The sequence below is a fragment of the Empidonax traillii genome, unplaced genomic scaffold, assembly GCF_003031625.1.
Source record: "Empidonax traillii isolate 1590-97213 ecotype Southwest subspecies unplaced genomic scaffold, ASM303162v1 scaffold58:size1836614, whole genome shotgun sequence".
Classification (NCBI taxonomy): domain Eukaryota; kingdom Metazoa; phylum Chordata; class Aves; order Passeriformes; family Tyrannidae; genus Empidonax; species Empidonax traillii.
In genome coordinates, this window is record NW_020955251.1 from 1,289,770 (window position 1) to 1,416,986 (window position 127,217).

Consider the following 127,217-nt stretch of genomic DNA (forward strand, 5'->3'; position numbering starts at 1 on the left):
GGATGAGGCTGGATGGAGGGGCAGCGCGGGGATGGGTGATGGGGTGGACTGTGGGCGATGCTCAGCCAGAGAGAGTATCCCCTCCATCTCCAGCCTCTGGCTGACCTGGAACTCGAGTGATAACGGGCCCTTTTGCTGCTGACCGGCTGGGCAAACCCCGGGGCACCCCCGGCACAGACTCCTCCGGCCCGGGGCGCTGTCGGGGCGGGCGAGGAGCTTCCCCGGGTCGGGCGGGGCGCGGAGCGGAGCGCGTCGCGCATGTTACCGGCTCCGCTAATCACCCTGAACCTTTGATTGCCCTGCACGTGGGGACGAGCCTCCGCACTTCAAAAGAGCGTGGGAAATCCTGATTAAAAGGCTTTTCTCCCCCGTTGGGATCGACACCTTCTTTGAAGCCCTTCCAAGCGACAATGCAAACGCACCCACCGCCAAAGGACTGTATCTATATTTTAAGTGACTTTAATTTCTCTTCCCCCCTCTTGCTCTCTTCCCCCCCTCCTTTCCTTTCAGTTTTGGAAACACCTGGTAAGTTGTAAAATGATTTACGAAGTGAAAGTGTTAAATGAGGCCACCAGCTGTAAGACTGACAGAGCTTTATGAGTTTTATTAGGTGCCCTATTATGGAAAATAAACTTTAATCCGTCCATAAAAACAGAATCTGAAAAACATATTTGCCCTTGTAGTCTGGAACACTGAAGGTATTCTTGTGAGACGCTGAGCTTTAAAGAGATTAATTTTATTGAGACAGACACAATACACCGGTAGGACTTTGATACCGAGTCCCTGAATAGCTGCCTGTACCCGCAAGGCTGGTTTTCATGGGGCTGGGACAGGTTTGGACCTCTTGGGCATGCAGAATATTTCTGGCACGGTGGGGCACATCTGCCAGTTTAATTAGTGGCTATTTAACTGGCAGTTAATGACTGAGGGAGGATCTTTTTTCGGGGGGGGGGGGCGATCCCAGGTATATCTTGAGAATTATTGATTATAATTAAAATTGTTTTTGTTGTTGTTATTATGCGCGCTATGCATTACATTTCATTTATGGCTAATTTTGTAAGATAACGGTATGTCCTCCAGACTGATAGAGTTTAGACGTTTCAAGGTGTGAGCAAGAGGTAAATCCTGACGAGAGTAACTGGGCCGTGTAGCCGGGATTAGGGTGGAGGAGCCACCGTGGCCCTGCGGGTGTGTTGCGCGCTCCTGCGAGGCCGTTCACCCGGAAGGATGCAGCGGCAGCAAGCGGCGTGGAAAAACACAGATACTGATGCCTTTATACTTCTATCGCCTTAAAAGTCTATACCACCTGTGGCCGAAAGGAAATCGTTTGCAAATTTAAATCAGAGCCTCCTATCTGATCGTTTCCATGCAAGGGCGTACGTATCAATCAAGCCAAATCAAATTTATCCCGATCAAGTTTTTTGACACACGGGATCCCTCCAGATTTATGATTTATCGTGATTTTTGGCGTGTCGAGCCGGGGCGCTGGGTGTGCAGGGCCGGTGAGCTGGTAACAACCCGCGTTATTGCCTGATTGGCACCTCCAGCCACCCCACCTGAAGCTTTTCCTTCGTGAATCTCATCCCATCATCTCATGCATCCACCAGCATGTGTTTCACGGGACGGATTTTTATAAAAGCCCCTTAGAGGGGCCACGCTGTTCCCATTTGAAAGGTTAACGCGGGTTTGAAAAAAATTCCTTTTATTATTATTATTTTGTTGTAAAAACGCACGAGAGTGGGAACGCTCCGTGTCTCATAGCTCCTCGTTCTCAGCCTCCCGAGGCTCTGCGGTGACCCACGAGGCGGTGACACCCAGGATGAGGGGCCGGGTCCCTCCGCTTCCCTACGAGGGAGCAGAGCGGAGCCGCCCCGTAATTCATTCGCGGGGATGAATTGCCAGACGTGGCCCCGAGCTGGCGGGGATGAGCCAGTGATTATATTTAAATTCGCTATAATTGATTTGGGGAAGAGCTGCGGTGACAGGGATTAATTGATCCGCAAATTTATTGGCGAGATAAATCCCCGTAGTTATCAAAAACCCCGCACGCCGCCGCCCAGGAAGGTGGGGGGTCCCGTCCTCGGTACCGGGGAGGGCACGGGGGCCCCGAGCGCCCTCCTGCCCGCCGGAGGCCCGCGTTTTGGAAGTCGAGCCGCCCCTGGAAGCCCTCTCTGCTCCCGCGCGGGGGGAGATGGGTCCCGCCGCATCCCGGATTCCCGAAAGCATCGCGCGACGGTCCCCGCCTGGGATACGCAGCTCCCGTGCGCTCCTCTCAGGAAAACCCCACGCCGCTATCAGACATCACAGGGCACCTGAGGCACTGGATTAAATTCGGGTTAGAAAGCGGTCACCTGCTCTTTCCCGAGCGCTTCGGCACCTCCCGGAACACCGGGATGCCCTGGCTCGAGAGCGCCGAGCATCTCCCCTCTCACACAGTGCTCATACACCGCTAGTACAAAACGCCATTTATTTTCCACCCCATCTCAAGGGTGGGAGGGCCTAGGGAATAATTTAGCATGCATAAGTAGAGGTAATTTTTTTTTATAAATACCATATATAAAAATAAAGACAGTATTGAGATTTCCAGCAGTTTTAACGTTCATGACATAAACAGTTTTCCCGATATATAGTAAGAACAACACTTCCAATACTTAGCGAAAGGAACGAGCTTCCAGGGGGCAGGGATGGGGAGGGGGTGTTGGGGACCTCAAGTTTTGTCTGCTTCTCAGTCAATAATAACACTGTATTCACCGTAAATCCTCTTCACCGCACGGCATGCGGAGGATCCTCTTCTCCATCCCTCTCCAAGCAGGGAGAAATCAGAACAAGGGAGGGAGCGGGGCCGGTGCCAACCACGAGTGGCAGGGCTCCCCTACGGCAGGATGGCTGGAGGGAGCGGGGCGTGCAGGGAGGCTCACTGGGACTGCGACGGGGCTCCGTGCCGGCCCCGGGGCTGCGTGTCCTCCTCGTCCGCCTCGGAGCAGTCGGAGGAGTGGTAAGGGCAGCACCTCCCGGCCGCCGCCGCCGCCACCTCCTCTTCCTCCTCCTCCTCTTCCTCGTCCTCAGGTTCGCTGTCGGGCAGTTCCCGCATCCTCCTCCCGCCGCTCTTCTCGGGGGCGGGCAGCAGCAGGTCCTCATCCCCCTTGTCCTCCCCTCCGCCCCCCTTCTGCTTTTCGGCCTCCTGCGCTGCCTGTTCCTTCGCTTTCTTGCTGCGCTTCCACTTCATGCGCCGGTTCTGGAACCAGATCTTCACCTGGGGGAGACAGGACACCCACATCACCTCATCCGCCACCTCCCGAGGGCAGCGCCCCCCACCCGCCCCTGGCCGCGGGAACTCACCTGTGTCTCGGTCAGCATGAGCGACGTGGCCACCTCGAAGCGCTTGGGCCGCGAGAGGTACTTGTTGAGCTTGAACTGGTGCTCCAGCTCCAGCAGCTGCTGGCTGGTGAAGGCCGTGCGGGGCCGGCGGCACTTCCCCAGCAGGTTGGACTGCGCCTGAGCTGGGAAAGGACAGAGGGGAGTGCGGAGGTGAGCGCGGAGCCGCCCTGCCGGGCCCGTGCATCTCCCGGGAGGACAGTGGGGAGGCAGCAAAGACTCTGTGTGTGTTACTGAAGCAAGGACGGACAGCTATCCACCCGAGCACGGACCGAGGCAGGGATTTCCTCCAGCCTCCAGGTCCCCCGGCTCCGAGGTTTTTCGGCTTTCATAGTGTCAGAGGATTCCCCGTAGGGACCAAAAAAAAAAAAAAAAATTAAATTACATCTTTTAAATAAAGCAAAATATGTCTCTTGATTTCCCAAGAGCCTAACAAACGCGAGACAATAAACCGAAGCCAGGGATCGCGGCGAAGGGCCACTGGGCTCTCCAGGGAGCGGCAATTTGCTCCATTTAATGTTTTAGTTAAACCTGCCGCAATCCCAGCCCGCCTATATCCGTTTAATTAGTGGGATTGCAGGCGGGCACCCCTCTGGCGGGCAGGCACCCGGACTGAGACAGGGCCCCGCTCCGCAGCGCCCCGGGAATGCCGGGCACCGGCCGTCCCTCGAGGCGTAAATCAGCAGCGAGGGCTGGAAAACTATGTTTGAAAGGAAAAAAAAAAAAAAAAAAAAAAAAGCGCGGAGTTTCCGCGTTCGAAAATTAAGAATTCATAAAAGGTGAACAAAAACTCAGCGGCGAGCAAGCGGAGACTGAGCCCCTTTGTGATGGGGCTCAGGCACCCCCCGGGGCAGCACTACGACCCATTTCTCAAAGTATTTTTGCTGCTTTGGTTTATTTGGTTTAGAAAATCAAAAATCTGGGCAGGGGCGGCTCCCGCTCGCCAGCCGTGGTTGGTGGCAGCTCGCTAAAGCGGCAGAAAGAAAAGGACAGTGTCCGCTGCCGGCCGCAGCGCCCGGGAGATTTTCTCACCGCGGTGCGATTTTCCGAGGCTCCGTTCTCGTTTCGCTCGGTTATTTATTCCCTTCTGCCCCTTGTTTGAGAGGCAGGGCTCTGACAGCTCTCCTAATTATTTTTCTTCCTGAATGTTCCAGTCTAAACAACCCCAATTCGAGTGAAAACAATGGACTTTTTTGTCTGCGAATGTGTGTGCAAAGTAGGAGAAGGGGGAGGAAAAAAAAAAATAATCGCAATTCTTTTCCTGGCATGATTTTCGTAAAACTACACCTCCGGTATTGTTAAACCGGCCATTCCCACCGAGAGCTCACACCTCCGAAAATGATCTTTGCTTAAACCAGATGCATGCAAGGTCCACATCGCCGCGAGGCCTAGAGCTCAGCTCCGCGCTTTGCTGGAACTCCGGGATTGCCCGGCTCCATTCAGCGCTCCCAGCCTTCCCTGGGCCCAAAACCTACACCCTTCCGATACTTGTCTATTCGTTATCCCCAGGGAACGTAGAACCCCACATTTTTTGCTGACCCCAGATCCTCCTTACGCCCCTTTGCTCAGAGGACCTGACATCATTATTAAAAGCCCATTTCCGATAAAGGAGAAATAAAATTAAGAGCGGTGGATGAGTGATGCGACCCTCTACCCCGCTTTTTGGGAGGGGGCTACATTGAAATAGGGATTTTGGGGGACACCACGGGGACTCCTGCCCCTGCCCTGTCCACACCACGCTCCACCTCCCCTCCCCAGCGGTTTTTTCCCTCCGGGAACGGGCATTTTACAAAGGCCGGGAGCAATTTGCCACCTTCCCATTTAACCTGCCGTGAGAAGCCGGGATGCCCGGGGCTCCTCGAGGGCCAGGAATCGCGAGGTGACCGCACATCCCCGTTTCCCATTGCAGAGCTCTCTATCTTTCTTTTTCCTAATAAAAATTTTTCAAAAAATAGGAATGCCGCCTCAGGTTTAACTCTGCATTTTATTTAGGCGGGGGCAGGAGGAGGTTTCTCCTCTCTAGGAAGGAGGCAGCTGCCGGTAGGCCCCCGCAGCGGGACAGGGCAGGGAAGGGACTCGGCTGCCCTGCGGAGGGAGGCGAATACTCACAGTTGAAGTCGGGCATCTTGGGCAGGATCATGCCGGCCGTGGAGGCCCGGAGCCACTGGTCCAGCTGGAAGGTGCCGGCGCTGAGTTTGATGGGGTCGGCGGCGGGGTGCGAGGGGTGCGCTCCCTGCACCTGCGAGTAGGGGTAGGAGAGCGCCGGGTGCTGCCCGCCCAGCGCCGAGTACCCGTACACCGGGTGCCCGTACAGGGCCGCCTGCGCCGGCATTCCCGGCCCGCCGGGCGCCGCGGGGTGCAGTCCCAGGGCCATGCCGGCCGCCGAGGCGTGGTGGTGCGGGTGGGCTCCCGCGCCCGCCCCGGGCAGGAAGCCAGGCTTGGGGACCAGCGCGCAGTGCGCGGCCAGGAGCCGCGGCGGGGACGGGCTGTCGGTGCGCAGGCAGTCGGCGGGGCCGCCGGCGGGATGCTCGGAGGAGGACGAAGAGGACGAAGAGGAAGAGGAGGAGGACGAGGACGGCGGGCTGCCGCTCCCGCTGCTGCTGCTCCCGCTGCCTCCCAGCGAGGTGACCAGGGCCAGCGGCGCGCTCTGCCCCGCCGCCGCCGCCGCCTTGGGGGGGTCGACAGCCAGCAGCGCGTCGATGCGGAAATTTTTGGATTTTTCCATGAGGAGCGCCGGCGGGAGGGAAGGAGGGAGGCGGCCGTGGGAGGGGGAGGACCGTGGGGCTGCCCCGGGCCGGCCGCGTCTCCCGGCGGCGGGGGCGGCACTGCGGCCGCGCTCCGCGGGGCGCGCCCCTTCAAGGCCCGCAGGCGGCTCCCATTGGCCCCGCAGCGCCGCGGCCTCGCCCATCACTGGCCCCGCCGCCCACCCGTCACGGCGGAGCGTCCGCCCCCTCCCGCACACACCCCCGGGGGGCTCTGGGATGGGGACGCTGGGAGAGGGGATGGTCTGGGCAAACCGGCTGCTATCCGAGGGGAAAGCCCTCCCCGCAGCCGGACTGTGTGTCCGGTGTCGGTTTTCCACCGTTCCCGCGCGCACGGCAAATATTTGCCGTAAACGCGCCGCCGGCCGCTTTTTTAACGAGTCGGAAAGAATAAACACCTGCGGGTCAGGGAGTCACCCCGCCACCAAATCCCGGGTCTGTCAACAGCGTTATTACACCTGCTTATCTCGAGCAAACAGCCCCGGACAGAAAAGGGAAAGAGCGGGGCGAGGGGTCGCTCCCTTATCCAGGGTCCCGTTCCCCTCAGGGGGGCCGCGGGACCCCCTCACCGGCGGTGTGAGCGAAAGGTCAGGATGCAGCATGAAGGGCTGTCAAGGTAAACACGCTCTCCCTTCAAAAAGCCATTGCCAGTCCCGCAGAGAAGGCGCTCGGCAGCGGGAAATGCCCTTGTCGCAGCTTTGCCGCTGTGAGTTCCCCCCGGGAGGGGCCGCTCCGCACTCGGGGGGCGGAGGGACTGTGTCCCAGGGACTGCCGGGGTCACCCAACAAGGGTGCGCTGCCCCCCACCTCCCCCAGGCCCATGTGCCTAGGCTGGGAAAAGTAAAAGCAATGAAAAGAGGAGAGAAATAAGCGAAAAGAAGGGGAGAAGGGGCAAAAATTGAGAAGAGAAGCGGAGTCCAACACAACCAATGAAATATCCGACAACTTTGCCCCGGTCTCCTCACCACTGCTCCCATGGGCAGGAGGCACTGAGCACCTCTGCGGGGTGTACACACACACATACAGACACGCACCCATACAGACACGCACCCTTCACTCTGTGCCCTGGTATTCCCCTTCTACTGCACTTTTTCCCCCCCTTGACCTCACTGGAGCCTCCAGACACACTTGCACAGCAGACACAACACAGACACACAAGCAGGACACACGTGTGGACAGAATTACAGCAGGCGCACAGACACACTTGTACGTAGGCCTGGCACGACCACACACAGCAGATGCACACGCGTGGCACGGTGGAGCCACACACACACGGGCAACCCCCGCACACAGGTCCCAGAGAGCAGACGCACAGACACCCAAACAACAGCCGCTGCTGCCCGGGGAACCCCAGAACGTACCGGGCACAGCCCGCACACACAGCGGGAGCCGAAGCCGAGCCCCGCAGCTGCACGGAGTCCCCGTACACCCCGGTCCCCGCGAAGAAGAGGGGGATACCGAGTAGCAGGACCATTTTCATGAGCCTCTTCGGTTTTGACGGGCCTCTGGCGGGCTCCGAAAAGCCAGGGGAGGCCTAAGGGAAAGGGCCCGGGAGCCCGGCAATCCCCGGGCCATCGCCGCCTTCCGCCGGGGCTCTGCACTCGGCCCCACGCTTCCCCTGGACCGTCACTTTGTGCCCCATGCGCGGGGCACTTCCACGGCTGTGAGAGAGTGTCCGGAACAGGGGCTTGTCCCCGTGGCTGACTCCAGAGGAACGGGGGGTGGGTAGTGGACCCGCGTTCCGACCCCGTCAGAGCTGAGGGTCACCCCCTTCAGTGCATGGTGGGCAGGGGGGATGTCTATCCGGCTGGACACGGGGACGCGGCAGTCACCGGCCGGACCGAGCCGGTGCCAGCTCCTGGTGCCCGGCCGGCGGCGCCGGGACTGCTCGGGCGCGTCCCGGTCGCGGATTGTCCCGCACGTAGGGAGCCTGCTTTGCGGTACCGCGGTGCGGCCCCTTCCCGGTGCCGTTTTGGGGAGGAGGGACGGAGCTGCAGGGAAAAACACCCCATGACAGCGGATAGCCATAAGCGCAGGGCTGTGCTGGTGGACGCGTGTGTACTGCCGGAGGGATGCGTGGCCCGCGGTCGAGGGTGGCCGGTGCCGTGAACGATTCTCCAGGCGGAGATAGGGCGGAACGCGCGGCCGTCTGGTGGGAGAAAAGGACCGGGGCCGCATGGCCCCCGCCCCGGGGGCGGGCTCAGGCTGGACACCCCGTCCGGTGCCGCACGCAGGCATCGTTCAGCTGATGGATATTTAGTTACTTAGTGCTTAGAGAGGGATTTCGATTTTCAGAACTTTTTTGGGGTTTAATGTGTATAATTTTCCTAATTGATTTCTTTTTTTACTTTTTATTATTTTTCTTTCTTTTTTTAAAAAAATTATTTTTTAGGTTTGTTTTTTTTTTCTTCCCCCTCAGCGTTGCGTTCCGTGTGTTTGTCCCCACAGGTGCCGCGGGGCATCCGGGCCTGCTGAACTCCCCGCGGCTCCCGCACCTGTGTTGATCCAGTATATTGCCCGGGAGCCAACAATGCGCGGTTATCTCGGCGGAGATAGCGCAAGGAGCGCGCTCCCCCGACACCTCCGGGTGGTCCCTTTCAGCAGAGCCCCCGCTCCCCCGGCCGTGGGCAAACAGATGCCTATCTCGCCTTTTGAAAAGCCGGGGCGGTGCACGCAGGGGGCGGCGCGGGGCACTGGGGTAAACCCCGGTGGGAACAGCGCAGCGCCCGGAGCCCTGCATTTGAGGGGGGTCTCTCACTCCTCCGAATTACCCCCCCCCCCCACGCCGGCCGGTGTCCCCAAAGCCGTTACAAACCGCAGGCGGGGGGCCAGCGCTATTGCCAAAAACACATATTACACTGCGACATTCTGTAAATGAGATAATGATACATAAACCTCCCTGATAAATGTGACATCCTCGGGATGTCTCCTCTAAATTAGCCGCTTGCATTGACTGCTAATAATGGTGAGTTTATGAAAGCAATTTCAGTGCAAAAAGCACAGAGTCTTCTCGGTCTAATCAGCTGCCTCTCCTAATGGATGAGGGGGTCAGGCGGAGAATTATTGACACTCTGCTGCCCTTAACCTGTTTCCCAATAAAGCTGATTAGTTTTTGTCAATTCATCAGCTAACCACTCTCGCCGGGACTGCATCAAAGCCTTATTTGCTCAGGGGAAATCAACAAGTCACAGATCAGATCCATTACGGAGCAGCCCCGGCTGCCGGAGGCTCCCGCGCCGGGGCCGCTGCGGGGCTGCCCCAGACATCGGCTGCGAGCGGCTTTTTTGGGGGGAAAACGAGCTCCCCTCGGGTACTCTGGCTGCAATAAACACCCTCAGGCAGCTGTAAAATGCCTGTGCGTTATCAAACTTTTTTTTTTCTCCTGGGAAAGGAGTTGGGGATCCCGGGAGGGCTCCGGGCAGGTCCCAAAGGCAACTGGGTCTCCACCAGCACCTTGTCCATGCTGGGGGCTCAGGGGCGACTGCCTATGCAACGTCCCTCCCGGAAAAAGGGCATTTAATGCCTTCTAAGACGTCCATCCTGGAGAGAAGGGTCGGTCTGCCAGAAGCCTTCCTTCACCTCAGACCCCCCTCCATATCTGAGCAAAAAGCTGCGCCTGCATTAGGAGGTCGGGATACTTTCTCAAGATGCTTTTGGTTTGGTTATTTTTTTTCTTACCTACAAGCCATTTCCAGAGTTTTGCCTGGCTTGCTTTGGACTTCCTCTTGTTAAACAAAAAATTTAAATTTTTTTCCTGTTACTTCTGCAATCCCCGCATCAGGGGTGGTTTGTCTGGAATAACGGAGGCTCGACAGTTTTTGCTCATCCACAAGAAAACAACAAAAAGCCCACCACCTGATGTGCACTGCCCCTTTAAGCCCCGACCGACAGCCTCTCAGTCCACCCCCCTTCAATTTAATTTCATTAAAACAGAGCATGAATATTTCTATTAAACCTAAAATGAAATATGAAGCCATTTAGACTCTGCCTGCACCAATCACCCAGATTTATGACTTTTATTCATCACATCAAGAGCTGGGAAAAATGAATTTTCTTCACCCAGGAAGGAAATAAAACCCCTGCCTTGGTCATTTCCAGAAAGCTGTTAATTTGCCCATGTGGTAATTACTTTCACAATTAACTAAAATACAAATCAATCTGACAAATTGGGTTAGTTTATATATTAATTAGCCAGCTTAAATTTATTCATTATGAAAAGACAATTTAAGAGGACCCCGGGTGTCTGTTTTATCGCAATAAATTACTGTTAGGAAATGGGGGCTAATAAAATATCACCGTATTGGAGGGCACCGCGCGGGGCTTTCCGCGGGTGCGGGCCGGAGCGCGGCTTTCCGCGGGGGCGGAGGTGGGAACGGGGGCCGGGAGGAGAGGGAGAGGGGCCGGGGCCGTGCCCCGCCTCCAGCTGCGCTGATTTAACACTCCGTCGATAGGATCATTCGATGCCTTTTAGCTTGTGATCTTTATAAATGTCCCGCTATTAAATTAGAAAATGATTCTCTCCTCGTTTAATTGTATTCTTTCGTTTCTTATTTCCAATTAATTAGTCCTATCGACGTTGCAATATTTTAAGTGACTGGAGTCCGTTTACAGTTTAAAATATATGGGTCAGCGCGTGCAATTTCAGACTAGGCAGAACTATATAATGTGGGTTTTAACTACTCTTCTCTCATACGTCTTAAACATCTGGCTAAATGCATCACTGGGAAACACCGCGCGTATTTTGCGCGCTCGGGACCGGCCGCCCCGCGGCCCCTCCGCGCTCCCAGCGCGGCCGCGGTGGCTGCGCGGGGCAGGTCTGAAAATCGCTTTGCGCTGCTCCTCCTGCCACCGCTGTGCCGTGAACCGGGCGGCTAAGGACAAACCTGGGCGTTTAGGGGAAGGGCTGAGGGTTTGTTGTTTTTTGGCTTTTTCCAGTACAGCTCCTGGAGCTGCGAAACGCCTTTGGGGCTCCACCCCGCCCACCCCTCAGGGGAGAGGTGCGAGGGGCTGTGCAGGGAGACACCCCACACACACACCCACCCTCACCCACCGCTGCTGTCCTGGGCAGGAGCCTGTGCGGGGCACTAGAGAGGGAATAACGGGGTGTTAAATATGTATTAAGTTTATGTAATGGGGTGTAAAATAACGAGACCTCTTCTGGCGGGGGCGGTCTGCAGGGCCTCCCAAAACACTGCCCAAGGGATGTGCAGGGGAATGGAGAGGGAAGTGTGTGTCCCTCCACTATCAGAAGAGGGGGAGGGGGGCAGCCCTCTTTCACTTTCTCTGCTTCCCTCTCCCACGCAGGAAAGACCCCCGAGAATAGCCCTAAAAGACAGGTTGGGTATTGTGGATTATCCTGCTTAACTGCTCTCCAGGATCATCCTACCCCCGGTGCAGCCCCGCCCTGCCTGAGCAGCCACAGACTCTACACAGTCCCATCTTCTCCAGGAGCTGGGCTGGCTCTGTCCCCATGATGTGAGTCTTGCGGGGGCCCCACAGGCCCACGGGGGCCTGAATGTGCCCAAGGCTGAGGGAGCAGTACCCCGGGAACAGGCTGGCTCCAGGGAGGGGGCTGCCAGAAGCACTGAGGGGACAGGTGAGCATGGCTGGGCTGTGACAGTTTGGGACTGTGGGGGGCATGCTCTGGTGCCTGCTCCCTTGTCCCCCTGGGGCTCCCCACCAGTGCAGATGGACATGAACATTCCCAGTCTCCTGGTTCTTTATCCCTCTTGATGCCTCCTCCCTGCTCTACCCACCCACCCTTCCCTCCAGCTCACGAGGGCTTGGGAGCCACTGTGGTGGCTGCATGTCTGACACCATGTCTGTACACAGGTCCTTGGGACACACTGGGGCTTTCTAGGTGGTCCTTCACTGACTTGTGCTTAAACACCTGGGACAGAGCAGTTGCCTCCCACTCACTTCTGGGATGATGGTGAGCCTTTCCCTGATAGCTGTGGGCTTGGGCAAAGAAAAGCCAGGTACAGGGTCACCCCTGTAGCAGGCAGAGTTGCACTTTGCTGTCCCCAACTCACCTTGTGTCGCTGGCCCCTCCAAATGGGAGTGTGCCAGGAGGACCTTGGGTCCATAGATATCGGAGGGTGCCTTGAGCTTTCATATTCCGGTGGTTCCAGCCTCCATCTCCAGCTCTGTCTTCATAGGACCCCCTCTCTGACCAAACAGACCTTCTCGCAATCGATTTTAGAGGAATTATTTCGGGAAATAACGGACGGATGGAGAGTGAGATACCTGACACCTCTCCAGAGTGCAAATGGAGACTCTTTACCTGCATGCTGTTCAGCTCTGTGACTGTTTGGGCCTCCAGTGTGCATGTCACAGGAACAACATAAATGCCAGGAAGGATAAAAGACGAATCATAAGGGCAGATTAATAATGTGGCAAATACTACTGTTATTGGCCTGGGCTCCAAAGGTCTCTCCCATCCATGATGGGCTCCAAAATGCACCTAAGGTGGTAAAACCTAAATGTGAACTGCTCTCACTATTGATTGTATCACTTGTCTTTGTAGTGACATTAATCACGGCAAGTTCCTCCTGCGATTTAGGAGATTGTAATATGTGGTTCCATAAGACTCTCATTGTGATTTAGCATTGATTAATGTCCATTCATAAAATGGGATAAAACTTACTTCTCTTCCATTGCAGAGCCCCAAACCACATTCCAGACAATATTTCAAAACCTTGTTAATGTAACTGTTAATTTCAGAGGGTGATGGGGATGGTTATGGTGTACATGGGCTTGTGCAGAGGGGTCTGCAGTGGGGGCAGGAAGAGGTTAGAGAAATTATTTCCAAGGCAGAAAATTGCTGTCCAGTTTAAATTATTTCAGGTGTTACATGGTCATTCTGCTGTGCCTTCAGATTCACATCAGAGCTCCTGAGGATTTAATTAGCACTTTGAAGTGCCTGACTCTAAATACTCAAAGAATCAAATTATTTTGGTGATAGGCCCCACAGTATTTGTACCTGTGGCTTCTTCATTCCTGCATGGCATTTGGCCACCTTCCACTCCCAGTGAACTGGCTGCTCTGAAGATATTCATAGATACAGTTTGCTTTCACTGTATTTTTCTGGAGACTCTGCTTGGCACAGGGCCTAGTACAAAATACTCATGCTTTTTATTTCCTTTTTTTTTTTTTCCTTCTGTTTTTAAGACACATACCATGGATTGTGATGTGCATGCATAATGGTATGCGATCCAGGAATCATGCTCTTGCAAGAAAAAAATCAAATTAGTGAAGCGGGGAGGAGATTGAGTGACTGGCAAAATGTTTAGAGAACCAGAAAAAAAAAAAAAGCTGAAAGTTGACATCTGGCTGAAAAACAATATATAATAGGAAGTTGAACATTTGGTGCTTTAGTATATATAATTTAGCTGTAGATAATAGATAATAGAGAGTTCACAGGATCACTTGATGGGAAATATATTGAAAATACAATTTTTCTTTGCAAAATGTATGCAGTGATTGCAGTTTTGGTTTAATAATAAATTAAACTTTGAGGAATCATTTGATTCAAACCTCTGCTTTTTCTAATGGCATTCAGAATTATTAATATCTGTCTAGCCAGCTAAAGAGGTTTTTAAAGAGTATGCTGGGTGTTCTGCAATTAAAGTAGCCATCTGCCCTTTATTAAAACTCCATTAACCTTTACATTAAAATACATTTAAAATGCAGACACACTGAAAATATCAAACACAAATAAAATAGATAAATCTAAGTTGTTTCTTTGCTTTACTGGCTTATTTGTGTAACATATGGCAACTTGTTTTGGCCCCTATAATTTTCTGGGGGCAGATAACACTTTGTATCATCAATTGCATGATGCCAAAAATTATATTCCATGTTAAGGACAGGAAATAATTATAAGAAGGTAATGGAATTAATAACTGATGGAAATTTCTAGAACAGTTTGTTTATAGAAGGCAAGAAAATTATTTAAAGTTCATATTATTAACTTAAGAATAAAATGCTTAATCTTAAGAGCAGAACTAAATTGCTTTGCTCACGCAGCTCTGCTGATTACAGTGGAGCTATTTCTGTGGTAGAATGAACCATGCAAATAAAAGAATTGAAAATTTTCTGAAACTATTCACATATATTGTCAATATAAAATGCAGCACAGTTCCTGTAGATGCTGCTGCATTGTCCCCTTGAGCCTCACACTTGTATCTCTCTAAGGAGTGAGAGCAATAGTGTACTTTCCCTGTCTGAATTATCGTTACCATTGTCAGAGCTGCTGACTTTGTCGGTAAATAAATATGCCTGAAACACCCCTTCTAAGACTTGCTTTTACTTGCTTCTGATTTCACACGTTTGATCAATGTGGGCTGAAATTCTCGAATACCTGAAATATCTGCCTGCTTTTTTATTTATTTATTTATTTATTTATTTATTTATTTATTTATTTATTTATTTATTTATTTATTTATTTTTAGGCCAGCAAAAATGGCTCAGACATTTCCAAGACCCAGGTCAAGCAATAATATCATTGTTTCACCCTGCTGAAAGTCTTTCCAGTGAGGGCGTTTGCACGCCCACCGAGACACGATTTACCGCCGCAGCTGGCAGGGATCAGGCCCTCCTGGCACAGGGCACACCTCCTGTCACTGATCCCACAAACCCAGCCTTTGGGCAAACCATAAAACTTTCCAAAGTGGCTCCTCCGTGAGCTACGCAGCCTCCTGTGCTGCATTTCCCGGGGGCTGCCTTTGCTTCGGAGATAACCCCTGTCGGGACCTGAGCAGGATCTCCCTCCCCCTCTTTGCTTTTTCTGCCTCCCGTGGGCTGCAGCAGCCGGTGGCGGAGGAGTGGGGTGTCAGAGGCATCCGCAGCGAGGGGAACGGGCCGAGGAAGGAGCCGGTGACAGCTCAGAGCCGGGCGTGTGATGCTCAGTGAGCACCTGCAGCGAGGGCTGGCAGGGAAATTCAGGGCTGGGTGGGATGGAGGCGGGTGGGGGGACCCCGGAGACGGAGATGGGAGAGGAGAGAGGGTGGTGGGAGGTGAGGAAGGACGGGCAAAGGGTCCAGGTGTGGGATGTGGGGATGGGTTAGGGGTAGTGGGGCAGGGAGAGGCAGCAGCATCTGCAGAGCACCACGCGAAGGGTGCGGCGGCATCGGGAGGGAGAGGTCAGCGGTGATCACTGCCCTGCGATCACAGAGGAATTCCTGACAGTCCTAGGATTAAACAACCCGATTTTCATTGCAGATCTGACTTTGTAAAAATTTAACACGGCGAAACATTTCAATCCATGCTGCAAGAAAATGCTTTTACTTGGCTTGACAGCGTGTTTTCAAAGCCATGTTTTCTCAGGAAGTTTTACAACATTTTGCAGTTTATTTTTACTCAGAACAAACACAAATGTCAAAATTTCCCAAGAAACACAAATCCTGTTTGCTTTAAGGATCTGGTCTCAAAGATCTCTGCATATCAGATGGTACAATTTAAATTCATATTTCAGTAAGGCCGTGCTGATAAGGAAATAGTTTGGGGAATTAAATAATGTATTTCCATGGTCTATCATGCTATTTTGTTAGTGGTGTTTTTAATAGCAGGACCGACACTGAAGGATCATCTTGGGAAAAAGAGCTTGGGTTTCAAACAGGTTTGTAGATTTCTTAGCTGGGTTTATATATAGCCCCTATATTGACAGTACTTTTTGATTATTATTGTGTATAACGTTCCTTAATGCATCAGTTGAATTAATTATGCAGAAACATTCATCCACCTGGATGAGCTATTGATGAAATGACATTTTATTGACAAAATGACAATTTAATACTGAGCTCTCCTAAAGCTCTCAGCTGAGTAGATTGGTTCAGCAAGTAGAAGAGGGGTTGTGGACAACTCGGCAAATCCTTTTGTTTTCCCCAAAATTTCTCAGTGGGCTATGAGCATGACAGGTTTGCTATGGGAATTTAGTACTGGGCTACTTTTTTTTCTTTTTGTGTCCTCAAGTCCAGGCTGGATGAGGCCCTGGGCAACTTGATCAGTGTGTAGAATCCTTGCCCATGGCACAGGGGTTGAAAACAGATGATCTTTAAGGTCCCTTCCAACCCAGATTATTCTGTGATTCTGTGATTTCATGATTCTGCCAGTGGCAATGCACAAAGGAGTGGTTTCATCCACACCTTCTGCTGGCTGAGCTCAGTGTAGTTGGCTGAAATGCGTCTCTGGGTAATGGCCCTGACATCTTCTTTTGGCAGGAGCCCTGCTCTGGTTTTGTACAGTTCCAATTATTTTGGTAAATGAGTGGAACTGTGGCTGTGAAGGGGAAAAAGAAGCTGCCCTCACCAGCATGGCTTGCAAAGAGCTGCCCTCCCCATACTTGCAGAGGAGTGCTCAAAACTTTCTCTTCTCACCCCAGTGTGGACAGTATGATCTCGCTGTGTGGTCTCAAATAAGCTTTTGTTTAGCTTTTGCTGTATCTTTGAACTGCAGACTTTAAAAATCAAGTAGACTTCAAGATGATGGATTTAGGGTGGGATTTTCAAAAGCTTACAAGTGACTTTGGAACAGGCATCCTATGAAATTGCTGGGGTCTTCCATCATTTGGGCACTTTTGAAAAAAAAAAATAGATCCTTTATCGGGACCTTAGGTTCACTTTCTTAAAAAATTGGACTGTAGAGGTGGTCCTGATGATGGAGAATAATATTGACTTTCTGTGGCTGATAGCAGAGATGTGAGTGGGCTGGGAGTTTTCCAACCAGATGTTTTTTTTTTTTTTTCCTTGGAAAATGCTGATTTATTAAAACTGAAACTTTTCATGGGAACATATCAGTACTGATTAAATTTTGTCGAGAGAGATTGCTAGGGCTTGAGCCAGAATCTCTGAGTGTAACAAAAAATGAGATCCTTGAATGGGGAATGGCCAGCAGGTCAGGGCAGCCATCTGGAGCCTGTCTGGGTCAGGTGGAGGAGCGGACAGGCTGTGAGTCTCCCACATAACTGACATGGCCCTTGGGCTATTGCTCACTCCAAGGATTATCTACTGTTTTTTCATAAAGCAAACTTAAAAACCTCTCCATCTTATGGAATGGGAAGTGTGTTTCTTGCCTAGGTTGTTGTGAGGATTAAATATTTACTTGAAAATGTCTTTGGAAATCCAATTTATCAAATTATTGGTATTACAGTTATTAGTACCAATTTAGAGAGGAAGGTGCATTGCAGGTTATAGTCATCAGGAACACTTTGAAGAGGATGTGTGAACATCAAGTCCAGAGACTTAATCTTCTGAAAGCAAATTACTGGTAACTGCATTACGGTGAGTTATTATCAGTAAATGTTATTAGCATGAGGATTTGTTCCCACGTCAAAATGATGTTAATACAATATTAGTGATGCAGGTCTTTGGTGTCAACATAAGAATATCAAATGCAAGTGGAGGAAAATTGTATTGGATTGTGGAGATGATGGCAAATCAATGACAGAAAATCTATGGAGAGCAGTTCACAGTGACACAAGAAAGCAGTGTCTGCATAAATCAGTGCAGACCAATGGACACTGAAAGGAAATTTCCATGCAAGATTAAGTGGACATTGTTATCATGTCAAGTCTACACGAAATAAGTGCTACAAAATGAGGATGATACTGTGATACAAACATTAGGACCAACCAATGTCAACAGAAATTGCTCTCATGGAAAGAAACCAACGGGCTTCTCCAGTACAAACTCCATCAGCAGCAGGAGCAGCTACTGAGCTCCACCAGGTCTGGCAGCTCCTGTGGTAGGCCAATCCCAACAGCATTTGGTCCTGAGCAAACACAGACCCACACAATGTCTCCTGGCCCAGAAATCTGCCACAGGTGGGGAAGAGCAGATGTCTGCAAAGGGACATGGCAAGATTATGAGGAGTCCAGAGAACAACTTGGGCAGCGTGGGGGCAGCAGCCTCTGCCTTGCTGAATTTTCTGTGTGCAAAGGAGAGAAATGAAGAATGAGGAGGGTGATGCTCTGGGGACTCATGGGGTCATGGAGAAGAAGAGTGGGGTGGCTGGAGAACTGGAGTGGCAGTTGGCAAAGTGATGCTGATGGGAAGGAAAAGCTGCTGGTGGAGCCACACAACATCTTTTCTAACTAGACCTGTGTTTAAGAATATAATCAGTATGTTTGAGAGGCATGAGTTGATACATCCCATCATCTTACCTCCTTGCACTGTGAAGTTTAGGGAATATTCTTGCCTATGCTCAGATCCACCTGTCTGCTCAACACTGCAGCCCAGCTGAGGAGCTCTGTCACATGTCCTTTTAGTCCAGCCTTGAGCCCAGAAGGGCATCACAGTATGTGTAACTGGATGACAAGACACACAAGCTTGAACAGGGCACAGGTACTCTGGGCACCTACCCTGAGAACAGGGGAGCAATAAACTCTTTGTCAGATGCTCCTCGACATGCCAGGCTCTCAGTCCAGACCAGGCATGGTCCCATGTATCTTGCACTTGAGGCATTCTCTGCTGTGGGTGGAAGTGGTTCTGCATTTTCTACATTAATCGCACATTTCCTGTACATTTATTGCACATTTATTGCACATTTGTTTAGTTAAGGCACAGTGAGCTGGGTCTCAGGGAAGGCAGTGGGAATTTTGCCACCAGTTTGACAGCGAATAGGACCAGGCCCTGTGTCTGCAGAGCAGTGTTAGTGTCCTAATGTGTTTAAAGTGTTTATAAAATTACTTAAGTCAGACACATTTTTCAGTCCAGCCCATTAGCCTTTCACATGTGTTTGTGCAGAGCGCAGTGCCCAGGCAGACTGGCGGCTTGTAAATGTTAAATCAGCATAAATATCACGGCCTCCATGAAGCCTGTTCATGTGGCAACTTGCAGCATGATTAACATATTGCAGGGAAAGAAAATATTGACATTTTATAAATCTGTATCTCTGTAATGCTGCATGAAAAGCGATATCTGCGATACTAATGGACACCTAATTAATGTTATTACAATACTTACAGCTCACTGAGAAGCTGATGAGAGAGCCTGTGAAAGAGATAAGATTAAAAGAGAGATCAGTAGCAGTAATTTCAGCCACATTTCTGGCAGCAAGTTCTAGTGCAGCACTTGCTTTAACTCCTGCTACAATCACCGCTGGCATTTATGGCTCTGTAGCTTCAGGGTTGCTCCTGCAAGGATGCTGTTGCTGAGCAGTAAAGAGGAGCAGAGAGTTCTGGGTAGTAAAGAGGAGTAGAGGGTGCTGAGCAAGAAAATCACAGAATCACAGAATATGCTGTGTTGGAAGGGACCCGCAAGGATCATCGAGTCCAACTCCTGGCCCTGCACAGGACCATCCCCGAGAGTCACACCATGTGCCTGAGAGCATTGTCCAAACGCTTCTTGAGCTCTGTCAGCCTTGGTGCTGTGACCACTGCCCTGGGGAGCCTGTTTAGTGCCCAACCATCCTCTGGGGGAAGAACCTGTTTCTAATCTCTAACCTAAACCTACCCTGACACAATCTCAGGCCATTCCCTCAGGTCCTGTCACTGGCCACCACAGAGCAGAGATCAGTGCCTGCCCCTCCTCTTCTTCTCATGAGGAAGTTGTAACTGCAGTGAGGTCTCCCCTCAGTCTCCTCTTCTCCAGCTGAACAAACCAAATGCCCTCAGCTGCTCCTCACACGGCTTCTCCTCAAGGCCCTTCACCATCCTTTGCCCTTCTTTGGATGCTCTCTAAGAGGTTAGTACCAAAACTGCACACAGTATTCAAGGTGAGGCCACAGCAGGGCAGAAAAGTAAGATAGGGGAATGAATCAGGGATATTTTGTCACCTGTTCTTGACAAAGCAGAGGGAGATTGAGAGGAACCTGGTGACAGTGACTGCAAGAGCAGTGATACTTGGAGATGCTCAAGGAAGAACAGGCAAAACCCCTTCCTGGCAAGGTCTGTGGCCAGGGTGAGGTTCACAAGGTTTTGTGGGATGTTTTCTAGTTAAGTTTAATAACTGGCTTCCCAGGCCTTGCCATTAACCAGCAAATTTGGTTTAACCACAGTTATGACAAACAGTTATTGGCTTAGCCTCATACTCACTGGGGCAAGGCACCACTGACTAACATTTGAAGAAGCATTTCTGTAACTTGGGCATCTCGGTGGGACAGGAGGGGCCCAGCTGTGTGAATCCAGGCTCCAGGCAGCTCCTGGGCTCTGGAGCTGGGACTGGTGTCCCCCATCCATAGCAGGGATGCTGAGGACATGCCAGTATCACAGGGTATTGCGGTGTGGTGAGAGGAAAACCCTAGAAAACCAATATTAAAAGCCATCCTTGGGCTAAATCTATGGAGTGAAGAGAAAGTGAAAGCTTTGGGGGACGCTTTTCTCTAACAGGGCTGCAGGATTGTAGTGACATCGATTTGTCTCTCGGACGTATAAACTTGCCTTTTTTTTTTTCCCTCTGCTATTTAAAAGATGCAAATATTTCCTGGAAGCATAGCAGGTACAGAGATATTGACTCTGTTTCAAAGAGGTTCTCCTTCCTCCAGTCCCTGGAGACCTGGGGCACTGGATGAAACACTGATCTTGCTGGAAAGCTCTGTCCTCCTGCTCCAGCAAGGCAGGCAGGAAAACGCTGCGTGTTTTCCTGCCTGCACCTACCAACCAGTGTGCCACTGTCAAAAAAGACTGTGCCAGGCTACTGCATGTGAATTCAAATAACACACAGTAATGCCAGAACTGCATCAGGTCATTAAAGGCAAATCCTCAAGCAAAGTTACCTTGAGTGCACCAGGAATTCTTAAGACTCAAGGACCGATGTGCCTGCAGACACTGTGATCCCTCACTGCTCGCTTGTCTCCAGCTCCAGTGGTGTTGATTTTGCTTCCACCACGTTTGAGCAATTAGTTTTAGTGGCTGGAACGTCATTTGTAAGTTGAGTAACCGAAACTCTTTAATCCAAGGCTGTTTGCCCCCAGAGGGGTTTAGAATTTTCCTAAAAGATGGCAAAGAGCCACGGTGTAATCTTGAATCGCCGTCTAGTTCCAGAACAATCAACTCTAAGTTGTTTAAGAAGACTGGGTACATTAAAGTGGCTGTAAATCAGCATAATGAAAACAACAGTACATGCAGAAATTCATTACATATCTGATACACTGGGGTGTTGTTTTTTTATTTGGTGCATTTATGCTTTATGATTGTTTCGCAGCATAAAATTCAGCTGATGGATGTGAAATTACAAACTGCTGCCACCTCTCTCACAGTAAACAGAAAGTATTTCAATAAATAAGTAAATAAATAAATAAAACACCTAAATGTTTTATTATAATAAAGTTACTTGAGGCCAAGAGTTCAATATGGAGAATTTATAAACATATCATTTCAGATCTTGGAAGGATTTCAATATAATTTGCTTGTGGTATGGTAAGTGAGGTGAAATCCATCTACAAGTCTCTCTGGAATAATAAATATATGGAAGTGTCTCTTTATATTTGCTATGAATTTACTGTAGCACAAAAATGCTCTAGACTATCCCAATTAAATATGCATGACTTTTGGGCAAGGAAGGAATTCTTGACCTATTCTATTCTTAAATGAGATCCATTTTATTTCTCGGTCAAACACAAACCTTATTCTCTCTTAACTCTCTTGACTCAAGTTATGCCACTCAAAGGGTGAGGGTTTGAAGAATCAGGCCCCAGGGCCCTACACTTCAGCAATATTTTTAAATATGCTTTCATCTAAGTTGACAGTGTAAATAAATTATAATAATTGAGACTTCATTTTATGTCCATTTGTAAATGAACATAGATTTTTCAATTTATCTAAGTAATTAACCTTTATCAGCACTGCTGGCTGTAATGCAATGACAATTTTATACACAAATAGACACAGGTGATTATCTGCAGGTATTCTGGGCTTGTTAACCAAGTCTACTCTTGAGCAAATTCTCTGTTGTACAGGTGTATATGGCCAAAGAGTCACCTACTGCAAAATTCCCCATCACATTGTCAGCAGCTGCCTCTGTAGGACAGTGAGAGATGGGGTTGCTGAAGGGAACAACTTTGCTAGAGCAGGACAGTTTTTCATTTCGTGGCACTGCTGAGGTTTTCACCTTTGCTGCCATTCACCACTGGAATTGAATGAACCTACTCAAATAAACACAGGATTTTGAAACCTTGCAAGAGGAGTAGGAAAAAGCATGGCCCATCAAAGCTTCTGGTGAAGTTTTATTTAAGGGAGGTGTTGATTAGTAGATGTTATAGATCATTAGTCCCACTCTAACAGAAATACTGCCTCCTTTCCAAAAATCTGGTTTTGGGCTCACTTCCTAGGACTTCATTGTTCTCTTAGAACAAATTTCCTCACTTGGGACTGACAGCCAATGCCTCTCCAGTTTCTGGTATGTCATCCTTTTGTATCCCACCTATATGAAAAAAGGGCCAAGAATTACCAAGGCCAGTCCTTTTCTTAGATCTGTTTTCATAACTTTAGTAGTTGGCCCCTGGGAAGTGGATCTGCTCTCAGGCATCCACAGAATGGGAGTAAAACAAGCACCACTTTCCATCTGCAGTTTTCTGTGACCTGGAGACTTACCCAGGAGTTCAGAAATCTTGTCTTTGAAAAGGTTATTGATTTGTTGCCTGTACAGTCATTCAGATTCTACAAAACCATCTGTGCTGATTAAAAAAAAAAAATTACAAAAAGTTTTGAAAATATTTAAGAGTAGCTCTAGTTTTTATACCTCCAGAACCCTCCAGTACCAAAACAGATCATCAAATACACATATTTTGGGGTTTTCACTTTTATTAAAAAGAAATCAAAGTCTTAAGAATGAACCTTCTGCTCCAGCTGAGCAGTAAGGTTGGAACTGAAGGTGATGGATCAGGTTATATCAGGGAGGTCAGTTCTCCTGCATGAGCAGCCTGTAAAGCATGGAGGGATATATTCAGAAGGAGGGGCTTGAAGTCTGATGCAGAAAAATAATTTTTAGTAGATTAGCAAAAGATCAGTCAGAGTTTACATAGATATTTTTGATCAAACCCTGGGACTGGATCAAGGGCTCCCCAAGGTCTTTGACAATGCTATTTGCTAAGATCTGACAGCAGCTCCAGGTTGAACTGCTGAAAACCTGCTATGTAATCTAGTTGATTTTAAAAAGTATTGTGAGTTGTTCTGGCCAATCCAAGAGAGAGAAAATATCCCTTCTGTCCTCCTGTCTTACAAATAATATGCTAGATAATAAAATACAGATCATGACAGAACTGCTTTCCCCTCTGTTTTGGAAATGAATGACTTTAAAACATTGGCAATCTCCTTTTACCTGAATTTTGAACTCTCAAACCCACGTTTAAGTATGGTAGGTTCTTTCTATTCTGTGAGGCATGGTAAGCATTTAACTATTTTGGGGTTTGGCAAGCAGGGGAAAAAAAATTATCAAAGCCTACAACTATTAAATTCTTGAGAAAGCAAGTAATGATGTCAGCAAAAAGTTGCAGTGAAAAGGAGCCTCTTCTCAAGAGGGGAAGCTGTAGCAGAAAATAATTACTGAATTTAACTCTGAGGCCACAGGGATCAAGATGATATCTCTGTGCCAACCCCTTAAAAAAGCAGAAGCTGAAGAAGGTTTGATGTCCCACCAGACCTGGGAATGGGAAGAGGAAAGAAAAAGGAGAAGTTGGCAATGACTGAAAGCATGCATGGAAAAAAACCTGCAAGAGCCTTGAAATCAAATCCCTGGAAGAAGGATGGTTGCACAACCCTATTTACCAGGTCTAAAGGATGAAGTGAAAAAGCTCAGTTTAGTCTGAGCAGCAGTGGAAGTTGCTGCTGTCAGTGAGGAATAGGAACCACAGCACATACCTCTGGATCCCTAATCTCAACAACCTAAGGAAACTTTTAATCTGCTCTTCAGGGACAGAACGGTGTATGGCTTGTGACTGTGGAGGAAGTGTGTTTTCTGCCCTTGTTCCGAGTTACCACACGATGGTCAACTTTTGCTAGTGGGAAACCTCATTTTCTTTACCAAGAACAGCCTTTCTTGTGAATCATCACATTTCTCATGCTCAAAGTTTTCACCCTGCCAATCTATCACCCATGTGGCACATGTCAGGGACAGTAAATACTCCATGAAAGATAACTTTTTAATTGGTAAACATGTGCTGGAACTCCTGACCCAACTATGCAGTGACAGCTCCCAGGTAATTTCTGAATGACCTGCAAAGGAACAAAACATAAGAGTTATTAAATTTGTTCAGCAAGCAGCTGCCCTCACGTTCTTATTTCTCTCATGCAGAAATACCCTCTGTAAGCAGGTGGATGTTACCTGTGACTGGCACTGTGACAGGACATGGCTGCTCTGTGTCTCACTTTTCCCTACCTGCAGATCAACAGTTAACTTCATGATTTGAAGTTACTTTGATTAATGAGACTTTCTTATGTTTCAAAGGCTTTGGATGGGATCCCACGAACTTGACATGCCTGATGGTCCTAATGCTGCCTCAGGTGACACTGCAATTGCCTCAGCAGTTATTTACGAGCAGCAGATGCCTCTGATATAAGCACCAAGCCTTCTCCATGGACCTTGTTAGCCAAACCAGGCAGCTGCCAGCACTTGCTTGTGCATGAGACCTGGTCCCTTTCCCTTTGTGGCAGGTGAGTCCTGATATCAATTTTTTTTTTGTTCCTCTTTCTGGCCAGAAACTGCAACCAGGAGTGAAGGAAACATTTTCTCCTAAACTGACGTGCTTCGGACACACATTTTGTTAACTGGAAAGGATTTAATGGAAAAGTTTCTCTTCAGTTCTGGTGCATCCCGACACCAAACTCTCAGCAGGCATAGGGGGATGCACAGACCCAAATCGGAAGGTTACAGACTAGCATAGTCCCAATGGATATAATCAAGACTTCCATATGTTTCCCTTGTATATTAGATCAGTAGATACAGTCAAATCCAGTTGACTAAGTATACTTTAGCTAGAATCATCAAGCAAAAGCAGCAACACAGCCTGTGCAAGAGGCAGGGGTTCTTCTTTTATTCTCTGCACACTGCCTGGGGTAAAGCAGCTCTTTAGGCTTCCTGACAGTGTTAGAAATTAATATAAAGTGAAGACATATGGATTCATTCTCCTCCCAAGTATTGTCAAGCAACCTGGGAGCAATTTCACTAAAATCAGTTGTTACGGTCTAAAGGTCAAAAGCTCAGGATTTTTATAAAACTTGGTCTGACAAAGAAAAATATTTCTTTGTTCCTGGCTGCTTCTGATTTGCTGGGTTGTCTCTATGGTGCCTACTCCAGTATCAGCGAATGGGTTTCTCTCCAGACATTTTCTCCATAAATTTCAGAATATCCTTGCTGTTTTATGTTTTTAATGTGAGCTGAATGTTTGGTAGCTGGGAAAAAAGGTCTCTGCTACAGAAGAATGGTGAACAATTGCAATGGGAATATTAAAATGGCCACCTCGTGATTAAGGAAGGACTCATGTTCAACTCTGGGAAATATCTGACTCTCCCTGAGTTTTAATAAAAATCAGTTAGTCAAAAATGGCGACATCTGCATGTGATCAGTGATTTCCATATTCCTGACATAGCTGAGTTCATTATCTTTCTCTGGTGAGGAAGGTGGGGGTAACCATTGGACTTGGGAGTGTATTTGTGGATCCCATAAGTTAGGAAGAGGAGACAGGAGTATTCTAAAGTGGGTGGTAGGATGGTGGGTAGTTGTGGTCACTGCTGCTCCTGAAGTTATCCAAACCCTCCCAACACGAAGCACTTGATTCAAATCTCACTGAGGTGGACCAGGAATGTTTTTGTGGAGTTGACTGGACTTAGCCCAGAGTTCAGAGCAGGCAGAATGACCCCTTCCTTGGACTTCATTTCTGAAGTGCCCACACATGGAAACTTCGTGGCACAGAACTGAAATAGGCCTTTTCAAATGTTACTTGACCCTCTGTGCTCATCATGGGCTCATACTCATTCCTACTACTTCCATGAGTGAGCAGTAGAGGTGGAGGAGTGACCTCCATGAACTCACCCTATTTGTGGGCACCAGCCCTTGCTCTCCTGGAGAGATCCATTTCCCTGCTGTTCCAGCTGTCTGTGCACAGGGACATTGCCTCCGTGCTGCTTCTCCCATCCCAGTAAAGTGCTCACAGGGGAAGCTGTTTGACTTTCAACAGCCAGTTCTGAGGGCAGATGTTTGCACTGACCAAGCCTCATTCTTGTTTTTCAAAACTGAGCCCAGGATTCCCTGGAGGGAGTCTGCTCGGTGCCTGAGTGTTGGGCTGGCCATTTGGTTAGAAGTGGTAAAAAACATTGCAACCTATCTGGCCAACATGTACCCCAGGCTTGGTTCTGTCTGAATTCGGTAAAGAGAGTTAAAGCCCAGGCCCAGGTGAGCTGACAGCCAGCAAGGTGGACGGAACTACCTCTTAGTGCCCTCAGACCTGGTCTTTACTCCAGAATATGGACATAGTTGTACTCCTGGGGACACTGTTCTGTGGGGTCTGGCTCAGCCCTGACATTAGGATACCAAAACCCAAAACCTTCACCCTTCCAGCGTGATTTAGAGAAGTCAGGTGAACTTTGCTTCAACCTTGTTCTTGGTTCTAAGTGGCTGTTTCATTTAGGACATTTGACTAAAAGCCCTTTTCATGGAACCAGTTCCTTCAGGAAAGATGCCAGCAATTAATGAAAGATGATAAAATAATAAAAGAAGTAATACATTAACTATATTATCCTTGCACATTTGGGCAGTCCTTTTCATTATATCCTCTTTATGGACATCCTCCAGCAAGAGTTGAAGAGCTTCTTTATTGCTGTTCTGTGACTGTTTTGGTTTCCAGACATTAACAAGATATTTAAATGCAAAAGTTCTCTTTTGCTCTTCCATTTTCTAGTGGTAGATTTAATTAAATAACAAAAAAACCCTATGGCACGTTGCATTTATAAATTTTCTCTGTGTGTATGAATACCCACATCAAAAGGAATATGGATCTTTGACTTTCTTTTTTTTTTTTTTCTTTCTCCTTTCTGCAAGTATGCACAGATGCAAGTGTTCCTGGCTGAGTAGCACAGCTCTATGAAGGCACAGTAGCCACACTGTGTGGATGTACTGAGACTATTTTCTGAGTAAAGAAACCAGAGTGAGTCCACCAGCCCACAGCACCATTTCTCAGCACCTTGGAAACAATAATCTCTATTCCACCTGGGCTAGGTGGGAATCACGCTGGCAATTCAGGACAGGTCCCTCTCACAAAAATGTCATGGCTGTACAAATCCTGAGGTGCTACTTCTAGAACCAGCACAAACACTGCTCTGCAGGCATCATTCAAAGCTTGACTCTGATCTTGTATAGATGAGAAATAGCTCTCCAGACCGTTCTGACTGCTGGCATCAAAACAGGGCAGCAGGTGGGAATGGTTGATCTGGGAGCCCAGGTTTGATATGCAGGCTGGATTATTTTGAGACAGGAAATGTAGGTATGGTCAAGCCCAACGAGAAAACTAAAGAGAAATTGCCTGTTCTGTCATTCATTTCACTCTCCCCAAATGCCTTCTGGCAACTCCTTAAGAAAGGAAACAACCAAACTAGGTCTGGGAGGAGGTGATTCCAAGACTACCTGTGGACAAGGCCTGGGATATTTGCTGCAGGGTAGGTTTATATGTTACACAAAAATCAAATGCTGTGTCTGAGTTTTCAGTCTGCAATAACCCTGTGGCTCCAGAGGTTGATGAAAACTGCCAGGGTTCTCAATGTTACTTTTATTTTGCCTATTCTTTCCCACCTGCATTTCTTCTGGAGTTGTTGTTTTAGCTCCATATATATATTTTTAAATCCTCTACTATTAAACAGTAGTTTGCCAGCCTGGAAGAAGAATGTCAATGAATTGTCAATTCTTTATGGTGAGTAATTGATTAATTGGCACATTAATCTCTAAATCAGCAGCAATAAATTCTATCATTTTTAATCTTGACCTAAAAGTACTAAACCACTTCTAATTGCCACTGTTGCTGCTGTAAAATGACCGATTAAACTGCATTCATATCATAATCTTTGTTGCTCCTGAAATGTCTAATTGAAGTCACATCTGTGACTCAATGCCAAGAAAGGAAAGGGACCTTGCTTTTGTTTTCTCTCAGGAATTACTTGAATGGGAAAACCTGACATTTTTCCCTGTCAGTACTGGACATTGGTCTCTAATTTTAATTATTGCTGTGATGATATTTATTGTCTACATTGAGTCCCAGTGTGCTGGACGTTTTACCAAACTGAGACAGAAAGTTCTAACCCTGAGAAGCTGAAGAAAAGAGAGAAGTAGGAAAGCACAAAATGATGATGAAGCACCACAACAGATTATCAGAATTTATCACAAGTTTTCATCAGGCATCAAAGCAAAGAGGAGTCATGAGGAGAGGAGACAATTTTATTTTATAATTTGTATAATTATTTTTAGCAATTCAACACTGTAAAGACCCTGGAAGTCAGCTTTAGCCTGACCTTTGTATGCATTCCTAGGAAAAGGGATACAGCCAAAATCCCACCATTATGGTGAACCATAAATCCTGGGGGCCACAGGCAGCTGGGATTAATGAAGAACAGCCTCATGGTCCAAGGATTAGGATGACCGTGTCCAGGTTGCCTTTGTCCTTCTGTCTTCTCTACGCTGATCACAGCTCAGCCTGACTGGCTAATCCAGCTCTCTTGTACTATCATCATGCACAAACAGGGTCTGTGAAGTAGGACTTTAACCTTGTGAAAAACAGAGTTTTCTGACAAAGAAGCGAAGCAGACCATCAGGATCCAGGCAGGCCTTCTTTGAAGTCGGGGGAATTGGGGATGTTTTCTGGCAGACAAAATACCTCACCCTTCCTGTTGTGAGTTATCCAAACTGCCGAGAAACTTGAGTGGCAGCTTCATGTTGTAAAAACCTAGGAAAAAAAAAATGAAGTAGAAATAATAAAAGACCCAAATCCTGCTGGATTAAGCTGAGGCCCAACTTCTTAACTTTTGGGAACTAAGTCAGCATAAAACCTATCTAACGAAGTCACAATGCTTTCCATCCCAGATCCTTGGATTCTGTTCTGGTTTATTCATTATCAGCCCAAGTTCTGTAGATGTTGCTTTATTATCATTCTCATTCCACATACAGTTTGCAGATGAAAAAATTTTGAAACTGTACCAGATGTGATCTGAAAGAAACAGAAAAAAAAAAGAAATCCAGACCACCAAAACACTGTAACCCCGATTTTAGGCATTGTAAGCCTTACTCTGCTTATTGCATTTGACAGTATTACATTGTAAGTGGCTTTTAAACAGAGCCTTAAACAGAGAGTCTCCAAAGCTGAAAATCTGTTTTTAGCACAAACTTAAAGGAATGCAAACCAAATAGAAAACCATCAGAGGGATCAAAAACTGGCACAAGCCAACATCATACCTTTTGCCTCCCTTTATGTTCCCATGATCCCAAGGATAACACTGGGAGCAGCTGACTTTTGCAGGATTTTGGATGGAAGTTACTGGCAAGGCAGAAGGAAATAAAGAGTGGAAGGCCGCAGCTCTTAGCACAGGTTTCTCTCAGTAAACACAGGGCAAATGACTGTGGGTGCAGATTAGCTGAGCATGTTTTTAAATACATAGAAGTGAGAATACAGGTGATGGGGACGGACATCTGCCTTGAAGGACAGAGTGTTTCTCCTCCTGGGGACCCCCTTGGGGCTGGAAGGTCAGACACCTCCTCCCCACGCTGGGAAAAGCCCCAAATTTTGCTGCTTCGTGCTGTCCATGTGGTGTAAAGTATTGACTGGAACACAAGGGCATTGGTGCAGTCTAAATGTGCTCCTGCAGGTCAGCACCAGAGTGGCAGAGGGCTACAGGTGAACACTGTTTTCAAATCAGCAAAGATTAACACTTTCAGAAAGTATTTTAGTGTTTGTGTTTGTTTTGGTTTTTTTTGTTTGTTTGGTTTTGTTTTTGTTTTTGTTTTTTTTTTTTTTTTAAGGAAAGGATTTTGGGTGGGATTTCTTTTGGGGGGATTTCTCACATGTCATCTCTGCTTGAATTGGTGAGGAATTTCCCAGCTATAACGTTAGCAAATGGTGGGCAGTGACCAAGTGAATGGAGCAATGAACTTAAGAGGAAATAGGGCTGAGAAGCCAGCCAATTTAATCTCCTCCATGTAAAATCTTGCAGATGAGAAGGAAACTCCAGCTGATGGCCATCTTTCATCAGACATTTCTGTCATTTGAAGTTTCCTCTACGAGGATTAGAAAGTATAAAAGTGCAGAGTATCAATCACAACTGATTTGATTGTTATAATGACCTCTATAATTTCTTCAGAATTTTCTCTGCTTTCAGAACACCCAATTACTCCACCTTGTGCTTTAAAAGCAACACGAAAATTACTCTTAATGACAGCTAGAGAACACTGAAAGAATTTGTCTTGTTTCTTAAATGAAAGGTTTCTTCTACTTCATTATTGCCTTAAAATGAGCAGAGATTCTGTATCTTGGCCATTTCTGTCTTTCCAAGGTGGGGTGAATAATTTGCAAGGTGTGTGTTGTGATTTCTGTGATCACAGGTGCCAGGCTGGGAGCAGTCTGTCTCCAGAAGAGAAAGCTGATGTCTTATCTACCAAATGTCAGCAACTGAAATGAAACAGCTGTTAAATCTAAAACCACCAGTCCTTGTAAACCACCTGACATATCATCTCCACAGCTATCAGCCTCTTGTCTCTTGTGATGTCCTGGCTCATCAGCTGCAAGGATTGCTGGTCCAGCCAGGAGCTGGCTGAAGTAGTCTGAAGAAAAAGAAATAATAGCATACCCTAAAAAAATTTCACATGAAGCCCACACTTCACAAATGTAACAGATTTCCTTCCCAGAATGTTATGAAAAATCAAAAAAAGGATATAAGCCCATTTTAAAGCCGAAAATTTCAGGAAATCTTTGTCCTGTAAAGGGGTAATTCCTGGCACTTACTGAGACTGTTTCGTTCCATTTTCTCCTTTTTTTCCTCTGTGAGTGCATGGTAACACATGTTATAGGTGGTGATACGTGGCATGATGCTAACATCCACAGAGGGATTTGTACAACAGTTAGAGATCATATCCATCTAAAATAACTGGGAGAAGCCACTATGGGACGATGTGAACTTTTGGCACCACCTCCCTGCACTGTGGAGCATGTGATCGTTCATGGGAAGGTGTGGGATTGCTGGTGGATTTCCTCAGGTTTATTTACACGCTGTAAGATCCATTTCTCACGGTGCTCTGGTATTCAACATCTTCACCATGGCCCTGGAGCTGCTGCATGAGGTTGGTGCATTGAAGCAGCAATGAGGGGTTTAAATCACTGTGGGAGAATCCCTTCCCACTTCCCCCTCCACGGGAATGAAGGAAGATGTTACTCTGGGTCACTCTGACAGCTCTCTTGCAAGACCTCGCATGGCTTAAAAATGATAACAAAATCCATAAATATCTGAGTGCTTCTGATTGCTGCCTTATGATCATGCTTGGTGGATTTGCACTTCAAGCTTTTCCCTAGAGCTGTAGAAGCTGTAACTTTGAAACCTGGGAATCCCACAGAGCCCCTTGCTCTAGGAGCTGGCAGGATGGCAGGGAGACAGAAAAAGGGCAGGTTTGGGGCTCAGACTGTGGTGATGGGGCTGTAGAGAGGGGCTGCTTTGGTCAAGAAGCTCTCACCCTATAAGGGAAATGAGTTTATAGCTCAGTGAAGTGCTGAACTGCTCAGCTGGCGAAGATGAAGTTACTCCTCTGAGAAAATCTGTTATTTCTGCTGTTCTCTACGTGCCTTGTCCTGGAGGAATACAGTGCATAGTTTATTCTTCACAAGTAATGAATACAAAATCAAGTGTATGATGCAGTATTTGCCATAAAAAAACCCCCAAACTTTATGACAAATTAATTTGGAAAGTAATTTATAGCAGATACATTTTGGGAAGAGTGTTATATAGCAAGCTCTGGAATATAAAACTGCGGTGACTCTATAAAAGCCAACAATTACACATTAGTAAACCTTAAAATAGTCCATGTCCTAGATTTTAGAATAATCTACAAATGGGTCATTTTTCAACCTACAGACTTCAAAAACTACTCTCAGACAGATCCAAAGAAGAATTTTATTTGCCAATAAAATTTTCCAAAGGAACTGCTTTAAAAATTGTTAGAACATAATGTAATGGCTTTATCTAACATTTTCAACTAATGGCTTTGGTTTCCTATGACTAAGACTTTGGGACAGAGACATCTTATTATTCATATATTAGAAAACAATTTCATTCCTATTTTGAAAACAAATGTCCATGCAAACCCAAGTGATGGGCTGCCTTTTAAGTATTTGTCATCTAATCCATGAATCCTCCAAACTTTAAGTCCATTTGTGATTAGATCAATTTGTCACATTAGACAGTGTTTCTTCTACAACAATAATCAGTGGAACATTAAGTGAGAACACCCACATGATGACCTGCAGATTGCAGAGGCGAGGCACAAAAAGATATTACTAAACCAACTTTCAGTCCTTCTCCAAATTTATAAGATTTTTGAACTGCCAAAATTTAAAAATAGGATACTGCTCTTGCCATGAACATAATTAAAAATGGAACAATAAATCCACTGAATAAGAGATGCTACATTAGCAGATTCATACAACTGGAATGTACCTTCTGTCTTTGTTTTGCTGCAGTCCAGTAGCCAGATTTCTGAAAATGTATTTTTTTACCTTTAACACTGCTTTTCACATGAAGGAGTCAGTACAGGGTACACATGGCCAAAGCCTCATATTTTAAAAAACATTTTTATAGACATTTGTATGGATAAAATAGAAAAACAATTAAACCCCCAAATGTCAATTTTCTTATACAAGCTGTTAGATGAATGCACTTGTAAATTTTCATAAAACATACTGTAGTCAACTGCAGCTTTCTGTAGTACAAAAATATCTGAATTCGTGCTTGAAGTACATATCTCATGGCAACCTTCATTGGAGAAGCATTTTGGTGGTTTCACATTAAATGGTGCCTCCAAAACTGTATTTGTCATCTTGTCATGGAAATTATTTGTACAAGGCAAAAAACATGACAAGTCTTTGAATTTTTTTTCGGCACAAGATGATTATTAACTTTAAAGGAATGATACAAAATTTTAATAGCTAAATAAGCTCATCCAGTTTTAATGCCCAAATTCAGAAACATTTTAGTTCTCATGAACATTTTAGTTCTCGTGGATGATGAAAAACTGCACCATTTGCTAACTATGGTCTTATACTAGGAGGGGTCGATGTCCGTAACTCCTATGAATTAATTCAGTCTTAGCAGTGTCATTGCTACAGAGTTTATTTTCCTGTAGGTTTTTTTGAGCCAGCTTCACTGAAGTTATACTATGAACTAACTTTCAAATTGTGTCCCTATTGTTCTGCATTTATTCATTTGTCTGACAGAGACAAGTTTGATAATTAATGGCAGTGGTAAGAGTGAACCTGCTTGGTAATTTCATTAAGTACCAAGCGTGGACCAGGCTGCTTCAGCATCTTTAGCCCAATGGCTTAATCAACTTGAGTTCAAGGCATTACCTCACTAGATTATAAGTTTCTGTGTGTGGATTTGACTAGGACTGGAAACTCGACTTCAATCATGACATCAGCTAGCTTTGGTGTAAATATCAGCCACATGTCTATTTTAATTCCAAAAGCATCTATCACTTGGTTGCCTGAACACCAATGATCAGAGCTTTTTTGAAGCACCATGGATTAACAATGAAATGTTGACAAGTAGAGTCAATGTGGAATTCAATAACTTTGCCATATTTGATTATGAACAACAGATAACCTCACTGCAAAAGTAGTGACAGCATTTATAGGTTAAACTCCCATGCTGAAGTAACCCTTTGCAGCCCAGCCTGTTTACAGGAAAGAGGACAAAAGGAGATCCACACTAAATTCTGCTGATCACTCCCAATGCTTTCCTACCTGATCTTAGGAACCCAGGCAGGCCCTGCACTGTCTCTTCAGGGTAATAAATACTTTCAGCCTTCCCTCACTCTCTATTAGACCCAAACTCTCAAAGGTAATGGCTGCTTTTTACTACTTTTTCAAAAACACCAACTTCAGGAAGTCTCTAGATGATCTACCATGATCAAAATAACTTGGATTTTTGACATTTCTTCCTCTTGCCTTGCTTTTCCTTGCCTGTCACATTGTATATTTTTGCAGCTATACTTCTTGTTTTCGTATTGCAGCGTTTGATCCTGCACCACACTCCATCAGCGCCAGCCAGCAGCCAGCATTTCCTGATTACCTTTTGCACTTTGCTACAGGGATCTGTTCATCACATTTCACTACCAAATGCAGGGTTAAATACATTATATATGCATTGTAGGCAGGAGAACTGCAAGGTTAATGCAAATATAGTATAATTGCTCTTTGAGTATAATTATATTGTCTTTGTATTTTTTTCCCTAGACATCGCATTTCTGCTATGGAAAACATTAGTTTCCATCAGGCCTTGTTATTGGACTTCTTGAGATTAATGTTCTTAAAATCAAAATACAATCTAAAAAAGATGTTATGTCTTGGAAAATTGTTACCAGAGACACCTTATTTAGTAAATTAGCAATCAGCAGTGACATGTTGCTATAGGGTATCAAGTGCACCAAGAGACTGCTCTGCAAAACTGTCACTCGAGCAGCAACAGTCTGAATCTCAGTAAACAGCTTCTCTTGAGTTCAAAAGTTAAACATACCTGTAAAATGTGGTTCCCTTTCCAGTTTTACATACTAGATACGGACAGTGCAGGGCCAACAAATACATATCAAAGGCTGTGTATTTTTTTGCATCCCGTGGTGTTTTGTTTGCTTGTGTGGCTTCTGAGGACAGGAGCTTTACCTAGGAATTATTTCAGTTTGGTGCAGAGTCAGTCTTTCTAAAAATAACTTAATTACAGCTAATAACTAGCTAATATTCAAAATCTTGTTGTTCTATCTCTGTAGTCAGTTAATATCTGAAGATTATCTGTGGTGTATTACCTGGTAACTCCCAACCATGTTAAACGAACCATGTCATTGTAATTTAAAAATAATTGAATTGGAGTCAGGGGATTTAGTTGTCTGCCAAATAAATAACAATAAATATCATAGTCACCTGAAAATTATTGACAACATTTGTAAGCAATAAAGTGATCGGATATATGGGCCAGAGTCCTTTTGAAAGAAAGTCATGACCTTTTATTCACTGGAACTTAACTTTGTTCCAGGAAGTCTTCCAAAGATAGTCTACCCTGGAAATAAATCCAATTTAAACAAATCTTCACACAAACTAACAAAAATAACAAGAGGAGCTTAATAGTTGATTGTATTTAAGCTGTATATTTTTTAGTCTTTTTTCTTTCTTTCTTTCTTTCTTTTTTTTTTTTTTCTTTTCCTCTTCTTTAGCCTTTATGTTACTTTGGATGGTGAAGGAAAAAAAATCAGGGTCAAGTTGTCTGATATAATCTGATTTACAACATTATATTTTCTTTAAAATTACTGTAAGCTCTGTTTACTGAAGAAAAACTTCAGTCAATCAGAAATTATCAAAGCTGAGGGGTCACCAGGGATGTTCTCTAGCACTTGCCCAGCCTGGGGCTTGTCTTGTACAATGTTTCTATCAATGACTGTGACACATATATTACGAATTTGATAAAAATAAAAAGTTGAGAGTCACTGTTGATAACAAAATGAATCTGAATATCCACGAGAAAGAAAGTACTGAATAACTGAAAGTGCTGGAGTCCAAAACTGAGTCCAAATTTCATTGTGCAAAAGTGTCCTGACTTAGGAGAGACATCAGAGGGACTTCTGCTGCAAATTGAACTCATAAACTGAGAACATCTGAGGTAAAGGAACATCAGGATGTACCAGTGAATAGCAGGACTATCAGGAGACAACAGTGTTATATAGAGATGAGAAAAGTAAATGGAAACACACTCACAGAAGTACTTCAAAGAGTGAAAGGAAAGTTTCATTATGACAGGGGAGACCTGCTCTGCAACACAGCACTCAGCTCTACAAAAAGTGTGGAGAGGGGTTAATGAGACAATGAGAGGAGTGGGGAGCTGATCTTACAAAGAAGATGCAGTGGTTCCTGGAACAAGCCTGAACAGTTGTGACCACCCTCCAAACTGATCAAGCTCCCTAAACCAGCAGAAAAAACTCTTTATATTTTCTTCTGGGTTATTTTTCTGTTGATTTAATCAGCTAAATTGAAAGGTCAGATAAGATCCAGAACCAGTTGCGCAGGTAACATGCACATGGACAAGAGAGGGAGGAGGAGGAGAAGAAAATTAAGAATCATCCCTTTAAATGTCAAGAGGTTGACAGGTTGACTCAGCCTGTTTCTGGCAACCTCACCTAACTCAGCAGAGCAAGGCTTGCTCAGCCTAGCAAAACTCGATGGGGCAGAAAAAAGATTGTGTCTATCAACACTCAAACCAGATAAGACAGACACCAATGCTGTTGTAAGTGGTCATACCTGTGTTACAGAATTCTGTAAGAATATTCATAAATTATGAATTAGACCCCAATAATTATGAATTAGACCCCAATAATCACGATATCCTTAAAATATTTTTTAAAGAAATCAAGAAAATTATGACTTCATTAAAGTCAACGACAAACCTTTTGTAAAGTCAATGACAAAATCCAAATGGGATGAATTTTAATTGCCTCTTGTTTTTTATGAGCCTTCAGGACTCACTTACCTGCCATTTCCAGTGTCTGTAATCAGAAAATTAATTTTCCTCTTTAACTGACTGCTGGAGTCTTCCTACAGTCTGATAAGTCCAGAAGTTGAGGCAATCAGAGAAGGACAAGTTATCATAAGGTTTGTGCTGTAATTGTCTCCAGTCAACTGGAGAGCTAGTAATTTTTTAAACTCATCCTGCAGGGAAAGGGTAGTGTCTCACAGTGAGGTTTGGTGAATTGGACAGGAATGCCCTGGGAACAAAGGGCTGGGAGTGTGGTCCAGGCAACTCTGAGAAGGTGGAAGTACCAAGTGGGGAAGAAGACTGGGATGCAGATCTTTGCTCCTGAGGGGAGAGATGGGTTGAGGCAATGACATCTACTTTTGGTACTGTCTACCTCCTTCCTTGTTGTTGCCACTTTTTATGCCCTGTGTGCTCCTGCAGAGGCAGGAGGTGCTGGTCTTGTTCTCCAAGCAACAGCAGAGCTGCTGTCCTGCCCTGGGCAGCTGTTGACTTCATCTGTGCCTGGTGTCACCCCTGCTTGCTGGGTCGCATGTGGGATGGAGGGAAGTAGAAGACTACCCCTGGAAAATATTTAATCATCAGGCCACTTTTATTCAGTTCAAGCTTGGCACCTCAAACAATAGCAGTGGACTTGAGGTCATTTTACAGAAGATGGGTTCATCTTCTGCCCATGTGAGCTGACTTTATCTTTTAGACTTGACTAACTGCTCATTGCTGGTTGAAACTCCTGGGTGCTGCTTCATAGAGGAATAGTGACAGTGGAGCAGTGAAGACCTCTCTTGAGGCTGGAAAAAAAGCAAGGAAAATAGCTGCAAATATCTGTTCAGAAGATAAGAGCTCAGCCTAAGAAAGGAAAAAAAGAGAAATCCGCAAGAAATAGGAATGGCAGGAGGGGGGCCAAGAGGTACAGTTTTAGTTTTAAACTAAAAATAAGCCTCAATTCTGAAACTTAAATATATAAAGTTGTCTATTAAAAAATAGTACTAGATTACATCTCTACAGTGCCAAATAATTAATAACTTTTAATAACCCTAATAAATTTGGATTTCATCAAAACCTTGTTGCGTATCATTGGTTATTTCAAGCAAGGACTGTGAGTTCTTAAGGGAGACAAGCACCTGTGTTAAAATGTACACTGCTGACATCTTTCCCAGGTACATCAATTATAATTAAAGTGTAATAAGAATGCCAGGATGGACTTATCAGGCACTTTCATGTAGGAGCCCTAGCATTTAAAATTAAATCCATTAATTGTAACTACTGTACATTTGTGATCCCTCAGATAGCGTACAAACTAATTCATTGCTTTTGCAGCCATGCCAGTTTTTGTTAATTAAGGTTTGTGATTTATTTAATTTGAGCAGGGGTGTATCAGAGTGCCCCAAACTGGACTGATAAAAGGTCATTAGTTCGCAGTGTTCAAGACAATTAGGAATCTGGTAATGAAAAATGTTTCTAGGTGCCTGGCAAAAATTGATTAGCAAAATGGTCTCTAATTGTTTAAAGGAAAGCTCCATATTTTCTTCAACCCAGCCATCTGAAAGTTCGTATGTTAAGAAGCTCTCACTCTGAAGTGGCGCTGAAACACGTTCGAAGATAAAAGGCTGATTTAAAATTACTGTTGGCATTGCTTAGGGGAGGAGGGAGCCACGGTGCTGTCATCAGCTGGAGGGTTTTATTTCTTTTTCCTCTTTCCATACAGAGGAGCCAACATCACAGTCTCCAAGTGAGACTCAAACATTAACAAAAGTGTTCCTCAAAAAAATATTTAGCTAGGACTATCTTTGCTTTACAAATGTCAAAGAGAGCTAAGGAGTGTGTGACTGATGTGACTAAGTCATTGTGGCTTAGAGGAGACTCCCCTTTGTCACCAGAAAGATCTCAGCAATTGAGCAATAGCACTGACTGTGGCCTGGTGCATCTCCTTGTAAAGTCAGCACTGGATGAGTCACAGCAGTGATGTCAAAGGGAATCCAGAGCAACCAGGTCAGATGTAAACAACCACACTGTAACTGTTAGTTAGGTAAACTGAATCATAGAATCAGAGAAGAGTTGAGGTTGGAAGGGAACTGTGGACTTAGTTCAAACCCTCTGCACAAGGCAGGGCAACAGATTGTTCAGCACATTGTGCAGTACAGGTTTGAATGTTCCCCAGGATGGAAGTTTGACAATGTGTCTGAGTCCCGTTCCAGTCCTTGGTCACTATCAGCACGAAAAGTTTCTTCCTAATATCTACTTGAAAATAACCTAATTTCCCTCTTGGCAACTTGTGTCCATTACCTCAAGAGAAATCTGGTTCCACCCTCTTTACACGCCCCTTAGATGGTTATGAAATGCATTAAGGTCTTTCCTTCAGCTTCTGGTCTCAAGCCTAAACAAAACCAATTCTTTCAGCCTCTCTTTGTATCCTACAGTCTAGCCTCCCGTCACCTTGTTGGTCCTCTGAAGTATTTGCTCCAGTATTTCAGTCTTTCTTGTCCTGAGGAGCCCAAAATTGTATGGAGTTCTCCAGATGCTGTCCTGTAAATGCCAAAGGGAAGAGTCACTTCCATCAAGCTGCTGGCCACACTCTAATTAATACAAGCTGATGCACAGTTGATTTTCTTTGCTGCAAGGGTGCGCTGGTGACCCATGTTCAGCTTCTTGCCTAGGTAGACGCCTTTTCTGTGCACAGCAGTTTTCCAGCCACCCTACTACATCATGACTATACAGAAGATTAGTGAAAGTGTTGGGTATGTAAACCACATCTCCTGAATCCTGGCTGTGGCACCTTCATCCCTTCCTAATGGTATTCTGAAAATCCAAATTTACTGGCAGAGATCAAAAGACAAATGTAATTTCTGTGTCTTTTTTTTTTTTACAGTAGATGTTAACTGCAGTCTTTAGAATCAGTAATATAGGAATTATTCAGCAGTCTCTGGCACTTTTCTCAACATCCTTCTGTGGCACTAATAGTAATCTTGAACAATTTTATTGCTCATCTGTCATCTACATGTTAAAGTCTGTTTAGAAGTGTCTAGGCAACATTGCTCCTTCTTTAAGGAGGAAGGATAAATGTCTTCTTTATTGTGTGGCTTGTCTTGAGTCACATGGAAGGTGAACTCACCCAGGCTAACTTCAGCCTCACATTTGGCAAGTGCCTACTCTCATCATGAACTTTCAGTCAAACAACACATCCAGTGACCTGAACCTGTTATAAGAGAGGAGTTCAGAGGGGGAAGGAAGTGACTGTCTGTGTTGAAATGTGTCTAGATGAAGAGGTTAGACCAGACGCCTAATATTTAGACAGCTAAAATTAGGTTACACTGATTTCAGTCATAAAAGAAGAATATGAGCAGGTAGGAGTAAAATTTGGGAACTTTATTCTAAGGCAGCATAAACTGTCTGTACTCCTGCTGGATTCAGTGTAACCATGTTCATTTTTATCAGTGGTAAAGCCAAACGAATGGATCTGAGCCAAGCAAAACCTAAGATTAGAGAAGAAACTATACAGCTCATACAGGACTAAGCTAAAACACTCACGCAGAAAATTAATTTGAATAACTTTAATGATGCACAGACATAAATCAGAACAGTTTTCTAGGATCCCATGGCTGTAGTAAATTCTCCAGAATAATTTTAACTATCAGAATGCTGTTGTTTCCTCTTAGATATCTAAACTGATTTCTGCGGGTTTTTTTCTTGCTTTCTCTAATTATTTTCCACAAGATCATAATTTGTGCCCCTTAAATACATTTTGAATGAGTCTTCACAATATGAGCATACTGGCTGCCTTTAATTTCCATCTGTTTCCAGATGAAGGCCACCCTCATCTCAAAAGAACTGGTCATTGCAAACTTATCTTCCAAGTGGGCGTGGTATTGGCAGGTATTGTTATGTGTTTTCATTCATTTTTTTCACTGTTACAAGAGCCAAGGCCTTTTACAACAAACAAACCATCTGAGTGTTCATACTTAACAAACAGAAGTTGGGGTGTACCGCCATCTTCTTCAGCCATTCAGGACTGTTTGCATTTGCAATTATAAGTAGTGTGTCATGAAGAACATCTTTAAATTCTTTTGAGAATTCTTGCATGAAAACACTTCCATTAATTCAAAGAAATAATCTGGTCTGGATTTCCTGAATCTACATGAAAGATTTGACTTTGATAAAGGTTCTTGTTTACGTGGGCACCAAGGGAGGGTGAAAATACTCCAACCAATTTAGATAGGAAATGAAATGGAACATGTTTTAACAACAGCTGGATGTGTATTGGCCCATAGCACATATGTTTCTGTCTGGATAAAATCAACGTGTTGGAATTTGCTTGGAATAGCAATTTTTATAATGCTTATATATAGGAAAATCTTCCAGGTGTATTAAAGGTGAGCCAAAGATAACAAGGTAAATATGAAGTATATTTGTGTTCACTTGAGGGCATTCTTTACAACTAGGCTTTCAAAGATATCTAAGGATTCCGAATGTTCTATTTGTATTGAAATAAATAGATATTTCAGGCTTTTTTAGGCAAACTTGAAAAAGAGCACTCTAATCTTTTCTTTGCTACTTAGCTGAACATCTTTGCAGCAGTAGTATTGGAATTAAATATGTTTATATGTTTAAACCCCAGAAAACAAAACAGGATTTATGGTGAATTAATACTTGCCAAATAACATAATCATGTCTTGCAATTATAGCTATAAAACTGTAATAAGCCCTTAGCCCCAGTGCTCCTCAGAAGGCTGGATGCTGAAAATAAATATCTTGCTCAATCAGAATCTGTGAATGAAATATAGGCATCTCGGGGGGAACTTTTGCTATGTAGATACTGTAGAGGAGCTGACACCATAGGGCAGTAACTTTCTCATCCTAGAAACTATGCATATAAGGTTCCTTAGTCTCTTCAGCTCAGCATTCCTTTAGAGGAACATGGTGTTGATACTGAGAAAGGTACCACTTGTTTGACTGTTTTACAGCCTTAAGAACATGGATGGCATGCAACCACCAGGTATTTGAAGATTTCCAATGGAACCCCCCAAAAGATCATTGAACTAAGCCAATAAAACACGGAATGATGGCCCCAGCCTGGAATCCAAATGTATTGCTGTAGTTTGCTGATGTGATTGGCGCTGTAGTACAGGATGGAGCCTGTCCATTTTTCAAAACTGGGCTAAAGCCTTGAACAGTTGTTTTGGTAATGTAGATGAGGCTTTAGGTCCTAATAGTTCCTACAATTACTGCTGAATCTGGCCTTGGCTCAGGAATAAACTCCTTGTATTGAAAAGATTTACTACCCTAACTATATCTGTATCTCAATTTAATGAAAATGTTAAGGATAATTTGATGGTCTCTTGCCAGTGTAATTTTAAATAAAATGTCTTCATTCCTTGGCAGTGTCTGTTGGCGCTCAGATTTAACTAAAGGAAGTGCTTAAGTGAAGTGCTTTTTAGATCAAAGTCTTGCCAGTATCTTTTCTGATAGAATAGATTTAATTTTCAGTGTTTTACCCAGAGTAAATAAATTAAAAAAAAAAACACCTCTCACCATCAGTCCGTATGATAGCAAACCTTACTAAAAGCATTACTAGAAATCAGATATTGGCCTATCACAGCATTTGGACTAATCTCAAGCCTCATCTCCTGTAAATTAAAGTATTTCTAACTTATTTACTGTTCATTTATTATGCACTCCTGTAAAAAAATCTTTCTGTATCTTGGGAAATAATGTAGCACATAATGAAGTGCTGTCAGTGCATCTTAGATTTTCATCTGAGTTCAGCAAGTCAGCAAAAAAAGTTTAGGACACTTTATTATAATTGCATAGGGAATGGAAAGTAATGGTATGGTGGTGACAATTTGGCCATCATACCTACAGAACTGAGCAATTGCCAAATACAGTCTTGATTGCTTACCCTGCCTAAATCAGGACTGTGTGTACAGAATGAGGCCAGAAGGACAATGCATCAGAAGTTAAATTGTTTGGGGATTAGTTTGAGAGTAAAAAAAGATTGTTGATGCAAAATAGTGCTCATTCAAAGGGGATGTGTAATAGTCTGAGTAATATTTATGTTCTTTTTAAATAGTCTTTTCTTTTTAAAATTTAAATGCGATTGATTTGTTTTAATACGTAAAAGGTATATTTACAAAAACTATAAAATCTCCCTGACAGAGGCAGAGTGTGCTACTACTTACATTAAGGTACCAGGAGCTCCATAATTTTAAAACTTCATAGGTCATCTCAGTTATTTTATCCTTAGCACCCAGCACAACTCAAGACCTTCCTCACTGTTGAGAATGAATTATTTTTTCTTGCTATTATTGCTACCCACCAAACCTTCATTCCTTTTTCTTCTGCTTAACAAGAGACATTAAGAAGCGTCAACAAGAGACTTTTAGAAGATGGCTTTGCTCTGAGACACCCAAAGTGAAAAAGGAAGAAGATCTTACAACAGCCATATAGACACCACAAATTTTTCCTGTCTTTTGGTACCTAGATGCAGGTCCTGGGGAGACTCTACAGATAAGTTTCTCTATAATGCACATTGAATGACACCATATTTTGGACTACTACCCATATTTTGGACAACTGTGACTATCTTTTGTATTGGTGTTTTAATTTCTGTGGCATGTGCATTTACAAGGAAAAGATGGTATTTGCACACACTTGAAAAACCTAATGTCAAGCAGTGAAGAAAATGTTGAGTAATGACATCTTTTTAAGAGATTGCATCTGATAATCAATGGGACTTCTGCAGACCATCTGTACCTGGAAGCAATATGTACACATGCCTGCAGAGGCAAAAAAAAGTACAATCACAGGCCAGAGAACCATGACTAGGAGAACACAAACAATCTGGTGGAATGTGCAATAAGAAGATAAGGAAGATGGGAAGCTGCATATGGAGCTAACTTCATTGCAGCAGGTGAGGCAGGTGGTTGGTAACACAGCATTCATACAAGAGCAGTATTCCTAGACCCTGTTCTTGCTGTTCCCTGAGGATATTAAAGCATTTTCCCTCTGACTTTTTGACTAAGTAACACAGAGTTTTCTGACTTTTGTCCTAAATATATATATATATATATATATCCCTTTACAATTTCTTTTATGTTTCCATAAATTCACTGAGGAGGGACTGCATCCCTAAGCTGGCTTTGCTACTGACAAAAACTGGCAGACTCATGACCTCACAGGTTGCTTCTGTGCTAATGAAAATGACCGAATTAACTGCTAGGGACACCTAGACTAGTCCTTTTCTGTATGAGATTTACAAAGTTTATCAAGGCTTAAGTCCAATCAAAAAGAATTCTGTCATGTTTGGAATAAAGCTTGCTATCACTGTCACATAGAGCGGTGGGATATTTCATCAGCAATGCAATGTGTTGAAACTATGAACAAACATTTGAGGTTGTATTTCACAATATCCTGCACCCCATCTGCATTCGTAAACAGTATTTAAGGAGGCCTGGCTTGCTTATACTGAGACTATGTTATCTGGGGAAAAGCTGGGCTAGTGTTTACTCTTGCTAAGCACTTGTTCCCTCATGAAAAGCCTGAAATTTTAAAACTTAAACTCTTCTGAATCATCCAAATCCAAAGAAATCTCAAGAAATATTTTATTTGTCAGTCAACTTGGCAGCAGTTAAACAGCATTGAGCTCTCAGTATGAACAGCTGCAAAGCACAGACATCCTCTCCTGACATGGATCCTGGCCATTTGTTTGTTGTGATACGCCAATGTGAGAATTCACGAGTTAGGTCTCAATTGAATTTCCACTGAAGGAAATGAAAGCTGGATTTGGCAGACAGAATAACTACTTTTTGTTATTGCTGTTGTCTGTATCACCTCTGGATTTGGAAGGATGTAGTCACTGCACTGAAAAATGGAGAATATGCCAAGAAATGTGAAGAAGCCTCAGGTGTGGTTTCACTATTCAGGTCCACTCCTTTTACTTTACAGCCTTTCTCTCTTTCCACTCTTCATCAGCTGTTGAGGCCCCAATCCTGTGGGCAGCCCGCTTGCACTTTTTTGAGCGTATTTTTCACGTCTGTGTAAACACAAAAGCCTGTACTGGTGTATTCAAGTGGTCAGTCTTCACGCTGGTCACAAAGTCTTTGCAATGGGGCAATGTCCATCATATGCCCATCTCTTCCTGGAGAAGAGAAGGCTCAGGGGTGAGCCTATCGCTCTCCACAACTACCTGGAAGGAGGTTGTAGCCAGGTGGGGGTCACTCCCTTCTCTCAGGCAACCAGCAACAGGATGAGAGGACATAGTCTCAAGCTGTGCCAGAGGATGTTCAGGTCGCAAGTTAGGAGGAATTTCTTCACAGAAGGGGTGATTAGACATTGGAATGGGCTGCCCAGGGAGATGGTGGAGTCACTTTCCCTGGAGGTGTTTAAGGAAAGACTGGATGTGGTACTTAGTGCCATGTTCATGAGATGTTCAGTCACAGGCTGGATTCGATGGTCTCAGGGGTCTTTTCCAAGCTAATTTTGTGATTCCGTGCTTACCCTACGAAATGTATAAATTATAAAACTATATCTATATACATAGATATGTGTGTGCGTATGTGTGTAGTAAGCGTATTTATCACAGCACACCGACACTGAGGAAGGCAGTCCGGGCCAAAGCCGAGCTGGACTCTCAGCTCAGTTCTCGCCCTTCAGCGTGGCCCATCCGGGCAGGACGCGGCACAGCAGCCCAGCCCGGCTCCAACCGGTCCTGCACGTCCCCACAAAGCTCCCGAGGACAGCGGGAACGGGGAAGATCCAGCGCAACACCCGCAGCCGGGACAGCCCGGACCCCGCCGAGGGCTGAGCGGGCCGGGGGCGGGGCGGCGGGCGCGGCCGTGTGTCGGGAGCGCGCCCGGCGGGCGGCGGGCGGCCGCCATCTTCTCTGCGCGGCCGGCGGGAGCGCTCCCAGTGCCCCCTCCTCCGCTCCCTCCTCCTCCTGCTCCCTCCTCCCACTACGCTCAGCCGCCTCCGCCGGTCAGGAAGGGGGCGACCGGGATAACGAAGGCCGCGGGGAAGGGGGGGAAGGCGGGGGACGGGGGAGCAGCCCCGCGGGGGCGGGCGGGCCGCGGGGCGCCAGCCCGGGGGGTTCGTGCGGCCCCTCCGCTCGGCCCTGCCGGCCGGCCGGGCCCCGCTCCCCATGGGATAAGCTGTAAACATGTTCAGCTTTGAAGGGGATTTCAAAACAAGGCCCAAGGTGTCCCTCGGAGGAGCGAGTAGGAAGGTAAGGAGCGGCGCCCGCCCGTCTCTGTGTCTGTGTCGGTTCCCTCGCCCCCCGCCCTGTGCTGTCGGTGTTTTTACCGTCGGGCCTTCAGCAACGGCAGCGGCGATGACTAAGGTTTAATAGAGGGGGGAAAAAACCCTCCCCTCCCGATGATGTGTTTATCTCCGATCTCCCGGGCTCTGTGTTACAATTTTTTTGGTTTTTTTTGGGTATAATCAGGCCACACGCACACCACACACAAACGCATCGCAGGCTTGTAGTGTGGTGAGAATTGTGGGAAGCGAGGAAATGTCTCCTTGGCTCGTCCCCCCCCCCCCCCCCCGCAGGGCGATCGATCCGGGGTGTCGTGGCCGGTGGCACCTCCCGGTCTCCAGGTCTTCCAGGGGGGCAAGGACTCCTGTCATTTCCCTCCGGAGGGAATGTCTGGCGCTCAGCCGCCGGGCTGGAGGGATGTGGGACACGCACACACACACACACAAGAGCCTCTCATAACCCGAGATCCGCTGGAATTGCTGGGGGAGGTTCATCCACGTGAGCCGGGGTGGTCTCCGTCAAGTTCACATTCAGTCAGTTTTGTCGTGTGCAGGGTGAGCAGCAGTTAATTGTCAGCTGTACCAGACTATTGGATCTCCTGGTATTTATTGATGGAAAAGGAGCGGGATGGTTTATTTGGACCTTGCTGATTGGACGGGGTAGTCATATGTTTAGTCAAGCACTGAAGGGCACAGGACCGAGGAAGGAGAGGAAGGATCAAGTGTTTTTAGAAGTTGCCTGATCTGTAGGGGTCACTTTAATTCAGTGTGAAAATAAAGATCCCCATGTTGTCATTGGAGATGACTGCGGGGAACGGTAATGAGTGTTTTCGTTAGTAATTTTGAATTTTAATGGGGTAAAATCAAGTCTTAAATTTTTGTTATTGTGCCCTATAAGTGAGTTTGGTTCTTGGAAAGTTTTGACGTTTGGCAGTACAGTGAGGACGCGGGTTAAAATACTGCATTATGGGATATTAAAATCACAGTGAAGTTTGCATTTTGGTATATTGTCTTTACACAAAGAGAATGTGTAACGAAATTGTATTTAAACTGTACAGCTTTTTCTCTGATTCATCTTCTGTTTATCTTATGACATTTCTGTTCATTAGGCTACATACAGTGGCACTGTATGAGTCAAAATGCCATAAATATTCCCCAGCTGAAGTAGGAATTGGCAGAACACACCCTGGTCCTCATCTATACGCTTTAGGTACTTTGCAACCTTTGACACCGACTTGCTCATAGTGTTTCTTCCTGAAAACGTTGCTTTCTACGGAAGTAAACAACTGTCATAACGTCATCTTTTACATTTATTGATTATGAAGATTCATCAGATTTAAACCTATTGTAATTGTATGGGACTAATGGATTAATGTTATAGAGGTATAAATATCCAAGGGCAAATATTAAAAGGTAAAGGGTTAGAAACTGAAATTGGTACATAACCTTTAATTTGCAAAACAGAGGTTGTATTCCATGATCAGATTGATACTGACTGGTCTGCAGATTTCATGATTTTACATTGGTTGCTGAAGTGCTTGTGCTGCATCAATGCAAATCAGTCACACGCAGCTCTGGGCATCATGGTTGTAAGGACGTCGTGCCCTTGAAATAACTGCTTTTTTTCAGAATCTATGTACAGTACTGGTGAAATAATTTATTTAAACAGTACTAAAAATTACTTCTAAAATGCAGTTTACCTGAGCTTTTATTAAAACATCCTGCAGCAGAGATTGGCTCCCTGTGATCATGTTTCTCATGCTATGGGCTTCATTATCACAGAAGGCCGAATTGTAAAATGTTTCCCTTCAGCTTTTTGTGCATATGCTAAAACCCCCCAGATCTTTGACGAATTCACTTGCCCCCTCCCAGGTGGGGTATAATTTTGGAAAGATCCAGTTAATAGTTCCAACCCTGCACCTCTGCCAGGCTTTTGGTGGTTAGCTGGGTACTTAGCGCTGCCTGCTGTGATTCCTTTGCTGGAATAAAACACAACTCGGAAATAATGGTGGCATCTGTATGCAGGCTGGTCAAAGCTGAGGAAAACTCTCTGCCCAAATTGGGGAAGTTTCCCAAATTGGTTTTGCACTGGTTCACCTGCATTAGCAAACCCCTCTCAGCACCAAGCAGGGCCACCCCTTTGAGGAGCCAGTCAGTGCTAAAGGTGCCAGTGGGGTGCGATGAGAATACAACTGCACCAAAACAGTGATCAGCAAAACTGACCATTAGAAGTGTGGCTTTGCTGGTGTAACTTCAGCTGCAAACAGTAACTGTGTTGGTCATGGCTCGCACGTGCTGACACCTGGCTGACACTGCCATGTGTATTTGTGGCATTTCCTTAGGCCTCACAAGGGGCTGATGTCAGTAAATTCTGTCAGTATAGGCACAAGGATAAAAATATAACTGGGGACCTGTGGCACTGTGGTAGTTAGAGAGGTAGTGCATCTAGTGTGGCTTCTCGTCACTAACTTTTATCGCAGTTTTGAATTACAGATCCAGAGCTTCAGGTCTGTTTTCCACTGTTTACATCCTGTGTTCATGTGTGTTGTGATGGTCGAATTGTGGATCAATCCACCCAAATGTTTTGCCAAAAAAAGTAGTTTTTAAGTATCGCTTTTTTTTTTTCTAGTCCTGGGTTGAAAATTAATGTTCTCAAAATGACTATCGTTGTGACTGATTCTTTAAGAATGTTATTGTAGCATTATAATATTGCATTGTACATAAATATGAAAATACACATGCTATTGCCAGTATTTGGACATTTCCCTCCATACTTATTTTCAGAAATCTGCTGATTCATTTGGACTATTAGAACTGGTGTGTATATATATATATATTTATATATATATATGTGTGTTAAGGTGTAGATACAATGTTTTATTTACAATGTGATAAGTTAATTTTAGTGGTTCTTTTATTATTTATTTACTTTCATTTTTAGGGTGGCTTATTGTCATCTTCAAAACATGGTTCTCTGCTTTATGAGGCTCTTCAAAAGATAATTTGAGCTTTAGGGTCATTGTAACTGGCAAAACATACTGTTTTACTTCTGAAGTCAAGTAGTTCCCAAAAGTGAATACTGTTATTGGAGTTCAATACGGGAATGTCTTGAATTACTAATGGACGTTTTGTACAGGGCAGTAATTGTGCCTGAGAGGCTGTGGCTGCTGAGTGTCTGTGGTGTGTTAGGCACACAGGGAGCTGTGCCTGAAGAGTTGGCTTGGGGTGCAGTTCAGAATGGACAAACCCAACCCAACTGTGCAGGGGACTGGAACAGATGGTCCTTCACCTGGGTGGTTCCCGGCCCATCCTTTGTGTCCGGTGTAGTGAACGTATTTCTGCAAGGGGAGTGTCACTGTGCCTTCTGGTGGCACCTGGCAGGTTTCACTGGTTTTACCATGAACTTGGACTTTCGGTGTCATAGACCAAAATTGGTTTAACCAATTGATTTGGTACAGTCAGGCCTGGTGTTCCTTTATTAATGTTATCAGAATTGAGGCAGCAGTCCCTTAGTGCATCCATGCAGGGGGATCCCCAAGGGATATTCAAGAGGCTCTGTAATTCCACATAATTTACATTGTGAAATATATTTAATGACATCTTGTAGGTCTTTAACAGAAAAAATGGTTAAAAGAATATTAATAAGACAAATTTATGGTATCACTTGAGATATCTAAACCACACTTTTATAAATTCCAAGACAGTTTAAAATAGAGGATTTTTAAATTATAATACATTATGGGATGATTTTTAAAAAAATCTCCTTTTTCAGAATTTGTAATACAGATAAGTTAGCACTATCTTGAAAGTGAAACCAACTTCATTGAGTTTGTGTTTTGGTTTTTTTTTTTTTTTTTATGAAACACATGGAAGCTTACTAATGAGCAAATAGTGATGACTCCATCTGTATTTTAAAATATGAACATTTTTAATAATCAAACATCTTCAATTTACGAAGTTTGTTTATATTTTATTCTAGTAGCTACTGCTGCATTTTCTTAAATTAGGAGCATAACACTAAGCATTAGATTCCTGTGTATTTTTCCCCTGCTCTCAATTGAAGTGCAGACGTACAACTCCAGAAGTACCTTGTTTGCTCTTTGTTGTCTGTATTCTACACATAAAGTAGCTTCTCATGGAATAAAAATGTTTTAAAACCAATAGGCTGTAAGATTGCCAGGGTATGAAAAGATCTGCCAAGGCTGGGATTGCTTATCATGGTAGATGTCTGTAGGGTATGAACAATAATGGGGCAAAGTTAAAAACCAGTTTTGTTTCTCTCTTACTGGCTGAGGAAAATTGTTAATAATTTCAGGAAGGAAGAATTAGTACTTTGTAATAACTTATTTGAACCTACACCATGTCACAATGGAACTGAAATGCTAGTGATTTATAGTGCAGGAGTTCTAGACTACAGTTACAAATTCACTGATTATTTTTGAGTGGTGGGGAAGAATTGCACTGCTTTGCTCCCTAAAACCTTTGCCCCTCAAAGCACATGGCGTAGATCCTTATGCAGGTACCGACCTCATTCTGAGTCAGAACATGTCAAGAACATGGAATTGTCAAAGCCTGAATCTTGAAACGCTCTTTGAATCTCACATCTGTGCTGTGGCAGTATGAGGAGATGATCATGTTGTAAAATAATGACTCTGACATTAGGAAACTGTATAGTTAATGCATATTAGATTCTTGGGGATTTTTTTCCTCTCATTTTAAATTCTCATTTGAAAGGAAGCTCCTAAAGATGCAGTTGTAGTTAGCTGACAGCAGTGATTGTGCTGCTGTTTTCAGTTATCTGTTACTTTTTCATATCCAAAACTAAAATTTCTGGTTTTATAAATACATTTTTTCACTGTTCGTTGCTGAGAAGATGAAAAGTCATAGAATGGTTTGGGTTGGAAGGGACCTTAAAGATCACTGAGTTCCAACCCCCTTGTCATGGGCAGGGACACTTTCCTCTAGAAGTCACTCAACTACAACTACGTGTTCAATACACACCTTGAAAACCATAGGAGAGACAAACTGAGTGTAAATGTAAAAACAACTTGGTTGCATTTCATTTGGCTTCTGGAGCCTCCAGTCAAGTCCTGGTTCCACTGTGTGTGTCTTTTTAGGTACCACGATAGAAGTGGTTCCAGATCCTCCGGACATCCTACAGTACAATTTCAGCCAAAATGCTGAGATGTTTTCTAGCAAACACTGGGACAGTTATTCTGGTGAGGCCAGGTTTTCCCTGGCCAAATGCCTCCTGCTGGGTGTAGTTCAAAACATCTTCTGGAAGATGGTCTTCTCTACATATAAACTTATATCTGGTTATTTACATCATGATTAAGGAGAGTCACAAACCGTTTCAAAGCAGAATTCTTCAAGCTGCTGAGCTTGTTTTACTTAGGCATGTTCAATGGAATTTAAATTGTTGAGGTCCAGTTGAAGACATTGTAAGTCTTTTAAAGTGCAAATTTCTTTTATTATTCAGAAAAAAAAACAATTGGAGTTTATTTTATCTAAAATAATTTTGGGAAATAGAAACATTGTTGAGAAGGTGGGGAACATCTCCTGGTTTCCACATTTATTCTCTACAAATTTGTTTGACTTATTAAATACTTACGTTGAAAGGAATTTTATTCCATAAATTGCTTAGGTCAGTTCATTTACTTTGAGAGTTGTCACTTTTTGTTATGTGGTTCAAAATAAATTCATGTTCCTCATTTTGTAGATGTAAACCATACAAATTTTTATAATTGTCCCCAAAAATTAAAAGATCAAGTGCTTATTTGTTTTTCCAAGTAAATTTCATAAAAAGTCATGCCTTGTACTTTACATGAGCTATTGTAATGCGGAATAGAAAGCATTCTCAACTAATTAACTAAAATAAATTTTGGTTGTTACAAATAAACGTCACCCGCTTATTAATAATATTTTTTGCTTCAGTGTGTTATTGTTAATTTTTTTTAAATGTGCTCAGTGCGTAGCCAGTACCTGAAAATAATTTTCAGTTTCGTCTTTGTATTTGGCATATTTAGGTTTTAAATTTATTTCCTTGGAGCTGTTTATTTGCTTGATTAACATGGCTGTTCAGAATTGTTCAATTTCAGAATTTAAAAGAGTCAACAAATGCCAGAACTGTTTGAAAAGATTTAATTATGTACACGTTTTGTTTTTCTGAACCTCTACTTTAAGCCAAGAGGGCTGAAAGTTTATCCCTCCCAAGGCAAAGTGCTAAAATGCAGGATGAAAAGAATAATTGGTATATTTGTGCACCTTACTCAGTCTTTGTCTAGGATATGTAAAAACTAAGAGTTCTGTAAGCGTGTTTTTGCAAACAAAGAGTGTGTTTCAGCAAAACAAGGACAAGAAAACAGTTTTAGTTCAGTTCTTTTTCATTATGGATTTAATTGTTGTTCTCGTAGCACCGACATTGACATTGTTACATATGTGATTGTTCTCATCAGCTGCTCTGTAACAGCAGTGGTGCCACTCTGAACTTTGTGGTAATGAATAGTAGAGCACGTAGCAGTTCTGTCCTGATGTGCAAAGTAACATTTCAAATGTTACTTTAAATTTCTTTGGTGGCAGTAACAAGTTTTCCTTTTCTGTATACTGCCCTCCATCTGCTTCCTTGTTTTCATCTCTTTTCCCCTTCTGTCTTAACCTTTGAGTCATCATCTGTAATCCCACATTGTGTTTTGCTGTCACATACTGTTTCTCTGCTTTCTTGTTTCTTTGTGTGATGCCTCACATATTTGGTGTAGAACATTTCTCAGATTGGGCTTTTCATGGTCCTGCACCTTGTGTGGGAGTGCCTGAGGTTGGTTGTCTTTACCAGTATCTTCTGTTGGACAAAGCAGCAGGTGGGAAAGGGACTGCTAGAAATGCACTAAACATTTCCTGAAAGTCACCGACAGTGTATTCCCTGCTCTGCGCTGGGGAGGAGAAGCTCCTCAAGGAAGAAGACATCATAAAAAGTGTAAGGACTGTGATTTATTAAGTGGCTTTTCACTCCTTTTGAATTAAGGTTGAAGGAGTCAAGACAGGCTCGTGCTTCGTTTACGCTAAATTGTCAGCATGCCTACCTTGATAGGTAGATACCTGATGTAGACTCCAAACCTGATGTAGACTCTCTGGCTGTCATCTGCTGGTCTGGCAGGTGAAGAAAGAAGATGGCATGACCACCTCAGGAGCGAGGCAAGGCAGGTGGGGAGTAGGAGTGAGCTGGGTGTGACCTTTGGGGCTTGTGTCAGACCATCTCCTTCCATGAGGAGCTCTGGCTGTTGACAGGCAGGAAGAGGTGCTGGAGCAGTGGCCGTAGCCGGCAGCAGTCAGTGACTGGTCGGGTGGGAGTTGTCAAACGTGCACCACTCACCTCAACGCTGTTGTCATTCTCAACCAACCACAGAGCAGCAGCTACTGAGTTTGGCTCTTTTCCGCAGTGCTGGTTGTTAAGGGGGAATTGAGGGAAGATTTCAGAGCAGACTGTGCAGTTAGCTGTCGGAAGAAATAATTTTGTTAGAATGCCCCTTGTAGGTGAAGAAGATTGTTTCGCAGTTCTTCTCATCTCTTTCCCACAGCAGCTTTATTTTCTGTTGCACATATACTGTTACTTTTTAATTTCCAAGAGACACTGTATTCCAGTGTGGTTTAATAACTCCAAAGGAGATATATTTCTTTTGGATTTAATTTAAATATAATCTTTATCCATAGTTAAGGTATGTGTGTGTCTTGAGAACAAGAACAATGGCATTATTTGACCCATAATAGTTCTTTAAAGGTGGGATTTACTTACCTGAATGTTTTATTGTCTTTGGACAGTTCCTGTATTGCATTTAATTTATACTTTACCAACTTGATATTCTTCTTTACAAGTACTCAAAGCAAGTATGTGACTGACTGAAAACTTGAACTTTTGCTGTTTTTTAAGAGTGTGTTGTTTTAAAGAGTGCTTTCTTCAAAGAGACCCAGTTCCTGATCAGTGCAAAGCTGGTGATGCACTCAGTGAGCATATCCTGTCCTGTTATATTTTCCTTGTTCTTCAAATGCTTTAAAATTATTTGTTTCTGATAAGCCCTCTGGCCACTTATTTTCCTTTATCTGCCAATCACTTGCATTTACTGGGTTGGTTTGGGGTGTTTTGTACCACTCTCTTCTCCACTTATGTGCAGGAATTTGTCTTCCTTTCTCTGTGTGTTGTTCTGCTTTTTCTTTCAGTTCTCTCTTTACCTCGTGCTGCTGCAGAACGATCACTTCTAAATAGGGACACTTTACTAACAACTTTATTGCCTTGGATATCAGCTGTTGAGAAAGTCCTGAAGCTATTTCTTAGTTTAGTAGGTTATTTTATCTTTGTGTGTGTGAGGTCAGACACTCTTGCTTCATGTTGCCAAGCAGACCTGGTGCCTTTCCTGCTGCTTGAGTGGAGATACATCATCTCATGTATGGATTTTGGTATGATTTGTTTATACTGGGTTTAACACATGGAAAAAACTCTATCTTTAGAGGGCAATAGCTGCAGTTAGTGGTGTCTTTGGCCAGAAATACCATCTTTAGAGGAAAATATGGTTAACCGTCTTTTGGGATTTTTTCCTTAGGCTTGCTCCAGTAAATGATCTGAGATACAAACCCAACTTCAAATTCCTTTTTTTAATTTGTGTTTTTCACTCTCTCAGTGGTCTGTGTTATGAGTATTTGCTATCCTGAAGAATCTAAGAGAATCTTGACTTTGCTTTCTCTGCATCAGCTAAAAAGAAATGCAGAAGACTTTTGCCCTCATTTTTTGTAACTGCTGGTAGACATTGAAAGCATTCCAGCACAGTTGTTTCAGATGTGGTTCAGTATTTTATAAACATTTGTTTACCAACTTCAAATTGATTTTTATGTATTCAAATAAAACACATTTTTCAAGGCTAATAAGGGCATAGGGAGAAAGAGAAAGTAATTGTATGTGTCACAGTGGCAAAAAAAAAAAATACTTTCCATAAATCTATTATGTGTTTTTGTCTGGATTTGGGAAGGTTCCGTGGTACTTTCAGCTCGTGTTTGCAGTGGGAGCTGAACGCTCTTCATCAAAATCAAATTATTTTTTACATTTTCTTGGAAGTTACACAGAACCATCCAGTGAGAGATTCTTGCAGATAAAGCTTTGTTGATATGTTGTAATATAAGTGTACTGGTTTAAGATTATGGTTTAAAAGCTAATGCACAGGTTTTCTATTGTAATAGTATTGTTCTTTAAGGCCTCATGAATACTTAAACATTCTTTTCTTTTTCGCTGTTGGAGAGGTCGCTGTCCTGAAAGTTTCAGTTTCTCTCTTAATTTGAGTGAAGAGTTCGCAATTTTAAAAGAAAAAAATCCTGCCATTTATGCTATGTGTCTCTCTTGACATCTTTCCTGGACAAGTTTCGAGGAAGAGGATAAGTAAATATAAAAGCTTCATGCTTTTGTGCAGGTTAGACAAAAGCATGGGGCCTTGGGGCAGGATGGGACTGCTTTGAACATGCCACGACTTGCTGTGGGCACCCGGGCACGCTCCAGGCAAGGAAAACACGCAGACATTTGGTACTGTCTGGTGGGATTGGGACCTTACTTTGTCATCTCTAAATAGGTGAGGTTTGCTGAGGTTTTTGGGATGCTGAGAACACAAACCTGGCCGGAGATCAGTACAGTCTGCTGCTGTTTGCATGTCCCTTTTTGTAAGGGCAGAGCTTCCCTCCATCACTCTTCTTTTGAGAGGGCTGCATTTCGTGTTTGTAAGCAAGGGAAATGATTAACACCTACTTTTCTCCAGTGTTTTATGTATTATGAACAATCCCTGAAGTAAAGTCTACATTAAATGGCGTGAAGGCACCTGAATCGTGTTTGAATGAAAATGTGAAAGTGTCTGTGTTTGTGTCTTACAGGAAGAAAAGGCTTCTCTCCTGCATCGGACTCAGGAAGAAAGGAGAAAACGAGAGGTAAAGTAGCCTGTAAGCGTTTGCCTGCCCACTGGAGTTTAGTTGGATGTAACATTTGCAGTGCAAAGTTCTTCTGCTGCAGTTCATCCTTAGTTCAGGAATGTTTTGTTTCAGTTCGCAAGTTCTGTATAGTCTTCCAGCATGCTTCAGTTGGCAAAAGTTTGACTGCTTTTAAGATGTTTGGTAGGAGTGATTTTCATCTCAAGAGAAGGCAGTTAAGCATGCACAGGGTGCAGAGGGAATTTCCCCCTTTATTTTGGTGCTTATTTGATCTAGTGTTCCTTGAGAAAATATAGGTATTTGGCTATTGAGTTACAGTTTTTACCTTGTCCATAATCTGTTATGGTGGATTGGTCTCAGCAAACTGTCTTCTACTCCTGGTTCTGCTGTGGTTTCTTGGATGACCTTCAGTAGTTCACTTCTCTAGCGTTTGCCTCAGTTCTGTGAAGGTAAAATCAGAACAGTGATTCCTGAATGCATCCTAAAGTGCTTTGAAATCACCTGATACTTAGGGAGCAGCAAAGCTGTTGTGTGAAATTTTAGGCAACCTTAATACTGGTTTCTGATGGAAGCCTACTGCTGTGGATAATTCAGTCTGAAATAATGCAGAGGAGGAATAGACATTGAAAGGAAAAAACAAAAATCAGTATTATGGCATTAAAGTGAATTTTGTCATTGTCCCCTCCTCCCAGAAGTGAGTTTAAAAAGTTTTAGTGTTAAAAATTATTTAAAAAGTATAACTACACAGGTTTCATGCTCATGAAGTAAAAGCTGTTTGGCCCTTAAAGGTGTGTTTGACCCTTTCTAGTTCTGCAATGGCTCCTCAGTTTCCAAGCACAGTTAACTGCTTTTTTTTCCTTCCCAACATGGGTGTGTAATTATGGACCAAGTTTAAGTATGAAACTACTAGGATTTCACCAGCTAGTCCAGAATTCTGTGTTGTACATCAAACTTATGACCAATGAGTCTTCACCAACGTGTGTAAAAGTCTTTATGGTTCACAAATTTTTTTCCATACATCAGAGTAACCCGTTCAGTCGCTTAATTCTGTCTTCTGCAAAGCTGATGCAGAGTCATCTGTATTTGTACACATTGTACACATGTGCACACAACGATTTTCTGTGGCACATTCTCACAAAATGAATGACTCCTCTGAGGATAAAATCAGTTATGGATTTTTAAAAACTGCTTGTAGCAGAATCTTAGCAGTGACCTCAGATTTAAACCCTTTGCGATTACGGGTCGCTAATTGACAATTATGTATTCTGAGATAAAACCCATACCTAGAGAAGGGGAGAACATGTCTGTGTTTTAGTTGAACCTTACATTATGGTTGTGAAGAGACACTGCCTTGCTGTAATGGAAACTCTCTCCTGATTGCACTTTTACTCTAGATACTTGGGAGAGAAAAATACCTTTTGGCCTATCAAAATTTTGATTTTGGTCCATGCTTTGCATTTAATTACAGTCTCCAAGGATATGCTTGTGCAGAGAAGTTGCTTTAGGAACCAGGGTTTCCAAGAAATACTAAATAGACCTTGAATAGCAATTTTGTCTGGTATTTCTCAGTCACTTCAGGTTATGTTCTTAAGTTGGATGTGTCTTTATGGGATAGTAAATTAGAAATCAAGGGTTTGTGAGCTGAAAGTTTGTGTGAACTTTTGTAAGTGCATTTTAATGAAATTTAGGGAAACATCTCTGTGATTTGTTTTCCTTGGTGGCCCTCAGAATTATAGGATTATTGTAGTTCAGGGACTGATTGTGTTAAAGGTTCTCATTTTAAAGCAGGCTTCTCAGTACTTTTCCTTCCTCAACCACTGCTTTGTAGCTCTGGGTTCATGAGCAACTATTTACTTCCTTCTTTTATCCCCTAAGGATCTCTATGGACATAGTTAGAAACATAATTACAGAAGCCACTTCCTGTAGATATTTACTGTGATGGGATATGCTGAGGGTGCTGTCAGGGAACCCTTGGGGTGCTCTTTCCATTGCACCTCAAGCAAGCTGGCTTTCAGCTCCTGAGAAAGTGAGACATTGTAAAGGAATGATTTTACCTACTCCTTCCAGCTACTGAGGAAGACACATCATAAAAGTACTCACTTGATATGGTTGGTTTGAAGAAGAGAATAACAATTTTTATTAATTTCCATATTGTGCTCCTGAGCTTAAAGCTTTAAGCCTTATTTTCCTTTTGAGAGAGGTACTGTCTCCAAGTAACTGTGTTTTGTTTTGGTTTGTTTTTTTCCCTCACATCTTAACTGTGCCAGCATTATAATAATTTTATGCTATTGGAATGAAAACAAATAAGTGGGTCTTCAGTGTTAGCTGATCAATGCAGAAGGAGGAAAGCTGTCACAGAATTTGATGAATTCTGCAACATTCTTCAACATAGTGTTAAAACTTTGTCTTATACATTAATAATAAAGTGATACAAAATAATAAGATGGTTTTTTTTTACTATTATAGTATTACATACAGAGTATGAACAATTCTTTTGAAATATCTCAGTGGTAAATTTGCCCGTAAAAACTTAAAAAGCATTCTCACTGATCTATGTGTATTGGGTACAAATATTAAAAGACTTTATTTAACTAGTGATTGCTGCTTAATTTTCATTAAAAAAAATCATTTTGAATACAGATATGTTTGATAAAATGGTAGAAATTAGAGTCAGTCCCACAATGTTGATTTCAGTTTTCTTGCTTTGTTTTACAGGAAGAAAGGCGGAGGCTGAAAAATGCAATAATAATCCAGTCGTTTGTAAGAGGGTACAGAGACAGAAAACATCAAGTCAGTACTTACTTATCTATTTAGAAAGATGTTAAACAGTTTTGCTGAAAACGAGACTTTCTAGTTATAAATAATTTGATTGAAAAATCTTTTTCAGTATATGTTCCACAAAGTGGAAATTCTTTTTTCCCCTCTTGACATTTTCATTTGAAACTCAGTGTTTTAGTAGATGGATGTATATTCTGCACAGCATGGATGTGGCTGCACCTCAGTGGGATCACACAATGTTTTTTTTAGCTGATTAAAACAGATGAAAACCATTAGATATTAAGAGCTTTCACACACCAGTGGGGCTTTTAATTTTTTTTCCCCAGTTTGGCTAAGGTGGTAGTTTGAGTCAAAATGTTGTTCTTTCTAAGCTGCTATTGGGTAGATTCTTCTAAGAAAGAGCTTTATCTGTTTAAATTCTCTAATTAAAGTAAATTAGATTAAAATGTTCAATATGATGTTCTTGATAAAGAATAAACTTGTTGCATGTGTACCTTCTGAGTTCCAGAATGGAACTATGATAACATGTGTATATTTTGATCTCTTAATAAATATATGTTGTCTCTATTTTACTACTTTGCAACCTCTTTAAATGGGAAGATTTAAAAATTTTGCATCTCTCCTCTAAGTCATAGCCATTATTGATATATTGATGCGTGTTTTGTTTTTAAGTACTCCATCCAAAGAAGTGAATTTGATCGCTGTGCTAATTTGGCCCAATCCGGAGGAACCTTTTCCACTGCTAATGGAGCAAATTTGACTCTTCTAGTTCGTCAGTTACTCTTTTTCTATAGACAGAATGAGGATTCGAAGCGTTTGGTGAGTTCTGTTCCATACCTTGATCCACACGACTTGTGTTTCATGCCCTGTTAAAGTAGTCTTCTGCTTAAAAGGTCTTGAAGGGATGCAAAAAAGCCTTTGTCCACTTAAATTAATTTAAGAGTTCTTAGGAGTTGAGGCTTTTGCTGATCTGCACTCTGCTGATTTTCATTTAGTCACAGTAACTTAAAATCAGATTTTACAAGTGTGTGCACATACATACAAAATATGTGAAACGAAGCCTCAAAAATCCCCTACATATTATTCACGGTAGTTTTTTAGACCATATTTTCCACTTACTCCCTGGTTATTCCTAAGGTATTTGGGTGATATTTTTTTTTTCCTCACTGTTGAATAATGATGGCATATCAATTGCAAAGTCACTGCCAACTTTCCAAATGTATGAGTTAGTGTGATTCATAGTGGCTATTGATAATGGACATTAAAGAATTATGGCTGTTTATAAAAAAAACCCCACCAAACAGATCACTTCATTCCAAGATTAGAATTATTTGGAAGTGTAATTCAGTCTTAACTTTGAAAGTTTAGTACAAGCAGGCATGTAGATGATGTTGTATAACAGTGGGGTATTTTTCTCCTCTGAGCGTGATTCAGTCTGAGTTTGTGTTTTGTAAGTCCTCCGAAGGTATCCACAACAGCACTGAAATATTACTATCTGAGTTGCAATAGTCAAAACAGTAAACTTGTGCCTATTTTGTTGCAGGTATGGATGTGTCAGAATTTAATTAAACAGAGTTCTCAGTTTGTTAAGCAATTGGATGGTCCAGACAGACTGACTTGCTTATTCCAAATAAAAAGACTGTTGGGGCTGTGTTGCAGGTATGTTCTTTTTTTCTATGTTCTACTGTGTAAAAAGTGTTCAGAAATTATGTTGGGCACTTTCTTTTTGCAGCAGGTGAAGTATTAAATGTAACATTATTTTGTGCAGAGGAGTGTTTAATACGTGCGTGGGCCATGGTATTGGATACTTGTCCCTCTGTCGAACAGCGGAATGTTCTTAAGCTCTGTTGGCTTTCAAATTCAGGATGTGTTTGAGGGATGCTCTCCTAGGATAGGCTTAAGGATGCTCTTAACTGTTTTCATCAGCAATATTTGTGGAAACAGGTTTTCTTGGGAGCTTATAGTGGTTCGAACTTATTTTCTGAGGTAGAGTTATGTTTCAAGGATGTGCTTTGGGTACATGTTGTTTCAATACTAATGTTATTAAAGATGCCTTTCCTCACATTTTCTTTTAATTTAAGGCATATTAAGAAGTTACAAAGGCATATTAATCTGTTACATTACTGGCTTCAGCTTTACATTTATTATTTGCAGTGGGAGGATCACAGGAAGGTAAATCTGTTAAGGTGACTTGAATATCTGGCACCTAAATGCTAGGTTTAGAAAACAATGTATTTATTCTTACCAATAGGAACTAGTTATATTCTCCAGAGCTTTAAAATAATTTTTTTAGGAAATTGTTTCATTTAAGTCACTGAACCTTGTGTTCTTACTGTATCTATGATAAACAGTGACACCAGAGACTAAAGAAGACTTGAGTGGTGGGCTTGAAAGTCTGTGTGCAGTGGGACACAGCTGTGGTGTCACAACGTGGGATTGTACATTTTCACTACAGTGAAACTGTGTTTTTGTAAATGCTGCTAATAATGTGGATGGGGAAGAAAACACATGGTTAGGACGACTCTGCCTTTACACATCTCAAAACTAAATATCCTTTGAATTCTAAACAGGATCTTAATCATTTCTATCGTCACTGATAGTTATGTAAACAACAGTTGTTAAAAGGATGGGATTTTTAGTATTTCAGTCAGTAATCAAGGATATCACATTGTGTTAGTTATGCATATGATATTCCCTAGCATTTGTTCCCAGCCCATATTACTCTGGGGCTTTTATGTCTTCATGGAAAAACATGAATTATCCTTTGCTTCTCTTCTAGTTCATGCAGTAGACCTCCAAACTTTCAAATCATTGAGAGAATTTAGTAGAATTTAATAGGATTTACAGGTAGAGTGCCATATTCATAGAAACCCTAAAATCAGGAGCTACTATTATAAAGATGCCAACAAAAAGACGTAGATAAACTACCGAAGACAGTTGGAAACCATGTAGAAATAAGTTAATTAAAGGTGAATGTGAAAGACTTTTTGTAATTTTAGTTTTAAATCATTATACATATGCTTGTGGTGAAATAAGAGAAATACCTTGTTGAATAATTTCAATTTAATTTCATTTGTAGGCTATTGCAGAATTGCAATGATGACAGTCTGAATGTTGCACTTCCTATGAGAATGCTTGAGGTATTTTCATCTGAGAATACATATTTGCCTGTTTTACAAGATGTCAGCTATGTGACATCATTAATTGAACAAATTTTGCACTACATGGTTCAAAAAGGTGAGTAGCTACGAACCAGAAGTCCTGGGAAATACTAAGAAATTAAACAGAATGTGTAACACCTGAAGGCCACGTTGTTTAATCACATTTTTGCCTTCACCACAGACACAATGAATGAAGTGCTGCATACCCTCACCTGTACACTAGATGGACACTGTGCTTGTAATGAGATCATTGCTTGAGACATTACTGCTTGATACCTTTGGAAATTCTGTTTATAAATTGAATATTCTATCAAGTTACTTATGCAGACATTTACAACAGATTTTGAGAGTAGGTGGATGTTGCCTAACAAAAGTTTTAATGCAGTAGCTGTTTACACACACACTTTCCCATGGACACATGCACACACTGGGGCAGATCTAAGCTTTAGTTTTTTAAAAGTTGGTCATTGTGTTGCAGTACTGTTCTCTAGAAATATTACTATTCATTTTTATTCTAAATTGGCATTACCTTTTCATCTTGCAACACCAGAGACACCTTAGCAAAGAGATGGTGACCTGGCTTTGATTTATTGTTTGCTAAACTGCAGTGAGTTACACCTGTGCAAACATAGCTAAAGTTAATGAACTGTGTAGTTAGCACCGAAATTATGTTTTGTCTCAAAGGAACTTTATTGTTCTTTCAAGTGTCCCAAAAAATTAATTTGCCTTTCTGATACAGTAGCTTGAAGTTGCAAAACTTGTGGATAGGGAGGGAAAGACAAAAACATTTTGAAATAAACATCTCAGATCCAACCTCGTTGGTATAAAATGCAGAAAGAGCACCTTCCAGTCTGTTAGTTAGTTGTTGGAATAATTCTGTGTAAGTTTTACAGTACATTCAGTAGACTAGACTATCTTACCCTGTTACTAAGGATTTGGTTTTAACTACTACATGTTCAAGTCACTGTGAGAAAAATAATTTCTCTTATTGTAGTACATTTATTTTACTCGCCCTGGCATAGCAAAAACTGTAGAAGTATTTGTGTTTGTCTCATTAACTTGTTGTATAATAAATATATCTTCCAAAATGCATATATTTGTTCTTTTAGTATAATGTTGAATCCTCACAACTGGTACATGAAAGTTACTAGGATCTCAGAATCATTAATTTCTTACTAAAATGTAGCTTTCTGTTGACTTAAAATGAAAACAAAAAGAAGCATTTTTTTGCAACTACAGATGTTCTGTCTCCTAATCATTTATAATGCCTAATTTGTAAAGAATCTGTTAACAGCTTTTATTAGTATATGTTTTTGCATGTAATTTGTCTCGCATGTCTCTTGTCAGCATTGCTGAGTTATTCCTCTATGGGGACTTCCTGCTTCTTGCATGCCAAGTTAGGTGGTCCCCAGCACAGGGGCTTAGACTGGACTCTCGATGATGTGACAATTATTTATTGCATTTACGGTGGTTCCTGTAGTCGTGAGGCCTGGGTCTTTGGTTAGGAGTTCACTGAAATAATGTGATTCCATTTGTTCTTCAGTGAGACAAATACAAATTACCCTCTACACGTCTTTATGGCGTGGGGGGTGTAATGCATTTTATTACTGTCTGAGAGCCCTGTTTTGGAAACAGTGATTGTATTCTTCAGTCTGCTGAGGCGAGGTGGCCATAGAATTGAGACATTCTGCCAGCAGGACTCTTACCTGTATGATGCAGTCATACTTTGGAGTAGAGGGGAATATTTGTCATTTTTGGAAGAGTGGAAGGATAAAATGTGATTACAGTCACTTAAAGGAGAAGGGAAACATCTTTCTTGTAGGTCATTATTTAAAAGAAATCAAATTATTCATTTCATCAGCAAGAGTTGATTGGTCTTTGAAAATCAAACTGATTCTGAATGTTGGTCTCTGTGAATGATTTTATAATGGGATATTTCCAAAGAGGTTGCTGATAGAGCCCATTAGTTATGTGAATATGACTTGGACTATTGTAAAATGTCTTCATAAGTCAGGCTTCATACAGTGAATTGTAAATTATTTTTCAAGTTAATGTTAAGTATATAAGTTGTTTTTATGGAAAAGTAGAAAACTAGTATTTTGTTTAAAAAGTGATTTTTCTTACTTGCAGGCTACTACAAGTCGCTTTATTTGCTAATAAACAATAAGCTTCCCTCGAGTATTGAGTATTCTGATGTTTCTCGTGTCCCTATTGCAAAAATACTTCTGGAGAATGTTCTGAAGCCATTGCACTTTACATATAGCTCCTGTCCAGAAGGTGCAAGGTAAATGAAAATCATATTAGGTATTTCTTTACTCATTTGCATGGTTTCTTATTGTTGAGTGTCTGGCCATTCTTTCAGTGCAGTTTGTTGATTTATTTGCAATAGTAATGATTTTTTGGTAGTGCTATACATCAGTGAAACAATGTAGTTTCAGATGTGTTTAAGAAAAGGCAGTAAAAATGCTGAATGCTACAATAAATAGCACAGAGAATAGCAGGTATCTTGATACACAGGAACACAGGTGTGGAAAAGCTTAGATGAGAGCAGAGATGCAGCTGCAGGCAGGTGAAAAGAATTTTAGAGTTGAAAGGAACTTTGTGACAATTGAGCTGAGGTTTATGGAGAGAAATAACTAAGGTTACAAGCAGAAGGAGTCAGCTATGTAGACAAAGAGAACAGAAATCAAACTCTGGTTGTATCACATGTAAGAGTAATTTTTTTTTAAAGTAGGAATTTGTGTAAAAAATACTGATTGTGCTTTTTAGATTTTTTTCTGATATTAAAAATGTGTTTAGCTTCAGAATAGTTTTTCTTGAGTTAATGAAAAATTTAAGGGATAAAATTACATATAAGATCATCAGGAAAAGGATTTAGTATAAGGAGTTAATTTTTGAGAAATCTGGTGTACTGGATCAGGATTAATGGAGCACACCTTTGCAGCCTTCTTGGTGGATGTGTGCAAACTTCCAAAGTGATCTGTTATTCCAGGTGTATCATTGTGGGATATTTTGCCTATATTTTCCATAACAACAGTTTTTCTTCTTTTCAGGCAGCAGATCTTTGCAGCCTTCACAGAGGAGTTTCTGGCAGCACCTTTTACAGATCAGATATTCCATTTCATCATTCCAGCGCTTGCTGACGTGCAGACCATTTTCCCTTATGAACTCTTTCTGAATGCACTATTATTACCAGAAAGTGGATGTTCAAGTAGAAGTGATCAAGCCCCTTGGCTTTTCTACTTTGTGTTAACAGTTGGAGAAACCTATTTGGGTGAGCAAGCTGAGTGGCCAAATCGTTGTTTGTTTCATACTGGAGTGATTATGCTCTGCATTTCCATGACATGGTTCCTTGCCAAGTAAAAAGAACAGCTTGTGGAGAAAAGTGTTGGAGAGATCGGTTTGATTTCCTATTCTTACCTTTTTTTTTGGTAAAAAAAATGCATTGATTTGATAAGATTTGGCATAACTTGGGGAGGTATTTCTGGTAAAACATGTTTTCTAGTTTGGTGTGATGTGGCTGATGATCTTTTCTTTCAATGTACGTGCTGTAGGATCCCTTTCAGAGGAAGGACTTCTTGTGTATCTGAGGGTACTCCAGACTTTTCTCTCTCAGCTGCCTGTGTCTGCTGCTGGTAACAACTGTCAAGATGCAAACAGTGATTCTGAAGATGAGGATGAAGAGATCAGTAAAATGACAACCACACCAGTAAGCAGTTCAGAACTTCTTTGAAAGAGTTTGTATTATGGCAGCAGCACAGATAGGCAAAAACATGATCACTCTTTAAGTCCTGTATTTTTCTAGCTGTGTGTAGAAGGGAGCATGTTTTCTCCTTAAAAATAGATGATTGATCACTGTAGACATAAGAAACTTGTTGCTTACATTAAAAACAAACCCTTTACTATAATAATAGGCCTTAAACTACAGATAGTGTGTCTGCTGAAGGACAGAACTTTAAGTGTTTAAACTTACCTTCTTTAAATTTGTATTTTACAGAGAATTTTTCCTCTCTCTGTTCTTTAAGTCCATGATGATGCTAAGACATCATGAAACACACAAGCCTGATGTTCCAACTTAGTATTTTCTTCCTTTTTTTTATTTCTCACGGAAATACTACAAGTTAACTATAGTCTTTACCCTGTGGAATTAGCTCTGTGTATATCCGCTAGCTCAAAAGCCCTCAAAGGGGCTTTGTGTGATAATGTATAGAGACTATGCTATAAATAGAACTTCTTCACTGTATTTTAAACTTCCTCCAGTAGAATAAATCTGTGCTAACTTTAACCTCCGAATACTTGTGTCAGGGCTTTGAACAGCCAAAGTTAGATGTAGATTCAATAATCTTTCAGAAGATGTTGCCACTCAAAGGACTTAGGCAATGTGCAGGCTTTCCCTGTAGAATGTGTGAAATTTCACCATATTTAGAGTCCATTAAAAAAAAACCACAATTGAGATTGTTTTGCTTCCCCACAACAAGCTGGGAATTCTGGATTTCTATCTCAGGCATTCTAAGGCTTCTTGGTTATGTGTTGAAAGCAAAAGCATACCTGCTCTTCCAAGAGATTCTGTTCCTTTAATGCCCACTTACATTTCATGGGAGGTGATGTACATTTCTGAAAGGTGCAGCATTTTTAAGACATTGATTTTGAGATTACCCTCTTAAGGAGAACTGTGCTGTTGGGGAACACTTGCAACCTTTTACTTGTGAGTTTTTAGATGCCATATGTTACCACTACCCCAAAATCTTTACCAGGACAGTGTGAAAAAAATACTTAATTTGCCAGACACACACACTGTATGCAATGTAAATATTGGCAGATTCTACCTGTGGCTTAGAGATTTGTGATGTTTAAGAGGTGATTACTATGTTTGCAGATAACTTACACTAATTTGTAAATAAAAAAAAAAATTCTGCTCTGAGGAGTGCTTTAATAATACTATTTATTGCAATACGTTTTTGTGTGCTTCTCCTGTGAATTTTTAATGTATTCCGTATTTTAATGCATGCTTGTCTTAGAAAAAAATAGATGGGTGGATGGGAAATCCCTCTTTCTTAAAAATTTATAATTGGTTAACTTGTATCTTTCAAGAAGCCAGACTGCTTTGCCCAGTTGGGGGCAAGATAAAGATAAGAAATAAAGAAAGAAAATGTTGAGCTTGACTCAGCTCTATGCCAAGAGAAAACATTCCTCTTGGCACACTTCTGGCACTACCCAGACGAGTACTGACCACACTGAAGTTTGTTGCTGTTTGTTAACCTATGGATTATGAATGTGAAGTTGTGTTTGCACAGGAATTTACAGTCAACATCCATTTCTGGATTTTATGTCCAATGCTGACTGATGTCAGTGGGAAGAGATGATTATTCACATATTTTATGCCAGTAAATGATTTTTCCATATTGTACCCAAGTGTTGCAGAACATACATTAAAGGCCGTATTTCCAGTGACTAAAGTAAAAGATGGATTCCACAACCCATAAGTTACCTGCCTGGGGGTTTAAGATGGCTCTTGGGTCTGATACTTTTAAGGATGGGATATAGATGTGCTTCTGTTGTATTTAAAATATAAGAAAACTTTATGTTCTTGTAAAATTTGTAAGTATTTTTTTGTCAAAAAGGGGATACTCGATCACAAAAAAATTAAGAGCAGAATTTTCTTTGATGTGTTTGTAGGGTGATGGGAGAATATCAGTTCAGTACATAACTGAGGAGTGTCTAAAGAAGCTGGATACGAAGCAGCAGACAAACACTCTCCTGAATATGGTTTGGAGAGACTCGGCGAGCGAGGAGGTTTTTACCCTGATGGCATCAATCTGCCACACACTAATGGTACAACATCGAATGATGGTGCCAAAAGTCAGGCAAGTATAAATAACAATGATCTTGAACCGTAATACATATGAAATTGGTTTTATTAGATATACTTTACCTTGTGGGGCTTTTTCTGTGTTTTCTTTTATGACCAGCTGAAATAAGTTAGATTTTCGGAATTTAAATCTTAATTCTGCACAAACCAAAGAGTGGATTCTTTGTTTCTTATTTTTTTTGTTGTTCATTTTGCCCTCTCAAGATTCTTGGAAGGATGTTATCTGTTCCCTTGTCAGAGGCAGTGTTGAGTGTAATTCTAGTAGAAATTGGTGTAGCTTGTTTTTTAAAACATCCAGTGCTGTGGATTCCACAGCTGAGCACTGAAACCAACTTGTTCTCTTAGCTCTTTATAGGCAAAATATCTTGCTACAAATTAAAACAATTCCTGGCTATTGAAAATCATTGTTGTTTGGGAAGGGCTTTGGCACCTCAGATGGAGATAAAGGACATGTTCACTTGTATTCTTTTACAAAGATTGCAAACCACAAATGTTGGAACAACGGGAGGTTTTTCACCTTTTTATTATCAGACTGAGACCCATAAGTATTAACACTGTTGTGGTGCAAGTAGTTTTGAGTAAGTGTGTAGTTGCTGGTAGTATAGTAAGTATTTAGGGAATGCTGTAAACATAATTCAAACTGCATTGTAAACAGTGATAGAGAAAACTAATTAGGTGCTATCTTAGCCCAGTGGTGTTTATAGCTGTTAGAGGAAGTAAGATGTCAGTGAAACTGTGATTGCTCGATTAGGGTAATTAGTTCTTTGTAGACTAATTGCATTAGAGCAGGATGTGAGACCTGAAGATCATAGCAGTACTTGAATTAGTGTGCCTGCTTTATTGTTGCACGTAGAACATTGCCTTGGATAGTAATTACTGAGCTTAAATGCATCACTGCTTTGACTTGAGATCTGCTGGTGAACTGTGTGGAAAAGGGTGTTTAATGAATAAAGAAGTCACAGAACTTTAATTGTGTGAGTATGGCACCTACTTCCTCTGAGAAGCCATATTGGGTCTTTGCAATTATTTGTGATAACAAGCAATTTAAAACATTGGATACTTTCAGGAGTTATGAAAGCTCTACTCAACATCTTCTACTGGAAAGTAATTTACAAATTTTAACTTCTGAATAGTTCCCAAGTAGCTGAATTTTAGAAATAATGGTAGAGATACAAAGATTTGTGTCAGTGATAGCAGTGGAATTACTTCCATGGACAAAATGAAGTTAATTCACATAGGTATTGGATAAATTGAAGTAGACATTTAATTACTAGTTCCGAGTTCCAAGTCAGCCGTAAGGGTTGGGTTTGCCAGGGATCATCTTTTCAGGAGGTGTCAATCTTTTGTCCTGTTCTCAGTGCGTATTAGACCTAGTCTAGGTTACTAAGCAGCTATTCTAGATATTTGATGCTTGTTTGAAAGGTAGTAAATACTGTGGCATTTCAAAAGCATATTAAAAGACTTTTTACCATTAATTTCCACTTTTTAAATTGCCTGATGATTTTTTTAATTGCTCAATAATTTTATCAAATTTAATGATAGATCTTTAAAAGATGCTGCACTTGTTTTGAAACTAACTTTTAAATTACTTAATATTCAGAATAAAGTGTAGCTGTTTAATTAAACCATGTAGAAATAGTTAAGTAGAAATAATTTATTTCAAATTACTTTTAATATAATCTAAGAGCTCAATAATGCTCTTTTACTTTCTGTTTGGAAACAGACTGGGTCAAATGGTTTAAAAGAGAGTTCTTACAAAGACTGTTTATTTAAGAGCATTTACAACTCTAATAGAAAACAATGATAATTAAAAACATAAAGGCTGCAAATCTGCAAAGTGGGATGCTAAATAAAGAGAGTAATAATTGAAAATAATTTTTCAATAACTGCAAAGAAAATTAGGCTAAGATTAACACAGGCTTTGGAAGGAAGGAAACAACAAATATCTCTGCATCCTTTTAATAGTTCTGAGGTTTTTTCCCTCCTTGAACAAAAATAAGAAACTCACCGTATAGACTTTTGTCACTCTGATAAAGTTGAATGCTTTTTTTTCTTGTGGCTTCTCAGAGTGATTGTTGATATTATGTAGTTGGTGTTGTTGAATTAACTCAGTGTTTTCCTTGGTTTTGCAGCAGAGACCAAGAGAGAACAGAACAAGGTACCCAGAATTACAGTGTAGTTTTGAAAGAAGCAAGCCTGTAAAGTTCTTTTGTGACTCTCTACAGAGGGCAGTGGGACCCAGAGGTGGATAAATGTAACCATACATTTTTTTTGGTTAGTTGTCAGAAATTCTGAATAGGCTCTGGAAATAAACAGTCAAGCCCATGTTATAGAAAAAAACAAACTTGTGTATCTTGTGTTCAGTAACACAGATGAGGAGATGTAAAATAAAATCCTGATTATAGAGAAGTCACTGGGAATTGGGCTTGTTTTCAGAGGGACAGGTCTTTTGTCTTTTCACTGTAAAGTTGGTAGATATTATTGAATACTGTTACTAAAAAGAGAAAACTTGATTCTTGGAGCATAGTTCTCGTTATAGAGAGACTTGCAAGGTTTTTCTTTAAATAATAAAAATAGTAAATTCTAGTTCTGCAAAATATTTAGGGGTGTAATTAATGATGACTTCAGGTCATCACAGCTGAATATGAAATAGGGATGGAAACTGTGCTTGTACCGGGACATCAGTCGCTGTCTGATCAGTGCCCCTGAGTGATCACTAATCTGGGCTTAACAGTTTCATACTGGCTGTATGTCACTGCTGTTTAATTAATATAACAGTGCTCATCTCAAACCTGCAGTTCAGAATCGTTCTGGTGTAATCTGAGTAGCCTGTCTTCATACATGTGCTGAGATTTAGGTTTTCCATGAAGCTATGGGAGTATTTCTTTAGGGAATGTTCTGATGCTGCGTTGTGTCTTTCTTAAAACCAGAATCATTGTATATGAAGTTTGAGCTTATTTTTTTAAGCTTTGCTTTACATCCTTGGCCCAGTGCAAAGAGAGTCCGAAGCATAAAGCAGGCTGGAGAGCAGGGTAGTTCTGTTTAAGGATGGCTTTGGTGCTGCCTCGTGCTCGCAGTTCTGGAGTGACAGAAGCCGCTGCCGTGGCAGGAGTGACCTGTCACAGGCTGTGTGAGCTCCTCTCATTCTGCTGGATTCTCTTCATTAACTTAAATGGTCTCAGTGGGAAACTGGGCCCAATTTATGGCCCAGACTGAAAATCTTGCCTTTAACTAATTAACTTGTAGTGGTGTCTCAGCTAAATTAAGCCTAATGGGTCATTTAATCTGTCCCGTTGCACAGGAGGAATTTGACACTTTTTTTAAAACCAGAGGTGCCCAAAATACTGTTCTGGCAAGTACACATAAATCATGTGGCCTTTGTGGACAATTAGATACCTAGAGAGAGAAACGAGGTTCTAAATAAATGATCATTATGTACTTACTTTTGGGAGTAGATAATATAATTTGGTATGATTAAAATTGATCCTTAACAGAAATCACTGGATTGAATTTAACTCTGTCCTAGCCTGGGGCTGAGGTAGTGTGCATTTTTTGCACTTGAAAGGAGTTCATCCTTTCTGGAAGCAGAAAAATGGTTCTTCTCCCAAATGACAGTGCTAAATCTTAATATTGGACTTCACAGAAAATCTGTTAATCCATTACATAAAACACATATAATGATCTCATAATAAACAAATTGGGGGCATTTAGTGAGACTTTCAAGAAAATGCAAAACCCCCAGATGAGAGTGGGTTAAACTTTAGCCACTTGGTTTATTTTTAGACTAGTACACATATTGAAAATTGAACTCCTGAGTTAGGTTATAAAAATCTACATAAAAAGAAATAATGTCTGATCTTTTTTATTTCTATTTTTTTTTTGTGGAGGTGGTTTTTTTCTTTAAAAGAAAAGGTGGTCAAGACTCTATGGACACCCAAGTTTTATATTAACTGATCTCTAAACTTTGTGGATTGATAAGGCTTTATCTTCAGGATATATGAGCCATCCCTGCAATGTTCTGCAGTTTATCAGGAGTTCTTGCACTGTGTTATGCTAATGTAGTTCTACCTGGAAAGGCTGTTTATAAGCAGATGCATTTCTTTTCTCTGCCAAGGGAAAAGACCAAGTAAGGTGGATTTTGGCCTATTTTAATTCTCAAATTTTTTATTTTTTGCTCTTTAATTTTTTCAGTTGTTTGTTTGTTTGTTTGTTTGTTCCTCCCCTCCCCCCCCCCCATGTGAAGCCAAAAATTTTGAAACTTTAGTACGGTCAATTTCTTGAAATTTTTCAGAGATAGGGCTTTTCAAAGTCATCTTTATATTTTGTGTTGGGTTTCTTTTTTGTTTGGGTTTTTTGGTTGGTTGGTTGGTTTTTTGTTGTTGTTACAATTATTACCTTCAACTTTGAAAGCCAATTTCTGTACTTGGAGTGGAAAGGTAACAGTATTTTTCTGCCATCTTTACTTTTGCAATGGATTATATTCCAGGTGAATCTAGTGATGCAAAACTTTTGTAACACAAGGTCCAATTCATCAGTTCTGTGTTTAGTTCGCAGTTTCATGTTTTTTTTTCTGGTCACAGTACAGAAAATTGAGAATTGAAACTTTAGAACCGATGAATTCATCTGCTTCACGTTCGTAGGTATTTCATCTGTACAAAACAGGCTGTATGATACCATCTTCTACCAAATTTGCATTTTTGTATTTAATCAGATTTTCAGGAAAGGGAAATGTGAAAGTTGAATACATTCAGCATTTCTGGAATCAGGCCATGAAATAGAGCAGTTGCTACAATTGATTGCCTGAATCACGGAGATGGAATAAAAATGGCTAAAACTTAGGCAAAGGTTATTATTATAAGCTCTTAAGATTTGTCCTTTCTTCCCCTTCATTATTGCTGAATATTGCTAGAACAAAAAACCGAATTACATTATGATAGGTTCAGTGTCCGTAATGTTTGTTCATTTCTGCTAAAACTACTACATAATTTCCAGGGATGATTGTAAAATTAACAAGTTTTCACTTGGAGACCGTATGAGAGCTGACGGCTCTGTGCCAAATCACTTTTCATTTCAAATATGAGGCCAAACACTCAAGGTCACTGAGGAAACTTCTCATTTTGGAAACCAAGACATCTGAGCTATTATTCAGATATTTAAACATTAAAATACAAATCCTTATTTTAAATAAGCTAGGTGTAATAAACCCTCCATTATATGAAAATGCATAATTTTCACCCAAATGTCAGAATAATTTGCTTTAATAAGGAAGTATGCTTGGCCACAGAGAACTTTGATGTTAAAAAGCTGTTGACCACTGAGAGGAGACTTGGCCTCAGTATCCGTTTTACTTTACTTTTTCTAATAATAATTAGGAGACCTAGGAAAGTAGAATTTAGGACAACTAACTGAATATTGTTCTTCAGTACCCAAAAAATGAAAGTGAAAGTCAGTGAAATCCTGTTTGGTTTCCTAGAAGACATTGTTTCAAATGATTTTGTCTCAAATGTTGCTTCCTGCAAGGGGAAAAAAATCATCTGGGGGAGACTTTCATTCCAGGAAGCTTTCTCGTTCTCATTTTTTAAAAAAAGTTTATCATGCTGTAATCATGTCTGACATAATATGGTTAGTCAGTCCTGTATATAACTGACTTAAGAACTTACACATTTATTTTTACAGGTGTATAAACAATTTTCTCTCTACAGATGGATTAGTGTAGTTGTTGCTGTCCTGACAGACACTGTTCCATTGTGTAGTTCTATCTGCCAAGCAGTGTATACCAGTGAAATTGCTACATAATTTGAAATCAATAGTTCTGACAAAAATAAAGGCATTTTAATCTACCTTCTGCAAAAATTGCTGTTTGTTAATGTCAGAAGAACCACAGAAGTGATCAGCTAACTATTTTGGTGTGATTTTCTATATTAGAATTTAAAAAGTCCCAGATAAATAGATCAAAAGTGTGTATTATTTTTATTAATGTGTATTGAATTCTGCAGGAGACTGCGAACATGGGTTCATATTGCATGGTTTGTTGTTGAATTAATGAAAGCTGTGTATTTTAAGTATAAGGATTTATATGCTTGGTTTTCAGCATTTGGTGCTTTCACCAGATTTGATCAGAATAACAACTTCCATCTGGAAAAAATAAAATTTAAATCGTTAATTTTTTGAGAAATGCTTGACAGAAAAGTTCTTACAGAAGCATTTTGTTATGTGAATACGGTATTTTGGAAGACACAATTTATTTGAACTTCCTCTTGCAGGCTTCTTTATAGTTTAGCCTTTAATGCCAGATTCCTGAGGCATCTTTGGTATTTGATATCTTCAATGACTACACGAATGATTACAGGGTATGTATTGTGCCATTTCTGGAACTGAGTCTTTGTTAAAATAGAGCATATCTAGGGAAAGGGGAATGGGACAGTTAGAGGTATGGTAACTTAACTGCTATGATTTCATAAAACTGAGCAAAATCGTGGAAATTGGACAGTTGTAAATAAAGAAACTAATTATTTTAAATAAGTTAAGTATTTTGTAGTTTTTGAAGTGCTTACTAGCATCTGTGTAACAAACACCAAAGCCCCAAATCCTTCATCCCAGGTGTGCGAGTTTTATTTTATGTACTTTGAGTTGTCCAGAACTTGGTGGTGGCAGAAACAGGTTCCTGGGAGCTGAGGCGTTGGACCTAGGGGTGTGCTCAGTGCTGACATACAGACCAGTCACTCTCCTTGCTTTGTGTCTCAAAAGTGTCTGCAGTCTGTGGCAGATAATGCCAAAGTTTATCCATCGTGGAGACACTGAGATACCAGAACTTGCAAAGAGTAACCTCACTTTGCAAGGATTAGAAATATTTATCTGAAAGCACTGTCGTTATTTTGCTGTGGGAGCCACTACCATATTTTTTACTAGAATGTGAAAGGTAATATTTTTTACAGTATTTAATTTACCATCTCTTTTATATTGCATTTTATATTTTAAGGTCTATGGTGCCACTCCTTCAAGTGATTTCAAGAGGCTCTCCAATGTCTTTAGAAGACTCCAGCCGAATTATCCCTCTCTTCTACCTTTTCAGTTCTTTGTTTAGTCATTCACTCATTTCTATTCATGATAACGAATTCTTTGGTGATCCAATAGAAGGTGAGTTTCAAGTCCAGCAAATAGCAGTGCTTTGCAAAATGTTTTTGTGTAAGGCAGAATTCCCTGGACAATGATTTGCTGACATCCTGAGGAAGGCTCTCCTGGGCTGACTTGCTGATGGTCCCTTGAGCACTCAGCTGTCAGCTGGCTCTTTCATGGTGATTGCATTTAGAAAAAGGAGACAAAAATTGATGGTCTGCACATTGTGAACCGTAGCTTTACAGGGTCTGATATGGAAGTTATTAATCATGATAATTTTTAATGAGTTAGTGAAGAGAGTGAACTTCTTCTGGACTGAACCTGTAATCTAATGTATAAATTTAACAGAGGAATCACAAAAGAGAACAAGAGGATATTTTAATTAAAATACTGCAGACAGTTCCAAGACTTCATCTCCATTATAAATGTTTACTGATTCTGTTTTTGGGTGATGTTTCTTTTCTCTACCTTTAGGTTTTGTGTGTGAGTAATTAAGTTTCAATTAAATAAGTGTTGTTTTAAAATAATGCAATAATTGAGAAAAAGTCAGTTAAGGAAACTTAAACTTGTGTTTTGTGTAGCTGTAGGTCAAAGACAATCATCAATGATGCCTTTTACATTAGAAGAGCTTGTAATATTATCACGCTGCCTTCGAGATGCATGTTTAGGAATCATAAAGTTGGCTTACCCGGAAACAAAGCCAGAGGTCCGTGAGGAATATATTGCAGCATTTAGAAGTGTTGGAGTAACAAAAAATACGGAAATGCAGCAGTGTATCCAGACAGAGCAGAAAAGGTGGATTCAGTTATTCAAGGTAAATTGTGTCAATTTTCAGAACATACTTAAATAAAATCTTCAGGCTTCTGCCAGAGGTGGGAGATTACTTGTTTTTTTCTCTCTAATTTTAATGATGTTGTAACAAGGACTATGGATTTGGGAAGGCTGCTGTTTGGCATATGTGCTAAACTTTGGGTAACTTAATTGTGATAACTGTAACACGTTTTTTTTCTTCTGGCAACTCTTAATTTTCTTGCTGATCTCGTTTATAAAAAAGTTACTGTATAAAATATGGGGTTTAACTTGGGCTCCCATTCGATGAGGTACTTAAGCATGTTGTCATAACTTTATGTAGGTGTGAAATTCTAACAGAATCTTACGATTACTCAGGTACTTCTATACTAGAGACTCACTAAATTGGTACCATTTTGTATTGGTTTGGTTGGTGTTCCACTAAAATCTGTTGGTATTACTCCTTTTGGATTTACTGGGATATTAGCAGGAAGGTGAATCTGGCTTAGAAAATGTGAACTTAATGTATGTTTTTTCTGGATGCCTACCAATGTATTTCTGCTTGAATGGTTTTATCCATGGCATCCTACCTGATACATGAGTTAAGAGAAGCTGAAAATATTGGCAGGAAAAAAAAAACCCTAATATAACCGTTGCCGAAAAAAAAAGGAGTGCTTGACTTGTCATGAAAATTCTGCAGCAAACACATCCAGTCAGCTAAAATTGCTCATTAAAGAAGTGGGAGCAGAAGAAATGCATTTTCCAAATTGAATGCTAGATTTACAGTCTGTTTAATACCGGCGACCTCTCGCACACTAATGTTCAGTTCGAGTCATCAGCTGTCCCTTCAGGTCTTTTATCACTGCTTTTGTCAAGCTATCTATTTAATTGAAAGAAGTTAATTGAATGAAAATGATCAACTAAGCTTGTATTAATATTGCTAATGGAACTTTCTTCTTGGCCATGTTTGGAGAAAGATGTCATGCTAGACTTTAGGAAAGGCCCATTAAGGCTTGCACTTAACCTGATGGGCTAATTAAGGAATGCTTATTCATTCTACAAGTCTAAGATAGCCTCTATCCAGCCTATTCTGCCTGATTTTACAACACATTTCACTTATGAGCATAAGCATTAATAGCAGTGAGAGTAACTGATAATGTTTTGATTGCACTGAATACAGTCCTAATGCACCGCTGAATTTGTAATTTGCACAGATTGATCTAATATATGTTTGCACAATTTAATTTAATTACTTGTCTTTAAATCGCAAATAAACTTTTTGATTTAAAGGTCACAAGTGGAAACCTCAGTGTGTCTATTTTTCCAAGAAAGATGGCATGCCAGGGGTATTTTCATGTATGCAGTTCATATCATGCCATTTTCTGTTTGTTTGCTTTAGTTTGTTAATCAGTCTTTGTGTAGGCTGCATAGATTTCAGGTGAATTTGATCGTATTTTGCTGCAGTTCAGAAAGCTGTAAAATCCCGAGTTACTCTGTCCCACTTTGGCAGTCAGGAATTAAACTTGTAGTGGAACTGTCAAAACCTGGTGTACTCTTACTGTTTTCAGGAGCCAGGGTTGCCTTCCATTAGCTGAATTAGAAATGTAAATCTTCAAGGTATGTCTTTTCTGCCCACAAAAGAAGGTGATAGCAAAGCTTCCCTTGTTTACTTCTTCAGAAACATATTGTTACAGATGAAAATTGCACATGGCTAAAGTTAATCTCATCAAGAAGACCACTGTACATAGCACAGAGTCTTTCCTGAGGGCAGCCTCAAAACAACTTCTTGCCATAAGCAGGCAGCAATGCCTTCTTCCAAATCATTAAAAAAGATGAAGTATTTAATTACAAATTTAAGTAGAAAGTACTTTTTCTTTCTTTTGCATTATGCCAAATAGATGTATATATCAAATATATTGAATTTATCTTTGCTAAAGCTTTTGCAAGCTGCCTGCAGACAGAAAGGCACACCCCTTCCTTACCTGTGCTTTTTATTTATTTTTTCCTTTTTTCTTTCAATTCCCCACACTTGTTTTGTGTATTTTCCATGCCTCTGGTGTCTCATGGAATACATATCTGCATATATGAAATGAATGAAATATATATATATATATATATATATACACATACATATTTATATATATACACACGTGTGCACACAAATATAGGCTTTACTTCTGCAAAGTAATGGGAAGTCTGGTAACAGCGAGGCTGCCGACAGTAATGTGCATATTTGGTAACAAATTGGATGTCATTGGTAAGGTTTACATGTGCAAATGTCTTCATTCAATAGAATCCCCCATTTTTGGCTTTGTGTAATAATGAGTGGTGTAATCAACTGTTACAGATTCCATAGAGGAGCTTAAGTTATGAGTACGTGAAAAGGAATTTTGTCAAATAAAATAATTATTTCACTATCTCGAGTTAATTCTATGAAATCAAGTTGCTAATCTTGCTGAATTTCAGTTTTAAATGTTACTTGCACTTGACACTATTGAAAAGAAATACCCATTTTATTATTATTTATTGCATTGCGTCTTCCCTTTCAATAGAAGACATACTCCAGAAATTTTTACAAAGCAGTCCTGAGCTGTGGTAACAAGTGTTCTCAGTACCTGTGCATTCTGCAGGAGCTCCAATCTCACCTCATTTGATGCAGCTCCCTTTAAGGTTTCTTTAGCTGCTTGTAAAATATTTTATCCACATGGTCTTCATGTGGATAGTCTTTTCTGATTTTATTTTCCTTTTTAGAAATGTTTATCTTACCTAAAGTGGTAATGAGAGCACAGAGTTTCAGTGACTCATCTAACCTGCACTGAATTTTACAAGGGCAAGGTGATGAAAATTCCTGTGTAATCAGACAGATCCCTTAATAGCATTCTTTGTTCTGTCTTTATTCAAGATGTTATTATAAAAACTGGATGTTAAAAGGTGTAGCATCTAGACGCAGAATTCTTTAGAAGGCCCACTAAATTCCATTACTCTTGACACCTGCCCATTTAGTCTTTTAGTAAGATTATTTCAGAAAAGCTTTGTGTACATTTTTTTCTATTCATTTTTCAAGTGCTGTACTTAAAGGTTGCAAAACAGAAGGCTGTTCATTGTAGCAGTGATAATGTCTTTTTAGACTAGTAATTTAATATTCTATTGATTCCACTTAATTATGTTTTATGTAGTGTTGGCCTGATGTGGTTCAGCTGTGGACAGAAGGGATGCCACTCCATACATGTGCAACCAAGTATGGCAATTATGCCTGAGGTGGAGTACTTGTTAGCTTGGTATCTCTACTTATATTTAGTTTTATTTTTGATCCTGGGTTTGAGGAAACTGCCAAGAAAAATACAATATTACAAAGACACCCTAGTGACCGTGATAACTGTTTTTGTCACCTACCCAGTTTTGTTAGGAAGATATGAATAAACCAGTTATCTTTTGAGTTTTCTCATTTCCTGACTGTATGGTTATAATAATAACAGAATTGCCTTTTATAATTTGAATTCCTTATGAATAAAAATGAATTAAACATAGTGGTTTCAGCTGATGTGCTTGTGGATGGGAGAAGTGCAGGTGTGTGCATCGTCACTCCCTGTGGTTCAGCTGAAAACCAAAAATTTGTTAAACTGCTGTTCCTAGGTGCTTTCCAGGTAAATGCTTATAGCCTCTTTTGCGAAAGGGCTTAGTAACTTATTAATGCACTAAGGAGCTTCTACCTAACACATTTTTGTTTGAAAATAACATTACAATAATACACTATACATGTGCCTATCAAATTAAAATTACAGCAAGCCTCCCCACACATAATTTTAGGACTGTAGGAGCTTTTTGTGCTTCTTATGATAATCACTGTAAGAACATTTGGTTACCATCCTTTTTTGTGGAAATGGTCATCTTTCGGTCTGCTTTCAGGCATGTTTGGGCTGGGCTTTTTTCAAAAGTGATTTTACTTTCAGAATCTGATATGTTGAACCCTTTAGCAATCTTATGGTAGGCTTTGGTGTGCTGTATAAACAACTGAGCGAGTCACACTGGGATCTGTTTCAATAGAGACAAGAACTTGGAGAGTACAGTTCATCTGATAAATTGTGTGCTCTTTCTGGATGAGATGAATATTTATTTCTCTTAGCCATCTTTTAAAATGCTGAAAAGGTATTAATTGACAAGAAGAGAACCTGTAGTGTATTTTCATATGTAGAGCTTTACCCTTAAGAATATCAGCACTTGTTTTTTAACACAGAAAATCACCTCGGTGTGTGGTGAGGTGATGTCATCAGCAAATTCCTAGGACTACTGCAAGGCACCTTTAGCTGGAAATGCTTTATTTTGTTAATGCAGCAACCAGTAGTAGTTAATTTTTCATCTGCTTTAGAGATGTAACTTTTGATATTATGTTTTATTGCCAGTTGAATGTTTCTGCCTTCTCTGCTTTCTGAAATTGATGTTTGCTTTTGTACAGTTTGGCCATTGAGAAGAACATCACAGGTTCTTCTGCTGGTTAGTTAGTCAGATTTATTGACCGTGGGCAGAAATACCCACTGTGTATTAGTTGATGCCTCAGATTTGTTTTATGTGGAGGGGTCAGTGTGACCTTTGTCTTGAGACGGAAACAGAAGTTTTGTTCTTCTGTGGAGCGTTTTCCCTAAAAAAAAAGATGTACAGAAATTTAAGGATCTCTCTCCTTGTGGACAGAGAAAACCTAAAAGTCAGCCAGATTGTTCAGAATCTCTTGTTTTGGAATAAGCAGTAGGCAAGAATAGCTAAATAGTTCTCTATTTCAAAGCATATATCTATTCACACATTTCATTGCTGAAAACATGTATAAGCAAACAAACAAAAAAAAAGAAAACAAGAAATCTATGTAAAGGAACATGGTATAAGTTACCTGGTTAGGTGTTATTGTTGTTAAATAAGTAATTTAATGTTAGCAATGATTTGTTTAGGTTTCCCTGAACTGGCATACAACATTTTAGGTGTACAGTCTTACTAAGTCCTGTGTAGTCCTGGTTATTAGTTTTTTGAATGGGACTTTAATAAGCCATTTTCTTTTTGATGACTTAAAAGTGAACCATGATTACTTACTTGCATTCTAAGGTATTTAAGTCTAAGAGCGAGTTTTTGTAAGTTAAAAATAAGTAACATTTTCATACGTTTTTCTTTTAAAAAGTTTTTGCTTCTGGACTATATAATTTTATTCACAGTGCAAAATGTATATTGAATGGATGTGTTTCTGACACCTAGGTCATCACAAACTTAGTGAAAATGTTGAAATCTAGAGATACAAGGAGAAGTTTCTGCCCGCCAAATCACTGGCTCTCAGAACAAGAAAACATTAAAGCAGATAAGGTAAGAGCCATGTCCTTTTCCACTAAGCCTTGCAGGTGCCAAAGTTTCAGTGGTAGAGGAAACCTAAAAAGAAAACTTGCTCTGCGATGCAATGGTGTAAGCAGTTTGCATTTGTAACAGAGAAGAATTGAAAATCTGAGAGGCATTTTACTGCATTTTCTCATAGTAAGAATGCTAAATAAAAGAATTGGTTTGTTCTGGGGAAAACACCCTCAAAATTCTCTTCCAAAGTAAAAGAAAATTCATGAGCATTTTCTGTACTTAACTCACCTAAAAATTAGTTTTTTTCTAAGAGCTTTTTAAAAAAATGACATCGGGCTTAAAAAGTGTGTATGTGAGTGCAGAAGAAAAAGGTCATATGAATGTGGAAGTGCATCCTTTACATCATCGAAAACCAGGAGTTTAGGAGTCAATTTACACCTCAGGTTGCCTTGCACATTAGATGGCTTAACAGCTGGAAGCTTTGCATGGAATAGTTATCAGTGAACTTTTCTGTTTATTTTTGATGGTTGCACATTTGCTTGCCTTGTGTTTAGGATCCCCATTTCTCTGTGTTCTTTATAATTTGTAGGAAAATAGTGCCCACACACCTTAGGGAAAGTAGTAGTACTCCTAAACTCTGCTGACCTGATTCTCAACAGAAAGTAAACAGAATTTCTTTGACATCTCAAAATTCAAACTCAGCTTCTCTAGTATCGTAAATACCAAAACTTAAATGTTTTATTAAAAAATATTCAGGCACTCAGACATGCTTTTGGATGTCACAGCTATATATATTTACTATGTAATAGTAACTTATAATGTGTAATTAGATAATGTTTAACTGTAAAATACTGCTTATTTATTAGGTTACACAGCTCTATGTGCCATCAGCCAGACACGTCTGGAGAGTCAGAAGAATGGGAAGAATAGGACCACTGCAATCTACTTTGGACGGTAAGATACTGTCTGTGCAGTTTTTGCTTTGCTAAGTCAAAATAACAGTTTGCCTTTTGCAAAGAAAATCTGCTTCTTCTAGAGCTCTGTTGAGTATTTTCTATTAAAGTCTCGTTAGCCAAAAGCCAAGGCAATCTTCCGTAATTTTGTTTCACATATTTTAAAAAATTGTGTCTCTGTATACACGTAGGTATGTCTTTAGAATAATTAATGTTATTTAGTTTAATAACAGCTTTACCCAAGCTTGATGAGGGGAATGATGAGGTGGACAAACAATATGTTTTAAAAATATATGTATTAGTATGTATAAAATGCAATTGCATAAGATAGAAAATTAATGCAGTTGCTGAAGATGTAAAGAATTGAGGTTTTGCTTTTACTGTTTACTATTAAAAAAAAATCTTCATTATATATTACACTTTAACAAACAAGCTTAACATGGTAAATGTTAATTACTATTTATAAATATTATCTCTTAATTAGATAAGAAACCTAACTCCCTGAATTACTCAAAATATCTGGGTTTTGTGGAATACTTCTAGAGAAAGATGAGAGAACTGGACAAACTTAGCGATCATGGTAAATTTACACTAGCTCAGTTGTGCCAGTGTGCTTTCTCATGTAGACAGTCTGTTTCTTTGAGCTTTTTAGGTACACTATTCTAAAATTTTATCTTGCTGTGCTCAGGTAAAATAATCATTAAATCACTAATGCTTGTGCAGGTTTAATAATGATTTAAAAATGGGGCCTTTAAGCAGCAAAATGATCTATCTACAGGAGCCCATACTCTCTTTCAAGATGATGTAATTTGCTTGAGTTAGCTTAGCCTTATACAGCAGATGATGTAGAGAAGACTGAAGCCTTGGAATGCTACTGTAGAGTTGTACAGAATTAAGAGCTTTGTCCAAGGTTGAAACCTAAGGGCTTCTTGTAATGATATTTTTTTATTTGAGTAGCTATGATGGTAAAAGTTTGCTTTGATAACCTTCTTGGTATAGTTGCCAGATAACAGCTGGTTAGTCCAGTGTAATTATTCCTCAAAATTATAAATAGTATGTTTTTTCAGCTTAATGTCTTTCTTTGGAACTCACCTATTTTAATTGATTGATAATATGAAGTTTTAGCAAAAGTAGCCAGGCTTCAGCAGGCCTGTGTCCTGTGTAGCTTACAGACTCCACATCAGCAATCCATGTTTTTTCCACTGACCCGCGTGGCTCTTAACAGCTGCATTTACTGTCTTGATGTTCTCCACTGTCAGACCTGTTCCACAATTCATACTTCCACATTATCCTGCTACTGATCTCCTTCCCCTCATACATACAGTATCCTGAGCTCTCTCCCGTGCCTTCCTTCCCAAAATAGCATCAGTTCCCTCAGTTTTGTTATTTGCCTTGGTCTGGGCAGTTGGTGGATAAGGAAAGCGCATGCTGTGGTTGGAGTGGAGCAGCTGCACGCCCTCATTTTTCCTGACTGGACAAGCTGACACACTGAACAGAACTCTCCTTGCTGTTTCTGTGTTCAGGTCACTAAAGGAATTTCCCTTGTCCATCCAGTTGAAAATTTTCACAATGCTTGGTGGTTTTGAATTTCCCATTCTCTGTCAAAGTTAAAAGTTCAGCTGATTAGCTCAAAAGATGTGCTGGAGGCAAGATGATGAAGGAAGATGACACAGTGTGTTCATGTAAACCTCATTGTCATATGAAATCAGGCTAAAAAAAAAAAAAAAGTGAACATTAATGTGTGAAAACAAGCAGGTAACAATGTGCACATGACTTGTTTAATTCCTCTTGACTCCATATGGGTTAAAGCCAATTAGCATGAAAGTACTGCTGAATCACATATGGTCGTGTTTATTTGTGCTTTTTCATTTACTTAAATGGCAGACTCGTGAGCTCTAAATGCCCTCTGTATTGATGACTCCATCCCATATTTCTCTTTAAAGAAAGAAGCTGTGATGGAGAAATGCAGATAAAATTGACTAATTGACCGAAATAATTGAACTGTCGAAGTCATGTAGCAGTTTACCTTTGCTGTACATGCACTTTTTATTTAAAGTGCTTTTAACTGTTAGCTTAATAGGCTGCATACATTGACTTTAATTAAAAATGTTTACTAAGTAAACTAAGGGTAATCACAGATAAGCATTTTATCAGAAATTCCAACAGGTTGCAATGATGAAATCTGACCCAAATGAATATACATCAAGTATAGTGATATTTTGAGTCACATCCTATTAATTGGTGCTTAAAATATCACTCCTTAAAGTTCTTTGAGGAGTTAAAAAAACAGAAAGCCAAGAGAACACTGAAGTGATGCCCAGTTGCAGAAAGGCAGGAAGGTGCTTGTCACCACGGTAGGAGCCAGAGGAAAAAACTTGAAACAGTCATTATGAACTTCCAGACTGGGTAGTGACACAAAGTATTTACTTATTTTGTAATATGGTCCACTAATAGTGTGCACTCTGGAGTCATTTTTCAGAAAGGTGAAAATGAAACAACATTGGGTAGTGTTTTCTCTGTAGACTGAAGCCCAGGTGGACCTTTAACCACAGTGTCTAGTCAGTGAGCAGTACTGATTGCAGTTAATTAATTCATGGCCAGATATGTGCTCAGCAGCTGAGTTTCCTCCCATGAAGTTAAAACAGGATTATCATTTCTACACTACATCACCCAAAGTTGAGTTGTTTCCTAAAAACATCCTCTGTGGGTATAAGAAGGTTCAAAGGAGGTCACGGTAGCTTGGGAACTGCATGTGAGTGAGTCTCTCTGCTGTGGCTTCTTGAATTCTTCTGTAGCATTTTTTTCTTAAGTACATTTTGCAGTTTCTTGATGATGTTTTCACTTTTTCTGCTGTGACTGGGATTTAATGTGATCGCTGTGATCTTGCTGTTGGGAGAGAAGACTCATTGCAATAAATGCTTTCTGTTAATTTCGTTAGATTTGGTTTAATTCTTAGGTTTTTTGCCTAAAATGACTTGATTGAATCTAGATGATGTTGAAAGCACAATAGCTTTAAACTGTATTGATCATCAGGATGGGAATATTGTTTATTCCTGAGATGAAAATCCTAAATCATTACAACTTCCTAATTGTCTTCTATCACATGTTTTTTCTTAATTCAAAAGCTTAAATGCCAGGAATAACAAGATATTTTTTTCTGAATAAACTAAAGAGATACAGAAGTACTTATTTTTATATGCATTTTGTTTTCAGTGCTTGTATTTCAGTTTGCGTGTAGCAACTAATGTTTAAAGAAAGGTAAGGCTTTGTGTGACTAAGTAGTAAATAAACTATTTTAATGTATGTATTTTTATACAAAGTAAATTGAGTCACTTGATACAAAATAAACTGTTTAAAAAATGTGGTTTTTTTCCAAAATTTTTAAAATTATTATTTCTGTTTTAAGTGGGTTTGGAACCAGCACCTCTTTCTGTATCTGAAGAACGACAACTTGCAATTCTGACAGAGCTACCTTTTGTAGTTCCTTTTGAAGAAAGAGTAAAGGTACCTAATTTCTAATTTAATATGCAATTTGTTTTTTAGCTTTTTGTTTTGAGTAAGTGTTAAATCAGCACTTAGTGAAGTAGAAACTGGATCAGTTCCCTGCAGAGGGATATGGCAGTCTGTATTGTTTTTCTTCAGTGCTCATAGCAACTGAACATTTAATAACTTTTATTTTACTAGTTACATTGCCCGTGATAATAATTACATTAGAATTAGGAACATGCATTGCGAGATACACGGGAGCAGTTTGCATTCTCAGCTCAGTGACTGATCTACATGATTGCACCCTCTTGTGGTAGCAGAGCACTGACCAGTTGTGTGTCTGTGAGGAACAGATGGCAAGATCACAACTGGAGGCTTTTGAGCGATGGGTGGGTTTGCTCAGAATGAGATAATGGATGTTCTTTCGGGAAAAATAATGCCTAGAAATTAAGTTCCTGCATTCATAGCTGAGTAGCTGAACTTGAATAGAGTATGTAGCTTTAAACTTGCAAGATTCTTGTACTTGGTTGATTAGATTTGCTTTTGGATGTTTTTTTAGATTTTATATATGTAATTGTTAGTTCTATAATGTATTTCGTTTAGCATCATAAATATTTTTGAAGCTTTTACTCTGTTGTGCACATTTATTTTTTAAGTGGTTTTCTCAACACTATGAATTGTTTAAAAATTGCTCCCTGAATTGTCTTGGAAATGTTAAGTTTCAAGACACCATCAAGGGAATGAGGAATAATTCCATAGGGAAAGCCAGTCTGTATTTTTCAAAAAAGACAGTGACAACTTTGGTAGAAAATGAGTGATTTTTCCAGGCTTCTATGAAACAGTTTATCCAACAAACATCTTGATACTGTCTGGCAGTATTGCACTAGGATTACAGGGAAAAAATTGGAAGTGACCTCAAGCAGATACCTCTATGCCATGACTCAGTCACTGTCTACAGCCTCTGGATGTCTCAAAGCTATGTTGAGATGCACATATGTTGTTTCTGGAATTCATAAAACCTTGTTTGGTGCAACTGGAATTCATAAAAAACCTTGTGTGGTTTTATCACAAAACCTGAAATAACCATTGCATCAGAGCCTGGAGAGAGGGATAAAGCTGCAGACTGAACTTTTACAGTTCAAAGAGGGGATCCTCTTACACTGCATTGTGGACCAAGTATGGACAGTCCTTTTTGTGTCATAGTAGGAGTCAGCATTCCTTTGGAATCTCTCACTGCCTCTATAAAGCTACTTGCAGTAAGGGAAAAGACACCACACAAGACCATAATAGGCTTTTTTTTGTTTTTCTTTTATTTTCTTTTTTTTTTTTTTTGCCATTTGTTACTCTGTATGGGGAGCGTTCTGTATGCCCTTTCAATTTCTGTCTTCTTCATGAGATTTTGACCTTGAATTACCAGATAACAGATACTCCTACAAGCAATTACAGAGTCCAGTTTCGTGGTGGGCTCTTCAGCCTTCTGGCTCCAGGGAATGTTACCCTCTTTAGCCTAAAGGCACATTGGGATTGGGATTGTGCCTTTCAATCTGGTATTTGCCTGTGGGAGGCAATGAATCTTATTTGTATCAAGTGCCTTGGTTCTCACCCACTTAAGCCATCCTTTGGTCAGCTTGCCCATGGTGATGTTCCTTGCTGTGTTGTGTGCTTCAGGCAGCATTGCTTACTTTTTATTGTAAATGAAAAATCACTGTAAATGTTTCAGTTATACGTAAGGTTCTTATTTTCAGAACTAACATCTGCATGAACCCTGGGTTATGTAGGAATCAGACTCAGTAACAAGAAGAGTCCATCCTTCCTCATAGAGGAATAACTTCAGAGTTGGATCAGGGTGTGCAAGAACTTCTTCAGATGAGTTTTGACTCTTTCCAAAGATGGAGATTTCACAGACTTTCATGTAACCTCTTCCAATATTTAATCACTCTTACTATGAAGTTTTTTCTTTACATCCATTCATTGTTTCTCTTCCTGCAGCTTAGGACTCTTTTCTCCTGTCTTCCTGCTGGGTACCTTAGGGAAGAATCTGGCTTTGTCTATACTATAATCTTGGTTGGAGAGCATCTTCTCCACCAACAGCAGTTGCCCAGAGAAACTGTAGATTTGAAACCTTATTCTAGTTTTGTCTGCTGTGGTCAGATTTCCTCTTTCATGGTAAATTTGTTGGTTTTAAACATCCCTGCAGACTCTTACCTAATCTTCTTAATTAAAAAGCAGTCTGAGATGTTATTGGGAGATTACATCCCTTGGTAAATATACTAGTGGTGCCAAGAGAGAATACAGTAAACATACACTCCCTGAATGGAGGGAATATTCTTATACATTAGATAACCCCCTCCTGTGCTACATCTTGGCATAGAAGCACAGTCAGCTACAGCTGCTCTTCAGGTAAACAGGTTCCTGTTGTGAAGACTGGAAGAGGGACAATGTGAAATTCAATTTGTACTTCACTTGGCATAATTTTTTTTAGTTGGTCTGATGCTCTGGTTCTTTTTTTAATGTGGCAGTGCTAGCCGTGATTTTGCTTTGAATTATTTGTTCACTGTTTGTGAGAGGGGAACTGATGCCTAATTTCTTATTATTGGGAACGTTCCTAAGCATTGCAAATGGCACCAAAAATTATTTACTAATACTGAGGGTAAGCTCTGTGTGTGCAAAATACTCATGTGACTTTTTCCCTTTATTTTTGAATACTTTCCATTTCAGAACTCTGAAAGTTAGGGAGAGAAAACTGGAATCACTGGCACAATGTCTGTAGATGTGCCTCTTAATGTAAAAAGAACTGAGGATGATATCTTAGCACAAAGAAGTTTTTTGCATATCTGTGCCCTCGTCTTCCCTCCCCTCAGTCATTGCTCTGTATTAAGTTTCTGCAGCTCAGTGAGAGAGAAGACAAATCACTTGAAAGTGAGTGCCAGAAGCAGCTCAAAGGACAGTAACAGTAGTGAATAACCATCTCTCATTCAACATTTACATCTGCACAATGACATGATTGCTCTTTTCACCCATTTCAACAGATTTTTCAAAGACTAATCTATGCTGATAAACAAGAAGTTCAAGGAGATGGGCCATTTTTGGATGGTATTAATGTCACCATCAGAAGAAATTATATTTATGAAGATGCTTATGATAAACTTTCTCCTGAGAATGGTGGGTTTACAATTAAATTATCAGCTTGTTTATAACACATAACTGTTCTTGCCATGTAGTTATACATTTGCTTACTTGACTAGTGTGTTACAGGTATATCAGCTCTGAGGTAAGTTCTTAAAAAGCTACATTTCCTAATTTTTACATAAGTAATTTCTGATTATTGTGGTCTCATTCTTTTTCCAACCTACTTTTATGGGGCTTTTCTTCCCATATACTTGTCCAAATACCTGTACTTTGTATATTTATCTGTGTAGTTCATTAGATATTATCTGCTTTGGTGATCTTTGACAGCAAATACATAAGGACTGAACGGGATTTGTGAGGTACAACAGAGCTGGGGAAGGGTCTGGAGCACAAGTCTGAGGAGAAGTGGCTGAGGGAGCTGAGATGTTTAGTCTGGAGAATAGGAGGCTCAGGGGGGACCATATCACACTCTACAGCTCCCTGACAGGAGGTTTTAGCCAGGTGGGGGTCTGTCTCTTCTCCCAGGGAAGAAGTGATAGGACAAGAGGAAAAGGCCTCAAGTTATGCCAGGGTATATTTAGATTGGATATTAGGAAAGGTCACCACAGAAGGGGCTGTAAAGCATTGGAACAGCCTGCCCAGGGAACTGGTGGAGTCACCATCTCTGGAAGTACCCAAAAAATGTGTGGATATGGCACTTAAGGACATAGTTTAATGGCAGTCATGGTGGTTGGTGATGGTAGGTTGATGGTTGGACTTGATGATCTTAAAGGTCTTTTCCAACCTTAACAATTCCGTGATCCTATATATACAGTGCTATCCAATATGTACTCACACAGGGCCAGGGCTGTTTAGAATCGATGGGAATGCAGTGCTTATTGATGGCTCCTTCAGGCAGTGAATCTTGCACTGACAATATTTTACGTAAATAGAATTTTCGGATTATTCTTGGGCCTTTTTTAAGGTATTTTGTGGGATTTTTTTCTTTCTCTATCTAGTGTCTTTCCGCTTCTTTCAATGACTCTTAAAGCAAGACCTTGTCTACAAAATGAGTCTCGCAAACTGGATATTCCAAAATTCAAGCCAGTAACGAACTTATGCTACTATTTACTAGTTCAGTTTTAATATAACATTAGATAAGTTTGTGTGAGTAGTTACATGTGTTTTTTATCAAGAATGAAGCAGATAGTTGCATTTGAGTTTGTCTCTCTCCTTTCTCTGCAGAACCTGACCTAAAAAAGCGCATTCGTGTTCACTTACTGAATGCCCATGGTCTTGATGAAGCTGGCATTGATGGTGGTGGGATTTTCAGAGAATTCCTAAATGAACTCCTCAAATCAGGATTTAACCCTAACCAGGGATTTTTTAAGACCACCAATGAGGGACTTCTTTACCCTAATCCTGCCGCACAGATGCTCGTTGGAGACTCATATGCCCGACATTACTACTTTCTTGGAAGAATGCTTGGAAAGGTAATGTTTTTTTCTACTTGGATCGGGGTAGATGGGAAAAAAATAATGATTTCCCTCGACTTGAGGAAAAATAATTTTGAGAGGTTGTGCCTGAACATTATTTCTACATATCATCTGAATTTCTGTTCATTTTAATGAGTTACATGCTTGAGGAGTACAGAGGGTTTGCCATATCCTGACTGCCAGTTGAGCAAAGTGTGCAAATGTTTGCTTCTGTGTGTATCCTCTTGATTAAAGTTAAGTTGGTTGAAGCCAGCAGATCTGCTCTGCTTATGGTGATTTTTAACCTGGGCCTTTTTGGAATATCACTGCTGTTACATTTTCATAATTTGGAATATATGAAATTAATATTTTAAACAGTTTCTAATTTTAGAAGGTGTAGAATTCTTACTAGCATTTAAAATCCGCCATCAGCATTTGCCATGTGTAAGAGCCACACGCAAATTAATTTTAACATAATGTGTTTGGGGTTTGGTACATTTTGCATATTTCTCGAGTTTTAGTGCTTGATATTTTGGTGATGTGAATGTTCAAAGGCTGATAGACACTTGTTGAGCTAGATGAAAAATGAAAGGGGGAAGGAAAAAAGTGAGAAACCATTACAAACATTAATTACATTCAGTTTTCTTTTATGGTTAGGTTTGGTACTGAGGCTGTTTCATTCTAAGCCCCTGAAATAATTTTTGTTATGTGAAATGAAGTTTGGAATACAAATTCCATTTCAGAAAAAGAAAAAAAAAACCCACTGACTGTTACTTAGCTATCTAAAACTGAAGGTATTTCAGATGTAAAAGTCCCATTTATCTACCTGGATTATTTTGGAGGGTAAAGTGCTGCTCACTTGCAGTGAGATTTAACATGCAGTTGGATGTCTTTGTAGTGTAGCTGGAGGTGTTTTAAGAGGATGTTGTTGGCAAAATTGAGTTGTTGAAGCAGTGCTGTTCTTGAGAGTTGCCAGCCAACTGATTTCGATTAAACTGCCACTTTGTAAGCAAATTCTCTGCTCATGCATCCTGGCTACTGCCATATCCAAACTTCCCAAAGAATGGAAATTTCAGATCAGCTATTTTAATGAAATAGTCTTCGAATGATGTTCCCACTCTTAATGGCAGATGGATGGAGTACTTATACAGTAGTTTGTAATTATGACCAGTTTTACATATCCAAGTCTTTATGTTCTTTCTGCATGTATAGATTTTTGGAGTGGGGAAGCAAATACTGTGGTATTGTAAGGAAGTTACTTCAGCACAAAAATGTTTCATTTATATCTATGAATGGGGCAGGGATCAACTGATAGGCGAGGCTTGAAACAATATTTAAAAAAAAAAAGGTAATTTGGAACCTTCAGTTTCCTCTGTCAAAACAACGAATTGCCTTCTGTAATTGAATTTCAAATATTCATATAGAGGCAGAAGTTTCAAAATGTGTTTTATCTCACAAAATGCCACAGATATAGTTTTACTTTTATCTTTTTAAAATCCAGGGATCTATTATTTAACATTTTGAAAGCATAAATTGTTTTTGATTTTGCAGTATGTTTAGATAAGGTAATAAGTGACAGTGTTACTTAATAATTACCCCTGCCCAGGTGCACAGACACCTTTTTAGTAGTGTATTTAGAGACCTGATGAATTAAACAGAAAGATAAGGCACGACCATAGTATTCAAAACCTGGCAGTATTGTGATCTTGGTTAGGTTATTGAATACTCACTCATCCGTTTTCAAAAATGTGTCCATTTTATGCTTTGCACAGAGTTATTTGAGAGCAATAGTGGATTATTAAAAGCCCCTTTGTAAACAAAATAGATATAATGCAAAGGAAGCAATCAGGCATCCACAGCAATTTCTTATTTGTGGAAACCAGTATGTAAAGAGTGCTGCCACCACAAACTCTCACCTTAGAAGCTTCAGTGTTATCAGAAAACAAATACATTAAAATATAATAATTTATAGAATTTATCTATCTCTTGGTAACAATTTCATGCTAATATCCAAATGCATTTAACTTTCAGTACCATAGAATTACACCCAATTCAGTTTCTCTTCTTATCAGGAAGTTTCTAACAGCTTGGCATCTTCTCTGTTAATTAGTTCAGAAGTAGAAACATCTGAAAATTTAAAACTTACCTTTAAAGACGTCAAAAAAATATAAGTTATTTTAACCCTACATAAATTATTGACTATTTGGGATGTATTTTTGTAGTTAGTGGAGGAGTTAAAATCTGTGTATAAACTGCATGGTTTGTTCATGAAACTTTTATAGTCACTGACTGAGGTCTTGCAGAAGTAATACCATGTGACTGTGTAATTGCACAGGTTGTCTGAAATCATTCTTAAAAAAAAAGAGAAGCAGAAATGAGTTTGCTTAAACAACAGCTACTCAAACACTTCCAAAGTTTACCTTTCTCAACTTTCAGTGACTTTACTCTGAAATGTAAATATTATCTTAGCATTGGTGCCTTTTAAGCGTTTTCCTTTCTCTTCCTTAAAAGTAAAAGCTCAGCTTACTGTGCACCTTCCTGGTAACAGTCTCCCACCACTGGAGGGGTTGGAAACTTGAACCTCTCTCTGTTGCCCACTGGAAGCACAGCAGTGACTCCCAGAGTCCAGGCTTTGCTTGAGAGCTGAAGGTGTCCTGGGCTGTCAGGAACACTCAGGCAGAGGAGTTCTAGCCCCAAATTCTCTCTCTTATTCTCTCTGGCAAGTAAAGTCTTGTTGTTCCATGTGATCTCCCAGAAGAATAGATGGTCTGGAAGTTCTAATCCTTTTCCTCTGTTCCTAGGTAGTTTTGGGCTGTGGGGCAGCACCTGGTTTGGTTTAACTTCCTTTGCAGGTGCAGTAGTTGTTCTGGCAGCACTAAAAATCTTTCCGTGTGCAGACTTTCCTGCTGGAGGTTTGGCAGTGTAGTGGACTTGGCTCAGGAGAACACAGAAGTTGCTATTTTGACAGGCTGCCAAAATTTCACGCAACATAGCCAGAGCAAGGAAATTTGGAAGCAGCACCTGGGAATATTAAATGAGGATTTTCTTCACACTGATTCTTGAGTGGTCTCCTGCAAACACGGAAAGAGTGGTTGGTAAAACAGTGACAGAGAGTTAACATCTGAACTTCACCACATTTAGACCTAAACTCAGTGTTGTATAAACTGTATTATCTTTCCTCATTTTCAGGTTCCATTTGCATTTATTCAACGATGCTACTGTGACAGATGTTGTGGAAAAGGACATTCTTTGTGCTTGGAATTCTTTGACATCAAGCAGCTAATTCTTAAGATAATTTGCTTCAATTTCTTGAAGTATCAGCATTAGTTGAAGAATATGGCAGGAAATTCATAGATTAGTATGATAATTTTTATGGTTTCCTCTTCTTCCTTTTTGTCATAAACCTGCTAGTTCTTGCATTTATTTTGTTTTGCAGTGACTGTCTTTGCATCTTAAACAGAGCAACTTCTTCTGACACTAGAGATTTTTGTTTAATGCACTCAGCATCTTTGGTTATACTGAATTCTACCATCTCCACTTCTCTGATTCCAGCATATTGAACAGCACGTGTGAGTCACACGTTCATGTTGCTGAAGAACATCTATTTTTTGAAATATAGTCCTAAATCCTCTTTTCTAAGCAATAGAACCTGCAGTCCTGGGAGGACAGTAAGGTTTTCTGAAAAAATTTAAATTGTTTTACCAAACCTCAGCTTTTGTTTTAAACAGTTGGGAAAGCAGTATGGAGAAGGAAATGTCTTTTGAGTTGTTTTGAACTGAGTCCTTTCTTTGTGGATCCAAATAAAGAATGTTCATAGAAGAAGCAGTAAAGACTGAGAGAAAGTGATGTGTTTATTTTGAATTTTAGCATTATTTTGGTGATGGATAGATTAGACAGTCTAGGTTTAGTCTTTGATCATTGATACTTCATGGCATATAGGAGGTCAGTAATTTCCATGGCCTGGTGGATATTATATTGATGAAGGTCTAAGTTGCTGATTTTCATGTGACTTTGTTATAGGTTACTGTACTGATTTAAGATAAAACAGACTGTTCTGTGCACATATCTAAATGTTATTAAGCACATGTAATTGAAAAAATGAGTTATAAAATAGGTCCTTTGGTAAAATTAAACTTTAGAAGAGTAATAGTAGATCAAATACAGATTTTATTACCCTAGAAGTAGATGTGGGACGTAATTATTGATTAGATTATTTTTCTGTGTCTCAGAGAGCATGCCTTATGGCTCCTGTTTGTAACTTTAAATAGAGCTTGTTTGTGGTGCAAGATATTATGCCTGTCTGGGAGGTACAGTTTTAAGATTAGCAGTGTCTATAGAACCCATTTTCCTGAAAAGCAGAAGTAGTTCTTAATCATTCTTGGGCCTTAGATATCTAAGATGGATTGAGTCAGTGGGAGTCAGATCCTAAACTCTTAAATTATCAGTAGGATGCAGATATGGAGTTAAAACTTTCAAGGAAATGTTTCTGAAAACATATTTAAGTGCCCTTTCTGCATCAAAAACTCAGAGAGAAAAAGCAAGAAAACAGTACAGTGAGCACTGGGTTTTGTGTACTTGAATATTTGATAGGATGGTGCATCAAGCATTGATTGCACTTCTACTTCTTCTCTGACTGTTGAAGGATGTTTTTTTTTTTTCCTTACGATTTTTAGTTTCTTTCCCTTTTCTTACTGTCCACTTAATTAGATCCACTTTGGTTTGGCTTAGATCAGTACACACTTAATTGATTTATGCTGCAGCCACAGTTGATACTACCAGTACCTTGAAAGGAAGGTATGAAATTGGGGATTCTGATGCAAAGAGGAGGTAATTGGTATAAACTCTTTGTTTTATTAATTTCAGTTACCCTGCACATGATTTCATAGACTCAGCATTTTGCTTAAAAGCAAGTTAGCTGATGATCGTTTGTCTCAGAAAATCCTGAATCATCTGAAATGGAATCAAAGCAGGAATTTGCCATGTGAAGTGACCCGGTCCTTCAGTTATACACTGTGTGCAGAAACACAATCGTAGGAGGGCAAAACTGATACCTTAGGGAAGTTACTTCATGATTTATGAATGCAGATGGAAACTAATCTGAATCTGTTTTCCGACACAGTTGCTCAGCTTGACAATTCCTTTGTGTACTGGTGCATTTAACATAACCAATTATCTTTTGATTACAAATAGCTGTGTTAGTACTAACCTTGTAAATATATGTCTAGCGCTAAAAGACTACTGAAATGTGGTATTTTGACTCTAAATCTTTAGGAAGGAAAAGTGTGTATTGATGGATTGTGATATTTATTGGGTCATAATGTATTTAAATTTTCTTTAATGCATATGTTAGTGATTGTTTACCGTGATAAAGTACATAGAGGTCTCTGCAATGAGTTCTGCATGGAAAGAATTACCTCATGTCAGTGGTCACTCCTCAATTAAAAGTTCCATTAGCAGATGATTCCTGCTTCTGGTTTGTGTACTGATTGCATTTTATTGCCTCTAAATCAGGTTCCTAGACAGGGAATAAATAAACAGTTAGAGTGTGTGGTAATGGTATCCTGATCTTTTTTCACACTTGGGAACACCTACATCCATTTCAATCAATTAGGTTTGGAATATTTACTGAAATTCCTAATTCTGTTTGAACTGTCTTTAAAAATGACTAGTTTCAGTGCTATTAAAATACAGATTTATCTTAAAAGCATATCCAGAGGTTAGTTAGAGTAGTAAGTGTTTCAGTATTTCAGAAAATTAAATAAGGAGGAGGTGTTTTCTTTTTATCTTCAGTTCTTCCTAAATTATGTTTAAATTTGAGGCAAGGAAAATCTATTAAGCCTTTACTGGAACTTCAGTAATGAATGATAACTATCAGTTCTCCAGAGCATCCACAGGTATCTATAGTCCTTCCCTCTCCCATCCCTCAAAACCCTCCAAACGACATTGATAGCAATTTATATCATTTATATGGCATAAGTTACAGAGATAACTGTTCTTATTAAAACAGAAGGAGAGTATCAAGCTGATGAAATGGTGGTTTTCAGCAAATGCTGGCATTTCCAGAGCACTCTTTAGGTAATGAACATTATTGTCATTATATATGTCCTAAATTCTTAGAATAAAATTACTAATGTGACTTTCTATTTTTAAATTAAAAATTAACTCACGGTCATTACACTTGATATGTTCCAGTGGAGCCTTTGGAAATGGATCTTACATTTTTCTGTAAGTGTGTTCAAGGGTCATTTAGGAGTTTGTTCTGTGCTTGTCACACACTTGCCATCCCCTTCAGGGATTTGCACCCACTGCAGCAGATTTGACAGCAGGTCCTTCACTCCTGAGTCTTGCTGCCCCAAATCTCTGCAACTTCTATGATCTTGTACTTGCTGACCTTCAAATTCCCAGTGAGTGGGGAATCTGAAGTAAAACCAATTTAATAAAGGCTTTGTTATTTTCTTTAAAAATTATTTTGAAATCTGACGATATTCGCGCTGCTGCAGGGACTGTGAATAAAGCTCTCAGAAGCCAAATTACAATCATCTCTCTGGAGCTTTGGACTCCTGCTTTTTTAAAGGACAGAAAAGGCATCCAGTATTTGAACAAAAAGTGAGCTATGAATTTTCACAGTCATATAGGGAAGATAATGTACCAAATTTTCTGTTACTATGGCGATACATATACATTTTACTGTCTGCTACTGCAGAGCTCAGAGACTCAGAAACAGTGAATTAAAGTTCCCAAACATTGCATTGTGTCACACACATGAGAGAATTAGTTTTATTTTACCATATTGGCATTAGGAACAAAATAATTTTGTTTTTTCTCAATTCAAAGCACATTATTAGCATATTTGTAAGAAATATAAATTTCTATAAAAATCTATAAATTTCTAAATGCTGGCTTTAAAAATGCTTCAAAAATATGAGTTCATGTTAATTTTAATGTAACTTAAAATTTTAGTTTTATCTTTTTCATTAGGGTTGAAAAGGCTTTGCTGTCCCCTAAGGCTTTGTGAGTGTGATATTTCTAGGATATAAATAATAAGGTAGAAGGAAGTTCTAATGGTTTTGCTATTTTTCAGTCGTTTTTAATAATGGTTCTGTACAGCTTTGAAGATCTATTGCACTCTGTAAGTGCTAAGTATTATTTAATAGTAAGTGTTTAAAATTACTGAAATAGAAGAGGTTATGGTCTTGGGGGCTGATTATGGAAATAACTGAATTTAAGCTCAGTCTCTCACTGCCTCATCCCAAAAGCTGTGCATCTTTCTAGGCATATGACTTTAGCATTGTTTATGTTGTAAAATACAGTTCTGGTTTGTAAAGGATTATTGGAAAGTAGGAGCAATGACTGATTATTTTTCTTAAGAAAGATTTTAGTTGAAATAATAAATCAGAGAATTAATTGTAGACCTGAAAGTGTAAGTAAAGGCACTGGAGCTGCCTCACAGGGAGGGAGGTTTAGCTAGTTCAGCTGTCAGTTTGTTTACACAATTTGAACCTTATTCAGCGTGTTGTGATGCTCGTGTAACCTCTCCTATCTGGCTGAAATGACTGGAGTAGCTTAAATTTTGTCCAAATTTAAAACATGGCATGAAATCTTTTTGTTCTGAAGACCCATTTCCTAAATCTTGGGGTCATACCTGAACCTTGTGTGACCATGTAGTACTTAAATGATATCGTGGTAGTTACCATGTATAGTCCCAGTCAGGCATTATTCTTATGATGTTAAAATATGTCCTCCTTGACCAGAGAACTGTCACTTTTTTACTGCTGGATACAGCTGTCCTTCCAGCCCAGATCCTCAGTCCATAAAATACTATAGCTGATGGCATGCCTGTATTCTGAAAGGTGCTTGCCCTAAAGAACCATTCCTTGTTCCTCCACATCACAGATGTTTAATGAATGCATTCAGTATATTGATAAGTATCTGAACATTGTATTTTTCATCAGTGTAGATGCCCGCGTTGGGATCTGTCACTGAGCTGGGTAAAGGCTTTTGTAGCCAGTCCATGCTGCAATCAGTTACAGTCCCACTGTACTGTAATCCTGGGTAGCCAAGATTATTTAGAAGAGGATTAATAGGCTTCAGACTGTGTGTGAAAACCTATTAACCACAGTAGGCTTTCTGTTATTTGACTTATTTTTAATATTCTGGTGTGTTCTGCAGGCATTCACACACAAAGGGGGAGAGAAGTGTATGAAGTTTCTTTTACTGAGTACTGCATTTTTTGTAATTAAATAATTACTCGTGTCTTTCTAACCAAAAAAACCCTTATTTTAACCATATCTTAAGAAAATAAAAAAGAGTTGACATAACTGGGAGAACACAGGGGTGGGGAGTACTAAAAATAGTTTGTTACCTAAAACCAGATTTATTTTTTTGTTTTGTTGTTTCAGAATCTTTTAAGTCATTTTACTAGTTTTCTAGAGGTGTCATAACTTTGCTTGAAGAGCATCCCTAACCTACAGCAGTTTGAAATAGTGCTGGGGAAGCCAGGTTGGCATTTTCAGCAGGCATAACCTTTTAGCTCCTGGAAGTGTGGCACTTCTGTCCAGCTGGAATGTTAATATCCCAGCCTTTCAGGGAGGCAGAACTCTCTATAGGCTCTGTTAAGGTGTATGTGTTGACCCCACATCTAAACATTAGAAACTAGAAATCTACTGCCGGATTTGACCACCAGTTGCTCCTTTCATGACTTCCTACCTTGATTTTTACCTTATGCGAGTTAATTGCAATTTATGGGACTTCAGGATAGAGACAACGAAGTCAAGGCAGGGGCTCATCAGAGAGGAAAGTTGGAACGTGAACTCTCAGAATCCATCAGAGAACGGCATCAGTCCCATCAGTGATGACCACAAGAGTTAAAGGAATCTTGCCAAAGGGTGAGAGTACTTGCAGTTTTAAAGTGTAAATTGGTCAAGTTTGCTGGCTTTGATCTCTTGAAGCAGTGTATGAACAGGAAGTTCTGATTAGGCAAACAGAAGAAGACATCTCTCTCCAAGAGCAAGCCGGTTGCTTCCACTCGTGTTGTCGCTCATTGGCTGTGGGAGGAAAAAAGAGGACAACTTCTATGGGGAGAGCAGGAGCTTATTATTGTATTAACGTACATGTATCGGTATATTCTAAAGATGCAGCTTCATATTGCAGCTAATTAATCAACAGCTGGTTACCTCTGTGGTGGTCACCATTCCCTGGCCTGTCACTGGTGCTGGGCTCCTGCCTCCTTTATGTCGATGTTGCAGAAAGCCAGTTCAGGGAGTTAAACAGGCAAAAACCACTAAGCTTAAAATAGAGTAACTTAGAGCTCCCCAAGGCAGTTCAGTAAGGAAAAAGAAGGAAGGAGTGAAGTCTCCCTGTGGGCCATTGGATTACCTTCAGTAAGAAAAATACCCATCAGGGTGGACTTCCATGAGCAAATGGCTGCTCTGGGTTTGTGCTCATGGTGAGCAAATGATCTTGCTGTTCCTGCCCAGTTTCAGCCATGGCTGTGAGTTGGATCGGACTTGGATTTGAAAGCAAGCTCAACTTCAGTGTCCCAAGTGTGTCCATTCACAGCCACCCCACCCTGGTGAATCAGCAAAAGCTGATTTTTTTCATTGCTCTGGCAGGAATGGGTGGAATCACATCTTTCGGCAACAAGAGGTAGTTTGATCAATTTATGCTGACTGAGAAACAGGAAAGTTAGGTGGGATCTGAAAAACAAAGTTTCAGTTTATTTAGTCATGCTGTACATAGCATTTCTTAGCATCTGTGCACACTGCTGGAGCTGTAATGGTGGAATTTACCTCTTTGAAGGTAAATTGGAAACCCAGAGTTTATTATTACTTTATTTACCAGAGTTTTAGTGCATTTTTTATTAAACTTTGTTAGGACAGCTTGACTTTCAAACTAATTAAAACACTACTGTTTGTCTTCTTTCCAAAAATACTGTGTTTTGAATTTTGCAATCACTTAGCTAAGAGAAGGAGTAATTAAAGGTATTCTCAAGCTGCACAATTTAGTTTATTTAAAAATGCTTTATATAGTTTTTAGATGAAGTTATAAATGTTCACTTTGGAACTACCTGAAGATTAATAGTGATGCATTTGAAATGCATTATTTTTTTATTGATTCTTAATGTAGTAAATTACTGAAGTTATTTGGCAGCAAACAGAAATAGCCACTGATGTTGTTCACATTTATTTTCCTGATAGCGTCACAATTTGCATTAATTGCATTGCAGCTGCACTCACTTATATTAAAAAGCTTCTACCATAATTAATCCTTTTTATTTCAAATCATTTTGGCACAATTTCTAGCAATAAACACTCATAAAAGACAGACACTTGAAAAATAACATACAAGTTTCTTCAATATACCTATTGCTGCTTTTCCTGACAAGGAATTATTGATAGGCTTCTAGGATCAAGTGTTGCAAGTGGTGAAGACTTAAGACCAGTTTGAAAAATGCTAAGTGGATTGTTTTGCATAAAAAATAGACAGGTTTTGAATTTGTGTAATTAACCTGTGTTTAGAAAATACCTTGATTTATGTCTACATTTGTATTTCAGTTGCATACATTATGGAAATTTAATTTATAATCCATTTAGCTGATGTGATCATAGTTTTTAGTGCTATCATTTATTAGTCCTTGTATATTAAATGCTCTAAAGGCTTAAACCTGCCTTGTGTAAAAAATTACACCTCTGCATTTACATTTTATGAGTCATAGATGGAATTCCATTTTAAATTCAGGTAGCTTTGATATATTTAAGGAATTACAATAGCTTTATTGTTACTAATGCAGGAACAGCAAACACTGACCTTATACATTGCAAATTAATGATTTATCCCTCTAGTTTGCTTTTAAAGTCAACTATACAAATGAGGATTTCGACTTCTACACCTTGAATAAATCATATGGCTCTAAATATAATGCACCCTTTGGCTTTGAACTCGTTATTCTCAATTCTTTTGCAAGGTCTAACTCACCTCATAGAAATGTTCTTTCAGAAGTTTAAGGAATGGTGTATATTTTTCTTAACGTCTTTGTTGGAATATCATTGAGTGATTAGAGCTACATTTATTCTTCTTTTTTTCCCTTTTTTTTTTTTTTTCCCCCTCTTTGTGCTTCATTTTCTGACTTTGCAGCAGATTATGGAGGAATTAAGTAATGCTACAACACTGCTCTTGGAGAGTTAAAAGGGAACAAACAGTGATGTTACAGTGATGTTACGGTGGGGATGCCTTTTCTGATCAGCCTGTCAGTGATTGCAATGATCTGTAAAGATTTGGTTGTCCTTGGGAGAGATGCTGATGTGGCAAACAGACTGGACAGTGGGAATGGCTGTGGACAGAGAGCATGTCCTGGGTAGATTCTGTTTTTTTTAGAGCAATGGTCCTTTATTTAGAATAGCTCTGAAGTTTCCATCTCTCCTTCTTTTGAGAGCTACTATAAGTATTTTTTCCTTCCAGTCAAGAAGTTGTTACTGACTTCATGAAAAATCTGCAGAGTTGCTTTGCGTTTACATCGAAATGTGCTCATGCAGTAGCTGAACTGAGAGGGGTATTGCTGCAGTTTAGTGCATTTTGGAAAATTCTTGGGGATACTTTCAGTTTACAATAAAAATAAATTTTTCTTGAGTGCTGCATATTTGGGTCAGGTGCATTTTTAGGTCAGTAATCTTCTGACAGGTGTAGCAGTCAGGTGCAGAAAGGATTAGATGTGTGATGCAGTCGTAGCTGGTAGGCTCTTGGCTGGGAAATGAGGGTGGTTTGATTGTGCCATTGAAGCAGTAGAATTCACCACAAATGTGCAGCAGGGAATCTGCATAACAGTTTAGATTAGTTTAAAATGTAATGGGTTTGCAGAGTTATTTTTAAGGGGATGACTGTTCTACATGTAGCAATTTATATGAATGGAAGAATGCTGCTTGTGATGATGCTGATGGAAGTAGAGATGTTAACTTTTTTTAGGAGAGATTCTTGATGCAGTTGCATTGTCCTTTAGCAAACTTTGCTTTTCTTGCCAATCTGTGTGATTTGGACAAGAAGATTAATGACAGATAAGCAGTGACTCTACATTTTAAATCATCACATAATTAATTTTTTGAGATTTGGGGCCTTAGTGTTTCACAAGAATATTCACATTTCAAACTTTGAATGAATATTCTTAAATTCATGCAATATCTGGGCAATTTCTATACCAGAAGAACCTACTTAGGCACCACATTAAGAAGGAATTACAAAAAAATTAAGAAATAGACAGTAGAATTCCTGCATGTACAACAATAAAATCTAATGTGCTTTTAATTGCTTTCTTTTTCAGGCTCTTTATGAAAATATGCTGGTGGAGCTGCCATTTGCTAGTTTTTTCCTCTCAAAATTACTAGGGACAAGTGCTGATGTTGACATTCATCATTTAGCTTCATTAGATCCAGAAATGTACAAAAATTTGCTTTTTCTCAAGAGCTATGAGGGGGATGTGGAAGAACTTGGACTAAACTTCACTGTGGTGAATAATGACCTTGGAGAAGCACAGGTGAGAATGGCTCTCAATTTTTTTTTCTTTCATGTATGACTGTGAATCATTACTACCCCTGCTAATTCATTTTTTTAATTTAAATGTGATAGGAAACAACTGTTAAAGGTGCTGTGATTCTGACTCAAGATTTGGAGTAGACAGTAATTAACCATGTACTGAAAAGAAATAACTTGATGATGACTTAAAGATCTTGTGGTAAACTACAGTGATTATTTTATAGCAGTCATACATATAAAGTTCTATTGCCTGAGATAATTTCTTGAGCAAAATATTTTATGTTGGTTCTTCAGTGGCACTTGAAGTGATTGGAAAAGTTAGATGATATGTAAACCATAGAAGTAGTACCTGGTTTTGGAGTTGGAGTTAGCTGTCAAAATGGTTTTAAATACTGATTATAGAAATGATCCTTTATTGTGAGATAAGCATTGTTTCCTTTATCTGTAATTTTCAAGGTAGAGAGCTTGAGGTTTGACTGACCTTAATTTTTCTTTTTACACCTCTCCATTTTTGTAAAGTGTTGAGAAACCTGATAAGTCAGAGAGGATAAATGGTGTTCAGTGCTTCTAAAAAGCAGTTAGGTGCCTAAGTATGATATTTTTTTAATGCAGTTGTACTGAATAATTTGATTATGGCTTTTGTTTGCTTTGTTGTGTGTACTAAAGATCACACTCATAGTAGGAAATAAATGTCACTAGAGCTTTAATAGCATGTCTTTATGTGCTAATGCAGTTAACCTCCTTAGGTAAAGTCTTTTGTCATGCTTGCTCTTTCATTTTTGAGGATTTAAAATGGTGTACTACTTATGGTGTGTTTATACTGGATTATGGTACATAAGTGGCTCAAAAAAGCAAACCTGAGCATGCTGTGATGTGCAGCAGCACATGAACTGAGCCTCTTTTCTTGAGGAAGAGGCAGAGACTTTAGAAGGGGGTGAGCAGTTCTCTGGGGTTTGCCTGTTGCTCAGGGAGGCTGAGAACTTCTGTGATGCAGCAGCACCACTGAGATGCAGGAACTGGTTCTGTAAATTGTTAGGTTGAGTTCTCTGCTGCCAAGACTTCTGCTTGAACAGCATCAGGCTTGGATTTCATTTTACTCTTCTGTCATCCATTTTCTGTCATTTTGGAAGATCCTAATACCTGGATTATATTAAGTTTTACAAAAGTATCTCAGATTTGGGGTTCCTACAGCATACTACAGGGGAGAGTCAACAGTTGCCTGATACAAGTAATGTTTAATATTGAACATGTGCCATATCTACTTTTCTCCTGTGGATTACACTCCCTATACGAAACCATCTGACCTGCTCTGTCTTTAGAGGAACACTCAAAAACTTGAGAGAAAGACATGTGCAACAAATAAACCATTAAAAGCACGTTCTTAAAGCACCTGCTCTGCTCTTAAAGTACCCTGTGCTCTAATGACTGGTACTGAGGTCTGCTGTGCCCAGGTTTGTGTCCTGGGTTGCAGAGCACACGAGGTGGTAGTTTCCAGTTTAACCTGGGATTTTCAAGGAGGAGGGGAAGGTCAAAATTGTAAAACCATTTGTTTAACTGCACTGAAAATAATAGCTTTGTTGGTCACAGCTAACGCCCGTCCAGGTTAGTATCTCATGAAAGGTGAAAAGTAGCACATATTTTCTGGAGAAGTTTTGGTTTCCCTACTTTATACGTCTACTCGGTATGTCCTCAAAAATGAGCCACACAAGTTAGAACCTACCTCAGTAAAAGGACATAGAAAGGGGAAATAGCTCAGAAATAACATTAAAGGAGATCCAAGTTAAAAGATGTTGCCAGATCTACCTTTTCCAACAAAAAGCTGTCAAAAGTGCATTCTTGCCTGGAAGCCCAGTTTGTTTGTTAAAATACTCTGAGGGCTATGGCATATATAAAGACTTTTGATATGTAATTGTTTGGTGTAATTTTAAAAGGAAGATTAAATATAATAGTGAGTTACTGAGCAGCAAAATGAAATGTAAGTTAATATAAATATTCTGATTTGCTGTGTTTATACTTGGAGAGAGAACACTGTACCCATAAAGTATAACCATCTTTTTATGGCACTGACTGCATGTTAGTGTAGTTCAGCAGAACCTTGGTTCTTGTCACTTTTCTTCTGCCTTACAATACAAGAAGTTACTTCTTTTACTTCATTTCATTAACTTAATAAACCTCATACGGGTAAATACATTTTGTCTGCTATTTGACTTGTAACCACTGCATACTAATTGATTGTGCCAAGGTAAGGCTAATTCTCTTTAGGAAAAGAGCTTAATTTGCAGTCCTTATGTTGAATGTACATTATCTCTAGTTTTCAGCTAAACAACCACTTTAGTGTTTAATAAATTAGTGCCCAATAAATGCATCATAAATCTATCACTGTAAATAGCTGTCCTCATGGCAGTGTCCATCCACCAACTGTGGCACAAAAGCATTATCTGCAATGAAAGACACATTCAAAAGGGGCTCTATTGCCTCTGTCAGTAGTAGAAGGTAGAAATTCTATTATCAGTGTATTGATTCCAATCCTGTAATGTGCTTTTAGATCCCATTAAACTATTGTCAAAGTGCATTCACCAGAAGTTGAAAAAGGTACTTAATAATTTGCACATTAGACCTGCTAATTAGGGGAGTTATGCCATCAACCTTATCTTCCAACCCCAAATAGCTTTAGCTTTTGATAAAGAACTATCTAATGCAGTGATACCAGCCTACATTTCAACTGCTGGGTCTCCTCCATAAAATGGTGGCCAGTAAAAAAGTCTCCAAAGGATGTCAGGTGCCTTCAAGTAGCAGTGTATATTGATTTAATTTTTCCCTTTATCTTGTAGATTAGATGATAATAAAATGGTTGTAAAAGGTCTGTAATAAGAATAAGGTTAACAAATTCAAGGAAATAACTTCTCTTTTCAGACCTCTGACCCTCCTCTTCTCTGAATGAGAGGAGGATGAGTTTTGGGGCTGTCCAGGGGAAGAGGGGAAGCTGCAAGTATGCATTTGTCTTCCCTCAGAAATGTTAGATGCTGCACTCCAGCATGTCTGCTCAGACATTGATTCTTGAGATTACATGGATTGGAAGTTGAGTGTCATCAGAAGACTCTATAAATAAAGTGGAAAAGCACAAATCCACAGGAAAGCACCATGATACACACGGCAGCAGTTCCTATGAAATCCATATGTTATGGAAGTTGGTGTTGGGACACCTTGGGCTTTTTAAACAGGCATGAATGGCATTGCTGACACTGAAAATATGCTGACTCAGTAAAGGGGAGTTCTTTGCCTTTAAATTTCTCTGAGCAAACATTTTAAAGTGTTAAAAACAGTTCTGAAAGTTTCCGTCTTGGCAACCTCTGGAACAGGATACAGCAGCTTAGATGAATTATTTTGGAGGTTTTTCAGAAGCAAAGTATTTAAGCTGAGGCTGATCCTTCTCAGGCAGATTCATAGCAGTTACAGCAAATGCATTCTTAGGCACTGATGTGCAATCTCCTACCTGGAACTCCTGCCTGAACATCTGGAAAGCAGATGACAGGGAATGAAAGAAAAAAAACCAGCTTTGCTGACTTATTTTCAGAATGGGGGAAAAAACTTTAGGGGTGAGATGAACAAAAGTGATCAGAGACCAAGCAAAAAAAAAAAAAGTACTTTATCTGTCTAAAAAACAAGTGTATAGGAGTTTTTGACTATCTGTAAGAGAGCTTTGTAATATTGCATTGGAGGTTCTGTGATTGTGTGAAGAGATAGGTAACATGCTGAGTGTCTTCATGCACAAAGAAAAATACCTAGATGAGAGAAAAAAATATTTTTTCCTAAAGTGTTTCCTGCTTTATCCTCTAAATATTCTCTTTTTGTCTGTTGGATTGGGAAGCAGCTGCAGCTGGCAGATATGTGTGAGTAGCCACAAGCCTAAAATTTGTCTGCCAACAGAGACTTGCCTTTTTCTGCCCATCATCACATTGCAATTCTGCTTTTTGTGACAAATTAGCCAGAAGACAAATCCCCTGAATTCTGCTTGACAAACATTATATTATTTACTGTTTTGCTGTTTTTTGGTGTGCATTTAATTAATTATTATGATAATGTTCAAAATAGTGTATATAATAACTCAAAATTATTATCTGAACTGTTTACTTGAACTCCAACCGTATCTAAAATAGAGATTTTAGCTGATTGTTTTACACAAGCTGTGGTGGTTTTCCTAAATAAGGATACAAGTTGATTACATTTTTAGTATGTACCTGCAGAAACATATAATTGAATTCGTAGGCAGGAAAAGCTGAAATGCAGGCAACTGTGGTTTGGAGTGTATCTCACCTTCAGTCAGAGGCCTGATGCAGTACTTCTGTCCACAGTACTAAAAAAATGCAAATACCTTTGCTTTCAGATTTTTGAAAATACGAGACTTTTCATTTTGAAGACATACTTTGTGAGTAGGGATTCAAATTTGGTTATCTGGTATTGTCTGAATGATGTGAATGCTTGTCTGAATTATGTGTATGGTTTGATTGCCTTTAATACTGTGAGATTTTGGTAATGAACCGAGTGAAAATGCTTCTGTTTGTTGTTTGTTTGTTTGTTTAAACTTAGATCTACAAAATAGAAACTAAAGTGATGACACAAGTCTGTAGTTTTCTGGTCTGGGCCATCCCGTGTGACCTGTGTTATTGCCTTGCACCATCTAGTGGTGAAAACTGGATGGATAAAAGTGAAGATACAAGCTGATAAAGCTTTTAAGATGTATGAAGTTGTGCTGTGGCTTTTTGAAAAGGAACTCTTCAACAATCATTCCCATTAGAATTAATGGGAATCGTACAATAGTTCCTTTAAAACACCATGGAAACCTTGAATGACTGACAAGTGAAGTGCATCAACATTTACAATAGCTTTACTCCTACCCAGTGTTACTGTCTTCTGTTTTACAGCCCTCTTAGCCTTTATGGCAGAATATATTTATTATTTGTGCTACATTATCCCTCAGTCTTGGATGATACTTTGACAAAACAATGGTAAAATTAATCTCACTTTGACAAACTCTGAAAAGGATAGTCAGATCACCAGGCAATGCAGTTAACTGAGTGCTGTACTCTTACTTGTGGCAATGCAGGGCTAGGGGGAGGAAGGGGAGTACAGAAGTGTTGGATCAGAAATCAAGGTTTGCTAATTAAGAACATAAAAATAAAATAAATAATAGGATTTGTTAAAAAAGAACATCCTTTGTCTTGTTTTCTAAAACTAGTGGTGAGAAAGGCTACAACACTTCTTTTCCTCTGATTTGCAGGAAGAACATTATAGGGAGAGAATAGCTTTTATTATAAAATGAATACAACTTGCCTGACGTCCCTGGAGCACTGTGGAGCCAATGCTGTTACAATGCAAATGTAAATTAATCTATGTCCCATTTGTGTTTGCTGACCTGCAGGGAAGGTCAGACGTTTTACTTCACTTAGTTCTGGGTTGAATATTAAAATACAGCAGTTTTCTAAATCATCCTGCCTGTAGTTCCCTTTTGCTATTTTAGGAAAGAGGTCAGTTCCAGCATATTTTTGTGTAAATACTGAGCTCACAGAAATTATTATTTGCAAGTATAGTAATACCTATTAGTTATTCTGTTGTTGGTGTTCCTATTCTTAAGAGAAGGATGAGTTAGGTGATACAAAAAATGCTTTAATATGGCCCAATTCAGTATGTCCATACCTCAGAGAGAGGGATTGTATTGGGTGAAGTATTGTCAAAAGAACAAGGAATTCTGCAGTTTGGCAGAAGAAGCAGAGAAGGTTTGTAAGTGGGCAGATAGCAAAGTATTAGTGATGTTGAGGTCTCAACACTGATCTGTTCATGTGGAACGTCATTGGTAGTTCTGATACTGTAAAGGTGAAGAGGACAAGAATTTAATAAGTAAGAGAAAGCTTTCTGATCTTGTTAGGCTTTGTTAAAGGGTGTTTTATAGGAGGAAGTCAAAGAAACCTGACTTACTTTAGTTCAGTTAAAAAGTCTTTGGGAAGATGAGTGAAGTTGCTGCCCATAAGTAATACATGATGGATATAATTGAAGGGGAAGGAAGGAGCCGGTTAAGCTACAGGACAGTATTGAAATTCCAGTGATGATAGTAAAATTACCACAGTGGGATAAACACAGTACATTTCTAGGCTGATTTGTTGCCTGCAGTAGCAGAGGAGACAGCAGTGCAGGAACCCCTTCTCATCAGCTGTTTCCACTGTGGTATGGAACAAGTCCCATACTTGTATTTATACTCCTTGTGGACTTCATCAGCAAAAATACCCTCACCCTCAGGCCAGTCAGTGGCCCCAGATGCTGTCCTGTACCCCTGGAGTGGCCGACAGGCTCACAGGGAGAACCCTCTTGCATCCTGAGTCCCGGGTTCTTGCCGAAGGGGACTCGCTCAGAAGGGACCAATACAGGATATGAAATGGTGACAGCTAAACTGACACCTTCCTTTTACTTAATTCTTACAGGAGTAGGGTTTAAGCAGAGTCAGTACAACCTGCACACAGAGATGGTGGAGTATGGACGAGGTGTTTTACTGTAGGCATTAACAAAAGCAAGAAGTTTGCAGTCCAAGGATTAAAGTGAGAAGTAAGATGTATTTTTAAGGCCTTTTGTAATTCAGGTTGTGGTAGCTTATCAAAGAAGGTGGTAGATACTCCATCACAGGACTGCCTGTCTAAAAAACATGCTCTAACTCATCTGTGGATTTATGGAGTTAAATACAGGAACCTCTAGATGGAATTCTCTGGCCTGTGTTACCTGGGAGGTTGGAATTCACAGGTCTTCATGGTCTCTTTCTCCTTAAAGAACTATGAATCAAGTAAAAATCTGAATGCTCAAAAGCCCTGTGATTTTTTAATCTTACCATTTTGTATGTTTTGCTTAGCACTAGAACAGCTCACATTGCTAGGTATTACACCACCAAAGGAGCTATTCATGTGTTTGATTCTCTGTGCTCTAAAGATGTCATCATTACCACAGTCTGAAATGCACAGTTTTAAAAAAATTACTCCAGAGTGTAGAAAAACAAACGGTTTCTGGAAGAGTTCAGAAGGTAAAAGTACCTCAGCTTTTCAAATTTTTTAATTCTTCTGTTAATACTCTATTAATCCCTTCCAATTGGGCTGCTACTTCACAAAATTACCCTCATGCAGTAAGAGTAGAATATGCAAAGGCTGGTAGTATTTTAATAACAACTACCCTTCATCCTTTGATCATTATGCAATTACAGTATCTTTGGGTTGGGGGTTTTTCTTTAAAAATTTTTCCATTCTGAGGTGTGGCGTACTCGAAGGACAAAAGTTAAACTTCTCAGTAGAAAAAGAAATTTGTTTGTTTTTTACTTTTATTGAATGTACTGAGCATGTGTAGTTTAGATTTTCAGCAGTAGGAATTGTGAGTGCTGAGCATTCTGTAAATCAGACTTGTATCAGAACCTAAATTTTGACTCAGCAGACATTGCTTTTACCATAATGTGACCCTACAGAATCCACCAGCATGAAATGGAGAAGAATCCAGCCAGTGCCACACAGCTTCCCTAATCCAGTGGGAAGGAGAGTGCTCTGTGTGAGCTCTGTGCTTACACAGGCTACTCTTCCTTCCAGGGCACTAGGTGGCATCAGTGAAGCTGGGGTGAGATGGCCAAGGGGCATATTTTCACCTCAGTTCCTGTCTGACTTGCAGTGGTGAATTTAGTGTTACACACTGTTCCTATAAAAGAGCTCTGACTGTGCTGAATCTGCTTTCTGGTGATAAACCATGGGGCCTTGTGATCAGCTGCATTGGCAGTGGGGGATCTAGGTCTAAAAGCTGGGTGCCATAGAATGTGCTCTTAGAAACAAACAGAAACAAAGCCCCTACCTTCACAACTCATCATTTTTTGTCTTATTTTGAGGTGAACATTCCTGAGTATATTCTAGTCCACCTCAAATGTACACATCACTTACTAGGATGTTTTGCAGCTCGATTTCGTGGTTACAGCACACAGAATTAAAGTTTATCAAGGTGGTGAAAATTGCTGTGTTTATAGGTGGTAGAGCTGAAGCCGGGTGGAAAAGACATTCCCGTTACCAGCGCCAACCGCATCGCCTACATCCACCTGGTGGCAGACTACAGGTTGAACAAACAAATCCGGCAGCATTGCCTGGCTTTCCGTCAGGGGCTGGCCAACGTTGTGAATCTTGAGTGGCTTCGAATGTTTGATCAGCAGGAAATACAGGTACTTCTGCTTAAAACTGCAGAAAACAATTGCTCTGAACAGAAATAAATCCGACTTTTTTTTGCCTGTAACGTAACGGTCTAATTTCCTTCGCTATCAGGTTCTGACTTCTGGTGCCCAAGTTCCTATTAGTTTGGATGATCTTAAATCTTTCACAAATTATTCAGGTAAGCATATTTTGCTTATATAAGAACATGTATTATGACTGACTCAGGAATAAATAAACTTGCTTTTTACCCCAACTTTTAAGAAAAAGTTACAGGGTCATTCTTGTTACCTGTGGCCAAACTTGGTGAACAGGCCTGAATTTCAGAAGACTGGTTAAATTTACAACCCAATTTTATAAATGCTGGGAAATAGAGATATGTAGTTTGTTTTATTCACACACTTAAATGCAATTTTATAGTGGATAATTAGAGTATGTTCCTTTTCTAAATTAAAGGTAGTCAATGATTGTATCTAGTTGATCTGAAAATAAGTCTGCAAATTATGACCACATTCAGGTACTTACCATTTCTCAGACAGTCTGAAGAGAGAGCTCATATTTTTATCTTGTGAGAAATGCAAGATACCTTACTTTATTCTTTCCCTGCGTTTTCATGAATGTAATCAAAAAGTAGCTACTAAATCAGTTCACATCGGGGCTTACCTCAAGAAAAGTTGATTCACTCAATAACATCCCAGGTCTTGCAAATTTTGCACACTCTAGGAGTAATCTGGAGTTATTAGCTAAATGCTAAACTAAATAAAATTAATTCAAAATATGATTCAATGAAGAAAACTTCAGTTAAGAAGCTGAGGGATACAGTAACCGTAGATAAGCAATGAAACTGAAAATGCAGTGATCAGAGATCTGTAGATACTAGAAGCAGCAGTATCAGCCTGCTGCTTACAATATTTTCCCCAAACTTTTCAAGATTGATGCTAAGTTTTCCTGAAGAATTTGTTTCTTACGTAAAACTATTCTACCTGTAAATCACTTCCGTCTCATTGTAGGTGGCTACACAGCAGACCATCCTGTAATTAAAATATTCTGGAGAGTTGTTGAAAGCTTCACTGATGAAGAGAAACGCAAACTACTCAAATTTGTCACAAGCTGCTCTCGACCTCCTCTTCTGGGGTTTAAGGTGCGTGTCCTGTGACTGCCTGTCAGGTTTTTGTAAATGCTGCAGATGTTGATCCAAGCTTTTCTTGTCTGTGAATCTACAATTTGAGAAGAATATTCCTCTGTCACTACTGAAACAGCTTCAGTGTTTGCATTTGCATGTGTAATAAGTATAGTTTTAAAATACTAAGTGAAGTGTTATTCTGTTCTTTACTGTTAAACTGCAAAACCTACAAACCCCTTTGGTCAGAGCATTCTCTGTGTGCCATGGAAGGCCATGCTGCCATTTCATGTTCCTGTGCAGAAGCAGAATTGCTACCAGTTTCAAGGAACAGGTTGAGTTAAGAACAGTGTCTTTTAAGTCAGGCAAAAGAGAAATGGGGATATAAAAGCAGCTATTAAATTTGAACGTCTTAAATTAACTGTTTGAAGCAGGACATGTATTATCTTTTCTTCTAATTCACATTTACCTGCTTTTAGGTGACAGCTCAGTATCCTCTGTAGATAAATATTTTACTGGTGTCTCCAGATTGCTATTTACAGGGCAGCTTAAGTGTGAAGAAAACTTTTTGTCTACTGCTGATAAAACCAAAGAAAGGCCAAGGCAAGGTGAAGACATTTTGAAACTAAATTCTGTGGATATTCTACCCATGAGTTTCACTGCAGTGCAAAATTCTGGTTAAAAACTGGTCGTGGCCTTCATTTCCTCTAAAATGTGGGAACATTCAGTGCTGTGTGGTGTTGTTCCCATGGGATGGCAACATATCCTCCATCTTCAATATCTCTAATCTATAGCTCAGCTTTTATAGACACCTAAGAGAGGAACTGGCACTTAGTTAGCAGTTTGACTGCTCCATGTGTCAACTTCAGGATGAAATAAATCATGTCTTAGACCCCACAAAACATACTAACTAGATCCCCTAGAACAGTAAAGAGCATCCGTAGATTTGGATATGGAGACAATGGAGGTGGCTGCTTAATCACATGAATCCTATCTGGGGTATTCGTTGATTGATTTATGTGACTGATTATTTAAAAGCCTGCAAGCATTTCTCCTAAACTCCCTAAGACCACGTGAATATCACTGTACAGGGCTCCAGCAATGAACAGGACAGCAGGAAGGACAGTTAGAAAACTGTGGGATGAAACCAAGATAGAATAGTGCACATCAGTCATGTGAGGGAGGGATAGCTGGGAAACAACTGTGTGGAAACCAGTTAAACAGAAGTCTCCATTTGTTGTCATCCTCTTTAATTACAAGGGGAGAGGAGGAAATGCAGATGTAGGTAGCCAGCTTTGAGGTAGCCAGTGTGACATTTGAAGAGATGGAGGAAGTGAATCAAAAATATTAAGGCTGATGGTGACCCAGCTAAATGTGGAAAGCTGAAGTCTGTGTGTGCACTTGGGAGATGGGCCATGAACTGACTTTTAACATATTTGGCTAGGAAAAAATGGAAGTGACTGCAGCGGTATCTTGTTAACAGGGATTTACCACCAAAGGGCTTGCCAGGAAATGTTTGCCAGAAAAGGAAGTGGGTAACTGGTATTGTCATCAGCAGTAATGTCCTGTTAGCCCGTGACAGTGTGTTGTTTAATGCTTTGAAGGTGAAGAGGGTGAAGCCATAGGAGTGCTGAGTATTACTGGCCAAAAAACTGAATATATTTATGTTGATGGTAGACATTAATGATCTTCTGAATTTGTTTGCACTGTTGTAATATATTTGTCCTGTGTTTTTCTGAGGGAAACAAAATTTTTGGTTATCACTCTGAAATCTTCTGTATGCTTTATATTGTGGAAGTGGCATGTTTTCTTCAAGTTAGTACATGTTAATTTAAGATAAGGAAATGTCTTGACATTCATAGCTTATAGATAGCACAGTCTAGCTTTGCATCATTTAAAAAATTTAAACTTTCACTGCCAGAGTCAGGCTCAGAATAACATTTACTAAAGCTAATCAAAGTTTAATAAGTTTAATAAATGTCATTGTTACGGACAAAAAAAAATCATTAAAGCGTGGTTGAAAATTGTTAAGTTCCAATCAGGTCACATAATAAATTGATGATACTTTTCACTTCCAAACTATTGCATTTTCCTGCTGTACAGTATTTAATTATGCAACAAATGGTGCCCTTGGCATGACATTTCAATTTAGAACTCCATTTTTCCATTTTTAAAGCTAAAGTAGGGGAATTCAATTAGCATTTTGAAAGGAACACTAAAAATGCAGCATTTTAGCTGTGAAATACTTTTAAGGCCTCCATTTGAACAATAATTTAGCTTAGAATCTCATTGACCTTTTGCCTTTGGAGCTGGAATTTTTTTCCAGTTTCTAAAATCAGAACTTTTTTACCTCAGGCAAGCATTTGATAAGATGAATATTGTCTTGCCAGCAAAAGCAGTGCTTCAGAGGTAAAAAATAAATATATTTTTCACTATACTCTTTCTCAGAAGAAAAAAAAAAATGATATTATTAAAACAATGAAACACTACATGCAAAATGTTTTACAGTGTGTTATCACATCAGAAGAATAATCAGAGTTTGACAAGGTTATATCATTACAGTTATGTTTCTGTAGTATTGTAAATGTGTATGGCAGACTCTATGAACAATAACAAATCATTATATTTTCCTTAGAGCCAAATAAATCGCCTTGTGTTTTGCAAATCAGTGGATCTTGGTGGGGACAAGGCAGAGGAAAATACTACACAATTTAAGAGTGGTTTTGGTGCTACCAGGAATGAAAGAAAATGCAGTTTGAGTATGTAATTGTGACAGGTGTTAATCTAGCGATTTACCTCCTAGAAATGTGTTCCAGCTGCTACGGGGTAGGTTTTGGCTTTTATATCTTACATGGGTTTTTTTGTTGTTGTTGCATTTTCCAGGAGTTATATCCTGCATTTTGCATTCACAATGGAGGATCTGATTTAGACAGGCTACCTACTGCCAGTACCTGCATGAACTTGCTGAAGCTTCCTGAGTTTTATGATGAGAATCTGATGAGAAGCAAACTCCTTTATGCCATTGAATGTGCTGCTGGATTTGAATTAAGCTGAGTCGAGCTGACGCTTATTTGGATGATCTGCAGAGGAACTAACCAGTGCCTACTCTAAAGCAGCACCCATACCCAAGCAGTTTTAAGGGAATTCTGTCTAGATTTCTGCAGCTCTTGTGTCTTATCAAATGCCCTCAAATAGGTTTCATTTCTAAACACGATTTCTTAGTTAGCTTTCATTACTGAATATTATGTTGACACTGCTTTTATGATTCAAAACTATGAATGCCGTGTGCAGTGTGGCTGATTTCTGTGTTTATGTGAAGAAAGAGCACATTTAAAGAACAGTGACATCTCAGTGAAATTAACCAAAGATGAAGCTTTGGCTTTGTGCTGTTCAAACATAAATAATATTACAAACTGGCAATAAAGTTGTGTACCGTGTAGTGCATTGGGATGAGACAGGGCTAACATCCTGCAATTAATCTCTTAGATGGAAGGGAAGCAGATGTTTGCAGATATCCCAGAACTGAGGATGAAAATGCTCATTTACTGGTAACCTAACATCTTTACTTAGGTTGTAGAATTGTTTACAAGTCATAGAGAGATGGGCAATCACCCACTGGTTGTGTGTATAGACTGGGGAATGAGGGGCTGGAGAGCAGCTGTGGGAAGGGACCTGGGGGTCCTGTCAGTGGAAGGTTGGATATGAGTCAGCAGTGCCCTGGCAGCCTGGCTGCATCATTATCACTTGGACACTGTTCTGAATGGATGTGAGGAGCCAGGTTTTCTCTGTCCTGTTTCTGTCTTTTGTGCCTGTGCAGGTTTTTTGGTTGATTGGTTGGTTTGTTTCAAATGAATCAGACTCCTGCTGCATACACAGTACAAACAAAAATCATCACTTTGGAAAAATGTAACAATTATTAAAATTATTTGAACCAAAGTTATCAGGCTTTATCTTTTATATTTGAAGCCTGTGGTGTTCACATTCCTTTTCCCTATCATATATTTCCACCTTAAATACCATATCTGTGCCGTAGAACTAATCGACTTGATTTTTTTTTTTGGTGATTAAACAGCTTTTATATCCATCTCCCTGCAGTATTTCTGCTGTGAAAAGTAAGTGGGAATATGCTGCTTAATAAAATTTGATATCTGGGGGAAAAATTGCTTTCATATGGAAGGAGCTGATCCTCTGGTAGTAGGCACATCGTAGGGTTTCGTATGCAAACTGCAGTCAATTTAAAAAAGGAATTATAGTTCAGACTGTAAGATTCATAAGTGCATCCCTCTGAACTTTAGTTTTATATTTTAATTCATCAGAAATTACAATCAAATTTTTATTCATCTCTTATGCAAAAAAAAATATTTTGCTGTTACTGGAAACTCCGCTGGATTTCCTATTTAATAAGCAGTAACCAGCAATATCCTTTTAAATGTGGGAAAACTGAGTGATTTTAAGATGTTTACTAGTAACCATATAAAAATGTATAATTTCTTAATCTGGGTAATAAATGAAGTGTTAAAATACTATTTGTAGTCTTGATGTACAGAAATAAAACAATTGGTTTTCTTTTTGGTTTTGCTTTAGGCTTTTTATTTATGTTAAGTATTACGTACCCAACCTATTCTTTATCCCAAATTCTTTTCTTGTATATTTTTCTACATAAATTATGGAACTTGTAAAGTTGAAAAAGAGATCAGTAATAGTGGAACTGCCTCCTCCTAATTGCAAAACCTGAACACTTCTTTTAGATAGCATTATTTATTTTAGAACCTAATGCTTTAAATATTTTGAAATTATTTTTCAGTTCCATTATTTTGCTACACTGGGTAGTGTTGTATCTGTATTTTGTAAAATTAAATTAAATTTTTCTATTAAATATTTGTATTTGAAGATTGTGTTGGAGTCATGCCAAGTACTGGTAACGTTTGCTTTCTGCTTTTCAAAAGGAGACAGTGCACACTATTCCTGTCTGTGAGCAGGGAAGCAGCGGGTGCCACAGGGAAAGTTTAGGCTGGGGGAAGTGTGAGCTGCAGAGAGCTGTAACTGCAGGAATGACAGAGCTGCAGGAAACTTCCCTAGAGAACTTGAGCTGGCTGAAAATGCTCTGACATTTTATTTCTCTGGTATGTAGCACTCGGTGACCTTGTTTGTATATTCTGTACAGTAAGTGTGAAATCCTGACCCTGGCAGGTCGCTGAGAACAGTCATGGCCCAGATTTCATTCTGCAGGTACCCGGCTGGAAGGCTGTGCTGCAACAGCTTCACCTCCCTCAGACTGCAGTGAGAGGACTGGGGGGCTTTCCTTTGGCAACCAGGGCTTAACGCTTGTGCCAGCTGTTTTCAGAGAGTCAGGATGAAGCACAAGTTCCTGCTTTTCCATGGATACTTTTAAGGAGCAAGGTATGAGAAGTAACATAGGCACATAGTTAGTCATGTCCTGAGGAGCTGGAGGGTCAACATGATCTCTCATAGAACTTACACAGCAAGAGTTGTTTCTGTATGAAACTGGATTTTCTGCTTTTCAGAAGAAGAGCAAACTGTCTCCCAGTTGTGATGCTCCCAGCGTTTAGTCAGGCAGAGGCAGTAAACACACTGCGTGCAAGTTACCTGAAATATTCTTGTAGATCTGACCATCAGAATTATGGCAGGAATGATTATGGGTTTGGGGTTGGTTTCTGTACAAGATAACCCTTACAGTAAATTTCTGTACTACAGTGTTTCGTCCTCCTCAGTACTTGTTTTGTTGAAAAATGACAGCATTTTATGATTGGTTTTCGTTTTCGAATAAATTTGGGTTTATAGTTTTGTAACCTGTTCTAAAAACGTTTTTGTCAAGGTCTGTATGATGGAAGAGGTCACAATTTTTTCATCTCTACAAAATTAACAGACATGAAAAATGGAATAAAGACATAAAATTAGCACTTGGTCTGTTTATCTCAATGACAATTTTTGCAGATGGGGGCTTAGTCCTATTAGCTGGATTAAAAAAAAATAAAACAAACCACAACAGAAATGATGGGCCTTGTTCCTTAATCTCAGTTGTCTTCCATCATGGTCTTGAAAGCCAAACTTGCATAAATTTCATAAAACTTTCATGATTTCTAGGGAGCATTTGTGTATCTACAAAAGAGGAAAGATCTTCCTCCAGTTTCTTGTGTAAACACTTGAGCTGACAGAAGTTTGATTTGAACAATGAGGGTATCTTCAGTTATTTTTGTGGGGGCTGCTCCATAATTTAAAAAAAAAAAAAAAAAAAGGAGAGCTTCCTGATGCTACTAGTAGCAATGTGGACAGTTTTTTTGGTACCACTTGAATAATACAGCACAAACATCCTAATTTGCTCCTATAAAGTGGTATGGAATTCAAAAAAGATACTTTGAGTGCAGTGAGCTCATAAATTTCAGTTTATACCAAAAACTGTTTGTTCAGTGCCAGTGAGACAGCACATACTCTTTTCACCACTGAAAAATCATACAGCACAGAAGATAAAAGGAAAAAAACAACAGAAGAATATTTTGTTGGATCTGTGATTTTTTTGTATTTATAATTATATGCAAAAACTTTACAACATTTGCTCATATACAGGAATCTGTGTTAATAATGGTTTGTGATGTAAATGCTTGTTCCTTTTTTTTCATAATGCTTTGCCTGTCAGTGAAGGAGAGAAGAAATGAACGTGGTCTGTAAAACTGATCAGGATATCTATATTTTTATTGACTTATGCTTTTGTGAATAAAATAATTTGAGTTTTCTTGAAACTCTGCAGAAACACTCTTTTCTTTCATTTTTTGCAGTAAATGGGGCATTTTCTTTTTAAAGATTGGTGATGCTGAATAGGTTCTAAAAGAAGCTGATATTAATTGCTTGTTGGTCTTGAAGTTACTACTGTTGGGACTGGTTGCCCAGTGCAGTGGTGGAGTCACCACCCCTGGAGGGATTGAAAAGATGTGTAGATGTGACACTCAGGGACATGGTTTAGTGGTGGGCTTGGCAGTGCTGGGTTAGTGGCTGGACTCGATGATCTCAGAGGTCTTTTACAGCCTGAACTGTCCTGTGATTCTACTGCTTCAGAATGGTTTGTACCTTCAGTTTTTGAGCTGTGAAGTTCCTGCTCTGTCAGCCAAGCTGCAGCTCCAAGGTTTGGCTTTGTTTCAGAGTGTCTGTCAGACAGCGTAGCCAACATCGCTTGATGTGCTTTGAAAAGACTTCTTCAGAATTTTTGGTAAGAACAAAATCCATGGATAAAAACCTGAGAAGTTGTAATTCATAGTGAAGAATGCTGCTCTGTCAGCAAACACATACAAAAACGTCTCTTTCAGCTTCTTCTGGAATTTTAGCACATATGTGGGCTCCTCTGAAGGTGCAGTTTAATTTTTATCTCTTTTGGTAATTACAATTCTCTGCTTCCCTTTGCTTATTTATTTTCATTGCTAAATACACTTTTAGTTCCACTGTGGTATTTATAAAGTTAGTATTGTGCGTGTTTGTTTTTTAATACTTAGAAATAGCAGCATAAATGCTTCAGCTTACCTGCCACTACAGTGTGGTTAACATAAAATTACAGAAAACTCATTGTTTAGGGCATCTCATAGTTTGTAGTAGTAATAGAAAACAAATGCCCAGGTGTCTTGCCTGTTTTTCAGTGTGTATCAGGTAGTCTGGAAAGCTGATTAGTTTCTCACGTGTGTAGAAAGACAACACAAGGCAAAAAGTGATTATGAAGTTATACCAGTTAAATCCATTTCAGGGAGCAGAATGGTTGCAGTCAGCAGGAATGTCTGGAGATCACCTCGTCCAGCCCCTCTGCTCAAAGCAGGGTCACCTGCAGCAGGTTGCGCAAGACTTGATCTTGTCTCTCTGGTGATCAGGGATGGGAGCAGAGGGAACAGCCTGAACTTGTGCCAGGGTAGGTTTAGGTTGGATGTTAGAAAGAGGTTCTTCCCCCAGAAGGTGTTTGGGCACTGAACAGGCTCCCCAGGGCAGTGGTCACAGCACCAAGGCTGACAGAGCTCAGGGAGCATTTGGATAATGCCCTCAAGGCACATGGTGTGACTCAGGGATGGTCCTGTGCAGGGCCAGGAGCTGGACTCGATGATCCCTGTGTGTCCCTTCCAACTCAGCATATTCTGTGATTCTGTGACCTTGCTCCATGGAGTTTGGAATGTGTCTGTGGATGGAGAATCCACAATTTCTCTGGGCCACCTGTTTTCAGTGTTCAGTTAACTTGAGAATAAAACACTTTTAAAATCAAGTTTAAGCCCATTTCTTTTATTCCAATTTGTATCCATTGCCTCTTGTTCTGGCACTGGGTGGTACTGAGGAATCTGAGCCTTCTCCAGGCTGAACAGCCCCAGCTCTCTCAGCTTCTCCTCATAGGACACACGCTCCAAAGCCTTAATCATCTTTCTTTCTGACTTGCTTGTTGGTGAGCACAGCAGCGTCTTCGAAATACCTTTTGTGGACTTTGATGTGACTGGGTACCAAGTAGATGGCATTAACTCTCTTCCTTGTCAGATGCCTGTAGTTGTTAATCAGTGGCACTTACCAGGTAGGGTTGAATTTAAGATTTTATGGCCTTGCCTTTTCCATTTCCAGCACTGCTTTGACTCTTCAAGGATTTTGCAAATCTGTTACGAGTGCAAAATAGCAGACTTGGTAAAAACTGACCTCTGAATTATTTTCACAAATTTTTATAGATAGGAGGCTAAACATTGATGCCAAAAACATAGGACTGGTAGTAAATGTTAAATCACCTAAGTGTGTATCCATTTCTTCTGCCACCACCAATATCAAACATCTAGAAGAGCAACTTCTTGGACAAACCTCTGTAATTTGGCTGTTTCCTAGAGCCTGGGTAGCCCAGAATCCTGAAAAGCACATCACACAATCAAACAGGAGGAACACGGGAATTCTGACTGGCACCAGTGGGACATAAAGGCAGGCATAGATGTCCTGCAGCTTGATTTCATGCTGTCAGGGGATGAACTTTTCCTAAGTGATGGTTAAGTTGTTGCTACATTTATTGCCAGAATAGTTGCTCTCCAGTCTGGGGCTAAGTTTCCCTGTCCACAGCTCTGTAGAAAACAAACATTCTGTTTGCAGAGTTTGTTCATGTATTTATAGAAGCAGTTTGCTCAAATGTCCTACTATATTTAACATCATACTTTTCTGCATTCCCAGAGCAGCTGTTTGTTCATTCTGTGTAACATTTAACTGAAAAGTAGTTTTGCATTATTTCTATTTTATTCTTTGTTTATAGTAACACATAGTTCCTGATGGCTGAAGAAGGAAACAGGCATTCACCAGATGGTGTTATTTCAGATCATCTTGCTGCTGCTTCTTGCCCAAATGTTAGACCTGGGAAAAGCATCTCTTCTCAGTTGCTATGTAGTTTTGCTGTATGTTGTCAAACAGACCTGAAGGAATTGTTTTCTTCTAGCCCTTGTGTCTTTAATTAAGAATAATTCTTTTGGTTACAATAAGAATAATTATTTTCATTACCCTGCTTACTGTTTTTCCCCTCTGCACTTTCAGGCAAACAGCAGCAGAGCTCAAAGTTCTGCAGAGATATTTTAGGTCTAATTACCAAGTAGATCTGTCTGGTTATTGATGAAAACTTACATAGAATTAACTAATATTTGCCACTAGCATATGGATAAGAAAGCATATCCCTGATCAAGTTAATTAACATAAATGCTGATCAAGCTGTCCTTGCGAGGAATAAGCACTTGGCATAAGCTGGGAGATCTGACTGCCCACAACAGTTCCCAAGTTGTTGTCTGCAGACCCCAGCTAATCAGCAGGACACATCTGATGCTTTGGGAGGAATTGGCAAAAACACCAGCTGTGCTGAAATATTTTGACCGCTTTCAAAAGCATCCACTTGGCTCAGGCTTTCGCCTACAAAGTGGACTCCAGATAAACTTGCAGCCTCTAGATTACCTAAGAACACTGTACCAATAAAAATGGAGGTTGTGCTCGGCAAAAAAACCACTGGAGAATGCTAATGAAAATTGGTTATTTTGTGCTTGTAATGCTTCTACTGAAAGTTTCAAACACTAGGTGCATTGCCCGTATTTCAAGTCTAATTGTTTCTGATAAGCTATCAGCAAAAAGTTAATGCTTATATTTAATTAAGTGGCACTTTCCAGAATTACTTCGCCAGCAATACTGTAATTAAATGACATGAGAAGAGTCTTTGATACATTTGCTCATATTCTTTGTTAAAACCAAAAATAGAATCTGTAAATCTGTAAATAGAAAAACTGGATGCATTAAGCAGCAGGGCAGAGCAGCAGGCTGGGAAGGCTACAGCCATTACCACCTCAAAAGGACTAATATTAATGTCTCTCTAATGCAGCATTTTTAAGCATTTCTTGTGTTCTGATGGGCTTTTCATAATTGACCTCCATAAATCATAGAAAAAGAATCTGGGAACTATGTGAATTGCTAATACCTCCTGGAATGCTGCCACACTATTTCCATCATTAGGTTATAGCTACCAGTTAGGCCTGAATTCATCTCACTTAACTTCAGCCATCCGTAAGGAGGCTGTCGAGGCACTTCCGATGAAGAGAGGCAGCCCAGGGACAGGGCTGGGCAGTTCTGTACTGAAAACATCTCCAAAGAGGGTGGAATCAATTGTGCCCTGCAGGTGCCCCCTCCTCCTCTCCGTAGCTTAAACCAGGTGCTTGACTTTGAGACAGCTGAAATTGGGAGAAGCAAACCAGACCTTTCCCTCATGTTCCCAGGTGAGAGTTGAAAGTTCTTGAACAGTGAAGATCCTTTGATAACAAAATTTATTCTGATTCATGACTCAGCAACTTGGATACCAGCCTGGATCTGCCTGGATCTTTGATACCAGCTCTGACAGACCCACTAGACCTTATCAGCTTTTGTTATTGGAATGTTGATGCTCTGCCAGCAACATCAAATTTAACTTCTGCTGCAAGCAGCTAGCCATAAAAACATAGAACACTTTGACTTTATACTTTTGCAAATACCTTTGAAGGTTTTCTGAATCTAAAAGCTTATCAGTTTTATTAGCCCTATAAGTAGATCTAATTAAACATGTTAATGAAGTCAGTTATGTAATCCTTTTGGATTTCAGTGAAGCTTTCAGTACTGTCTCTCACAGTCTCTTTTCTGGACAAAATGCCCATCACACAGCTGGATGAACACATCATGTGGTGGGTGAGCAAAAACAGAGGGTACTAATGAATGGGGTGACATCAGACTGGTGACCTGTCACTAGTGGGGTTCTGCAGGGCTCCATCTGAGCCTCTGTGCTCTTTGACATCGTCATAAATTACTTGGATGCGGGACTGGAAGGGACACTAAGTTGGGAGGAGCTGCTGACTCCCTCAAAGGCAGGGCGGCCCTGCAGAGAGACCTGAACAAATGAGAAGGCTGGGCAATCACCAACCAAAGGAAGTTTAACAAGGCAAAGTGTTGGAATCTTCAGCTGGGATGGGGCAATCCTGGCTGTTTTTACAGAGGGGGGAATGACATGCTGGAAAGCAGTGCTGCAAAAAGGGACCTGGGAATCCTGGTCGGTGGCCAGCTGGACGTGAGTCAGCAGTGCCCTGGCAGCCAGGAGGGCCAGCCTAGGGTTCATCAGCCAAAGCATCGCCAGCCGGGCGAGGGAGGGGATTGTCCCGCTCTGCTCTGCACTGGGGAGGCATCACCTTGGATACTGTGTGCAGCTTTGGACAGCACAATATAAGGATGTTAAGCCACTGGAGAGTGTCCAAAGGAGGGCAGTGAGGATGATGAAGGGCCTTGAGGGAAGCCATATGAAGGAGTAGATGAGGGCACTTGGTCTGTTCAGCCTGGAGAAGAGGAGACTGAGGGGAGACCTGACTGCGTTACAACTTCCTCATGAGGGGAAGAGGAAGGGCAGGCACTGATCTCTGCTCTGGGATGACCAGTGACAGAACCCAAGGGAATGGCCTGAAGTTGTGTCAGGGGATGTTTAGGTTAGAGATTAGAAAAAGGTTCTTCCTCTAGAGGGTGGTTGGGCACTGGGACAGGCTCTTCAGGTCAGTGGCCACAGCACCAAGCCTGACAGAGCTCAAGAAGCGTTTGGACAATGCTCTCAGGCACATGGTGGGATTCTTGGGGTTGTTCTGTGCAAGGACTTAGATGATCCTTATGGATTCTTTCCAACTCAGGATATTCCATCATTTTATGTTGCCATGCTACCTCTTTCTACAAGTCCTGCCTCTTTCCCTGTGGCATTTCCTCTGAAGAGAAGGAAGGTGGCTTTGGCTCTTTACCTTACGCAGTGTTAACTTTGTACACAGGGACTGCAAGGCCCTTCCACTGCATGGAAAGCACTGACAGAGGCAGTTCTCATTTGAGGACTTTCAAACTACAGCAAGAATCTAAATGTGATTAATGTTAAAGTTTTGTTCTGAGAAATCTTAACTGAGTGGGTCTGAATATACAGATCAAATCGAACTATGGGTCACAAGAATTTTAATTAATTCTTGGGGAACTAGTCAGTCCTGTTCTGTGGTACTTGAACTATGTGACTTGAATGAGAGAAAGGGAGGGAACAGCTGGTTCAGCGGTACCTGACTATAGTTACAAACATCATTTATCAGAGTGCTACTCTTAAAAGCAAAGTAATCATAACCACGGTATCAATTTTGAGCTTTGGGTGATCTGGGAGAAGCAGAGACTTTGCCTGAGCACACATAGATTAGAACACATTAGCCTGGAAAAATCCCAGAGGCTGAGCTGACCCACTGAAGATCTGGAGGGGTAAGAGGTGTGTGTGCTGCCACCTGGGGCTAAGGCAAGGAATGCACTGGGCACAGCAGCATTTCCTTCACTGCTCACCTGCAAGCAATGTTCTTCTGCTCAGAAAACAAACAGAAGCCAAAAAAAGAAGACCATGTTTTGATATCACTCTATAATTTATGTTTCTCTGTTAAACTCTACTGGAAGGTGACCAAAGGGATAAAAAAATCTGTCACTGCTAATGTTTTTACAGATTCATCCCCTGAGTCTTGCACTCCCAAATTACTGTTAACCTGTAACCCATGTTACAAGTGTTCCTGTGCACAAAAAAATGCTTAGGGGTAAGCATTGCCAAGATGACTTCAGGTGGAATGCCTGGTCATTTACCAAGGTCTTTCCCCCATCAAGGGGAAGCTTGAACAACAGGTGGGAGGTAGAAACTTCTCCATTTGGTAGGAGCAGCCTGATGGACACTGAGTTAGAAGCAGCCTCAGCCTGGAGGCTCTGGAATGACTTCTCCCCGCACCTGGGACTCTGAGATATAAGTAGAAATCCCTTATCTGCTCCCTCTGTCCCATTGTTCCCAAGTGTCACCAAGTCGATGGAGGTCCCATGGCACGCTGTGCCAGCCCGAGCTGCCTCCTGCAGAGACACTGGGATTGGCTTCTGCCTGGGCGCAGTTCCAGAGCTCACCAGACCCGGTGCTCACAAGCGTAAGGGGGTAAATCTCTCGGAATTGGGGCACCGAGGAGATTCTTGTAAGCAGCTCTGCAGAATCCGGCTCAGGTCAGCTCAGGACAAGCTGGGGTCACATTGTTTTACTACAGGAGTTTTGGGGACGCTGACTTTGCACACTCACATGGGTCTTTTCAGTCTACCCTGCGGTAGTTCTTCTGGTGGGCTTTGCCATGTGCTGTGTTTATGGAACCACCTGCCTTTCCTTGAAACACAGGGAACAGAAAATGAAATATCACGGGCACAATATAAACAAACTTTAAAAAATGAAACACTTATTGTTATTGTTCGGTGCTAGACACAATCTGAGCTGTCAAAGATCGTAAGTTAAAAAAAAGAGGTGCCCTAATAAATGATATTTGTAATTGGTGGCTCTGCAAACTACCTGCTCTGTAAAGTCTCAGGAAATGTCTTCATATCCCACTTCAAAGACAAGCATAAACCGACCAAAATATAGTTTGGATTTTTTTTTTTATTATTATATAAGTTTTTGTTTGTCTCTATAACTTTGTTTGGAATCAATTATTTACACTCTCAGTTTTTCACTGTAGAAAATGCCAAATGGATCTCATACAGCTCGCCCTGCCCTCAGCTGTGAGTGAGCACTTCACCTTCTCATGCCTGACTTTCTCCAAATGCAAAATTGGTCTCTAAGCCTTCCCAGATATTATTCCTGTATCTGAAGGGTGCTAATGGAGAGCTACACTGTCTAAAGTCAGAAGAGTGTCAGAAACTCTGTGGGCAAATTAATGTAATGATAACAATTGCGTTGAAGCAGCCATGGTCCTGGTTGCATTGATGTGGACAGTGTTTTGATTTCAAGCCCAAAATTCCATGTAGAATTGTGCTTCTTTGACATGTTCTGCTTGTGTGGATAAATAGCAAATTTTATGGTTGGCATCCATCATACCTTTTATGCCAAATCTGCTCTGTAAACAAAGCAAAGTAAGTGCCTTATGCACTACTTCTGTCTTGTTTACTGCAGGTCATGTTTTTAGGACTCTTCATACTTTGTTCTGCCCTGTCATTGGTTATGAAAGGTTGAGGAAAAACCTCTTTATTTCCACATCAAGAAATGTTTAAAGCATTGTAATGGTTTGACCCTGGCTGGATGCCAGGTACCCACTAAAGCTGCTCTCTCACTCCCCTCTGCAACTGGACAGAGGAGAGAAAAAAAACCCAATGAAGGATTCATGAGTTGAGGTAAGAGCTGGAGAGGTCACTTACTGATGACCTTCACAGGCAAAACAGACTCAAAGTGAGGATAGTATTATATTTATTACTAACAGGATCAAAGCAAAAGAGAAAAAATAATCTTAAAAACACCTTCCCCCCAACCCTCCTTCCTTCTAAAACTCTATCTCCTCCCCCCAGCGGTGCAGGGGGATGAGGAATGGGGGTTATGGTCACTTGTTTCTGCCGCTGCTCAGGGAGAGGAGTCCTTCCCTGCTCCCATGGGGTCCCTCCCACAGGAGACAGTCCTTGATGGACCCCTCTAGTGTGAGTCCATCCCTCGGGCAGCAGTTCATCCCAGACTGCTGTCCTGTGGGTCACTTCTCCATGGGGTGCAGTCCTTCACGGATGAGCTGTACCGACGGGGGTCCCCCACAGGGGCCACAAGTCCTACCCAGGAAAAACCTGCTCCAGTGTGGGCTTCCCTCTCCATGGGCTGCAGGGGCACAGCTGCCCCACCATGGGCTGCACCACGGGCTGCAGGGCCTGGAGCACCTCCTGCCCCTCCTTCTGCACTGACCTGGGTGTCTGCATTGTTGTTCTCATGATCTCACTCCGCTCTTCCCTGGCTGGAA

General features: G+C 40.5%; 2 protein-coding genes across 2 annotated transcripts; one reads left to right on the plus strand and one right to left on the minus strand.

Moving 5' to 3' along the window:
• Positions 1–2,835: 2,835 nt before the first annotated feature.
• Positions 2,836–6,100, minus strand: MNX1 (motor neuron and pancreas homeobox 1). Its single transcript, XM_027879794.1, has 3 exons — positions 5,485–6,100; positions 3,340–3,500; positions 2,836–3,253 (listed from the first exon to the last, which is right to left on the minus strand). Exons 1-3 carry the CDS (start codon positions 6,098–6,100, stop codon positions 2,915–2,917), a joined length of 1,116 nt encoding a protein of 371 aa, XP_027735595.1. The 3' UTR covers positions 2,836–2,914.
• A 39,794-nt stretch (positions 6,101–45,894) lies between these two features.
• Positions 45,895–118,696, plus strand: UBE3C (ubiquitin protein ligase E3C). The gene is made up of 23 exons (XM_027879795.1): positions 45,895–46,035; positions 55,965–56,018; positions 58,734–58,808; positions 59,469–59,615; positions 60,340–60,455; positions 61,876–62,033; positions 64,088–64,241; positions 65,011–65,231; positions 65,512–65,666; positions 67,634–67,821; positions 74,090–74,176; positions 74,806–74,963; positions 75,524–75,756; positions 80,967–81,071; positions 81,920–82,007; positions 85,413–85,510; positions 88,522–88,654; positions 89,846–90,093; positions 102,386–102,598; positions 110,633–110,821; positions 110,922–110,988; positions 111,818–111,948; positions 114,811–118,696. Exons 1-23 carry the CDS (start codon positions 45,970–45,972, stop codon positions 114,979–114,981), a joined length of 3,255 nt encoding a protein of 1,084 aa, XP_027735596.1. The 5' UTR covers positions 45,895–45,969; the 3' UTR covers positions 114,982–118,696.
• Positions 118,697–127,217: the final 8,521 nt, after the last annotated feature.

Bases quoted from the DNA above. Each gene is read 5' to 3' on its own strand.
- MNX1 (XM_027879794.1), bottom strand. From the start codon at position 6,100: ATGGAAAAATCCAAAAATTTCCGCATCGACGCGCTGCTGGCTGTCGAC. The intron at 3,501-5,484 runs GTGAGTATTCGC...GTCCTTTCCCAG, and splicing joins CAAGATGCCCGACTTCAACT to CTCAGGCGCAGTCCAACCTG. The intron at 3,254-3,339 runs GTGAGTTCCCGC...TGTCTCCCCCAG, and splicing joins TCATGCTGACCGAGACACAG to GTGAAGATCTGGTTCCAGAA.
- UBE3C (XM_027879795.1), top strand. From the start codon at position 45,970: ATGTTCAGCTTTGAAGGGGATTTCAAAACAAGGCCCAAGGTGTCCCTC. The intron at 74,964-75,523 runs GTGAGTTTCAAG...TGTTTTGTGTAG, and splicing joins CTTTGGTGATCCAATAGAAG to CTGTAGGTCAAAGACAATCA. The intron at 88,655-89,845 runs GTGGGTTTACAA...CTTTCTCTGCAG, and splicing joins TAAACTTTCTCCTGAGAATG to AACCTGACCTAAAAAAGCGC.